The sequence below is a fragment of the Triturus cristatus genome, unplaced genomic scaffold (genome assembly GCF_964204655.1).
Source record: "Triturus cristatus unplaced genomic scaffold, aTriCri1.1 SCAFFOLD_440, whole genome shotgun sequence".
In the NCBI taxonomy this organism is placed as follows: Eukaryota; Metazoa; Chordata; class Amphibia; order Caudata; family Salamandridae; genus Triturus; species Triturus cristatus.
This window is the reverse complement of record NW_028188525.1, coordinates 31,835-176,013: the sequence shown is the minus strand read 5'-3', so window position 1 is coordinate 176,013 and position 144,179 is coordinate 31,835. Positions and strand designations below refer to the sequence as shown.

Genomic DNA, 144,179 nt, shown 5'->3' with positions numbered 1-144,179 from the left:
TTTGTGGGGACCTGGCATCCTTATTATCACATACTATCTCTGTGGAAACCTGGCCATCAACATAATCACACACTATCTCTATGAGGACCTGGGCATCCCTATAATCACACACTATCTCTGTGGGGACCTGGGCATCCCTATATTCACACACTATATTTGTTTGGACCTGGGCATCAATATAAACAATCACGTGCTATCTTTGCAGTAGGATACTGCACCTGCCTTCTCTATGGGGAACCTGGTAACACCATTCTCACACACCATCTCAGTGAGGACCTAGACATCCTCAAAATCTCACACTATCTCTGTGGGGAGGCTGGGCATTCCTACAATCACAAACTATGTGGGGATCTGGACATCAATATAATTCATCACACACTATCTTCTTGAGAAATCGATCATGGCTATCATCACACACTATCTCACTGGTGACCTTGCCATGTGTATAATCACACAGTGTCTTTGTTGGGACCTGGGCATCAATGTAATTACACTACTGCTTTGTGGGAATTTGAACATTATCACCATCACACACTATCTCTGCAGAGAAATGAGTGTGTGTCTCATATAATTTTTCCATAGAGAGACTTGTACTTGACAGTTGTCATACACTTTCGCTGCAGGTCTACAGTCACTATGTGGACAACCCTATTATCACACATTATCTCTATGGGGGCCTAGGCTTCACTATAATCATACAACACAAAAATCCCTGCAGGACTTGAGCAAGACTATAATCTGTGCACGCAACTGGGAATGACTATTATAACCTACTATCATTACAGGGACCTGAGCATTATTATTATAAAATTCTATATGTGGGGACTTGAACATAACTATGATCACTCACTATCTCTGTGGGGTTTTGAACATAACTATAATCACACAATATATTTGAGGGACCTTCAACATAAATATAACCACACACTATCTCAATATGGTCTTCAAGGTGAGTATAATTAAACGCTTATTTTTGGGGACCTGAGCATTAATGTAATGAGACACTATTTCTACATGAACATCAGTATGACTTATCGTATCCTAGCTCTACAAGGACTTGACTATTATAAAATGTTCTAAAACATGCAAATAATCACACACTATCTTTGTGGGGACTTGAATATGCCAATATTCACACACTATCTCTATGGGGACCTGGGCACTTCTTGAATAACACTCTATATTTGCATGAACTGCAGCATGACTGTCATTGTACACTATCTGTAGAGGGACCTGAACCTGACTATAATCAAACATGATTATAATTGGACACTGTTTTGGAGGATTTCAACATGTCTATAATCACACACTATCTGAGCGAGAACCTGGCATCCCTATAATGACGAACTATCTCATGTGAATAAAACATAACTAGCATCAAACACAATCTCATTGAGGACTTAAGTATTAGTATAACCACACATAATCTAGACAGGACTTGAACATAAATATAAACACACACTATGCCTATAGGAACTTGGGAGTGACTACATTGAAACACAATTTTAAAATAATCATGCCCTATCTCTGTAGTGGCTTAAAAATGATTTTCATCAATTAATCCCTCTGTCAGCTGTAGAACATTACTATAATAACATACAAAATCTTTAGGGCTTATCATCGCATAACATGCAAAGAAAGTGATGCCTAGTGGTGAGGTTGATGAAAATGAACTAGGTAATCTCAACTTGACTTTCCTATCCGAACACATTGCAGGATGTTTGGCCTCTAAATAATCTTAACGTTGTGTTGTTTCCTTATTCTTGAAAGTTTGTGAGCACTCAGTAACAGGCTAAATATCTGTAAATCTCTTTCCAGGGACTTCATATGCTATAGGCTTCCGCTGAGAAATTCATTATCATCACAGTCCATGTTCTGTGTGCTCGTAAGACACAATGAGCTATTTATATATGACTAAACTATCATGTAATTTAAGTACAGCATTGAAAAATTACATTTAGCCATTTGTTTATGAAGGCATTCAATAACAAATGATAATTATTGAGTAAGTCCCCACAAGGATGGTAACACGTCTTCAAGACCCCTCAAGGATGGTTCTGTGCGCACAATTAAAAAACTATATATTTGCAAATTTGAAGCAGGATCCTGTTTTATGAATTTTTTCTTAACATATTTCTGTTATTGGCATATTTTTAAACCATTGGGAAAGGTTAGTCCCCACAAGGCGGGTGTTCACACATAGTCCCCACAAGGATGGGGGTGGGTGGGTGCCAGAGTCACAAAAAGTCTGTATGTTTCTTACAGACATATCGTTACCGAAGGTAAGTAAGGAGTAGTTTCTTACCTGTAACTCCAGTTCTGTAGTCGGGGTATCTCTGTTATAGTCATAATCTATGAATAGTCCCGCCCATGTGCGGGGACCCCGGAGCAATCAAAATATCTCTTAAGCTGTCCTGCATTTGCAAACCTGCAAAGACACTTAAGAGACAGACAAAATAATACAGCCTAATAACAATATGGCTGCACTGGCCAGCACTTCATCTGAAGTGAACACAAAAGCCAAAATAAAGTTTAAATGTCATTTTTTATTCACATCTGACATGTTCCTTTATTGTATCACACTCCCTTCACCAAAATCCCTTTAAACAATAGAGAGGAAGGGGTGGACAGACAAGCCCTATAGGCTGTCATTATGTGTCTGCTAAAAGGATACCGTGCCTTTAAGGAACTCTCCAGAGACCCCCGGTATCCCAGGATGCACAGCCAAAGCAAGTTACTTTCAGTTCTTTTTGAAGGTGTATAACAACAGGCCTGATACTGCCAGTTTACTCCACCGGGGAGGAGGGAGGGTCGCTTATGACTATAACAGAGATACCCCTACTACAGAACTGGAGTTACAGGTAAGAAACTACTCCTTCTGTAGTAGGGGATCTCGGTGTATAGTCATAATCTATGAATAGAATGGCAAGCCCATCCCAACCAACAAACAGCGGTGGAGTAAAAACCGAAGACCAACAAATTACTGTGCAAAAAAATTCCTCAGCGAAGCCTGTCCAACCTGCGCATCCGCCCTAGCATCAGAGTCCAGGCAGTAATGCTTTGTAAACGTATGGACCGACTTCCAGGTGGCAGCCTTACAAATGTCAGCGATTGGAACATTCCTAAGCAAAGCTGTAGTCGCTGCTTTGCCCCTAGTCGAATGCGCTGTAGGCTTACCCCCTAACGTCTTATTAGCTTTCTGATAACAGAGCTGAATACAGGACACAATCCATCTGGAGATGGACTGTTTCGAGGTAGCTAGACCAGTTCTTACCGAACCATAATTTACAAACAGTTGATCCGACCTGCGGATGTCTTTTGTCTTATCTAGATAGAATTTCGACACTCTACGCACATCTAGTAAATGCAGAGACCTCTCCGCCGGAGAGGAGGGATGCTGAAAAAATGTAGGCAAAGTTATCATTTGATTTACATGGAAATCAGATATCACTTTAGGTAAAAACTTAGGATGAGTACGCATTACCACTTTAGAAGCATGGAATACAGTATACGGCTCTTGACAACACAGAGCCTGAATCTCACTTACTCTCCTGGCCGATGTAATGGCCACAAGGAAGGCAGCCTTCCAGGACAAATGCTGCAGAGAAGCCTTATGAATAGGCTCAAAAGGCTCCCTCATTAATCTGGACAACACCACGTTTAATTCCCATGGTGGAGAAGGTCGTCTAACAGGGGGGGGAAACACCTTACGCAAACCCTCCAAAAAATCTTTAATCACAGGGATCTGAAAAAATGAGGTTTGGGAAGGGCCCTTTCTATACGCAGTCAGAGCTGCGTGATGAACTTTAATAGACTGAAAGTTAAGCCCAGATTGAGCTAACTGCAGCAAATAAGGCAGAATAACATCTTCTTTACAGGATGTAGGGTCAATGTCCTTTGCCGTGCACCATAAGCAGAATCTCTTCCAGTTATAGGCGTAAGAAGTCGTAGACGGTCTCTTCGCCTCTTTCAAGATCTCCATACAGTCCTGAGGCAGGTTCAAGTGTCCATACTGTACTAGCTCAGGAGCCATGCTGCCAAACTCAAGGACGAGAGAATGGGGTGAACCATCTGTCCTCCGAATTTCGTGAGAAGGTCCGGCCGACACGGCAGGCGCCGGTGTGGCAGAACAGACCGGTGAAGAAGGTCGGTGAACCACCATTGCCTCGGCCACTCCGGAGCAATCAGGATCATCCTGGCTCTGGATTGCGACAGCTTGATCAGCACCGCCGGAATCAGGGGAATGGGTGGAAAGGCGTAGAGAAAGCCGTTGGACCAGCTGATCCATAGGGCATTCCCCAGTGTCCCCGGTTGGTAGTACCTGGACGCGAAGTCGCGCCATTTGCTGTTTTCTGCCGTAGCGAACAGATCGATATCCGGAGTGCCCCACTCTGCGAAGACGTCTCTTAGCACGTCGTCGTTTAGCACCCACTCGTGATTTTCTTGAACGAGCCTGCTGAGCGCATCGGCTTGGGCATTCTGCACTCCCGGCAGATGGGTTGCCGTGATCGTTAGGTTCCTGGCCACCAGCCAATTCCAGATCGTCTGTGCCTCCCGAGACAGCGTGCGTGAACGGGAGCCCCCCCTGCTTGTTGAGGTAATACATGGTAGTAGTATTGTCCGTCTGAACTAGCAGGGAGTTCGTCTTGAAGGAGGGATGGAACGCCTTCAGGGCCAAGTGTACTGCTCTGAGTTCCAAAAAGTTGATGTGGTAAGTCATCTCCGTCTGTGACCATATCCCCTGAATCTGAAGAGGGCCCGAATGCGCTCCCCAGCCCTGGAGAGACGCATCGGTCACTATGGTCTAGACCGGAATATCCTTGTGAAAGGGAGTCCACTTGCAGACATTCTCTGAGGAGCACCACCATTTCAGAGACTGTAGAGCGTGTTGGGACAGATGAATCTTGTCCTCCCAACACCCCCGCCTCTGGTCCCATTGATCCTCCAGACATTCCTGCAGAGGCCTCATATGCAGACGTGCATTGGGGGTGAGAAAGATGAATGAAGCCACCTACCCCAGTAAAGAGGCCACCGTCCTCACTGCAGCAGAGTGGGCTGAGAGGAGGTGCAGGGCCTTCCAACGGATAGATAAGCGTCTCTCCTCCGAAGGACACACGCTTGCGTTCGAAGTATTGACTGAGGCCCCCAAGTACTGGAGACACTGCACAGGGATCGGCACTGACTTAGTCATGTTGATGTGCAGCCCCAGGCGATGAAGCAAGGCAGCTGTCCTGTTTAAATGACACTGGGCTTCCTGGTACGTGGAAGCTTTTATCAGCCAATCGTCCAGGTAAGGATACACAAACACTTTGTTCTTCCGCAAGTGTGCTGCCACCACTGCCATGCACTTGGAGAACGTCCTCGGTGCAGACTTCAGACCAAACTGGAGTACTGTATACTGGTAATGGTTGTTGCCTACCAAAAACCTCAGGAACTTGCGATGCTTTTGTGCGATCGGCACATGAAAGTAAGCGTCCTGCAGATCTATGGCGCACAGCCAGTCTCCTCGATGCAACTGAGGGTAAATCTGATGCAGGGACAACATACGGAACTTTTCTCTGCGGATCCACTTGTTTGCTTGCCGCAGATCTAGAATAGGCCTGAACTCGTTCTGGTCCTTTTTTCTGACGAGAAAGAACCTTGAGTAAAGACCTTTTCCTTTTTGCCTCAAAGGAACAGTCTCTATCGCCTTCTTCTTTAACAGAATGTCCGCCTCCCACTGGAGCTCTCGCACCATGTAGGGAGAGCGCACTGGTGGGACCTGTGGAGGCGGGCTTGTGAAACGAAGACTGTACCCATTGCAAACAATATTCAGCACCCACTTGTCCTGAGTTATTGTTCTCCACTCTGCCAGGTAGTATTGAATACTTCCCCCCCACCGGAGCGGGTAGCGGATGAGGGGGAAGTGACCTTTCAGGGTTTCGACCCGGCCGGGCCTTTGTTCCCCGACGAGGATTGATGCTGTCCTCTGCCCCTCTGGCGCTTTTGAAAGGACTGCCTCGGGAACTGTTGTTGCTGGTGGTGTTGTTGTTGACCAGACTGACGCACTTGGCCGCGTTGTTTAGAATAACGCCTGCCATAGAAACGGAATGATCTCTTCTGTTCCTTGGGTTTTTCCAACCCCACGGCCTTCAGGGTTTCTGCTTCAGCCTTTATGCGGGCCATTTCGTCATCCGCATGAGACCCGAACAACGTCGTGCCAGAGAAAGGTAAGTTAGCAATCTTTTGCTGCGCTTCAGGCTTTAGAGAGGTAAATCTCAGCCAGGAATGTCTCCTCATGTGTACTCCATGACAGTACCCATGGGCCGCCAGCAATGACACATCCCCCCCTGCACTGATGATCTGGTTGGAGACCATCATGCCCTCATTCAACACCTCCTGGAAGTCTTCCCGTTTATCCCTAGGCAGGGAGTCAGCAAACTGTTACAGGGAGTCCCATAACGATCGGTCATAGCGACCCAGCAGAGCGGAGGCGCTAGCAGCCTTCATAGTCGAGGCAGACGTAGAGCACATCCTCCTCCCCAAGGAGTCCATCTTGCGACTCTCCTTATCCGGCGGAGCTGTTGAAGAGGGCGACGTGGCATGTTGCTTCCTAGCCGCAACCACAATGACAGAGTCCGGGGGAGGGTCCACCCTGAGGAACGCCGGGTCCGAATCAGGGGCCCTGTATTTCTTTTGCAACCTTGAGGGAGCAGACTTCACCACGGCCGGTGTCAAGAAGACCTCCATGGCTGGTTCCTCCAGACCTGGAACCAAAGGGAGGAGGGGGCGTGATAGATGCGCCTTGTGTAGTCTCGAATATCACAGAGATAGGGGGAACTGGTACTGTCACTGAGATTCCCAATTTTGCCGCCCCTCTCATCAGAACATCCTGGAAAATGGCAATATCATCCACTGGCGAGATTCTAGTAGGCGGTGTTTCCGATAACGTGGGGGAAAGCCGTCCAGTGCCAGAAGAGTCCGAATACCTCGTGCCTCTGGATCGAGATCTATACCTCCGTCGTCCATGCCTTGTGTGAGTGGACGATCTGTGTCTGCTCCGTGACCTCCGGCGCGATCTAGAGCGTGATCTCAGTCTCTTAGGAGCCACTGGTCGCCGAGGAGAAGGCGGGAGCTGTGGCACCGGAGGCGGTAGCGGAGGTGGCGTAGGTCGCTTAGGAGGCGCCACTGGGAGCCGGGGGTCAGGTGGAGGTGGAGGTGGAGGAGGTGGAGGAGGAGGAGGAGGAGGAGGAGGAGGAGGAGGAGGAGGAGGAGGAGGAGGGAGGAGGAGGGAGGAGGCTTCTGAGGCTGAGGCTGCGGTCGCGGTAGAGGCAGTGGCAGGGGGTCCATTGGAGACTCTCCCCGTCCATCACTCCTTGCAGGAGAACCCGGACTAGCCCTGTCCGGACTTCCGTCCACCCTTCTCTTCTTTGCGGGTCTACCCCGTGAAGAGGCCGAAGTGAACGAGGGAGAGCGTCCTGCTCTCCTAGATCCACGACTGGAGATCGTAATCACTGAAGTGTTACCAGGTGATCTCGTCCTAGACGTCGAACCGTGCGTCGACCTCGTACGGCTTCTCCTCGCCGTTGAATGCAAACGGTCGAAAACGCGGGAGAGGCACCGCCCGCATCCCTCTTCGCATCAGCCGATCAACGGAGAGAAGTCAAAGAGCGAGGATAGTTCTTCGACTTACCTGACTTTGAGTGCGAAGACTTAGAAGAGTGATGATGGCTCCGCGACCGGTCCCTTGACCTCCCTTGCGACCGGGACCGCGAACGGCACAGAGCCGACTGCAAGTGCTCAAGAAGTTTTCGGGACCGTTCCCGCAAAGCCTTCGGAGCCATGGACCTGCAGTCGGAGCACGACTTGGGGTCGTGCTCCAGGCAAAAGAGACCGACGCGGTGTGGATCCATAACCAACATCTATCGGCTACAGGAACTGCAAGCCTTGAAGCCGTGCATCCCTACGTGCACCAGGAGTTGTAGACTCAAAAAAGACATCGACAAAAGTCGCTTAAAAAGTTCAGTCTAAAAATGACTGGAGGCACCACTCTCTCCGGATTTGCGCTGGCTGGCGCAGAGAAAAAAAAGAACTGATGACAGGGCACGAGGGCAGCGTCTAAGTAGCTACCATGACATCATCTAAGCGACCACGACGCCAACGAGGGACACAGAGCCAACTAGGTACCCCTGACGAAAAACTTTTCGGATCCAGTCTGATGCCTGGGGGTTATTCTAAGGTAAGGAATTCATAACTGTTTCTATCAGATATATCCACATACACGTATATATACACACACACATATATATATATATATATATATACACACACATACATATACATACATATATATATATATATATATATATATATATATAAATATACACACACACATACATTACCTACTGGCAGTCGCCAGTAGGTAGTTCTAGTTAGGACCTATTTTCCATAGGAAATCCGCAACATTCTATTTGGAATAACGTTGGCGTCGATTGATGAATCTTCGCGAAATTTTCCGAACTTTTGGCCAGCTCCGGTCTGCTCCTATCCTGAAAATTTCACGGTGATTCGTCAAGTGGGAGCCGAGAAAAAAGGGGGGTCCCAAAACGCGTTTTCCCCATGCATTTTCCCATAGGACCCGTTTATGCAGCTACAGCCCGAAGTGCTGAACGGAATTACACCAAATTTGGCAAAGAGGTAGTCCTCAGTTCAGACTCGTGCCTTTTGCTTAAATGGTGTAAATCCATTCACTAGTTCCTGAGAAAATCAAAAGATATTGCCCCGTGGCCTGTTGGATCACTCCCCGATATCCATTGAGATACGTATCGGTCGTGGTAGGCCACAGTTTCGTTGGAGATTGTCCACATGGACCCTGCAAAATGCAGAATATGGGGCCCACATGAGTGAGGCAATTGCTGGGTATTTATCGGCCAATGAGGGATCGGTTGCTAGCGCCGCGAGTCTGTGGGAGGCTATGAAGCCCACCCTACGGGGAGTTGATATATCGTGGTGTGCGGCGGCCCGAAGACAGCGTAGGGAGGCATTGGTTCAAGCGGAGGCGACGGTGTAGGAGCTCGAGCGTCGGTGCCATGGGGACGGGAGGGAGCGAACCGTGCGGCAACTGTTGTATGCGCAGCAGACATCGGCTGCCCTGTTGCTAGATGAGGCGCGGCAAGTCTGGCTGGCGACACGCAGCCGAGTGTATCAATGGGGGGGACAAGTCTAGTAAGATGCTGCACCGTCTCTGTCAGGGCGCCTTCCATGCCCAGGAGCTGCCGGGCATTCGAGACTCGGCAGGACGGCCGATCACGGATCCCCCGGCATTGGCCGAGAACTTTGCTGCCTACTTTGCAGGCCTGTACGCCCCGCGGGAATGCCTACCAAGTGCCACTATAGACAAGTTTCTTGCAGACCTACCTCCAATTGGGGTGTCCGACGAGGTGAGGGACCAGCTGGAGGCCCCTCTGACCGACGAGGAGCTGGGGATGGCATTGGGGGAGCTCAACCCAGGCAAGGCCCCGGGACCCAATGGGTTTCCCCTCGAATTCTTCCGCCGGTATCGCGCGCAAGTGGTCCCGTATTATCGGGCGGTGGTCGAGGAGGCCAGAGGGGGCACTCCCGGCGGACTGGCGACACGCCGAAATTGTGGTTTTCCACAAGCCGGGTCGACCTCCGGACCAGCATGCCTCCTATCGCCCCATATCACTTTTAAATGTGGAGGCTAAAATATTGGCGAAAGCATTGGTGAACCGTCTTTTGCCACATATCACCACCTTAGTACATCCGGACCAGGCGGGATTCATGCCCCAGCGGGCAACCAGACATAACATACGTAGGACGCAAGTGGCAGTAGCAGCCATACAAAAGACGGGACAGCCGGCGGCCTTGCTACTGGCGGACATGGATAGAGCGTTTGACTCCCTCAGCTGGGTTTATCTATTCGCATTGCTCTGTAGACTTAATCTGGGTCCCCGGTTTCTTTCGTACGCAACGCTCCTCTACACGGGGCTCACAGCAGCGGTGCGAGTAGCGGGGGCGACTTCTCCTGCTTTCTCCTTGGGACGTGGAACGAGGCAGAGGTGCCCCTTGTCCCCATATCTTTTCGTTCTTGCTATGGAGCCGCTGGCTAGGTGGATACGCATGGACGCGCAGGTACGGGGATTTGAATGGGCCATGGGCCTGTCCGATCGGATTGCGCTATATGCGGACGATGTTCTCCTTTTTCTTACGGACGTGAACAAGACTGGGCCGCGGCTTCTGCGCATCATGTAGGTTTTCGGGGAAACTTCAGGTTTATATATGAACCCTCGCAAGTCCACCTTGTGGGCGCTGGGTGAGCGGACAAAAATGGGGGCGTGGGCTTCCTCGGTCCAGTCGGCGGTGGGGGGACTGAAGTATTTGGGGGTGTTCTTGACGGCTGTACCGGCGGTTTCCTGGGAGCAGAATGTGGCCCCTGTATGGGAGCGCGTCCGCGCCGATATCAAAATCTGGTCTCGTATGCCTTTGACCTTGTATGGGCGGTCGGCAATACTTAAAATGGTGGCGCTCCCTCGGGTCCTATATCAGTTGCAGAACCACCCGTACAGGATTCAACCCGCTTGGTTCAGACCGGTGAACTCGGCGCTAGGGCACTTCCTGTGGGAGGGGGGTAAGGTGCGCGTGGCTATGCGGACGTGCTTCCTGTCCACCTACTGTGAAGGGCTGGCGACCTCGGATATTCTATCATACTATCAAGCATCACATCTTCTAGTCCTTAACGAGTGGTGGTATGGGGACCGGGGAGGCCCGGCGTATGCACTAGAACGGCAGCTTATGGGACGCCACACGCTGCACACGCTCCTCTACTCGGCGTCATTGAGGGGCGCGCTGCCCCCGGTCACGCTGGTAGTTTTTCACATCTGGAGGCAGGCCTTGCGCCGTATGGGATGGTGGCGGACCTTGACGCGGGAGACTCCCCTGTGGCACAATGGGCGCTTACCCCAATTGGCGGCACTACAGGGCTTTGAGGGATGGGTTGATGTTGGCATTTCCACGCTGGGGGATGTAATGAGAGGGACGACACATAAATCTTTTCATGAGCTACAGAGGGAGTTCCATATGCCTCGTGAGCAATTTTTTTTAGATACCTCCAGCTCAGGCACGCCCTGTCGACCGAACTGGTGGGACTGGAATCGCTTCCCGACTTCAGCCCATTGGAGGCGAAAGTCTTCATGGGGGATCTACCGGATAAAAAAAATCTCCAGGATTTATCAATCCCTTGTGACACATAGCTCCTCCACACTGAGCAAACTTCGGGGGGACTGGGAGGCGGATGTGGGCGCCCTGGAGGAGGAGGATTGGAGGGAGGCGCTGGCCACCCCGCGGGGTGCTGCTATAGCCATGAGGCTCCGGTTGGTTCAATTTAAATACCTGCACCGGGTGTACTTTACGAGGGCGCGGCTGTGGTGGGCGGAACTGATTGCTTCCCCGGAGTGCCTGAGGTGTGGCAGGGAAGAGGGCACATTCTTTCACACTATATGACAGTGCGCATCCCTTGATCGATTCTGGAGGGGAGTGTTGGCGTGTCTCTCGGAGGTGCTGGGGTGGGGGCTCCCCCGCTCGCCGCGGCTGGCTCTACTTCATGTCATGGACGATATAGGGGGCAACATATACAAACGTCATCTTCTGTTGCTGGGACTCACCCTGGCCAAGCGAGATATTGCTAGGGAGTGGAAGGCAGCACGAGCGCCTTCCATGATGAGATGGAAAAACGGCCTGGACTTCTGTATGGGGCTGGAGCGGCCCGTGTTCGAGGCCAGGGGGTGCCCACGCAAGCACTATAAGATATGGAAAAAATGGGCAGATTACCGAGGAATCGAACTGGCACCCCCGTAGAGAGGGAGATAGATCCATAGGGGCAGCTGTGCATGGACATTGGTGGTCATGGAGGGGTTGCGTAGGGGCGCGTGTGATGCGAGGGGAGTGCGGGATGGACCGAAGGGGGAGAGTAAGACTGGCTGTAGGAAGTGCGATCTTTGGGGGGTTGGGGGTAGGGGGGGCGTTGGGGTGGGATTTGGGGGGACTTAAAATACACAATTGTCTCTTGCCTGTATGTACCTGTATGAAGAATATGGCAGATGCCTCTGGGTTACAGGGCTCTGCATGGTGATGGCTATATTGACACAATAAAATCGGTTGTTAAAAAAAAAAAAACATTTAATTTAAAAAGGAACACAATGAGGGGGTTCATTTTGCCATAGAAATTATGATCAGTGCTGCAGAAAGAAAAATTAGGGCACATTTTGAGTGACTTCTCAAATCCTCTTCTATTTCATTAAAACATTCTGATATTCAGACTGAAACATGCACTTTTAATACCAGCAGCAGACTTCCATGGTGAGCAGTAGCTTTACTACAGTGATCTAATGAGCAACTAGAGTGCTAACATTCAGAATTTATGGCAAATGTGTGACATATCTGAATACCTTCTTGATGGAATCAAAGTAAAAAACTGAAGGCATTTCCTACTGAGGAGACGGCAGTAAATGAGACGAAACTTCATAACAAATAAATCTCCCAAGATGGCCACCAGAGACAAAAGAGCCCAAATGCAGCACAAATATTACCCAGATGTAGTCCAATGACAGAAGTGTGCAAAACACTTATTTTGTGTGTATTTGCAGTTTAATATAGTGCAGACTAGTCAGGTATTGGAGTGCTTTACATGAGCATTGGTTACATCACACAAGATCAAATTCATTTTGGTTTTAGACATGGGGAGATTAAGTGATTTGACCAGAATCACAGAATGTTGAGCTGAAGCAGAAACTCCAACCTGGTTCCCCAGTTGCAAAGTCTGCAGCACTGGAAGTAACACCACATCCTCTCCCCTAGGTGCAACATTTAATCAAGTGGTCAACTGGATAAAAAAACAAAGATTACAAATAATTTAAAAGTACTTTGTCGCTATTTGAAAACTCAGAAAATATGTCCTCATTTGAGTTTTTTAGAGCACTAACCATAATTGTGATGCAAATAAGACATACTCATATATGTAATTTCTAAAGGAAATGCTCTAGGTATTACACTTTTGATTACATCAAGATGACGTCCGGCGTTCCACACTTTTGTAATAAATATAGAATGTTAGCAATCTAGTTGTTCATTGGGATACTGTTGAGAGGCAGAGGCCAGGGGCACGGACTCTGAAAATTGCAGGCAGGTAGGAGAGTGCAGAGGCAACAATTTGACCACACTGGGCAGGCAGGAAGGAAGGGCAGTGGCAGCACAACAGACTATGGAGGGCAGTGGAAAAGGGGGCAGGGGCAACAAACCAACAATACAGGACTGGCAAGAGAGGCTGTGGCAATATAATAGACCATTGTGGGCAGAAGGAAGAGGCAGTGGTAGTACAACCATACGTGCCAACAGACCCTTTTCAGCCAGGAAACGTCCAATGTTTTTAAGCTCAAATGGACTTTATTTGATCTGTGTCCTGTCTACAATCTCCTCTTTTTCAATGTAACTCAAAGGGGAAAATCAATACCCCAGTTTTTTTTCAAAATCTCCCTCTTACCAAGTTCAAAATGTTCGCAAGTATGGTACATTGGCTCATGGTAAGCAGGAGGAATTGGGGTAGGGACATGGACTCGGAAAACAGAGGACAGGAGGGACATGGAAAGGTGCACCAAACTGACCCTACAGGGCAGGCATCAGGGTTTGCAGCAGCACAATACACCACACAGGGCATGCGGGACGGGAGTGCAGCACAACAATCCATGGAAAGCAATAGGGAGGGGACAGGACCATGCACATGCACAACAGAGAACAGAGGGGAAAGAGGTAATAGTAGCTAGCTGACCATAATGGACAGACAGGAGAGAAAGCTGTAGCATAACAGACCATAAAGGGCAGGAGGGACAGATCAGGGGCATTACAATGGAACAGACAAGCCAGGAGGGAGGGAATAGGGGTCTGCACATGGAAACAGAGGGCTGGGGGCAAGGGGGCAGGGCAGGAGCAGCAAGATGACCATGGAGGTCAGGCAGGATGGGCACTAGAAACAAGACACCATGGAGAGCAACAGTGAGACTATGATGGCATACACACAGACCATGGAGGGAAGGTGGGAGGGGGATCAGGGGCAGCTAGCTGACCACACAGGGAAGGTGGGAGGGGCCATGGCAGCACAAAAGACCATGCATGGCAAGCGGGAGGGTTAGTGGCAGCACAATGTCTATGATGGGCAAGAAGGAGGGTGCAGGGGCATGCACAAAGGACCATGGAGAATAGAAGGGAGGGTCAGGACCTGGGCACAGACAAGAGAGTTCAGGGGAAGGGGCCCAACAACAGACCGCGCGGAGCAGTTGCAGCACAACAGACCAGGGAGGGCAGAAGGGTGTGGCAGTAAAATGGACCATGGAGGACATGAGGAAGGGGATAGGGGCATGCCATGTGGATAGGCAGGGTGGAGGTGGCAGGGAAAGGTTACAGTCATCTGACAATGCTAGGCAGGTGGGAGGGGAGTGGCAGCTCAACAGAACACTCAGAGTAGATAGGAGTGGCAGGTCCATGGAGCATGGTGGGCAAAAAGGATAGAGCAGGGGCATGCACAAAGACATCGGAGGGCAGGGGAGAATAGGGGCACCAAGCTAAGCACAGAGGCTAAGCAGAAGGTCAATGATGGGCCATAGAATTGAGCAATGGAGGGCAGGAGGAGTGGACTGGAACATCATGCTAAATGGAGGGCAGTGGCAGCACATCAGACCATGCATGGCAGGAGTTAGGGGGAAGATAATCCATGGATTCAGACAACAGAGGATAGGGAGGAGGTGGATGGGGCATCAAGCTAACTGTTCAGAGAAGGTGGATATTAGGAACTTTATTGTTTTTAAAATGTGTGTCTGTGCGAACTACTTAAAATATGAACAAGTATGCAGCATAATCTCACTTTTATTCAGGAAGAAGAGGACGTTTGGGACTGTGACTCCGGGCTCACTTGGCAGAAACACCCCCTGACCCTCCACCCCCCATCGCAAAATGTAATGCCCGTGAAAAGGGTAGGTGGACCTAGTGTTATATAGAACATAGTCCTAAGAGCACGGTTGAAAATGAAAACTAGATATAGTATATGGTATAAACTATGCACCAAAAAGTGTGATATAAGATGAACCGGGGCGTGAAATATAATATGCAATACATTGTGCGCAATGACAGATTCATTGGAGAGCGCGAGATAGCACTGACACTAGCGCGTGCTATGCGATATGCGCCTTGGAGTGTAATATGCACAGTGCAGTGTTGTGTAACCTAACTAGTCTCTAAAATTGTAATATAAAATATGTGCTGGGGAGTGTAACGTTGCATATGCACTGTGACAAAGATATGGATCCCAGATTGTAATATGTATGGCATAGCGCTGTGCGTTATACCATAGGCATTGAGGAAGGCACGTTAGATGGGGCAATATAACCCGTGCGAAGGCAAGTGTGGCATGACATTCACGGGGTGGTGTTACAGTGCACATGGGCTAGAGAGTGTCATAGCATACACACTAGCTGGTGGAATACAACACAGAGGTGTGTGTCACTCGGAGGGCACTGGTGGGTGTAACACAGCATTGGGCTCAGCCAGGAGCACGCTGTGACTCAAGTGAGGTTTGTCTCCTTTCCAGAGAGTAAAATAAAAAGAATTACACATCCGGCGGTGGTTGTGTGTTTTATTAACCGTGAGGGGGGTTTCTTGCATAGTTTGGTCGAATTTTTGTCGAATCCCTTTTGAATGGCTTGGTGTGCGTGTGTATTAAATGTGCCCGTCAATAGCTACCCATGTTTGTATAAATAAACGACAAGGGTGTCTACTTGGAGAGTACCCACCGGCGGGGGTGCCGGGATTAGGCACGGTAGGGCGTCAGACACGTCAGAGCTTCACTAGCGGTGTAAATACATTCCACGTGGATTCATTGTATGCATAGTCGCCTTTTAATGAATATCACGCAAATCGTCATGGTGATAGGTACAATCGGTTTGTCCAGCATGTCCTACGTGTTTCTATAAATATATATATTTTTTAAATAATAAAAAACAAAGGCCGGCCCTGGGGGATGAGGTCCCCGGGGCCATAAGTGGCCTGAGGAGGGGGGCAACGCAGCCCCCCCTCCTAAAAAATAAAAAATAAATGCCATGACCCGGGGGTTGGGGTCCACGGGGCCGATTAAGGCCTTGGGAGGGCCACATTTATTTTTTTCAACCCAAAAAATTAGGGTGCAGGCCCTGTGGGATGGGGTCCCCAGGGCCAATCAATTAGAAAAAGAAGGGGGCCACACAGCCCTCCTTCTTAAAAATATAAAATAAATAAAAGACCGGCATCGCTCCGGAGGCCACGCTCCCTCCTTGCAGCACTCTGCAAACGCGCCCCCTGGCCAGTTGTAAGTTGGGGAATTAATTCTCCTTCAATACTGAGGGTCCCTGAGGGCCAACTAACCCAACAGGTATCTCCAGTATGCGCCAGGGAGCTGTGTTGCAGACAGGTGTTCTGAGGCCATGCCCCTTTTTACACCTCTATGCAACGCAGCTCTGTGGCGCTTACTGGAGGTACCTAGTGGGCTAGTTTGACCCTAGGGACCCTTAGGATTCAAGGGGACTTAATCTCTCAACTTAGAACGGCCACAGGGCGCGTTTACACAGTGGTGAAGGGAGGGGACGGGGCTTGAGGTGACGTGTGCAAACACGCCCTGTGGCGTGTTTTAAATTGGGTATATAATTCCCTTTCAATCCTGAGGGACCCTGGGGGCCAACTAGCCAACCAGGTGCTTCCAGTAAGCGCCACTGCTCTGCGTTGCAGAGAGGTGGTGCAGGCCGTGCCCCTTTTTACACCTCTCTGCAATGGCGCTTACTGGACGTACTTAGTGGGTTATTTTGCCCCTAGGGACCCTCAGGATTCAAAGGGACTTAACGGCCACAGGGCGTGTTTACACAGTGGGGAAGGGAGGGGACGGGGTCAGAGGTGACGTGTGCAAACACGCCCTATGGCGCGTTTTAAGTTGGGGAAATAATTCCCCTTCAATCCTGAGGGCCCCTGGGGGCTAACTAGCCCACCAGGTGCTTCCAGTAAGCGCCACTGAGCTGCGTTGCAGAGAGGTGGTCTAGGCCGTGCCACTTTTTACACCTCTCTGCAACGCAGCTCTGTGGCGCTTACTGGAGGTACCTAGTGGTCTAGTTGGACCCTAGGGACCCTCAGGATTCAAGGGGACTTAATCTCCCAGCTTAAAACGGCCACAGGGCGTGTTTACACAGTGGCGAAGGGAGGGGACCGGGCCTGAGGTGACGTGTGCAAACACGCCCTGTGGCGCGTTTTAAGAGGTAGTCGTAATTCCCTGCCCTATTATATACTAGGGGCTTACAGAGGAGGTCATGCTAATCACAGGGGGACCCCAACGCATAGTGTTCCCTAGTGTATGTATGTGTTTTCACTGTATTCTGAGTGTCTTTTAACATAGCACTGGCTCTAGGACTGGTTAGTCAGACTCAGTTACCACCAGTATCCGTCTGAAAAAGTTGAGGGTACAGGATGATTTTGCAACAAGGCTTCTTTCTGCTCTTCTGTTTGTTCTGTCTGCACGTTATCTTTCTTCCTGCACTCTTCTTCGTCTTTGAGGACTTCTGTTGCTTCTTTCTGCATTTCTTTTTTTTCTTTCTGTGCGTTTTTTCTGCTTTCTTCACATGTCCTATCTCTGTAGGCATATTTAGAAATTAGCATTTAAAAAACCTTTGAAATTCACTGAAAAAACCATAGGTTTCAGGCATGTTATAGTTAGGAATTAGCATTTAAAAAACCTTAGAAATTCACTGAAAAAACCATAGGCTTCAGGGGCGTTCTAGTTAGCTGGACTTTTCACTCGTACAAAACCATTGAAATTCCCCCGTTATAGTTAGTTCAGCTAATTATAACTCGTGCGCCCGCAATGCACTGCTGATTACGTCACATATTACATCACTCATGACATGGTCAGTGACATCACTCATGACATCACTGATGACATCTCAAATGACATCACTGATGACATCATCCTTGTGATAGAGTGGCAGACCTCCTCTCCCCCTAATATAACCTTTGATACACACATTCAAAAATAGAAACCAAAATTTTCTAAACAATGGACTTACCAATACCATTTACAACAACCTATTCAGTAATTCTAAGATCCACATACGCATCCACTCATTCACCAACAGTCCTATACAGTAACTCATACATGTACTCACTCATCATATGTACTCATACACCTATACATCCTGTTACACAACGCCACTCATCCATAGAGTTACTCACACACATAGTAACTCATGCTAATAAAGAATCAAACATCCATTTACTTGCATATACAGTTATACACACACCACCACACTTACTTCGACAGAAACTTACACATACTTAGTCTTTTAAACAATCACTTATAGAAACACATACTTATTCATACAGGAACTCTTTCAATCTCTCACTCTCAGATATACTCACTTATATACACCAATAATCACATATACTAGTGTAAAACATATGTAGTTAATCATAAAGACACTATTGAGACAGTCATTCACTCACTAACACACCCATGCACACACTCATCCACCCATACAGTCCTGCACACATGCTGTCTTCAGCACATACAAACAGTGAGTCACTCATTCATGCACCTATGCACTACGTAATACCCCCCACCGAACCATACAGACACTCAAAAAACCAACTAATAACCTATATAGACACTCATGTAGCTCCTCACCAACCCATGCAGCCACTTATACACAAAGTGAGAGACTGATACAGATATTTACATATTTAAACATTCACTAAGCCATGTATTCATTATGATACACTTAATCAGTCAGTTATACAATCAATTTTTCAAAAACAAATCATCCATTTAGACACATATACCAATTTATTCTTCCATCGGCCTTGAGATATACATATATAAAACATATGTAATTTTCAGAAAAACACACATTCACTGGATGATGTCATCAGTGATGTCATGAGTGATGTCACTGACCAGGTCATGAGTGATGTAACATGTGACGTCATCAGCAGTGCATTGCGGGCACGCGAGTTATAGTTAGCTGAACTAACTATAACGGGGGAATTTCAATGGTTTGTACGAGTGAAAAGTCCAGCTAACTATAACGCCCCTGAAACCTATGTTTTTTTCAGTGAATTTCTTAGGTTTTTTAAATGCTAATTCCTAACTATAACGTGCCTGAAACCTATGGTTTTCAGTGAATATATATATATATATATATATATACACACACACACACACACACACACACACACACACACACACACACACACACACACACACACACCTTGAACTCCGTTGTCTGCCTGGATTACTCCCACATACGGACACAGACCACAAGATGAGTGCTCAATATTCTTTCGTTATTGCGATGCCGATAAAGTGACAGGTGCTACGTGCAAAACTCAGTGCAGTCGCAAGACACAGAAGATCTAAAATTTACAGCTCAAACAATACATGTGGAGTTCTATTTGGCATATGTAAACATTATGAATGGATATTGCACATAAACATTTATGGACAAATATTTTTGAATAAATATTATTGCATAAATATTTTAAAAATGGAATTGTTAAAACCTTAAAATGATTTTGCTATACATACACATACACGCACACATATGTAATGTTAAACGTGCACAATACATTAGCGGATAGCGGGGTAAACTTACTATGACAGCTCACCTTTACTTGTAAAGATGGAATAACACTGCCTGGCCAACTGCCACATCTAGGGTCTGGGGATCCAAGCAGTAGTGCTGCATAAAAGTATGTATTTTTCCAGGTCGCTATTCAGATATCTTGCATAGACACACCAGCAGACAAAGCTGTTGAAGTTGATAAGCTTCTAGTAGAATGAGCTCGCACTCTATAAAGGTGCGACAGCTTCTTTATGACAGATATGTTATGGCAGTCGCTATCCATCTTGCTATACTTTGTTTAGAGAGCAGATAACCTTTCCTAGGAGCACTGTATGCTACTAGCAATTCATCTGATTTACGGAAATTGTATTGTACGGTGAAGGTAAAACTTTAAACATCTTTAAACATCAAAAGAATGTAATCTTTCTGCTACATCTTTTGGATCTGGAAAGAATGTCTTTAAGACTATTGGTTAATTTAAATGGAAGTCTGATGGCACCTAAAGAATGAATTTTGGAAATGTTTTTAGGATCAATCTCTCTCCGGGACTGCAGAAGAAGGTTCCCAAAAGGGTGAATGCTTGAAGTGCACCTACTCTTCTTGCTGATGTTATTGCCAGTCGGAGTGCTATTTTCCCAGAAAGATAATTTATTTCTTCTGTTTGTATAGGCTCAAATGGGATCTTCAATAACTGTGAAAGTTCTGTAGTCAATTGCCAGAGAGGAGAAGGATATTTAACTGGTGGATAAACCCTAAAAAGCCCTTCCAAAAATTATTTGATGAGCCTGCTAGACCATAAGGATGGTGACGTGGAGGACCTTCTGAAGCGAGATATGCTAAGTGCACTTTAATTGAGGCATGAGAGAGATCGGACTGCCAGATGTAATAAGTAAGGAAGAATTTTCTCAGATGTAGATGACACGGAGTACGTTTGACTGTAGGCAGCAGATATAAAACTGCATCCAATTAAGACTATAAATCTGGTTGGTACTATCTGCTCAAGCTCTGGTTTGAATATTTTTGCATTCTCTTGGGATGTTTCAAGTGAGAAAACTCATTGAAACTCGTCTTTTCAGAAAGAGAACGGCAGGCAATTCTACACTTCATGCGTCAAGTGCGCATCCTAAACATCTAATTAATAGCATCCCCTATGGGGAAATGCTAAGGATTAGACGCATTTGTAGCAACAATGATGATTTAGTGGTAGCACAAGAGGCGAGCAAACTTCGCTTCCAGCAACGAGGCTATCAAAATCAAGTCATTGACAATGCCATCAAAAAATCCATGGCATTTTGTAGAGATGAAGCCATAAAGGACAAAAATCCAGTTAACGTCCTGCCCAATGCTAATTCCTCAAATTCTATGAGCACCAAGACTGAGGATAACAGTGTGTTCCGCTTAATAGTGCAATACAACCAACAGCACAAAGCATTAAACAAAATTATTCAGCAGAACTGGCCCTTGGTACGAAGTGACCCCGTGATAGGACCCCTGCTACCGCAGAGGGTGTCCATCACATATAGCAGAGCTCCCTCAATGAGGGATGTGCTTGTCAAAACTAGCCCTGAGGTTATTGACAATAGCAGTTGGATACAAACCATGAAAGGATTCTTTCGATGCAAAACATGTAAAGCATGCATCCAGGGAGTAAACACGAATACATATCAAACACCATTCAGCGAACATAAGCATGTTATCTCAAAACTACTCACATGCAAAACTGAATTCGCAATATATGTATTGACATGCCCCTGTAACCTGCGCTATATTGGCAGCACTAAGTTACCCGTCTATAAACGTATCCTTCAGCACCTCAGGGCAATCACAAACCAAGATAACACCTACCCGGTTGCACGACATTTTAAAGAATGTCATCTATCTGACAATCGCATGGTAAAATACTTTGTAATTGACACTGTACCACCGAGCAGAAGGGGTGGCAATCGAGAGAACAAACTCAGAAAACTTGAAACTAGGTATATTCTACAATTAGATACCAAACACCCTTCTGGTCTTAACGCTACTGAAGACCTGTACACATGCTTGACTTAACCTAAGAAAGATAAGATTGGTCACCATTTGATTAGAACTGATATTATCAGAAAGATATTCCCCTCACAAACTTAGAATGTTCAGTCTTAAAACCAATTGATGACACTGGTGGCTAGTAAACAACAATCTTTTAACACACTGGTTTTAACTTTACGGTCCTATTAACTCACAAATGCAACACATCAATTATTTTTAGTGTCATTCCCAAAAAAATAAGCGGTCATATATTTTGTACAATTATTTTAAGGTATTTATGAGATTTTTTTAATCTTTTAACATATTTATTGTGGAATTTGCTCTCTAGTTCGCACCTATCTACATGTCTCATTACAGAGAGTAGGTCGACAGAGAAAAGGTATATAATTTTTGATAAAGTATATTGTGTAATAAAGTATGTTTTATAAAGTATTTTTAATTAAGTAATTTTAAAAGGTACTTCAAGGTATTTTAACACCTTTTATCCATTTTTTATATATTTATCAGCAAATTTGCACAAGTCTACGACTTTGACTGGCACACTCCTTATTAATGTCTGTCAGTATAATATATTCAGTCGTAGACTAACCTTACTTTGTACAGATTATACAACTGCATTGATGCACACATCATATTCCCGTTGAGATAGGACTTAACCGGTGTCTCTGTAAGATAAACACATCCACCTTACTCTATTCTCGGTGCACCAGGGCATGAATATTGTTCCAACAAAACATAGTCAAATTAATTTGACCAAAGCATATAAGAATGAGGGGACATTACCATCTATCTTTTGACCCATCTACTGATCGTGCTGCTTTCATTTTCAACATATGTAACCAAGATAACCAAAGAATCTAAATGTAACGCTTTTTGCACAGTATACACTTCTAGGCTGTCCTTGCACATTTTTTGCACCCCACACTCAAGCACTTTTTTCATTTAACAATGTTGGTTTTTTATTGTTATTGATTTTAAATGTGATCGTGACGTACTAATTAGATGATAAGATAACGTTGACGTTTTATAACAGCATACAAAGTTTATAAACATATGACAATATTTATCAATATTTTATGAGAGTATTTTTAGTCATTTAGGTGGATATGACATTTTATCTAACCTTACCTGTTTGGTCATTTACGAATGCTATGTCTGTTGTTCATGTCTATGACGGGATTAGCGGAGTATGCTGATCACGTGGTCACGATCTCAATTGCACTGTCACTTTAAAAAGGTGTTCATTCTCTTAGTCCACTGTCATGTGATCAAGGCTCAGGCGAGCCGAAACGCGTTATGGCGACAGAGAAATAAAAACGATTATTGCACTACAAGTTGGGTCCGTGCCTCTCTCTCTCAGAGAATCGTAAGCGGGGAAAAGCTACGGAGGACGAAGCGTGATTTCATTGGTCGTTTGCCTGTCTCGCACGACCATTCACGGACCCCTTTCTCATCAACGGTCGACGGCACAGCGAGACTTCTCTTCCCGGGTGACCCGGAAGTTCAAACTCATCCCGCACAGGATACTCGCCGCTGGACCCCCCGCAACCCTGAAAATCAGCCCGGAACACCTGACGATCTTGGTAGGAGGCGAGTCGGAGGACTCGACGAATACGGAAGGTAGCAGGTAGGCGCTTAACTGGGTATTGCGGGGTGAGGAGGCATGCAAATACTCCATTAAACACAGCCACAAATAAAACTGGTTTAACCGGAGTATCTACGTATTATTGGTCTCATGTCGGCCGACGTGGCAAGAGCACGGGAGGCTGCAGCTACAGAGATGTTCTCGGACGCACTCCCATCAACGAGCAATACGACAGAACCTAGAGTAAATAAAATCATCGTTAACAACTCAATAAGGGACATATTCAAAAAATTGGAGAAAAAAATGAAAGCAGAGATGACCAAATGGTGGGAGTCTAAGTCATTACAAGGATATATTGACGTCAATAGGATCCCACGTGGCCTGAGGATATTAACAGCACCCAGTTACGAAGAACCTAACCCCGATTTAATGAAGGAATGGGCTGAGTGCAATCTAGAATCTTCAAGGAAACTAACCCTTATCCTAATTAAATACGCGGATATTGACAGAGCCAAGCTACTGGGGGAAATTGATGCCATAAATGAAGAGCTGGAAAAGTATGAAGATAAGGATGAACAAAACAAATTAAGAAATGAAATGATGGTCCGCTTATCAAAAGAGGAGGAAAAAATCAAATCAAGAAAGGCTTACAAATTTCAAAGAGACAGAACTGACTATGAGATGGGCCAAATTTTTACCTTTGCCAAACGATATGATGCACTGAGGAAATCAAAATTCCGCAATTTGCAAGCGCCAACAGTCCCAAACGCAACCGAAAACCGTGAGCCTAACACCATCCAATCAGAAGGCAGCTCTGGGACTGGCAGCGAGTCAGAATCGGAAATGCGCTCATCCGCAATGATGGGAGCCAAGTCGAAGCCATCCCCTGGTGAGGAACTGAATTTTTTATGTCAAGAGCGCAGACAAACTCTGCGCCCAAGACCCCAGGCAAATCCAGCTACAACAACTTCAAACGGAGACAGAGGCGCAAGGCAAACCGGAAACGAGCAAAGACAAGGCAAAAGGAGGGGACGGGGATACTGGCGCAACAAACAATAATGGATGAGCAGGTTGAAAATACCATAGTGAACTTATCCAATATTGAACTCACGTCACAAGAAAAAAATATTCTAAGATTGGGTCTTTCATTTGCTCCGCGCAACAACTTTGATTATGCTAGAACAAGAATTGATGTATACAAAGGAGTACGCAAATTAAAGCTAAAAAAGCATTTCCTTATGAACACACCCAACCAAACAACTTTGGGGGAGATTCCCACTCCAGAGGGACAACGGGTAACAAATTCTTTAACCCAATCAGATGCACCTCTTTTACAAGTTATACAGGATCTCAGCAATGAAAGCAACTCAACGAACCCAACACTTAAAGCCAGCCCATTCAAACCCAAATCCTCCTATAACCCAATCATGATCAGAGACTCTGTTGATATCTTCCATGAAGCAGTGACCACCCAATTGAAGGAATTGAATACGAAAATACAATCCAAAACAAAGCATTATAATAAAGCTGATTGGCAATACAAGCAATTAACATACAAACTACAAAAAAACAACAAGGAGATCGTCATTCGCAACAGTGACAAAGGTGGAAATATTGTCATCTGGCCAATGAGTGCATACAACAAGGAAGCATACAAACAACTGAATGATCGCACTTGTTACATAAGAACTACTATCAGTGACATGAAGATCACTTACAAAAATTTCCACCTCAAGCTCAACAAATGGAAAAATGCCAGTCTGATTAACAATGATGAATTCAAATTCCTAAAAAATGACAGTCCTACTACACCAACTATATACTTCATACCGAAGATTCACAAAGACTACAACAACCCGCCTGGTAGGCCTATCATCAGTGCCAGAAATAGTCTGACGGAACACACTACCAAATACATCGACTACTATCTGCAGGAGTTCGTACAGAAATTACCGTCTTATGTAAAAGACACCAGTGACTTCCTTAGAAAAATCATGAACTTTGGGTGGCAGGAGAATTATTTACTAATTGCATTAGACGTAACTTCTTTATATACTAGCATAGAGCACACAGATGGCTTAGCAGCGATCCAACATTATCTCGCACAAAGATCGAAGCAACATCTAGAACATAATTGCATGCTGGTTGAAATGACAGAATTTTGTTTACGAAATAACATTTTCATGTTTAACAGTCAACTTTACCAGCAAACTAGAGGCGTTGCTATGGGGGCCAGCTTCTCACCGAGCTACGCATGCCTGCATATGGGCAGATGGGAGGAGCTGGTCCTCAAGCAAGAACACCATGAAGTTGTCAATAGTAATGTCAAAGTATGGCTAAGATATATTGATGATCTTTTTGTTATATGGGAAGGTACTAGCCAGCTAGCTTATGACTTCATTGAAAGTATCAATGCCAACAGCATGAATTTACACTTTACTGCCACAGTCAGTGCCACAGAGATTGAATTTTTAGACACCCAGGTATATATAAAGAATGGCAAAATTGAAACTCGTCTTTTCAGAAAGAGAACGGCAGGCAATTCTACACTTCATGCGTCAAGTGCGCATCCTAAACATCTAATTAATAGCATCCCCTATGGGGAAATGCTAAGGATTAGACGCATTTGTAGCAACAATGATGATTTAGTGGTAGCACAAGAGGCGAGCAAACTTCGCTTCCAGCAACGAGGCTATCAAAATCAAGTCATTGACAATGCCATCAAAAAATCCATGGCATTTTGTAGAGATGAAGCCATAAAGGACAAAAATCCAGTTAACGTCCTGCCCAATGCTAATTCCTCAAATTCTATGAGCACCAAGACTGAGGATAACAGTGTGTTCCGCTTAATAGTGCAATACAACCAACAGCACAAAGCATTAAACAAAATTATTCAGCAGAACTGGCCCTTGGTACGAAGTGACCCCGTGATAGGACCCCTGCTACCGCAGAGGGTGTCCATCACATATAGCAGAGCTCCCTCAATGAGGGATGTGCTTGTCAAAACTAGCCCTGAGGTTATTGACAATAGCAGTTGGATACAAACCATGAAAGGATTCTTTCGATGCAAAACATGTAAAGCATGCATCCAGGGAGTAAACACGAATACATATCAAACACCATTCAGCGAACATAAGCATGTTATCTCAAAACTACTCACATGCAAAACTGAATTCGCAATATATGTATTGACATGCCCCTGTAACCTGCGCTATATTGGCAGCACTAAGTTACCCGTCTATAAACGTATCCTTCAGCACCTCAGGGCAATCACAAACCAAGATAACACCTACCCGGTTGCACGACATTTTAAAGAATGTCATCTATCTGACAATCGCATGGTAAAATACTTTGTAATTGACACTGTACCACCGAGCAGAAGGGGTGGCAATCGAGAGAACAAACTCAGAAAACTTGAAACTAGGTATATTCTACAATTAGATACCAAACACCCTTCTGGTCTTAACGCTACTGAAGACCTGTACACATGCTTGACTTAACCTAAGAAAGATAAGATTGGTCACCATTTGATTAGAACTGATATTATCAGAAAGATATTCCCCTCACAAACTTAGAATGTTCAGTCTTAAAACCAATTGATGACACTGGTGGCTAGTAAACAACAATCTTTTAACACACTGGTTTTAACTTTACGGTCCTATTAACTCACAAATGCAACACATCAATTATTTTTAGTGTCATTCCCAAAAAAATAAGCGGTCATATATTTTGTACAATTATTTTAAGGTATTTATGAGATTTTTTTAATCTTTTAACATATTTATTGTGGAATTTGCTCTCTAGTTCGCACCTATCTACATGTCTCATTACAGAGAGTAGGTCGACAGAGAAAAGGTATATAATTTTTGATAAAGTATATTGTGTAATAAAGTATGTTTTATAAAGTATTTTTAATTAAGTAATTTTAAAAGGTACTTCAAGGTATTTTAACACCTTTTATCCATTTTTTATATATTTATCAGCAAATTTGCACAAGTCTACGACTTTGACTGGCACACTCCTTATTAATGTCTGTCAGTATAATATATTCAGTCGTAGACTAACCTTACTTTGTACAGATTATACAACTGCATTGATGCACACATCATATTCCCGTTGAGATAGGACTTAACCGGTGTCTCTGTAAGATAAACACATCCACCTTACTCTATTCTCGGTGCACCAGGGCATGAATATTGTTCCAACAAAACATAGTCAAATTAATTTGACCAAAGCATATAAGAATGAGGGGACATTACCATCTATCTTTTGACCCATCTACTGATCGTGCTGCTTTCATTTTCAACATATGTAACCAAGATAACCAAAGAATCTAAATGTAACGCTTTTTGCACAGTATACACTTCTAGGCTGTCCTTGCACATTTTTTGCACCCCACACTCAAGCACTTTTTTCATTTAACAATGTTGGTTTTTTATTGTTATTGATTTTAAATGTGATCGTGACGTACTAATTAGATGATAAGATAACGTTGACGTTTTATAACAGCATACAAAGTTTATAAACATATGACAATATTTATCAATATTTTATGAGAGTATTTTTAGTCATTTAGGTGGATATGACATTTTATCTAACCTTACCTGTTTGGTCATTTACGAATGCTATGTCTGTTGTTCATGTCTATGACGGGATTAGCGGAGTATGCTGATCACGTGGTCACGATCTCAATTGCACTGTCACTTTAAAAAGGTGTTCATTCTCTTAGTCCACTGTCATGTGATCAAGGCTCAGGCGAGCCGAAACGCGTTATGGCGACAGAGAAATAAAAACGATTATTGCACTACAAGTTGGGTCCGTGCCTCTCTCTCTCAGAGAATCGTAAGCGGGGAAAAGCTACGGAGGACGAAGCGTGATATATATATATATACACACACACACACACACACACACACACACACACACACACACACACACACACACACACCTTGAACTCCGTTGTCTGCCTGGATTACTCCCACATACGGACACAGACCACAAGATGAGTGCTCAATATTCTTTCGTTATTGCGATGCCGATAAAGTGACAGGTGCTACGTGCAAAACTCAGTGCAGTCGCAAGACACAGAAGATCTAAAATTTACAGCTCAAACAATACATGTGGAGTTCTATTTGGCATATGTAAACATTATGAATGGATATTGCACATAAACATTTATGGACAAATATTTTTGAATAAATATTATTGCATAAATATTTTAAAAATGGAATTGTTAAAACCTTAAAATGATTTGCTATACATACACATACACGCACACATATGTAATGTTAAACGTGCACAATACATTAGCGGATAGCGGGGTAAACTTACTATGACAGCTCACCTTTACTTGTAAAGATGGAATAACACTGCCTGGCCAACTGCCACATCTAGGGTCTGGGGATCCAAGCAGTAGTGCTGCATAAAAGTATGTATTTTTCCAGGTCGCTATTCAGATATCTTGCATAGACACACCAGCAGACAAAGCTGTTGAAGTTGATAAGCTTCTAGTAGAATGAGCTCGCACTCTATAAAGGTGCGACAGCTTCTTTATGACAGATATGTTATGGCAGTCGCTATCCATCTTGCTATACTTTGTTTAGAGAGCAGATAACCTTTCCTAGGAGCACTGTATGCTACTAGCAATTCATCTGATTTACGGAAATTGTATTGTACGGTGAAGGTAAAACTTTAAACATCTTTTAACATCCAAAGAATGTAATCTTTCTGCTACATCTTTTGGATCTGGAAAGAATGTCTTTAAGACTATTGGTTAATTTAAATGGAAGTCTGATGGCACCTAAAGAATGAATTTTGGAAATGTTTTTAGGATCAATCTCTCTCCGGGACTGCAGAAGAAGGTTCCCAAAAGGGTGAATGCTTGAAGTGCACCTACTCTTCTTGCTGATGTTATTGCCAGTCGGAGTGCTATTTTCCCAGAAAGATAATTTATTTCTTCTGTTTGTATAGGCTCAAATGGGATCTTCAATAACTGTGAAAGTTCTGTAGTCAATTGCCAGAGAGGAGAAGGATATTTAACTGGTGGATAAACCCTAAAAAGCCCTTCCAAAAATTATTTGATGAGCCTGCTAGACCATAAGGATGGTGACGTGGAGGACCTTCTGAAGCGAGATATGCTAAGTGCACTTTAATTGAGGCATGAGAGAGATCGGACTGCCAGATGTAATAAGTAAGGAAGAATTTTCTCAGATGTAGATGACACGGAGTACGTTTGACTGTAGGCAGCAGATATAAAACTGCATCCAATTAAGACTATAAATCTGGTTGGTACTATCTGCTCAAGCTCTGGTTTGAATATTTTTGCATTCTCTTGGGATGTTTCAAGTGAGAAAACTCATTGAATTCAGGAGCAAAGCTGAACAGTGTAAGGATCTTGTGTCTGACTGAATCCGTAGGGAATGTGTTCTGAATGTTGGGTGGAACACATGGATTGCCCTCATCTCGAAAAGATTGAAGTGGTACAACATCTCTTTCTTGGGCCAAATTCCTTTAACCTGGAGGTTACCATATGAGCGCCTCTTCCTAAAAAAGACATCTGTCACAATTGTCTGTTATGTTGGAATATCCTGGTGAAATAGAACCCCTTTAATAGATTCTGTCATTGGTGCCACAACGGGAAGCACTGGATCACAACTCGAGATACAATGACGCAATCATACTAGCAGTTGGGCCGCTTGTGAACTTGCACCACTGACACTCCAAACATTCCTGAAGAGATCTTGTATGTATCATATGTATCTAAGAACATGTAGGAAGCCACTGCCGCCAGTAACGAAGCAGAGGATTCAATATACATATAAAAAATATTGACAGACTGACAATAACCTCTACCCAGAAAGGATACACTTTAGCGGTATGAGTATCCAACACTACACCAAAGTAATGAATGGACTGAATTGCAGTTGATTTCGAGTTGATGACTTGAACACCCAGACAGCAAAGAATGCAAAGAGTCAAACAGTTGTGGCATTAACTTCTTGTGGAGTCAAGGTTTTGATCAACCAGTCATCTAGATATGGGCAAACAAAAATCTTCTGACGTCTTAGGGGCACAGCTACCACCACCGCACACCTAGAGAATGTTATGGGCGATGACCATAGACCAATTGGAAGGAATCTGAACTGGTAGGGTTTGCAGTCTGTTGGGAAGCTTAATAATTTGATGTTTTACTGCTAATGGGATGTGAAAACAGGAATTCCAACAGTCTATGTCACACACCCAGTCCAGTCCTGTGATTAACTTGAGGATAAATTTGATGAGGAACCAGCATTCTGGCTTTTTCTTTCAAGAGCTGCTAGTTGTCTTTCTGGAGATAAATGGGTCTGAAGTACTGTGTAGGTCCTTTTTTCCTTACCAGAAAGTGAGGTTCAGATCGATAATGAGTCTGACGTCCTGTGTAGGTCCCTTTTTTCAAACCAGAAAAGGGAATATATTCTTCCTTTTTGATGAGGGACCTCCTCCATACCTTGTTTCTCCAACAGGGTGTTCCTTAAAGAACAGGATCTTTATGGTGGAATTTCCAGAGGAGAAGAACCAAATTTAGCATACAAAATGCTTCCCCTGACCACAGTGACTAAAGGAGAAGGGGGAAGAAAGAAGTTACTGCTTCGATCTTCCACTGCCCCCTTCTGAAAGACCTTTGCTGGGGTATGACTGCCTTTCTTGCGGATGATATTGCTAGGGCCAATTAGGGCTTTGAATCCTCAACATAAAAACTCTTATCAAAGGATTTATAATTATACTTTGTATACTCCTTGCTCTTTTCAAGGCCCTCCACCTTCAGTATCCATCTTGCTCTTCATACAGTGCCTTTTATCAACCGACAGAGCAGAATAAGCTATTACAAAAGAGGGAACAGTGATGCATCCAGGATATGGGACAACATCCATCCGGACCACCACAATGCAGCTCTAATTTAGGGAATAGTTGAGGACTCACCTCCTTAAAGAATATTACATCACAAAGCAAGCAAAGCTTCTCTTACTCACTGAATTCATGCTAGTCTCACCATTTACAGGGATCTGTTTGCCTTTTTCTAAGGTTCATGCTATAGAAAGGCCATTAATACATATAAAGCCGTACATACATGCGTAATGAGTTGTTGTGCTTTGGGTTTCAAACTTATCAAAAGAAGCCATGAACTGATTTGAAATGCTTCGCCATGTGCAGCAAGGTACGAGTGAGTCAGCCGTAACACTGATAACCTGGTTGGAAAACAGCATGCCTTCATTGAGGACCACCTGGAAATCTTGCCTATCCTCTCAGACGTTTCTCAGAGAAGCGCTGGAGGAAATCCAATAGGATCTGTTGTACCAGCCTAATGAGGCAGTTGCACTACCAGTTTTGATGCCCATAGTTTAAATCCCACACATTAACCTGCATACTGAGTCTATTCACTTCATTTTTCTTGTGGAACCGTGGGAGATGATGCAGTTTATACTATTTTTGAGCAGCTGAAGTCATCACTAAATCAGGCAGAGGATCTGCTCTAAGAAAGAGTGGATCATGACCTGGAGGTTTGTATATTTTTTTTTCCTCAAACGTCTAGGCAGTTTTTTCTGCTGCTACTGTTAGTAATCACGGAATGGCCAGTTCAAGGAGACCAGGAGCCAGAGGGAGGAAAAGCCAAGAAGACCACCGTGTGGAAATCGAAAATGATGGCTGTTGGCATGAGCTGAAGCCATCTTGGTTGTGGCGTCCATTTTGTTAGCCACGTGATTCTTCCGTCTTCAATGTTGCTTGCCTTTCTATTCTGCTTGAGTCATCAGCTTTAGTTAACTCCTTCTATTCTAAGCTCAAGCGATGTATGAGCTCAGAGAGGCCTGTAGCTGCTAGAATGCACCTGTTTGGAAATGTAATTGTCCATTATGTCTTACCGATGTAAGCAGTTCTGTTTCCCCTCCCACTTCACCGACTAAGTGATATCCATCTGCCCATGTTTGTTGATAACTATTTCTGTGAAGAACTGTACCTTCTATTTGAGTCTCCATGCTTACTCCGCAACAAACACAGTATACAAGGCCCATGGTCTGTGTATTCAAGCCACTACCTCCTGGAACACTTGAGGGTGTTGTATGGACGTGGTCTCACTCATGAGTGAATAAACTTGTTATTTTTGAATTTCAGCTTCAGTGCCAATCTCTTCTTTGTTGGTTTAAGGACCCGTGGACAGAGAAGGGTGAACCCCTGCACCGGTGGGCCCCTAAAAAGGCTCATTTCCACAACCGAAGATGCAGGATCTTGACAATAACAGATTTTGATGTCAGAGGTACAGGAACTAGAATATCTAGTTTTGCCACACCTCGTATAAGAGCCTCATTGAAGGCTGTTATACAATTAACTAGTGACACGTGGAAGAGAGTGAGTGTAAGGGAGTAGCATCTGCTAGAGGAAACAAGCAGTGGCATAGCCAATAGCTTTTGGGACCTTCTAAGTATTTAGTTATGCAGCACAATATCCTCGGTGCAACCACATCAACTGTTGCGTGGCTAAACACTTATAAGGTCCCAAAGGCGAGACCTATTGGCTATGCCAATGCTTGGTGTGGTTGTGTGTGTGGTTGTGTGTGTGTGGTTGTGTGTGGTTGTGTGTGTGTGGTTGTGTGTGGTTGTGTGTGTGTGTGGTTGTGTGTGTGTGTGTGGTTGTGTGTGTGTGTGGTTGCGTGGTTGTGTGTGTGTGTGGGTGTGGTTGCGTGTGTGGTTGCGTATGTGGTTGCGTGTGTATGGTTGCGTGTGTATGGTTGCGTGTGTATGGTTGCGGGTGCGGTTGTGGATGTGTGGTTGTGTGTGGTGTGTGGTGTGTGGTTGTGTATGGTTGTGTGTAGTTGCGTGTGGGTGTGTGTGGGTGCGGGTGTGTGGGTGCGGGTGTGTGGTTTGCGGGTGTGTGAGTGTGGTGTGTGTGTGGCTGTGTGTGTGTGGTTGTGTGTGGGGGGTTGTGTGTGGGGGGTTGTGTGTGGGGGGTTGTGTGTGGGGGGTTGTGTGTGGGGGGGTTGTGTGTTTGGGGGGGTTGTGTGTGTGGGGGGGTTGTGTGTGTGGGGGGGGGTTGTGTGGGGGGGTTGTGTGTGTGTGTGTGTGTGGGGGGGGTTGTGTGTGGGGGGGGTTGTGTGTGGGGGGTTGTGTGTGGGGGGTTGTGTGTGGGGGTTGTGTGTGGGGGGTTGTGTGTGGGGGGGGGGTTGTGTGTGTGGGGGGGTTGTGTGTGTGTGGGGGGGTTGTGTGTGTGTGTGGGGGGGGGGTTGTGTGTGTGTGTGGGGGGGGTTGTGTGTGGGGGGGTTGTGTGGGGGGTTGTGTGTGGGGGGTTGTGTGTGGGGGGTTGTGTGTGGGGGGTTGTGGGTGGGGGGTTGTGGGTGGGGGGTTGTGTGTGGGGGGTTGTGGGTGGGGGGTTGTGGGTGGGGGGTTGTGTGGGGGGGTTGTGTGGGGGGTTGTGTGGGGGGTTGTGTGTGTGGGGGGGGGTTGTGGGTGGATGGGGTTGTGTGTGGGTGGATGGGGTTGTGTGTGGGGTTGTGTGTGTGGTTGCGTGTGTGGTTGCGTGTGTTGTTGCGTGTGTGTGGTTTGTGTGTGTGTGTGTGTGGGGTTGTGTGTGTGTAGGGTTGTGTGTGTGGGGTTGTGTGTGTGTGGGTTGGTGTGTGTGTGGGTGTGTGTGTGTGTGGGTGTGTGTGTGTGTGGGGTTGTGTGTGTGGGGTTGTGTGTGTGGGGTTGTGTGGGGGGGTTGTGTGGGGGGGTTGTGTGTGGGGGGTTGTGTGTGGGGGGTTGTGTGTGGGGGGTTGTGTGTGGGGGGGTTGTGTGCGGGGGGGGTTGTGTGTGGGGGGTTGTGTGTGGGGGGTTGTGTGTGGGGGGTTGTGTGTGGGTGGATGGGGTTGTGTGTGTGTGGGTGTGTGTGGTTGTGTCTGTGTGGTTGTGTCTGTGTGGTTGTGTCTGTGTGGTTGTGTGTGTGGTTGTGTGTGTGTGGTTGTGTGTGTGTGGTTGTGTGTGGTTGTGTGTGGTTGTGTGTGGTTGTGGGTGGGGTTGTGGGTGGGGTTGTGGGTGGGGTTGTGGGTGTGGGTGTGGTTGTGTGGGTGTGGTTGTGTGGGTGTGGTTGTGGGGTTGTGTGTGGGGTTGTGTGTGGGGTTGTGTGTGGGGTTGTGTGTGGGGTTGTGTGTGGGGTTGTGTGTGTGGTTGTGTGTGTGGTTGTGTGTGTGGTTGTGTGTACGTGGTCATGTGTGTGGTTGTGTGGGTGTGGTGTGCGTGTGGTTGTGTGGTTGTGTGTGGTTGTGTGTGGGTGTGGTTGTGGGTGGGGTTGTGTGCGTGTGTGGTTGTGTGTGTGTGTGTGGTTGTGAGTGTGACAGTAATACTAAAAGCATCTCAAAATAAAGGAACACAAACATCGAGTTTGTGGTAAGAGAAAGCACGTTGTAAGTCAAACGGGTGCAGCAAAGCATTAACTCAACAACAAAACAAACAAGATCACTTAGCGAAGACTGAGTGCTGATAATGGATACACACAGCCCATCATCTTAAGAGTTCGATTGCAGCCAATGTGCACTCAAACCTGCCCGCTCCTTGTGAGTTGCACCTCATATTTCATGAGTTGTAACTGCTGCACCCACCATAGCGCTTTGAGATCTAAAGCGTTACATAGGTCTAATCGATTAATTAGTCGCCAACATTCTGTGATTTTAAAGAGAATGTGCCAAAGGTTTCCAGCTTCCTCATCATGTCCTCATGAAAGCGCCAACGAAAGGACTCCCTGAGTGGTGCAACAGACATGAAGCAGCCGCTGCGATCAGAAATAAACTCTGTGAACGTTGTCCAGTTTCACACATTTCCTTAATGTTCTTTAAGTCACAAAACAGTAATACTAAAAGCATCTCAAAATAAAGGAACACAAACATCGAGTTTGTGGAAAGAGAAAGCACATTCTAAGTCAAACGGGCGCAGCAAAGCATTAACACAACAACATGTTCTTTGATGTTTGATGTTCTTTGAACGAGAACATCAAAGGGGCGCCGCGAAAATGATCGTAGGCGAAAGTGAAAGTGATCGCGGGCGCTTAATGAGCATGACGAGGTTTGCCAGCCTCTGCTCCTAAGCGCGCACCCGTGCACATGCACTGTAGCTCTAGGCTGGCCATGCTAGCATTTTTTGAGCCCTCACAAAGTCTCGCCAGACCAGACCTAAAAAGGAAAGAACCTATTCAAATATGACCGGCTTTCGGATGTAACCCTCTGCATGGATGGGTATATCTGCTCTAAATCTGCAATGATTAACATCACGTGCAGGAGTGACTATAGAAGAAGGCTATGTGCATGCCTAGGAGGTTCTGGTGTAGTCCGCAGAGCTAGTAATGAATGGTTAGGAGAGAGGGCACTCAGGAGATAAGAACCATCTTGGTGAAAGTCACCAACAGGCTAACCCCATTGGTGTTAATGGGCAGATGGTGAATAGGCTCTTGAGTGCTCCAAATACGATGTCTCTGTGAGTCTTCTCTTCAACTGTCTGGCCCATTCAACTGAAAGGTGCAATCTGAACAATATCAATGTCCTTGACGGCAAAGGGTTCTTCCTTCGATGAAGTTCTTGAAGGCGATGGAATCAAGTACGTTAATGGCGATTTAGCTCTCGCTGTCAAAGGGGATTGAAGGTTTTTTTTGGTCACTGAATGGTGCTTGCTCTTCAATGTTAAATCCATGCCAAATGACGGGAAAGAAATAATGCCTCGATGGCATACCAGCAAGCATGTACCAATCATACCCTGTATGCGGTCAGATCTTTTCTGGACATGATTTAATAACAGACGGTTTCTTTTCAGATCTCCCTCTGTTGAGGTTTTCACAGAGGATGATGGAACAGTGTTAGAAGCTGCTCCTCTATATCCATCAGACCTCCCTGAAGTATACTACTGTCAACTGCGCGGTCCTCCTGTAGATCATGAAGTTTTTTTCTTCCATCTTCAAGAATACGGAGCAATTTTTGACAGTAATGGCAAGCTTCATGGCGGTGATCCTCTGTCTAATCCTCACTACCTATGCATAGCCTGTCTGCCAGAGCTTTTTTTTCCTTTCTCCAAATGGGCATTTTGCAAAAAGCATAAGTATTTTGTGAAAAAAGCAAAACAGCTCATGTCGGGTGTTTCTCCCAAAACACTATAAAGGGTAAAAAAAACATGGATATTATTTTCAAAAGTTCTTAAAAGGTATTAGGGTAAAAAAAAAAAGTTTAAAAAGGCAGAGTTCTGTTCTCCAGAATCTTGTCACCATGAGCCAGAGAAAAGAACTGGCCTAACTGCCACTGGCAGAGGACGAAGAGACCCTGGAATATTGTGACTGGGAGGAGCACGGTCTGTTCTACCCCCTCACCCCCCCAAAAATATATCCATTCTGCAGCCTGTCTGCCTACACAATCCTGCTTTTAAATTCAAATTTCCTTTTAAAACAGGACTGTGAAAGACACTCTTGGTCAGTCTTCATTTTAGTGACCTTTTACAGCACATTTGATCGCTTTTTCAAAAGAAAATAAACAAATTGTGCCAATAGAGAACTCTTTCAGGCTGCAAAACTGCTTTGGTTTATTTTTAAATCGTACTTTTCTACTGAAAAGCTTTTTGTGTCTACATTTCTTTTAACAGTGTGCGAGTATCCTACAGGTAGAAGGGAAAATTCCACTCTTAAGTATATTTACGATCCCCTGGAAAAGAACCTCCATTCACGATTAGTCTACACTAAAATAGATCTGCGTTTTAGTTATCCATGGATGAGGGACTAAAAAGAAATGGCATAAAGCAACACAAAACTAACATGATGTAAGTAACAAGGACAGAGTCAGATGTGATTTATACACCCAGAAAAGTGCAATAGAAACAAAGAAAATAATTTAATTCACCATGCAGCTAGAACACCATTACTATACGAATGGTTCAGATACAGACTTACTTACAGACTACATACATACATCTCAAGGACAATTCAACTCCCCGCAACACGAAATCCAGGAGAAAATAACCTAAATCTCAATGTCTAAACACTCTGCACCAAGAAAGGGGCCCATGAAATGTACAAGTGCTGCTCAAGTAAACACATTAGGAGCCCAGACATTTCTCAACTACCAATGCAGCCAATCAGCTCTGTAATAGTAGAACTCTCCATTCTAGGACTCTGAAGGATACGAGTGCCGTTTGCTCCTGGGATTTTAAAGTCATCCAGAAGTTGAACCACCATCTCTCTCTTTGGGTCACTTGGGTCGGTATTTCGTACCTGAAGATAGAAGAGCAGAAGGTAATTCTCAGAACCTGCATACACCAGAATATGCACGATACGCATGTCTTATTAAAAGAACGTGCAATTTCCATAACATGTTCAAACTACTGTAAATACTGCAAATCTCTTACAAACAATTCAAAGAATAAAAGAATAGTAACCGTCACTTGCAAATATGTGAGGCTCATCATAAGAGAATAAATACTCATGCCAAGACTGCAAAAAGATCTCATCTGATTTACAAATACTTGTATGGCCCGGGAAGTCTTCAGCCAACCTCCATTACACTCTTCAAGTCATACAAAGCTTTAAGATAGAGAATAGGTTTAATCTATCATGGCCTAAATGTACAACATCACTCATTATCATGGCATAGTGCAAGAGTTCACTACTCATGCTCATTGACAGCAAATAAGTCTGTCTCAGGCCAGAATTATACAAATGCTTCATTACCACTTCAATAACTAATTACTAATTACTAATTACACAATAGTGATTTAAGCAAAGAAGGATAAACTGATCTGGCAATCGTAAAAAGGCTAAAAAAGCGTACAGATATCATTTAACTGTGCCTAAAGCAAGTCTTTACTGGGTTAGGAACTACACAAAGCAATACTTTGGATAACCTGGCTTGAAGTGGGCCAATCTGTCAAGTAGCGCACCAAACCACAAACTTGTCCCAATGGCAGGCTTAAACTGATTTTCCCTTGCTGCCAAGATAACATATACATCTTCGGAAGGGAGATTGAAGGCAGTCATCTCTTGATGCTCAATCTCAAAGCAAGGATTTGAAGAAGACTTGAAGTCCCTACCATAGCCATGGAGGGCACCCTGGTTCAACTATCCTAAAACCTCTCAAGGGCAGATTTCAGCTTTTCACTAAAAAGGCAAGAGCCATCGAAAGGCATGTCCATTGTGTGGGCTGGACATCGCAAGGGAAGCCCGAGGACCCATCCAGGCGTGTTTCCTAAGAGCCACACTAGTGCCAATTGATCTGCCTAGAGAGTAGGTACAATCCAAGCCACAGCAGACAGTAGTACATTTTGTTGAATTATGGCCATTATGAATAGCCTGCGTAAGGACAGCACGCAAATCGTCTGGGGCACCTGGGTAACACCTGTGAGACAAAATGCCAGAGGTCGGGAGTATAATGCCCTAAGAGGCAACTGACAATAACAAAACATACGGCCAAATTGGCAAACGAAAACATGCTCTACTCAAAGGTTTCAATGTGTTTTCAGTCGCTGTCCGGAGGTGTCGTAGGCCATGCATTAGGGTCGACTTTACTCACTGAGGCCTGCACGACTTGGGCCTCATAGGTGGGATGCTGAGTCAAGAAGTCTGGGCTACCCGGGGCTGGATGATGATGCAGTGCTATCTGTCTGTTCACCGGAGGTCCAGAACAGGCCCAGAGAAGAGAGTCTGTGAGGGCTTCATTTAATGGAAACAGGAGCTCAGTATTTGTTTGCCAAGGCTGAAGCACATCAGGGAGATTATCAGTTTTCAACTCCATATTAAGTTAACTGAAGTTGAGAACCTTGGCGGCCCTTTGCATATCTACAGTTAAGGGGACATTATCTTTTTTTAAACAGTGCATGGGGGTGAAACCAGACCAGTTTCTGGTGAGGATCCAGGCCATTGGCATCCAAAAGGTACTCCTACCAATTTGTATCCGTTTATGGTTGAGCAAATTCATCCCAAGCATCATATGCATCATTATCAGAGTCCAAACATAGTATAAAGGATCTGGTCTGTTCCTAGAAGCAAGGGCAAAGTACTGGAATCTGATAGGTTGGCATCAGGGGAACAGGGTGCTGCCTCGGCCGAAGTGGCACAGACTCCAAGTCAGAGTACACAACAGGCTGCGCTTCATCATCTGGTGTCAATGGCTTTGATCATCTAGGGTCCGGCATGGACAGTGGTAATAGGATCGGAGCCAGCACCAAAGCCAGTGTGCAACTCATAGTAGGTCCAGAGACCTGGTACTGAGGGCAGACCTGCCAGCAGAATTCCTAGTGGCCACCATCGCAGTTCCTTGAAGCCTAAAGGCGCATCAGAAGAACTGGCAATGAGCCAAAGAGCAGTAGCATGGCTTCTCTGAACTCTCCGATTTGCTGTGGCATTGCTGATGGCCCCACAAATTTAGGTTGCCTCAGGCAAGGGTCAGAATCTGCTCTGAAGGAGAACAGATTTGGGAGTGAGACCAAGAGGTAAGTTAACACCCTTGCGCCTTCTCCTAAGTTCAAGAATGGTGGGAAGAAGCAGAATCCTGCTTGGACTTATTAGGCTTTTTCTTCAACTTACCTGAAGACTTCAACAGAGACAATGACCGGACACGGGAATAGGGCCTTCCCTTCAAATTTGACAGGTCAGGGCATGGAGTTTTTCCAGTGTTTCTAGACTTAAAGCTTAGTCTCATGGTCCCCATTACCTTGGGATTCATCAAGGAACAGTCACTGCAGGCCTTGAAGTCGTGTTCTGACCCCAGACACCACAAGTCAACCTGATTGGAGTCTGATAAACGTATTTCCTTGTGACAGTCCCTACAAGGATTAAACCCTTTAGTTTTGACGGGTGATATTTGCCCTTGTACACTGTTTTTTTTAAACAATTTTGAGAGAAACGTCTGTGAAGAGACTAGGGATAGCTCCAGATCCCTGGTCTGGTGGCACAGAAAGAAAGGAACTGACATCAGAGTGCCAAAATGGCAACTATATGCGGTTCTAGAGCCATTTCAGGAGCGGACCAACATCGACGTTGAGCAGCGTGCGGTCATCTACCGGCACACAGGGGCCCAGCTTTAAAAGTTTCTGGATCCAGTCTGATACTTCGAGAACTCAAAAGGTAAGGTATCTGCAGTAAGAAATACTTATTACAAAGAGTAAGGTACACAAAGACAGTTGCCTCATTATGTAAGGTCTATTAAGTTCATGAAAGTTGAAACACTTCCAGTGTGGCACAGTTACTTTCAAAATTATTAAAACAGATGCTACACAGATACTCACACATTTAAGCAATTTGATTTCATCAAGGGCAGTTTCGGTGTAGTGTTCTGCACTCTTCACAACTTTCATAGCCACAAATCTCTTCACCCTGAAAGCAGATATTAGCAATCAGCTGAGAGGAGCAATAACTAGATTAAAAACAGACAACTTATTTATTTGAATTTCATTTCCGAGGTGTGTGCCGGAAGAGTTCCAATGCAGATAATTCTTTCAGATCAGGTCCACAGCTTGATTTAAAACTTCCAAATTAAATTCAACTGCCATTGCTTCCGGAGTGCCACAATGCCCTTCTGTAGATCATGCTAACCCAATAAAGCAGTAGTCTTAAACTCTCAACACAAGTCGTCGGGGGGAGGGGTTTGGGTGAGGTGTGTGACGTGAAAAAGTGTTGAAACTTATTGTGCCACTTAATAAGCATTTTCGACCACCATGGCAGTTACAGGATGTACCTGGATAAATATACTATAAGAGATGTGAAAAAAGATACGTTTTCCTACTTGTTAATATTCTTATCCTACTTGAAGACTGGTGTATTAGGCTATTCTGGTGTGCGGTGTACCCACAACAATGCCATATTACACCCATGGGGAATATTATTCTGAATCCAAGTAAATGAATTACCTGAACTCTAATTAGAGGAAGCTAGATTTGGAGACAATTAAAAATGAATAAATGACAGGCTAGTGGTTTCATGAAACAATGGGAGTACTGATTCTCGCAGGACAATTTCCAATTACAAAATATTATAGACATTCTGTCCAGGACTTGGCACTAACTTTGTGGTCATTTCTATGCATACATGCACCCCTTTTGATGCTATTTAAGCATGCCCCAGTGAACTTTACCATTTGATGCAATCTTGAATATCAGTATTCACTAACTGAGGCACTACATCTCTCTCGCTCTCTCCCCATGTATTTTCTCGGGGAGTCTACGACAACAAACCGACTTCGCAAGTCTTTGAGATGCATTCTAGTTCTAAAGGCAATTCACAAGGGACAACAACTTATCTTCTATACTGCCTTTTTATTTGTCAAAGAATAACATTTTGACTACAAACTCTATGCACTTTATTATGCCTAAGATTAAAGCACAGTTAGTGGAGTTTAACCAAAGCGGTGATGGAACTGGCCAATACAATCACAGTGAGTTTCAAATTTCATATATAAAATATAAGTTTAGGTTAGTAACAAGTCCAAGAGAGGAGGAGAGGTGCTGGTTGCAGCAAAGCTGAAGTGGAGGTTGGGAGGAGGCGTATCAGGAGGGAACCCGAGAGGTTTGAGGAACATTAAGAGAGTGGGGATTCTAGTACTTCAACGTAACTGAACTTGCATGGGTTCAAGATGCGTTAGCATAAAAGACTGCCTGCCAGAAATTACAGATTTCTTGATTTTGTTGGGAGGTAGTGAACTTTTAGAGAGATGGTGGCCATAATACCACAGAGAAGGATGGCAAGTTGAAAGTGTACTTTGTCTTTAGCCGATGTTCGATCAGGAAACGGAAGAGTTAAGTGCATCTGCATGTCAGGAGTGTTTGAACAAGTTGAATAATGATGTCCAGTACAAAAATAGTGTATTGAGTAAGGAGCAGCAAGGGTCCACTAGAAGACTGGTAAAGTCTCGATTGTTCAGGACTAGGAAAAATGGTTATCAGCCTATGTGACATAAGATGTTGGTAACATTTCTGAATGTTTGAAACATGTTTCATTGATGAAGACCCTTCAAAGTATTAGGACAGGGGATGAAGGGAAAAGGATTATTCCGTCTTGAAAATGTTAAACAGGTCGGAACACAGAGCTATGCAGTTTGATGTGTGTGACAAATCAAATTCTGGGATTGATTTTTTGATGGGTGGGGTGAGATTATATCGGTGTTGTAAGCAGACAACTGTTACAAGAAGCTCAAAATGGAGAAGTCGCAGAGGAAGGTCATAATAAGGGAAATACAGGGAGGCTCCCGTCTTCCTGCGGCTCCCCCCCTCTCTCCTGGGACGGCTTCACCTGCAACCCGCCATGGCGCCCCACAGGTTGCTCCAAAAAAAACCCCATGCCTTCCTCGGACAGGTGCACCCCATCCTGTGCATAGAGCTCTGGGCGGCCCGTGTGGATGAGCCCGTGTCTGACTGACTCCAAACCATTGATTCTGCAGAATTTGCTTACAGTGAGGTTCAGCTTCTTCCGGGAGTTCTCGACCGCTTTCTGGGATTCCGCCCCGCGCCATACCTTCCTGCTGATCAGCTCCGACCAAATAATGAAGGTGCTCCTGAAGGCTTTGGCTGTCTCCGTGAGGTCCCTCTGTATGTTGTGGAGGAGTGCTCTCCTCCCCAGTTTGGCCAAATCGTTCCCCCCCAGATGGATAATCAGGACGTCCGGGTGCCATACCGCCTCCGCCTGTAGGTCTGCCAGGGTGGCCGGTAGCTGGTCCCACCTCATCCCTGGTCGACCGTACCACCGCACGCAGGTGTCCCCTGGCCGTCCTTCCCGCTTGTGGCCCCCGCGTCGCCACCAGGTTTGCATCCGATTTATAAACGAGTGGCCCACCACCCATACCAAACGTGGTTTCCGTCCTGCCGGTGAAAGGACAGCAACAAAATTGTCATGTGGGTGCCTGACTGTTGGGGGGTGCCTTCGCTTCTCCCCCAGTCGCCCTGTATCTCATAGCAGCTGGGGCCTTACATAGGTGCGGTATGCCCGTGACCGCCATCTCCCAACTGCTTGAATCCCCGCCTCGCTCATCCCATGCAGCGCGGCGGTAGTGGCAGCCCCTATCCGGAATGAATGGGACCCGAAGGCAGCTGGTGGCAGCCCTGCTTTGCTGAGTGCGAGTCGCAACATTGCTTTGAACTAAAATTTGCTCAGGTGCGTGCCATCACTGTGCCTGAATAAGGGGCCTTCACCGGCCGGGCGTATGGCCATAAAAGCCAGCAGACCGCATACTGCGCAGCAACCTTGTTCCCTGATGCATCGTAGTTTTATTAATGCTCCCTTGCCAGCCTGATCTGTTTTTGATCGTTTCAGCAGGATCTCCACTTCCCCTGCCCCGGGCGCCACGTCGCCCGCTTGCAAGCAGTGCTCAGCTGCCCCTGTCTTTGCTGGCGCCACCAGCTCGCTAAGGCGGAATGCCCCGAAGAAGGCGGTTGTAAAAGCCGCCCTAAACAGCAGGAGCTCGAAGTCGTCTTTGGCCGCGCCCTGCAATGCCCCCATTAGGATGCCCAGCCTAGTGTAGTCTATTGGGCGCCTGCTATCCCTCCTCGTGCCCTCCGAGCGTCTCCAACCCTTCATTGCCGTTTTGATGTAGTGGGATGCAACTGGGTCGTGGCCGGTCATCAGCTTACTGTAATGTGACACTGCAGCCAGGTGGGCTTGTGCCCATGACCTAGACTTGTTGGCGTTAAACGCCCACTGTATGAATACTCCGGTTGCTCTGCCTGTTGCCCCCACATCGCCCAGGGTCTGGATGCCGCCTACTTGCATAACGGTAGCAACGTACTTCCTATACCTCCTGTTTGCCTCTGGGGCGAGTGCCTGGCCAATTAGTTCTGACAGGTCAACCCCGCCAGGCCCCACAGTGGTTCCGGAAAGGGGGTCATGTTCTGCTCCGCGCTGGGTGCTAGCTCCCTGAACCTTGCCATTCGTGCTCTGGACAGGGCATCCGCCGCCTCGTTTTCTACTCCCGGTACGTGGCGAGCTCTCAGGTCTATGTTGCCCTCCAACTGTAATTTAATCAGTCGGCGCATTAGTCTCAAAGTATTAGGGCACCTGGCTGTCCCTCTGTTAATCGCTTGCACCACCCCCTTGTTGTCGGACCAAAGTGTCAGCTTCATGTTCTTTAGGGCCTGCTTCCATACTGTGAGTGCGACTATGATAGGGAATAGCTCTAAGAAGGTGATATTGCTGGTCATGCCCTCCCTATGCCAACTGCTAGGCCACTGCCCTGCGCACCACTTGTCGCCCAGAATCGCCCCGAAGCCCGTGCTACCTGAAGCGTCAGTGTACAGCGCGATCTGCTTGCTGGTCACCCAGCCTTCCCTCCATATCAGCACGCCGTTGAAGTCTGCCAGAAAAGTGTCCCACATTAGCAGATCCTGTTTGACTGCCGCACCCAGCCTCACATGATGGTGCTTCTGGTGGAGCCCGCATGTCAACTGTGTCAAGCGCCTGGCAAACGCCCTGCCCGCTGGGATCACTCTGGCCGCGAAGTTTAGCTTGCCTATGAGCCTTTGGATTTCCTTTAAGGAGGCTTTTTCCCGCCCGCAAAGGCCCCTAATTTCTGCCCTGAAATCCTCTACTTTGTCTGGGGGGAGCCTGGACGTCCCTGCAATCGAGTCTATCTCTATCCCTAGGAAGGTGATGCTAGTAGAGGGGCTCATTGTTTTGTCCTGGGACAAGGGGATCCCTAGCTCGTCTGCCAAGTCCACAAATGCTGCCAATGTGTTCCCGCAAACCGCTGACCCAGCCGGGCCTGTGAAGAGGAAGTCATCCAGGTAATGGAGCTTCCCGCCCACCGGGTGCCTGTCATGCAGCGCCCACTCGACAAAGGTGCTGAATATCTCGAAGTAAGCACATGAGACCGAGCAACCCATTGGCATAGCTTTGTCGAAATACACCCTCCCCTCCCACTGGAAACCTAATAAGTGGAAACTTGCCGGGTGTACCGGGAGTAAGCGGAAAGCGGACTCTATGTCCGCTTTCGCCATGAGCGCTCCCCGGCCTGTGAAGGTCGATGGCGTCGTCTATCGAGGAGTAGCTCACTGAACATACCTCCGCGCATATCCCATCATTCACCGAGGCGCCGTCAGGGAAAGATAGGTGGTGTATTAACCTGTACTGTCCCTGCTCCTTTTTGGGCACCACCCCTAGAGGGGAGATCACCATTCCCTTGCTCATGTCGGGGGGGAGGGGGCCCTCAATTCTGCCCAGGGACCTCTCTTTCTCCAACTTCTTAGTCACCACTCCTGGGTGTAGTAATGCCGATTTCAAGTTTTTGGTGCCGCCTGGCGGGAGGGGGCCTGAGAATGGGATGGGGAAGCCCTCCTCAAAGCCGTGAACTAAAGTTTCTGCGTCCTTCCTGTTGTGATATCTGTTTGCTAGCTTGCGTAACCGGTGTGTGTTGATTGGTGACCATGCTAGCCCAAATGCCTCCCACCCCCTGGGTCCCCCTGTGGCTCCCGTGTGCCCTTCATTATTTCTTCGCATCTTTCCTGTCCCCCTTATGTTCCTTTCTTCTCTTGCATGCTGCCGCTGGGTGCCCACCCCCGCAGGATGAGCAGCTGTGTTGGAATTTACATGATGCCCCGTATGTGCACTCGTTAGCCTCAAACTTCCAACATATTGCCGGGGACCCATTGGCGTGTGATGGTCTCCCTGCACTGCCCTGCCTGGTCTTTTGAAAAGGCCTCCCTCTACTTTTGTGGAAGGGGGGCCGAAAGGACTGCTCGCTCCTCCCCGCCCAAGACCTGGCCTCCTTCGCTACCATCATCTTATGGATGAAGCCGGACACATCTTCCTCGTTCCACTCCATTTCGGGGTGCGTCTGCATTTTTAGCCTAAAGCCCTTGTCATATTCCAGCCATGCATCGCCTGGGAATTGCCTTTGTGCTTTATGGATGTTGGCTTCATAAAGCCATAAGTCAGCTGCGCAGCGTGGGAATTTCTCTACTATGATGCAGGCCATGATCCTGAATGCATCTAGCCAATTGTCGAAATTTCTTTCTTTGCGCTCCCTTCGCCTCTCCCTTCTTTCGTCGTCCTTCCTATCGCATGCCGTCAAGTCCAACCCCTCTAACTGTATTTCCAACAGGGAGAAGATATCGATAAACTCTTTTCGCCAAATTCGCTCTTTTACTGCTGGCGGTATGAGGCATGCCAAGCCTGTCGCCCTGGTGGTCATAGATGCCGGGCCTGGTGACGGCCTAGCATATGGTTCGGCCGTCGGAGGTGCCACTTGTGAGCTGCCCTGCGCGCTTGTGCCCCCCCAGGCTGCTACTGGCGCCCCGTTGTCTCCCCCGGACCCTGCCGCGCCCTGCCCTAGTGCTTGCACTCGTGCCTGCCCTGGGTCTATGAGGTGCCACGGCAGACCAGCCCGCTCCTCCCCTGCTGCTGCCGGTGCCCCAGTCCCCCGACCTCCCTGTGCCTGCGCTCCTGCCGCCCCTGTGCTTAAGCTCTGTAACAGCAACGGTGTCATAGATTTAATACATTCCTGCACTATTGCGCTGATATGCTCACCTGGTGTTGCCGTGTCACTGCCCCCAGGGCCTGGTCCCGCCGCCGCCGTGCTGGCTACAGGTGGTTGGGCCTTCCTCTGGGGAGTTTTCTTTGGAGCGGCTGCCTCCGCGAGCTTGGCTGGTGCCCTTCTTATCCTCTTGGCCGCCGGGGTTCTGGCGTGCATCTGCCGCTGGCCGCTTGTCCCCTCGCTGTTGTTGTCCTGCGAATAGCGGTCCATCCAGTCGTGCCCATGCTCTTGCGACGCAGCGCGGATCCTTTTCAACAGCTCTCCCAAATCCTCCTGCTGGCGCTTCCTGCCCCTCTTTGCCATCTCGTGTGCCCTTAGGGATCTCCCCGCTGCAGGGTGCTGCTGCTTGCTATATGCACCAAGCTACCGGGTTAATTTGGCCAAAGGCGGGGTGCTGCCGCTGGCTGTATGCACCAATTCCCGCCGTTACGCTCGAGATGCAGGTTTGCTACGGTAATGCTGTGCGTCACCTCCCTCACGTTGCCCGGCAACCCGGCTTTGTTTGTGCTGCCTCAGCGGGGGCGGTAGCCGCTTCGTGCTCTCCCTCTTGTAAGGCAATCCAACGCTGCCTCAGCCTGCCCCGTGAAGTCGTGCCTGCCCCTTTAAGGCGTCCTCCGCCGGGCGTGCGTCCGCTCGTACCTTGCTTCTCGCTTGGGCGGGGCTGGCTGCAGCAGTTCGCCTCCCGCTTCCCAGTACTTGCGCCGGACTTCTGGGCACGAGGGACGCCGGTTCCTGCTCCCGTGGGCGCTTCCTCCTTCCGCTGCACTTCCCAGGCCGTGTGGCCGGCCCCACGCTGCTGCCTACCGCCGGCGGGCTGTCCTCGGCGGCCTCCTTGGGACGCGATGCACTTGGTTGGGGAGGCGGCGAGAACGGGTGGCGGACTCCACTCCGGAAGGACCGCGCAGCTGTCCCTGATCGAGGCACTGGTCGTCCCGTCGGCACGGCAGTCTTCAGCGTCCTGGCAGCACGGCAGTCTTCAGCGTCCTGGCAGCACGGCAGTCTTCGGAGTCCGGGCAGTGATTCTCCTCACGACGGGTAAGATCGCTGCTTTCAAAGAAAAAGGGGGGTCCTTCGCCGGTGCTGCTCCCCCGCTCCCAAGTATAGTAGCCAGCTTGGGGGAGCCATGCTTATATCCCCCCCCGCGTAGCTCGCCCCTGCCGGTGTTTGCCCCTCATTGGGCCGTTCGTATGGCGCTAGGGCCCCCATTGGCCGGGGGGGTTGGCGCCATGCCGGCGGCTGCGGCTGGGGGGGGGCGGGTAGCCTCCTGTACTGTGGGCGCCTCTTGGCGCCAAAAACCGGTTTTGCGGGGGTGGGGGGGGGGGGGGGGGCCCGGCGTTGGTTATGGCGCCAGCCTCTTATGCCCCCGTTGGGGGCTGCCTCTGCGAAACAGGGCCCAAGACTGAGTATTGCTAATAGACACGTAGGGGCTTTGGTGTAGATTGTGAGAAGTATGAGAACAAACAGAGTGATTACAGAGACAGGAGAAATTTGAGTTGGGCACATTAACCCAATGGGACAGTACCAAGGTAGAAAGAGAACACTGGCACACAAAATGTAAGTTATAAAGATGGCCACCACCAACTCTTTATGAGTAGAATGAAGTAGTGCTACAATACTTCTGCTAAGCTGACAAAAGACCATGCAACGGAGAAAAAAAAACAATTGTAAACAAAAGCTGGAAGAAACTGAAACTTGTAAAGCACAAAACAGTCAACATGGCCAGATTCAGAAAAGGCATTGTTCTGGCCTCTGTAATTAGGTAAACAACCAAATGTGTACAATCATTTGACAACTATAATGTGAATTCTGGCTATAGTCAAACACCACCAGTGTAAAAGACATAGCTCAGTTCAAATACCAAGAACAAATTCCTAAGTAGCAATACAATGAATATAAAATGGGGGCAAGCGATTAGCAAAACCAAATAATACACTAAGTATTCCTATAATTTACAAGATCACTTCAATCATTGCAAGGGTACAATAAGATAAGTAAACCGAGATCCACTATGAAAAAGGACTATCAAAGATCTTTTGGTTGTAACATATAGGCAGGTGACACTGGGCAGCGTCAAAAAGAGACAGTAGATTATTTTAGGATTTGTTTTGATGGCTAGTCAAGTCCTACAACAAAATCCAAAACAAACCGTAACTGAAACCCAATAAAACAAGCATTGCCTATGGGTGAGCTATTGGCTTTGGCAATCGGTGGAGGAGGTTAACAGGAGGGCGGATTAATTAACGACATGTGTGCATGCGCTTAATGTAACATCCCCAAAACAATATAGTTGCATTCCAGTTATGAACCACGTTTAACAAGTCTACCTAGCACTCATTCAGTCATTATGTTAACATGTTTGTCGTGACAGAAGAAACAAAAAGCATTTGCAATGCAATCGTTCTCGCCTTTGGGACCTTATATGTATTTGGCTATGCAGCACATTAGCTTGGGTGCTGAAACATTTACTATTCTTTAACATGGAGGGAAAGTAAACACCAAACTGCGTGACACACCAGGTATAGGACAAACAAGGAGAAAATGGACAGAGTGCTGAAACTTTTCAGACACTCACCCCCAGTCACAGATCTGGGTTGAATCCATCATCATTCTTTAGCTCACTTCGCCACCCCAGTTCAGACACAGCTATATGCAAATCAGTCTTGGCCCTGTGCCTCATGGGAACAGTCCAGCCCAAACTGCCAAGCCATGTCTTCCCTGGACCGGAAACAAGCATCATGGGAATGGTTTTGGGCTAACATACCTCATCAGCCAGGCTAGCTTGAATCCAGTGGCAAAGTGAGCAAGGGGCCCACGTCTGGGCATACCCGGCCAACTTAGGGCAAACTAAGCAAACACAAGGAGATGATAGACAGCACATTAGGCAGTCACCCCCCTTATCTTTGTTGGTCTCACATTTATGTTTCTGACTTTCTTGTAGTCTTACATAAATGACTAATATGGTGTAAACACATGTGAGACCCTATTGTAGAGGGCTTTTTACTTCAGCTTAACATCAGTTATAATATTGATCTGCCTTTTCTTCTATGTTTCTCCTCTTTCCTTCTCTCTAATATTCTTTACAATGGTTAAGTGTAGATTTATGTAGATCTGGAAACTGTAAATAATAAATACTGCAAAAAAAAAAAAACTACATACGACGTACCTGGCAATTCACTGAGCTGCAGTAGTACCTGGTTTGTATTTTTTCAGGGACTATTTCCATCGAGGACTACATAAATGCCCATCAATCACAGAGGCCCTGCGGCGGCTCGAGCGGGGAGGCGGGTCTGCGACTTGGACTGCGGTGGGGGCGGGGGGACGTGGCCGTGAGGTCCATTGTTGACCGTCCCCGTCGAGAGGCGCACACTCAGTGGACTATTGCTTCAGCGGGAGGGGCCCGCCGCCGGCCTCGAGACTCTGGGACCAGCCGGATCGCGCATAGCGCCTCACCATGGGGAAACCGAAAGGAGGACGGGGCGACGGAGGCCCCTCATCAGGGGCGCCTGCGGGGGCCCAGCAGAACCCAACGGACCTGCAACAGATGCAGGATCGTATCCTGGAGGCCATCGCGACCACGAAAGACGCGCTACACCAAGATATAGCGCAGGTGGCTACGGGGTTGGGTCTCCTGCGGGCTGATCACGGCAAGTTGGCGGACAGGGTCAAGATTGCGGAGTCCACCCTGACGGACCTTCTACCGGCGCAAAAATCGGTTGAGGGTCGGCTGACGGAGGCGCTGGATCGGATACATGCATTGGAAAGGAGGGCTGAGGATGCTGAGAATCGCAGCAGGCGCAATAACGTGCGCCTGGTAGGCCTTCCGGAAAAAACAGAGGGCTCGGACATGGTGGGCTACCTGGACGGTTGGCTGCGGACGGCCGTGGCCCCGGAGGGCTTGTCACCCTTCTTCACGCTGGAACGTGCGCACCGTGTGCCTGCCAGACCCCCTAGACCGGGCCAGCCGCCTCGTCCCGTGATCGTCAAACTACTGCACTACAAGGACAGAGACTGGTTGCTGCAACGGGCCAGAGATGCGGGTCCTTTCCAGGTTGAAAATAGCAAGGTTACGCTATTCCCGGACTACACGTTCGAGACCCAAAAGCTGCGCGCCTCTTTCCTCCCCATCAAAAAGGAACTTCGCTCTGTGGGCCTCCAATACTCGCTACTCTTCCAGGCCAAGCTCAGGGTGGTAGCGGATGGCAACACGTTGTTCTTCCTCTCGGCGGCGGAGGCATGGTCCTGGTGGGACACTTACAGAGCGGACGCGGCCCGGACCGGGGCCGGAGGAACTGAGGGCCATCGTCAGCAGCGGCCGGCGGGGGCATCGCGGGGGACCCGTGGGCGCAGGCGGGGGCCCAGAAGACCGACTGACTCCCAGACGGAGGACGGCCGGAGGGCTGCGTTGCGAGCGGTGATGGTCCTGTCAGGTGCAGCATCCGTCCCGTCGGAACGGGCCTCTGGCTCGGAGGACCGGGGCACAGACTCGGAGTCGGGGCACTCGGACTCAAGCAGCACGAAGGGCCCGGTGGTCACGCCGCAGACATCGGAAGAGATCATTGAGGGCTGAGCGTCGGACAGGTGCCTCCTGATGTGCTACGGTGGCCGGGACTCGCCCTACCAGTTACCTGAGCAGCATACAGTAAGATTGGACACTAGTGTGCTTCGTGCGTATTGCGGGGCGGGGGGGTAGGAGTCAATGGCTGGGTTCTTGTGACTAGTCGTCGCCCCACAGGGCCCATAAGGCCTCCGTAGTGTAGACTGCGGATTAGCGGGTTTGTGAGCGCGGTTGCTCGTACACAGTTTGGATGGGAACAGCTTTTGTGAAGTTAGGTCCTGTTCTGGGGGGGGTGGGGCCTGGAGTAGTTGTGGGGGCTCAAGGCGCAATTCAGAGAGGGGGGGTAGGGGTAGTGCTGAGGGAGGGAGGGAATAGTGCCACCACATGCGCCTGGAGCTGGTTTATCTGTGTTACATGCCGTGCGATATGGGACTATGGCTAATGCGGGGTCGATAAAATGTGTGACTTGGAATGTGAGGGGGCTGCACTCCATGGCAAGGCGACATAAGGTGCATGCCTACTTGGTCCGTAGGGGGGTTCAGATAGCGTTTCTGCAGGAAACCCACCTCACGAAGAAGGAGGGCGTTGCCCTGCAGCGTAGATGGAGGGGCCAACTGTTCTACACCACGTACTCCGCCTTCGCTAGAGGGATATTAATATGGATACGGGCGGGCACTCCCTTTCAGGTAACTCGACACACAGCGTACCCGGAGGGGCGGTATGTAGCGGTGGAGGGCAAACTTAGGGGCAAGCACATAGTTCTAGGAAGCATTTATGCGCCTAATGTGGACCAGGCGACTTACTTTGCGCGTCTCTCAGGGGTGCTGGCTGGCTACCTCGCGGGCCCGGTGCTGTTAGGGGGCGACTTCAATTCCATAGCAGATACCACACTAGATAGGTCACACCCGCCGCTGCCCACGTCCCCGATGCACCAACTGGCGAAAACTGGATCGGACTGGCAGGACAGGTGGGGCCTGACCGACGCTTGGCGCGCTCAGCACCTGATGGAGCGGGACTACTCGTTCTACTCCGGCCTCCATGACCTTCATGTCCGACTGGACGCTTTCCTGTGCTCTTCTTCGGTTCTCCCGGCGGTGGCTGGGACGGAATATCTGGCGCGCACCGTCTCCGACCATAATCCCCTGCTACTGTCGCTAGGGTGGATGAATGAGGTCCCGCGCATCCCGACATGGTGACTGCGGCCGGACACGTTAGATGATCCGCCGTTCCGTGAATCGCTCGGTGAAAGAGTTGGGCACTACTTTGCGGAGAATGATGGCACCGCGACCTCTAGGGCAGCGGAGTGGGATGCCTTTAAAATAGTGGTGAGGGGCCATTGCATTGGGAAATACGCGGGAATACGGAAGACCCTGCTGGACGACTTAGAGAAAGCAGAACGCGCGCTGAGAGTGGCCAAGGTGGCGCGCCCCGGCCGTCCCGAGCTGCAGGACGGGCTTTGCGAGGCGCGTGAGGCAGTCGCGGTGGAGGTCGAGCGTCTTCGCAGCTTCGATTATAGAACATACCTGACTAAAACACACGCCGAGGGGGATAAGGCTGGGACGCTGCTAGCCTGGTTAGCAAACCCTGCTTGCAGCAGTCAGCCCATATTAGCCTTACGGGACAGGGAGGGCCGTGTGGGTACCACACAACCAGCCATACTGGAAGGTTTTCGGTCCTACTATGTGTGTTTGTATAAAAGCGCACTCCTGGCACGGGATGAAGAAATAGAGGCGTACCTGGACGAGCTGCGCCTGCCACGGTTGGACCGGGAGCACGCAGATGCCCTGGGTGGCCCAATAGACTTAGCAGAAATCAAAGGAGCTGTAAAGCGGAAGGCCCGCAATAAAACCCCGGGCCTGGACGGCCTCCCCATAGAGTTTTACAGCCAGTACTTGGAGCGGCTGGCTCCCCGGCTTCAAATTGTCTACAATGAGGCCAGGGACAGAGGACGGCTCCCGCGCTCCATGCGCGAGGCCATAATGATCCCTCTACTGAAGCCACGCAGAGAAAGCACTGATCCCGCGTCCTACCGGCCCTTATCAATGCTCACTACCGACTACAAGATTCTCAGTACCATCCTAGCGACCAGACTGTTGCGTCACATGCAGGTGTTGGTCCACAAGGATCAATCTGGGTTCATACCCACCCGCAACACCACCCACAACATCCAGCGGCTGATCAGGCTGGTGAATGATCCACCGCCCGAGGCGCAGTTGCCTCTGGTACTATCGATCGACATTGAAAAGGCGTTCAATAGTCTGGAATGGGAATACCTGTTCAAAGTGATGCGGAGATTCGGCCTGGGCGATGACTACATACACTGGACAAAGGTGCTATATTCCTCGGCGAAGGCGCGCGTGAAAGTGGGCACGCTGGTGTCGCAGCAGTTTGAGGTGGAGCGCGGCACCCGGCAGGGCTGTGCGTTGTCCCCCCTGCTGTTTGCACTAGCAATAGAGCCCCTGGCGGCCATGGCTAGGCTGGGCAACCACTACGGCGGGCTGGATTTTAGGGGGCACCGCCACTTTATATCGCTATACGCGGACGATCTTCTCCTCTTCCTAGAGAACTCCGACGGTGCGGTGCGGGGTGCGCGGGAGCTCCTGGCACGGTTTGGCCTCCGGGTTAACAGGAACAAGACTTGCCTATTCCCCCTGCGGCAAGTGGAGGAGCAGCCCCCCGCCTGCCAATCGATTAGATGGGAGCCTCACTGTCTTGACTACCTGGGGGTTCACATATATCATGACGCCCCGGCCTTGCTGGGGGGCAATATAGGGCGTTGCATCCGTGCCCTACAAGGGTGCATGTCTTTCTGGGCCACCCTGCCATTGTCGGTAGTGGGCCGCATATCCCTCCTGAAGATGATTGCCTTGCCCCGCTTACTATATTTCTTCAGGACCCTCCCGGTGTGGGTGCCTGGAGCGACCTTTAAGCACCTCAAGTCTCTAATAACATCCTTCTTGTGGGGCTCGGGTAGACGCAGAATAGCGCTCAAGACGTTGACCCGCCCAAAAGACGAGGGGGGTCTGGCGGTCCCAAACTTCGATCTCTACTACTTCGCTGCACAACTGCAGTCCTTTACGCAGGAAGTGGCGAGGGTATACCGGGGTCCAGAGAGTGGGAGGGACGATGGCACTCCTCGCCATGTGCTGGCTTACATCACCCTACAGCAGAGGCTGGCGCTTGGGGATTTGACCCAAGAGGAGCGTACGTTCCGTTTATGCTGGAACAGCTCGCAGAGGCGGGCGGGAGTCAGACACCCATATGCGCCCGAAATCCCCCTGGGCATGGTGACAGCGCTCCCCATGGGGGAGATTGGTCGAGGCTGCAGTTGTGGGAGGAGGCGGGTCTGCAGGTGTTGGGGGACCTGTACGACGATGGCGTGCTGTCCCCGTTTCAGTCTCTGCGGGATCGCTACGACCTCCCGAGAGGGGATTACCTCTTGCATGCGGCGTTGGTGAGAGCCATACAGGCGCACTGGGGTGAGGGCCTAGTTGAGCCCGCAACGACGCAGGCGTGTCAATACACGATGATGTCGGCTGGCACCATTAAGGCAGTGACGTGTCTCTACTCACGGATGGTAAAGGAGACCCTCCAGCCCCTAACCGCGTTAAAGAACAAGTGGGAGCTGGACCTACAGGTGGACATCCCTGACACTACTTGGGCGCAGCTGGTGCGCAGAGCCAGAAACAGCACGAGGAATGCGCGATTCCAATTGATACATTTTTATGTGCTCCACAGGGCGTACCTTACCCCAGACAAGATTAGGAAATACTTTGGAGCTGCGGAGGCTGCGTGCCCTCGATGTAACAGAGTGGGAGCGGACCTGGTCCACATGCTGAGGACCTGCCCACACCTGCGGGAGTACTGGGAGGGGGTCGGAGACACGCTGAACGACGTGGCAGATAGAGTCCTAGAATATGACGCGGCCGTTTGTATACTCCACTGGTTCCCGCACACGCCCAAGAATACAATGTCGAGCAAGTTCATAGACATGGGCCTTCTACTAGCAAAGAGAGAGGTGACGAAAGGGTGGAAGTCGAAGGCGGGGCCTACACACCAAAGATGGCGGAATTAATTTATCAAATGGGCGGCTAGCGAGAGCACACTCAGGTACCAATTAGCCCACCGAAAACCGGACGACAGGGCTCAGGCGGTGGCAATGGAATGGGAGGTGATGGTGCAGGCCCTGCGGGATAGCCAAGCCAGTGGGGAGGAAGATGAGACTTCTGGGGGCGCAGCGGACGAAGTCGTGCATTAGGCCCCCCTGCCAAACACACACGATGAGGGATTACTGTATTTTTCCTGCTACCCACCATACACGCTATCTGTTCCTGGCCAGGCGCAATGGGGAGGGCACTAGGGAGGGGCGGGTGGACAGGGGAGTTCATAAGTTTCAGGTTTTCTGGAGGTAGTTTGTAAGTTATGTGCGTATCCGAGGGAGCAGCGGGAGAGAGATCAAAAGCGGACAGCGGGGCTCCCCCCCGGAAATTTGCTCCTAACAGTATCATATTAATGTGCCATATGTCTATGTGACGCCGCCCGGCCTCCGGGATGTGGGCAGTAGGGCTGTGTACGCTGCACGAATTGACGGATAAGGGGGGGGGCGGGAAACCTGCATTACTGACACGCCTCCTGCTTCCTATACGCTGTACTTGGTCCTGCAATAAAAATGGTTTAAAAAAAAAAATCTATCACAGAGGCCCTGAGAACTGGTCTGACAAGGACAATGTTTTGAACAGTAATGTTGCTGAAAGTCAGTATGGGTGTGCGCTAGCGGAATTATTTGCATGTGTGTGCCTGGTACAGTAAACCAGGACGTGTGGCGAATCTGGATTCAAGAACTGGCATACCAGTGTGCGTGGGACTCTTTGCTGAAATGAGGGATACTGCAGGTCAGATCTGAGGGGACGTGGTTTATCGGGTATAGGTGCCCAGAAAACTTTAAACAGGATCATAGTCCTGGGCTCAGGTGCATTTATAGAGCCGTGAAGTACAAGGACATCGGACGTCTGCTGGTCAGGCCTGTTTTTTTTTTTTCCAAAATACTTTATTCATTGTTTTTTTTTTTTTTAAAGGGAAAATGAAAAGCACAAAGCCTGTAACAGGGTTAACATAAGCTAACTGAGGCAAAGTTATACATATACAATCATATAGTGTGGTTACTATGCCTATATGGTTAGCATGCGATTAACCCGGGTGATCAATAGTGAATGATGAAGACTGCAGGCCGAAAGTGGAAATAAATATTACCGCTCGACTAATGGTCAGGCCTGTTTTAAACAAAGAGCTGTGAGTCTGTCACGCGACCAGATACTTGCCTTTCAGTTATTTACTACTAAAGCGAATAGCCGTGTCCCCTTCCTCCCACCTCAAACCCCTGTTCATCGTGATTGAATAAGACCAATTCTGAAAATGTCTCTCAACAACTACAAGGACAAGCTCCTTCCGCACACAGCACATGGGCCGAGAGGTTTCTGTGAGCCTTCCTTAGCAGGGCACCGAATGCCAAACCTCGGACTAGACAACTCCCCCTACGGAAGGAAACTCCACCGCACCAGCAGGAGCACGGATTTCGAGGGAAATTGCACATTTCTCTTCAAAGCTCTCAAGCTCCCTTTCTAGCTCTGTTGCTGTAAACATGTTTGAATAATCTCTAAGGGAGGAGGGAAGGAATATAAAATCCTGCAGTTCAGCTCTCACGAGGCCTGAGCAAATTGTTTTACTCATTAACCCCGGGCAGCAAAAACACCATTCAAAACATGAAAAACGAAAGGAAAAAACCTAGCGAACTATGAATAGAAAGCGGGTAAAGGCGTCAGAAGAGCCACACCATTAATCTGCCCAGTGTTAAAGGAGGAGGGGGGCAGCTCTGGTTCCGATTGTTAGATCACGTCTTTATCGGAGGTTTCTTCTTGCCCGCAAACCCCCGCCCCCCTCCCCCCCCTCCAATTAAAAAAAAAATGTTAACTGCCATTTGTTTCGGGGAAGGCCCCTCCATCATTCTAACTCATGCTGCCCATCTTGGATGACGTTATACCGAGGTATGGAGAATTAACATACACATGTTTTTATTTGGGGGGGGAGGGGGGTAGCTAGGACTGTGCCTTGATACTATTAAAAGACAAAACCTTTTTCAGGGCGATATTGAATCTTATGGCAAGTATACGGGAACAGACCAACGCTTAAATTCCCAATTTGAGACATTACTCCAGAGGTCTTCAAATTTTTGGAGGTTGAGCTTTCCCCCCCCAGCTGAATTGTTTTAGATGCCGGGCCCCCCTACCACCTAACAAATTTCTGGAATCTGGTACACTAAATAATCGGCCGCCACCCGCATATCCCAGGCCATATCAGGCAGATAATGTTCAACACAATAAGAGTGTTTAGTAAACTGCAGGTTTGTGAGTGGGTGTGGTTAAATGGCACAGGCTTATTACACAGCTCAAAACACAGTTTTCCAAGATAGCATGTGCACAAATTGTTTTTACTAGGGTGCTTTGTTTTACACATGACATAGATTGAAAATAACACCACCAACATTAATGTGACAAGTGTGCCTGTTTTTTGCCACAAAGACGGTCAGTCAGTCTGTGGATGGATTTTTGCTACTGCCGTCCTCAGGTTGTGCTCCACATCCAGAAATTCTAAAAGTGTTTACATCCAATATTCAGAGATAGTGTTGATGTGTGTTTTCACTGTTGTAACACAGCAGCAGCCCACTAATTTTACAGCGAATAATATCTGTGAAATCTTTCAATTTCTCAAATGTGAGGACCCATTTTGATGTAAGATAAACTTTTTTATGGTTGTTGCATCAAACAAACATTTCTCTGCACATAGTAATAGACTCTCTCACATCAATCACATTAAAAAGGAATGAAAATGATAGTATTTACAAGTATCTGTTTAGGAATTATTCCAGGCCATCAGGGCAAAAACAGAGCTGTCTCTATCAAGGGGCACCCTGAAAGGCTGGATTGCAGTGCATGTAAATGTGTACTTTTGTAATTTAGGACAAATAGCTTGATGGGGCACGACATGCCAAGATATGTGTACAGGGGCGCAGCTAGACCTGAACTTCGGGCGGAGCGAACACTCTCAGCCAGGTCTGGCCCTAGCATGGGTCGCAGACAGTGCACAGTCTTTTTTTTGGCACCCCCTCCCCCATTTCCTCTTTCTCCATGAATTCCCTCACTACTACTAACCAACAATGCACCTCATCTCTCAATAGCCCCTTTCTGACAAACATTTCATTTTTTTTATAATGCTACTCATAGTTTACTCACACTCCGTTCTTTGATCTGCATGGTACACATTCTTTGTAGCAGGCACATTAACCCTTTGCACTGTGTGGGGGCGCAGGAGTGCCCATGTGAGTGTACGGTGAGAGATGTGAGAGTAGGGTAAGAGGAGTGACTGCAGGGTGAGTGAGGTAACCATATAAATTTGGGTGCAGATGTAAGTGCAGAGTGGGACGAATGAATGTATGGTTAGTGATGGGCTTGAGTGAGATTGCAGATTGAGCAGTGAGGGGGACAGGTGAGTGAAGTATCACATAAGTGCAGGGTGAGCAGTGCGCTCGTGTCACTGCAGGGTGAAGTACAGGAACAGCGCAAGTGCATTGTGAGTGCATGTGGTGGAAATAAATATGCTGATCTTGCAACAAACTTCCAGTCTTGTGATTAGGGTTGCCAGATCGATGTCCCTGGCTGTACAAAAATAAAAAGTCACCTAAAGAAGTATTTTCAGCACTTATCTGTGCATACTTCCAACAGCAAATACAAATAGAAAGCATTTTTAATTGTGTTCTAGGGCTGCCTGAATGATCCATGACTGATAATTAAAAGTCACATTACAAATGAATACATACTATTTTGTTTATACCCCTATCATTGTCAAGATGAGGCCTTTGCAGGCTCTTTAAACAACAAATGGCTGGTATTTTTCAATTGGCAACCCTACTTTATACTCCTGTTCATGAAAAGCATTCTCACACTACAGCAGTAAATGTAAAATACAAATGTAAGGAATAGGCAGAGTTGGGGCCCAGGGGATACTGGAATCAGAAAAAAAAAACTTTGCCTCGGTAACCAGTTTCTAAAGGTATGTAAATATGCAAATGGTCTTTAAAGAACTGTGAAAAACTGGGGCGTGCGGGAGAGAAGGTTCCAGACACTGCCCAGCCGAGCTCACAGCAGCTCGAGCTGTAGCAACCCAGAGACACATGACGGGGGGAGGGCTGAAGACCTTTTAGCCCTATGGGCTTTGCGCGCCTGATGGTGTCCTACTGCTCCAAGATACAGCACAGCTCGAAGAGCGGGGGGCACAAATACAGAAGCGCAGACAACATCACACATGTAGGACATTACCTTCGAATGTGCAATGCATTGTGGGAATGGCATGTAAACCATGTTTAGGGCACATTTTACAACAAGAGTCTAAGGGTGTTGCTGCCCCTCTGTCCTATACTGAAGGAAGATGTGCAGTAACTGAAATCAAGACAAAACAACTGTGTCACTATTACTCTCCTCCCCTTTTCTCAGGTGCAGGCCTTGGATGCTGGTAATTACACCTGCATTGCCTCCAGCCAGGCAGGCGTAGCCTAGAGGACATTCATCCTTCTGGTCCAGAGTAGGTGCCGGTCGCACTTTATTGGATGACATACTTAAGTATGAAAGTCGTACGAGTAGAATAAACAGAAAGGTTATAGAAACCTCAGCCAGAAGCAGTGGAAAGGATGGGGTTCTCTGTGATTGTCCAATTATTCCTGTAGAGCATGCAACGGATTTAACGTTCTGATAAATTTTGAAATCCCTGGGTTTCGGGTGGCGCAGGTGTAGCACAGTGGACGCCTCGACTGATGTTATCTACCTATTCAAGTATTGTATTTCAGTGATGGCACCTTGTTACCTTTTGGCACTTTGAAGCACTTCAAGACAATGCGAGAAACTAAAATGTGCAAACGGAGATAGAACTAGGTAAATGTAGACATTCATAGCAGGCAAACTGTGCATGGCGTGTTGAAGGTGGAAACAGAGGACATGCGTTGCAGTATAATCAGTGGAACTCCAGGGTGTGGTTTATGTAAAGTGCCCTGCTGGAATTTAAGTTGTTGGGTCCAAGCTCTCTTAGCGCAGAATTTGTAATTCTAAATTTGGCACAAACACTGCTTTCTGCAGATGTTGAAGTTACCACAGCGCTGGAATGAGGCTATAATCAGGGACATTGATACCACAGGAGATGCCTGTATTAAGACTGACTACTTCCTGGGAAGAGCTAACCGTCCCAGGACAGCGTTAATTCCTAGAGTTGAAATGTTCGTTGCTTTAGGTTTCATGGCAGACGATACTCCTTGAATCCCACTGCAGCTGAAGCATTTCAGCTCTAGAAATTAACCCCGTGCTGGGACCATTAGCTCTTGATAATACAAAAACCACGTCGTGCCCCATCTATTTCACCTCCCTCCCCCCCTACAACTCTTCAATACTGCCGAACCCCGCTGATTGGTTGCTGCTCCATAGTTCTCCAATCTACTTAAGACCTGGGACAGTGGAAAACAAAGGAAAGAGTTTAGGGCGGAGTGCGCCCCCATGCCCCCCCAGGGGGACACGCCCCACAGATTGAAGAACTCTGCATTACTCTAATGCCACGGTGGACATAGGTCACAAATCGGAGGTGCGGGCAGTCCTCTGTTTAAATAAAATAAAAATATATATATCAGCAATGGATCCAAATCTCCCTGAATACGAACAAATATGATTAAGTCTCAATGGTTAATGAGTGCCCAGAAGGAGCTGTGCGTTGAGGATTAAGCATTTTTTAAACCAAACGCAACAAGTAGCTCCCTGAAAAAGTAGGATGTTTCTTGATTAGACATCAACCTCACGGGTTCTTTCATAAGTAATAAAACTGCACAAAAGCGACAGTGTACCAGCGATCTCCTTTCCCTTCCCTTAAATAGGTATCTACGAAATACAAACCGACTAAATGAAGGGGAGAGATGCTCGTGCTTGAAAGGATGAACGAATTATGTAAATTAGTCAACGAGCCCTCTCCCCTGCCTCCCTGAAATCAATAGAAGATGCTGAGCTGTGAGCTGCTGGGAAATGAATAAAAGTTATCAGACTTACGGCTCGGCTCAACTGTCGTCCTTGCCAGAATGAGCTCCACTAACGTGCCCGGCGCCGAGTCGGTCATCACGCTTGATCGAGGGATGCCTCCTCCTTCCCGGGGCTTTAATCCCCCTTTGTCCACGTGTCTGGGTTCAAGGTACTGGGAGCTTCGGGGCCCTCCTGCTCCTGGAGCAGAAACAAAGCGCAAAGCAGAGCGCCCCACCGTCTCCTCCCCCTGCTAGCTGAGCAAGATGTTGTTGAGATTGAGAGCAGATGAGGCTGGTCCCAGGCAGCCTGAGCCCCCTGGGTGAGCTTCCTGCTCTGGATTTGGAGGGGCTGGGGGAATCACGTGTCATAGGCATAAGAGAGTGAGAAGGAACACTGAGTGTTGTATAAACAAGCGGTCGAGATTGTCCCGGCGCCATCGAAAATGAAAGCGTGCACAGCACGCTGAATGTAAATAAAGCACAACCTCCTGCCCGAAGCAGGACAAACTCAAGAAAGAAAAAAGTACTTAGAACTCTAAAAATCACACTACCATATAAGCACCAAAGTAAAGGGGCCAGTAGCCAATGGACGTTACAAATGACGACACGGCGTACTAAGGAGGGGCTAACAAGCCTCTATACCAATCAGAAGCCAGCATTTATGAAGGACAAACACACAAGCCAATGAAAAAGAAGGGCGGGGAAGTGGGCAAAGCATCTCGCCCGTACTCTACTACCGCAGTCTCACAGAGCGAGCAGCGCACGCGCGCTGCCGCTAAGGCTCGACCTAAAAAGGCATCATGCTCATTAGCAAGGGTACTCTAAACAGGAAATGCCAAGCTTGGTTTTGTAGGCAAGCACGGACTGCCCCTCCAAGGCCTGCTCTGCATTCCAGGCATTACTTTGCCTCTTACAGAAGCAGGCGAGTAGGCCACCCGTGCTGCAGCAAACCTGCCACTAACAGGCACAGGAAAAAAAGAAAATAAATAAATTAAATGCTTTATCCATAGAAAGTTTATTGGTCATTTTGAAGAGAGAAAAAAAGCTAGTGACAATTAAAAAAAAAAAAAAAAACCCAAGAGCAGAAATAAAATAACTATATAATGGTTTGCGTTTTCACCATCCATCCTAACACAAATGTAAGAGCCGGTTTATTAATAAGTGTTCTATAGTTGTACATGTTGCATATGGCACTTCAGATCGTTAGCCAAAAGATAACACTGAGATTAGAACATATAGCATCTTCATTGCACTACGCGCCCTGCTATAGAGATGAAGCAGCTCCAAAAAATCTGTTGACTTTGCAGCTGGGGAAACAGGTTTGAGTCTCAGCGCCGGCTCAACATCCTGGGACTCTGGGGAAAAATCACGTAACCTTCCCGAGCCTACACAAAATAAATGTCTCTTTGTGTAAAGCGCTCCAATACTTTTGGGGAGAGTTTGCGCCATCTAAAAACTGCAACAAAAACAAAAGTCAAAGCCTTTCATGTAGCAGGATGGGACAAAGGCATCCGGCCTCGCGAATTATTTCTTGTACTGGGTGGGAGGAGGCAACACTGCAATAGGAGGGAGGGGCAACACAGAGGGAAGAGGCAAACGCAGATGGTCGGAGAGAGCAGACGGCACAGTCAGCTACAAAACATGCTCTCTGTAGAGTGGCTCAACGAAAAGTAAAAAAAAATTGCTCTGAAAATTGCCAGTAGTATAAGAACACAAGTACTTGGGCCATGCGCTAGGGGAGGGTCACATGCAAAAAGAGGGAAGTAGAGACGACAGAGCTGACCAGCAGAAAGCAAACAACTGAGAGTGGCTTTGAAGCCCACCAATGGCAGGTATGGGGCAGCACTCAAGCCCACTAACAGTAAATAACATGTCTTGAAGAGACAGCGCAAGCGCTGTCTAGGCAAGACCTAAAAAGGAGAAACCCAATTGCCAAAGAAAGCAGCTCTCCATATCCGCTTGTAACGGTAAACAGTTTAAGATGACCAGTGCTACTGTTAGTCTTGATGGGCCTGACAAACAATATGATTCATTCACAACATGTTTAGGCATTTTCAAACATTTGCCATTTTGAGGTATATTGATAATGCTTTGAAAAAGAAGGTAGCAGGCACTACACCTTCAATGGACAACAGCATTTTCATTAACTAATTTAGTAAAATACAGACTAGAGTGGGTTACGGTGAAAGTGTGACCAGATCACAGGAAAATGTTTAAAACAATTTCTGAACGAAAGACAGAAGGAAAATGCTACTTACCAGTATGCATCTGTTCTTGGCATGTAGAGCTGCAGATTCACACACTTTGCATAGATCGCCATCTGGTGTTGGGCCCGGATGTTTGCACTTTGTTGTTATCTTGGAAAAGTCTTTGGAAGTCACAAGATAGGTGGCTCCTCCTTTGGACAATAGTGCGCATGGGCATGGACTCCATCGTCCAATAATTTTTTCGCCAAGAAGGGAAATGATGGAGTTTTGTGAGAAACAGATATAGATGTCCATGTATGTTGTATCTAAATAAGATAATACTGGAACAGATAAAGGTAGCCGGGGAGGTGGGAGTTAGTGTGTGAATCTGCAGCTCTACATGGCAAGAACAGATGCATACTGGTAAGTAGCATTTTCCGTTCGAGGCATATGAGCTGCAGATCACACACTGTGCATAGATTGCATAGCAGTGCTCCTCCTTAGCGGCGACCACCAGTATCTGTTGCAGTAGTTTGAAATAGCGTTTTAAGTACAGCTTGGCCCACACTAGCTTGTTGTTTTGCCTGCACATCTACACAATAGTGTTTTGTGAATGTGTGCAGTGTAGACCATGTAGCTGCTTTGCAGATGACATCTAAGGGAATGTTACCTAAAAATGCTATTGAAGCCACTATCTTTCGGGTAGAATGGGCCTTAGAGGGAATAGACAGTGTACGTTTTGCTTTGTGATAGCAAATTTGTATACCTTTGACAATCCACCTTGCAATCCCAGACTTTGATATGGGATTACCTTTATGTGGTGGTGAGAAGGATAGAAAAAGTTATTTTGTTTTGCGAAAAGGTTTTGTTCTGTCAATATAGTAAAGGAGTGCTCTTTTTACGTCTAGTGTATGAAGAGCTCTTTCCGCTACTGTTTGTGGTTGCGAGAAAAACACTGGCAACTCAACAGATTGGTTGCGATGGAAGAGAGAGAGAACTTTAGGAAGGAATTTGGGATTTGTCCTGACAACCACTTTGTTATGATGGAGTTGTAAAAATGGTTCTTGAATAGTAAGTGCCTGTAGCTCACTGACTCTTTTAAGAGATGTAATAGCTACGAGGAAAGTGACTTTCCATGTAAGAAATTGTAGCTCGCATTTATGTAGAGGTTCGAATGGAGGACCCATTAATCTTGTGAGGACGATGTTTAAGTTCCACACTGGGGATGGAGGTACCCTGGGAGGAATTATTCTTTTGAGGCCATCCATAAATGCTTTAATGGCAGGCACCCTGAACAATGACAGATGTTGTCTATTTTGTAGGAAGCTGCAATGGCAGCAAGATGTAATCTAATTGATGTGTATGCTAGATTACATCTTTGAAGATGCAGCAGGTAACATATGATGTGCTGAGTGGAGGCATCTAGAGGATTGATGTGGTTATCGTTACAGTATATAACAAATCTCTTCCACTTGGCTGCACAGCAGGCTCTAGTGGTGGGGCGCCTAGCTTCTTTGATAACGTTCATACAATCAGGTGGAAGATTGAGATAACCAAACTCTAGGACTTCAGGAGCCAGATCGCCAGTTTGAGCTGTGCTGGATCTAGGTGTCTGATCTCTCCATGGTTCTGTGTTCAGAGCTGTGGGGAGAGGTGTAGTTTTTGGTGCGGGACTACTGATATTTCCAGCAATGTTGTGTACCAGGGTTGTCTGGCCCATGTTGGAGCAACTAGGATCAGTGTTAGCGACTGTTGTTGCAGCGTGCGCACCACTAATGGAATGAGCATTCCTGTAAGGGGCGCATCTGGAGTCTTGCATGAGGTACTATGAATATGCAAGAGGCCATCATCCCTACGAGTTGCATGAACACTCGAGCTGGAAGTAAGTGTTGCGGCTGGAATCTTGTTATAAGGGCTTGCATGCTTGCTATCCTGGCTGGACTGGGATAAGCAAGACTCTTTGAGGTGTTTATTGTGGCACCCAGATATTGTCGGATGTGGGATGGTTGGAGGTGAGACTTCGCGAGGTTTATGGTAAACCCTAAATCGTGAAGTAGTTGGATTGTGGCGTGTGGGAGATTTACACACTGGGTATGTGACTTGGCTTTTATGAGCCAGTCGTCCAAATATGGGAAGACATGAATTTGTTGTCTTCTTAGGTGGGCTGCCACCACTGCCAGACATTTTGTGAAGACCCTCGGTGTTGTGGTGACTCTGAATGAGAGAACCTTGAACTGGTAATGCTGTCCATCCACCACAAAACGAAGTTATTTCCTGTGAGCAGGGTGAATTGGAATGTGGAAGTAGGCGTCCTTGAGATCCAATGTGGCAAGGAAGTCGTCTTGTTTGATTAGCAGGAGGACCTGTTGAAGAGTGACCATGTGGAAATGGTCTGATTGTATGTAGAGGTTTAATGGTCGGAGGTCCAAGATGGGTCTCAGGGTTCCGTCCTTCTTTGGAAGTACAGGGAGTAAACCCCTGTGTTTTGGTGATGAAGGGGAACTGGTTCTATGGCATATTTTTCTAGGAGGGAAAGTACCTCTTGTTTTAGAAGCGTCAAGTGCTCTGCTGACATTGGATGCTGTTTGGGTGGTTGTTTGGGGGAGTTGAAGTGAGCTCTAGGCAATAACCTGATTGGATGATTTGTCTCACCCACCTGTCTGTGGTGTTGTTGTTCCAGATAGGTAGGAACTGTATCAATCTTCCCCCGACCGGAGTAGAGTGGTCCGGGGGAGTGGAGGGAAGTCATTGTTTAGGGGTGGAGTATTGGTAGTTTTGCCTCTACCCTTATTGCTATTGCCCCTATAGCCTCCTCTGTAATAGCCTCTGTTAGATGAGGTCTGGGTGGGACTCTTGTAGGAAGTGGAGGGGTTATCAGTGGTAAAACCTCTAGAGGCACCCCTAAAGAGGAGCGACAAAAGGAACTTCTGGGAGCTTGCGATTGCAAAGCTCTCACTGATTTGGCAGGGTCGGTGTCCTTCTTCATCTTCTCTAAAGATGAATATACAGTGGGCACAAATAGGTGTTCCTGGTCAAATGGTTGATTTAATATGGTGGTTTGAACCTCGGGTTTGAAGCCGGAAATGCGTAGCCAGGCATGTCTGCGTAAAAGGACACTGGTATTAATAGCCCGCGATGCTGTGTCTGCAGCATCCAGAGCACAACGAATGGAGGTATTTGATATGAGCTTGCCTTCCTGGATGAGATCATTAGCTCGTGTTTTGTATTGCTCTGGAAGGTGTTGTAGTAGGGTCTCTAGCTCATCGCACTGTGCCCTATCATATCTAGCGAGCAAAGCCTGTGTGTTGACAATCCTCCATATGTTGGCTGCTTGGGATGCCATTCTTTTACCAGATACGTCCATCAGTTTTATCAGGAGGTGGAGCATCTACCGTGGTTTGTGAATTAGCCCTTTTCCTGGCGTGGGAGACCACTAAGGAATCCAAGGGTACCTGCCCTTTAATATAAACAGGATCAGCTGGGGCAGACTTGTACTTCTTCTCTACTCTGGGGTTAATAACTCTGGCCCTTACAGGATCCTTAAACACTTCAGGAGCGTGTTTGATTACCCCTTTTAACATTGGGAGAATGGAAGAGGACTGTTGGGATAGTGCAAAAGTGTCAATGAGGAAATCTTCCTCTACAGGATCTGTGTGTAAGTTCACCCGGTGGTATTCTGCTGCCCTGTGTATGAGCTGAGTGGACCCCATAGTGTCCTCAGGAGGGAATGGTCTAGATGGGTAGATGCTGTGTGTCTGGGACATCTGGTGTGTCATAATCCTCCCATGGGTCTTTTGGGGTACCAGGAGGACTAGGTTCCCCTAAAGGTTGATCATCTGCTTGGTCGTCAGAGGTGTCCATCATCATCCTGAGGTGGAGGAGATGGTGAGGGCAGTGAATATGGGATAGGAGAGTGAGGGGGAGGTGGGGAAGGAATCATTAAAGGAGAGGTTGCAATATCTCTCTTTTTTAAAGGAAGTGGAGCTGGTACAGGCTTGTCCATTTTCGGTTTCTTGGAAGGGCTAAGTACAAGTTGACCAGTCTTGGGGTCTTTTTGGGTTGGATCTGGTTGAAAAAGCTCCTCCTCTGAAGTATGTTTCGGTGCCAATTTTTTCAGGTCCAACTGTGTGTCAGGGGTTTTGGAGTCGTTTTGTGCTCCTTAGGCCTGGAATCTGGAGTTTCTCTGTTCCGGTAGGGTCTTCGGTACCGGTTGTTTGTGCGGTTCCGATGGTCTTTTCGGATCCATAGGCTGAGCGCCAGTGGTCTTCGGAACCGGGTGTTTGGTCAGTTCTAAGGGTTTTTTGGGGCTCCAAAGGCTGAGCGCCCGAGGTCTTTGGAACTGGGTGTTTGCTTTGTTTCGACTATTTTTTCGGAGCCGGGACATCTGTACCGGTGGATTTCGGTGCCGAAGGCGTCGATGCGGAGCTAGGCGTTGGTGCAGAGGATGGTAGTGGTTTCTTTTTTGGTGCCGGGGATGGAGTTTCAGCACCAACGGCAGGCTGGCTCGATCCGGAGCGGCCTGAAGGCTATTGTATCGACTTCTTTGCCGAGCTCGAAGGCGGGGCGTGAGAAGCCTTTTTGGGAATGGGTGGGGGAGAGGGGTCGACCTCAGTACTTACGACCCGCTGCCCCGGAGTGATGGCTTCGACGTCGGAGTCGCCGGCTTCGGAGGAGCTGATGTTGCCCTGTTGGATCTGCTCCTGCTCCGGTACGTTGATGCCTTCCTGGAAGATGTCATCGGGAATCGATGTTGATGATCGAGCCATGGTTCATCGAGCTAGACCATCCCAAATTGTCTTCTTGGAGCGGAAAGAGGCACAAGCTAGTCTTTGGCCTCATGCTCGGGTGAAAGGCAGAGGTTACACATCTCATGAGGATCGGCGTGTGGAAACTTGGATCCACATTTAGGACACTTTTTGAAGGGAGTCCTTTCCAGGATCCAAAGACCTAATGTCGTAGGTAGGCCCGAAGGCCTGCGTCGACAACCGGAATTGAAGATTTGAAGTTTGAAGGGATGCGCATCTAATGGGAAAGCGATTGAAACAATACCGAAGTATGGGTGAAGGATTTCGCGTCGAAAAGATGATCAGTAACCACAACCGAACTGGAGTGCGATGAACACATCCGAGCCCGATAGCGGAAAAAAACAATTTGACGATTGAGTCAATGGCCATGCGCACTATTGTCCAAAGGAGGAGCCACCTAACTTGTGACTTCCAAAGACTTTTCCAAGACAACAAAAAAGTGCAAACATCCGGGCCCAACACCAGATAGCGATCTATGCACAGTTTGTGATCTGCAGATCATATGCCTCGAACAATGCTTTTTATTTAAAAACCAACCAATAAGTCTCATATTGTAAAATAATGAGATATGCTTTACATTCTTTTGTTCTCAGTAAACAGAAATTTGTAAATTAGTATCACTCACTGCAAATCCCAGGAAAGCCACACGGTTGAGAAATGACCCCAGCCCAACTTTCGGATGACATGGTACCGCCCATTGAAGAGATCTCCTATTTTAACATGGTGGTAGCCGCCTGGAGAAAAAAATATAAAGTCTTAACATAAACAAAAACAACTACCAATAAAACAGTGGGTGGAGGATAAGGTTTCTCTAAAACATCCAAACCACTCAACATGGTCAACCCACCTCAGAGGCACACCATGTTACTTGAAAATACACACAATGTGTGATTTCAATCAATATCATAAGGGGCATACCAGTTTTGCTGAATCTTCACACATTTCATGTGATCAATACTGAATGTTTGCCATTGAAAGTAAAAAGAATCAAAACGTTGATATGCGCCAGGTATCACTATTCTGACCCTAGCACGAAGAACATGGGACACGTTTTCATACTTTGTTGAAAGCTATTGCCATGTTTGGGCATATGGACTTCTCCAAACCCTGGCTATGCCCTGGCCCTCTGGGGGCCTCAGAATTTATCCAGACAACCACGGTCTTCAACGTAGCACGGCAAGGAGAAGAAGTCAACCCTTAACTGATTTTCACTTTAATATGTCTATTTCTCTCCCAACATTCTTTCAGAATCCTACCACCCCAGTGGAAAGGTCTATACATATGATTTTTGAAGATGAATCAAACAGAATCTTGCTAAGCAAGACATATGTAAGTTCAAATATTTTTTCGTGAACTGTGCAACTTTTCATAGAGGTTTATCAACTTTGAAACAATCCATTTCCAGTTTGATTGTTTTTTGTTTAGTGCCATGTTATCAGCAATTCAACAACTCTTTAGTGAGTAGACCCAAAGTCCTTTCTATTAGAGGTAAAACTCCAACCACTACCTGGATGAGGAACATTACCACAACAGAGCTTTGTAAGATGTTATTTAGTTATCTGTCTACACTTTCACAAGACACCTCTCTTGATGCAGGTTGGAGGAAGGACAAGCCTTTCTGAGAAATCACTTTGGTTAAAGTTGAATATGCTACTTACCAGTATGCATCTGTTCTTGGCATGTAGGGCTGCTGACATTCATATCTGTGCATAGATCGCCGCCTAGTGTTGGGTCCGGATGATTGCACATTGTTGTCCTGGAAGAGTCTTCGAAGTATCACGAGATAGGTGGCTCCTCCCCTGGACTACAGTGCGCATGGGCATCCTCTCTATCCTCAGATGCCATTGTGGCAGTGATGGAGTAGATACAGTAAGTGATGACCATGCTATACAGTAATTCTGAGTGCTGCAGCTGCTACAGGCGCCGGGGAGGAGGGTGGGCGATATGAATGTCAGCAGCCCTACATGCCAAGAACAGATGCATACTGGTAAGTAGCGTATTCAGTTCGAGGCATGTGGGCTGCTGAATTCATATCAGTGCATAGAATATATAGCAGTCCCTCGATTAGCGGCGGCTGCCCGTGCCAGCTGCAGCAGTCTGAAAAAGAGTCTTGAGAACAGCCTGTCCTACAGCTGCCTGCTGTTTTGAGTGTACATCTACACAGTAGTGTTTGGTAAATGTATGTATAGTGGACCATGTGGCTGCTCTACATATTGCTTCTAATGGAATGTTTCCCAGGAATGCCATGGACGCCCCTAACTTTCGTGTTGAGTGGGCTCTCGGAGGAATAGTTAATGTGCGTTTAGCTTTTTCATAACAAATTTGAATACATTTAACTATCCATCTGGCTATCCCTGCTTTGGAAATGGCGTTGCCCTTATGTTGTGGAGAAAAGGCAACGAAGAGTTGTTTTGTTTTCCTAAAATCCTTGGTCCTGTCTATATAGTACATGAGGGCTCTCTTTACGTCTAGTGTATGGAGCATTCTCTCTGCAACAGTTTCCGGATTTTGAAAGAAAACAGGCAGTTCAATAGTTTGATTCATGTGGAACTGTGATATTACTTTAGGCATGAAGGTGGGGTTGGTACGTAGTACAACTCTGTTCGCATGAACTTGTATGAATGGCTCCTGAATGGTTATTGCCTGGAGTTCACTAACTCGTCTCAGCGAAGTGATTGCCACCAGGAAGGCTACTTTCCATGTGAGGAATTGAATCTCACAGGAACGTAGAGGTTCAAAAGGTGGACCCATCAATCTGGTGAGGACCACATTTAGGTTCCACACCGGCGCCGGTGAGTGCCGTGGAGGAATTACTCGTTTAAGTCCCTCTAAGAATGCTTTGATGGCAGGCACTCTGAATAATGAGAGGTGTTGCCTGTTTTGAAGATAGGCTGCTATTGCGGTGAGATGTATGCGTATGGCAGTGTATGCTAGACTGCATTGGTATAAGTGCAGCAGGTAACAGATGATATTCTGAGTAGATGCATCTAGCGGGTTGATGTCATTGTGTTGACAGTAGATGACAAACCTCTTCCATTTCGCCGCATAGCAAGCTCTGGTGGTGGGTCTCCTGGCCTCTTTGATGATGATCATACATTCTGGAGGCAGGTTTAAGTATCCAAACTAAGACTTCAGGAGCCAGATCTCCAGGTGCAGCTGTTGCGGATCTGGGTGCTGAATTGCACCATGGTTCTGGGTTAAACGTTTGGGCGTTAGTCGCAGCGTTTGATGTGGCACCACGGAAAGTTCTAGAAACGTGGTGTACCATGGTTGGCGTGCCCACGTTGAAGCAACTAGGATGAGCGTCATTGAGTGTTGCCTTAGTTTGCGTGCCACTAGCGGTATTAATGGCGCTGGGGGAAAAACGTACGCAAATCTGCCTGACCAGTTCATCTATATCGCATTGCCCTGCGACTGTGGATGTGGGAACCTGGCGGCAAAGCTTTGGCATTTTGCGTTTTCTCTTGTGGCGAATAGGTCTATCTCGGGATGACCCCACTGCTGGAAGTACGGTTGGAGTACTGATGGATGTAGCTCCCACTCGTGCATTTGGTGGCTGTGTCTGCTGAGCAGATCTGCCATCTGGTTGTCTTTGCCCGGGAGGTGTTCCGCCATGAGGAAGATGTTCCTCTGAATGGCCCACTTCCACATGCTCTGAGCCAGATGAGACAACTGCGGAGAGTGTGTTCCTCCCTGCTTCTGAATGTAGTACATGGCAGTCATGTTGTCCGTCCGGATCAACACGACTTTGTTGCACAAGTGTACTTTGAACGCCTTCATGGCTAGGAAGATTGCCATCAGTTCCAGAATGTTGATGTGCATCTTTTTCTGCTGTGTCGTCCATAGTCCCAGCACCGTATAATTGAGTACATGAGCTCCCCATCCCTGGAGAGACTCGTCCGCCGTCAGTATTATTTGTGGAACAGGCTCTTGGAACGGTCGGCCCTTGCAAAGGTTTTGTGGATTCCACCAATGCAGAGAGTTGTATGCCCGACCGCTCACCAACACTAGGTCTTTCAACTGTCCTTGAGCCTGATTCCATTGACGTGCTAAGCACTCTTGAAGCAGGCGCATATGTAGTCTCGCGTGCGGGACTATGAAGATGCAGGAGGCCATCATGCCTATCAACTGCATGAACACTCGGGCTGGAAGGGAGTGTTGAGGTCTGAACTTTGCTATAAGCAGTTGTATGCTGTTGATTCTCACTAAGGTTGGCTGAGCTTTGGCTGCCAGAGTGTCTATGGTCGCGCCTAGGTACTGTTGTACGTGGGCTGGTTGAAGGTGTGATTTGGGATAATTTAGGGAGAATCCCAGGCTGTGAAGAAGGTGAATGGTGTGGGACATGTGGCTGGCGCATTGCTGGGCTGACTTTGCCTGAACAAGCCAGTCGTCCAGGTAAGGGAAGACGTGAATACGTTGTCTTCGCAAGTGAGCAGCCACCGTCGCTAGGCACTTGGTAAAGACCCTGGGAGCTGTTGTTACTCCGAAAGGGAGTACCTTGAACTGATAATGTTGATTTTGAATAGTGAACCTGAGATATTTTCTGTGGGATGGGTGTATGGGAACGTGGAAATACGCATCCTTTAAATCTAGTGTTGCTAGGAAGTCTCCCTGACTGAGTAACGGCAGAACCTGTTGGAGGGTGATCATATGAAAATGTTCCGACAGAAAGTACATGTTGAGAGGTCTTAGGTCCAGTATAGGCCTGAGAGAGCCGTCCTTTTTGGGGATTAAGAAGTACAGAGAGTACACCCCTAAACCGTGCTGTTGGATAGGCACGGGCTCTATGGCTCCTTTTTGCAGCATGCTCAGTACTTCCTGCTGCAAAAATTTGTCAAGTGCTCTACGGACATAGGACGTCGTCTTGGTGGTATGTTGGGTGGAATGGATGTTAATTCTAGACAATAACCGTACTGGACAATGTCTAAGACCCACCTGTCTGTGGTGATGGAACTCCAGACTGGCAGGAACTGTTGTAATCTCCCCCCGACCGGTGTTATGTGGACGGGGGGGCAGTGAAAAGACGTCACTGTTTGTTATTGGCAGAGGATCTGGTATTGTTGTTTCCTCTGCCCCTGCCCTTGGTGATGGAGCCACGGTATCCACCCCTATTGTTTTTATTATAAGGAGTTTGTGACCCTCCTTTATTGTACTGCTGCTGGGAGCCCTGACCTCTAGCTGCTCCTGAACTTCTGGGGCGACGAAAGGAGCCACCCCGAAACTGCTGCGATTGTAGAGCCCCCATAGATTTAGCAGTCTCAGTGTCTTTTTTAATCTTTTCGAATGTGGTGTCAACTTCAGGGCCAAATAAGAAGTCTGGGTTGACTGGCTGATGCAAGATATTTGTTTGAATGTCTGGTTTAAAGCCCGATATTCTTAACCATGCATGTCTCCGTAACATCACACTAGTGTTGATGGCCCTGGCTGCTGTGTCTGCTGCATCCAGTGCGCATTTGATGGACGCATTGGTAACGAGTTGCCCCTCTCCAATGAGGAGCTCCGCCCCCTCCTTGTACTCATCTGGTAGGTGTTGTATTAGGGGTTCCAGGGTATCGTAGTGGGACCTGCTGTATCTGGCTAGAAGTGCCTGGGTGTTGGCAACGCGCCAGATGTTTGATGCTTGAGCTGCCACCCGTTTCCCAGAGTTTTCGAACACCTTGGACTCTTTGTCCGGAGGGGGAGCATCACCAGTAGTTTGAGAGTTCGCTCGTTTGCGGGCGTTAGAAACAACCAGGGAGTCTAATGGCAATTGACCCTTAATGTACGTAGGGTCACCTGGGGCTGGTCTATACTTTTTTTCAATCCTGGGGTTTAACACTCGTGTTCTTGTTGGCTCCTTAAAGATGTCCTTAGCATGTTTAAGAACGCCTTTTAGCATTGGTAGTGTCTTAACCGTTGTTTCTGACGTGGAGAACGTGTCCACTAAGAAATCCTCTTCAACAGAGTCTGAATGAAGTTCAACCCCGTGATTGTCAGCCGCCCGTTCAATGAAGGCGTTAAAAGCAGCAGTGTCCTCAGCAGGGGATGGTTTTATATTGTAGATAGGGGTGTCAGGAGCATTGTGGATGTCACCTGGGTCATTTGTGTCTCCCCATGAGGGATCCTGGTCCTGTGGTTCATCCTGGTCATGATGTAGAGGATAAGAGGTATCCTCATAATAGGTGTCACCTGCATCCGTCTCCGAAGGTGTTGGAGAAAAATCAAGTGTGTGGTGGGTATAAGTGTGATAAGGTTCCACAGGCAGTGGAGTGGAGCCGGAATCCATTTTCTTCTTGAGCGGGATTTTATAGGACTCCAAAGTGTTCACCAGGACAATTTTTCTCTTCCGAAACACCAGTTTACCGGTTTCGAGGTCGATTACCCGCTCCTGTGAGTGGTCGACAGGCGGATCTGCAGGTGCAGGTTTTGCGGGTGCGAAGCCCTTCCGGAGTGCGAACATTTTAGGTGTCCCCGACGGCGGCAATCCAAAAGTGATCGCCGCCGGCGTCGATGTAGCCTTCGCGACCTTCTTCGGCTCGGGGCCTTGTTTCGGGTCGGGTGTGTCCCGTTCCCTGATGCGCGTCAGGGACTCAGACACCTGCCTCACCAGGGATGGCGAAGGGGCACTGAAACCGACGTGCTCTTCAGGGACCGGCTTGGAAGCCGTCCCAGGTCCCTTTGCCGACTTAGGCTTTTCGATTCGAACTTTCGGGTCGACGCCCTGTGGAGTGGGGATCCTCGCACCGTGGGCACCCTTTGCAGTCGATGCACGATCGGTCATCTGGGCTGTAGGCGTTCGCCCCCCAACTTTGGTTGTTAAAGGCATCTGCGGCTTCGGGGGACCGAGGGCCTTTTTGTGTTTCTCGGCACCGAAAACCCTGTGTGTTTCTTCAGCACCGACAGTGCCTTTAGGCTGTTCCGTTCCGACGTCCTCCTTTTGTGTTTGCGGATGTGAAGAGTTGGAAGCCTTCGATCCGACGAGGACGAGTTGCACTTTTAGTTTCGGTTTCACCTGTGCAGCTTTCGGTTTCGATTTTGAGGGTTCGACTCGAGAGGTTTTACGAAGTTCCGGCTCGTTGGAAATGTTCGAAGCCGAGCCCGAAGGCGGGGCTGTAGAACGCAGTGACTGGTCTTGGGTGAGGCCCGTAGGCGACCCCGCAACCCGAGCCATATTGACATTTTGTCCTTGGGCCTCCATATCGACGGATTGGCCTAGCTCCTCGCCTGAGCTATCTTCTTCGGCCCCAAGGGCCCCAGTGTCGTCTCCTACCTCGTCGACGGCTTCTACGTCCTGGAATATCCCCTCGTCTTCGGCTTTATAGTCGGAGTCAGGTTCCGAAGCAGAATCAGATTCCACTTCCTCGACGCTCTCGACATCTTCATCCTCGGTCCCGAATATGTTGACCGGGGTAGGCGCCGATTTGTTGGCCTCCAAGCGAGCTGCACGTCGATTCCGAAGTGTCTTCTTTGACCGGAATCGGGCGCAGGCCATACACTTGGATTCATCGTGATCCGGTGACAAACATTTGTTACACACCGGGTGGACGTCGATGTGGGGATATTTGGCGTGACATAGAGGGCATCTCTTGAAGGGAGTCCTCGATTCCATGTTCGATCGTCGACTGAAGTTCGGTCCGAACTCGATCCGATGAGGTTAAAGAATAAATTATCGATACCGAACGCAAACGATACCGACGAAGTCTAAATACAGTTTTCCTAACTTGAGCTAAGATAAGCACATCCGAACCCAATGGCGGAAAAAAACAATCTGAGGATGGAGAGGATGCCCATGCGCACTGTAGTCCAGGGGAGGAGCCACCTATCTCGTGATACTTCGAAGACTCTTCCAGGACAACAATGTGCAATTTTCCGGACCCAACACTAGACGGCGATCTATGCACAGATATGAATTCAGCAGCCCACATGCCTCGAACATATTTCCTTTTTCTTTTGCCATGTCGTTCATAAGATCTATTTATTTTATTCAGTGTGTAAGATTATGAATAGAGATCCCCTGACATAGAAGGAAAGGCTACTTACCTTCAATTCCAGCAGTCTCTCAGAGGAATCTACCCAGACGAGCCCCTGCCAACCAACTCCCTGATGCAAAGAGACAGACATTGATTGAATGCACAGTATGAGCCTTAGTCTACATAGAAAACAATTTAACAACTGCATGATAAAATACCAGTGGAGCGTGCACACTCCACAGCTTCAAGTCTTAAGAGGGATTGAAATAATGAAATACATTTTCATTGTATCCTGGGAAGGCCACCTTCAAAGAGCCAATCTTGAAAAATCCCCACCTGCAAACATGTTACCTGGCGTGACAACTATAGATAGCAAAAGGGAATAAACAGCAATCCCAGCCAGACTGAAAGGTACTGAACGCCACCAGCTAAAGACCCAAAGTTAAAAGCAAGTAGGGATACTCAGCTCACCGTCACAATGGAGATCAGAACCCAAAGCATTCACAATGCGCAACCTTGAATGCAATTGCTTGTGAAGGATTTATTCATCACCTAGAAATATATAAAGCAATACAGATAAAAGCAACAATCTTCTGGGTTGTCAAAAGGACTGGGTTTCTTTTGATTGGTTGTGTTAGTTTGTTTTGGCTTACAAACTGTGACCAATTGGAATAAAAACCACACAAACTGCAGTACAGACCTAGCAGAAATGGAAAATAGTGCAACACTTTCTTCGCCAATAATCATATAAATGGTTACAACAAAATAAATGCATCCGTTTTCACAGTCCAGAATAATGCACAGACAAGACCGGATTTAGCTGGGCTTTTTGAGCAAATCTTTCCCATTCAGTTATAGAAGCTTTTCAGAGTCTGATTATGTTCCACTTTTTTACAAGCTTCATTATAACAAAATGGTTTCTTACCTGTAGGAGTAGTTTTGCAGCTTGAAGGATTTTCTGGATATCACATTCTCTGCATTATTCTGCCATCTAGTGGTTGGGTCCGGAATTCATTTGTCTAGTAGTAGTCCTTCGCCACCGTTTTTTTTTGGGGGGGGGGGGGGGGGCTTCAATCGTCCTACCAGTTGGTGTCTAAGGATAAGTTACTTACCTGTAATCCTAGTTCTCTTCCAGGGGTATACTCATCAAAGTCATAAGCACTGAATAATCCCCGCCCACATGCGGGATCCCGGAGCATATATAAAAATACGTATATATGTGTATGTTTAGACAAAACAAGTACAGAGTACTTCCAAAAAACATACATATATACATGCATAAATATGCAGCCTAATGTACTCCCAATAGGCTAATATGCCAAAATTACATGGGTTTTTAAGAAAGAGAAAATAATCTCCAATATAAACACTGCAACAGAGAACACACACTAATAGTGTTCCAACACAGCCCTTTATTTTCAGAAGAAAGGGCAAGTAATAGCAGGCAATTAGCTCAAAGGCTGCATAGAGGAAAAAATGTCAAAGTATCAAAAAACATTGGCACCCTGCCTTTAAGGATTCCAAGAACCTGGACACCGTGCCTTTAATGCCTCCAGGAGCTCCCATCATGCACCACAGGTGACAGTTAGGTCAGTTCTTTTTTTTCGGTGTACAAACATAGAAGAATCATGGCAGGAAAAATGAAAAACAATACCAAACTGTCAATACTCGCCCAGGGAGGAGGGAGGGTTGCTTATGACTGATGAGTATACCTGTGAGAAGTTGGCCTGGTATATGATGTTCACTAATTAAAGTGACCACCTTGTACCATGCCAAGCAACCCTTATGGTGTGGTTGTAAGTCAACCTTTTCAGACCAGCTGCCCTAGTGGTAGCGTAGGCTAAGCAGTCTTTGAGGCTAAACTCGTTTAGGCATGTAAAGCAAGCTGTTTTACCATATGTAACCCCCTTTTATACCAACGAAAGGACACCACACAGATATATATTCAAAATATATATGTATTTATTACTCAAAGTATCCCCTAGGCTCTTTATGAGCACAGGAGCACAAATCGTTAAACAAGAAAGTATCACAATATACAGAAGTTGCACTTTATATGGATAGGCCCTGGTGGCCGCTCGACCCATATACTAAAATAGTGGTATAAGTACCACGAACAGGAAAGGGAAAAGGCCTAGGGCCTCTAGAATCGCTGGGCCTACAAGGAGCTAACTTTAGTTAGTGACCAGGAGGTCCACGGGTCGCGTGTGCAGTGAGGAAAGTTACACGCGGGCTCCCATAGGTTTTCAATGGGTGCGTAAAAGTTCAAAAGTTACTGCTAGAAGGGTCTTCTGGTTGGACTACGAAATCAAGACTTCAAACCTAGACATTAGAGATGTTACTCTACACTTGTGCACCGGAGTGCCAGCTTTACCTCACCCACAGGAAGCGGGTGCATACGGCTCGAAGTGCGTCGGGTTTCGTTTATCTGTTCAATGGAGCCTGACGACAAAGATGCTGCTGGCGGTCGGTCCAGAAGAGATGCGGTGAATCCAAGGGTGGATCGGAAGTGTAGAAGACCTGTAAGCCGAGGGGATAGTGTTCACAGTCACTAGCCAGTGACCGGCGTGGCACCAGGTAGGTACCAGGCGATGTCGGGTGCAAACAGGTGAAGAGGTGTAGCTTGTCTCTGCAGCCACGTGGGCCCTGAAGGTTGACGACGTCCAGGAGTCGGTTCACGAGCTGTCCCACGCAGGCTCTCGCTGTCGGCGGTGTTGGCGACTCAGAAGAAGCAAACAAGCCTTGGCAAAAGCAGGAGTCGCAGGAATCGAAGAAAGCTTGTAGCTCTGACCAGCAAGGTCAGAGGGGCTGCTCCTTTGGAGGGAAGCAGGGGCCAGTCTGGAGCAACCAGACCAGCATCGTAGTTTTCAAAAAGGTTCGCCAAGATGGCCACTAGCCAACGGGCCAGGGACCGGGTAGGCGCGTCGAGTCGCAAAGTGCAGAGGGGCCCCACGCAGATCGTGGAGATGCTGGAGGGCTCACCTTTGGTGCAGATGCTGCTCGGATGTTGGACCTCTCAGGACCCAAAGCACAACTCGGAGGGAGCCTCTGTTGTCGCGCTTGCAGCTTGTCGAGTGTCTTCCAAGATGGCTGGCTCCACGTGTCTCGGTGCCTCCATGGGTTCCTTCTTTGCAGGGACTGTGGATCGGGCGGTGAGAGGTCTGGAGGTCCAGTTCTCGTCGGTCTCTGGGCTCGGGCTCCGGCAGGAGGCGGCGGCAAAGCAGACGTCAATTTGCTGGATGGTGCCTGCGTTAGTAAGATGGTCACTCCCTGACCATAGGGGAGATTTCCTTCAGTCTTCTGTGCAGCAGAACGTCGAAGTTCCCGTCTTCTTCTTAGTTTCAAGTTGATTCCAGGATGTCTGAAGTCTTAGGACACAGCTCCTACCTTTAAGCGGATTCTAGGGGCCGGACTACCTGCTAGCTCCCTCCCTAAGGGTGGGACCAGGAAGGGGGGTGGTTACACCCCCAATCCTTTGTCCAGCTCGCTCCAGGTCTGGGGCTGGTGTGCCCCAGGACCGGTTTGAACTGGCATATGCACCGAGGCTCCTTGTGAGCCTCAGGCATGTCTGATTCTATTCAAGCCCTACCTGACCAATACACAATATCCTGTCTGGGGTGGTGCTCGCACCTCCCCTGGCAGGAAACCCTTTGTCCACGTCTCCCAAGCTGGAAGGACTCCCAGCAGCAGGAGGGCAGACTTGTGTCGGTGGTGGCAGCGTCCATTTTGTGGAGCTGAGGCTATGTCTGATTTTACCCGGGTTTCAGGATCTGTACATGTCGTGTCCCTCTAGAAGGGTGGAATGCTAACCCCGTCGCCAGAATATGCGAGGGGTTAGTATTCCAATTCGTATGACACCTTACTCGACATGTTTTGATAAAGCCAAACCAAAGATAGCATTTAACCGCGAGGTTCATAATGCACTTAAGAGTATATGGTATGGCGATATCTGGAAACGGTAGAAGGAAGTTGTTCCGACTACTGCAGACAGGATCAGCTCATGCCAGAGCACCATCTCACATGAAACCCAGCACTCTGCCTTCAGGATTGTTAAGGCCTGCCATAGGAGTGACTTATAGGTTAACATGTGTCCCATTTAAGATTAGGTATAGGTATACTACACCTAAGTAAGAGGTGGATACACCAACTTACCCCAGCTGAGTGATCAGCCAGTTGTGTCAAATTGTTAGGCCAGGCCAGGAGTGGCACAATACATGCTTCAGCCCCTGGTAGGCCTTAGATACACCAATGCCATGGGTACCTAGTGTACAGTGGTACAGGGGCTCACAGGGTGATCCAGTTCCAATTGGTTATGCACCTAAAGTGCATAGTGTCAATTTAGTAGAGAGAACAGCAGGCTGGGGGTCTGATTAGCAGGCCCACAGCCACAGTATGTCAAAAACCAGTGAAGCAAAAAGCAAAAATTTGGGGTGACCATAGGATAGCAGACCCTACTCTCCTACAATACCCCTGGAAGAGAACTAGGATTACAGGTTAAGTAACTTATGCTTCTCTTCCAGGGGCTACTCATCAAAAGTATAGACTAGCAAGCCCATACCCACTTCCCTGCAGACGAGTAGCAGTATAAGTACATGAAATACCACATTTTAAGGATGAGATCACCCAAACAAATTTCTCAAAGCGGCTTGCCCGAACTGAGCATCCTCCTGAGAGTCAGAATCTAAACAGTAATGGTGAGTGAAAGTGTGTACTGATCACCAAGTGGGTGCGTTACAAATTTCTGCAATAGGAACATTCCTGAGGAGAGCCGTAGTAGAGGCTTTACATCTGGTAGAATGGGCCTTAGGTGTGCCCGGGAGGGCTTTATTGGCCAGATGGTAACGGTAAGATATACAAAAAACAATCCACCTAGAGATAGCTCTTTTGGAAGCCACAGACCCAGTATTTATGGAACCATAGTTTAGAAACAGTCTGTCTGATTTCATCAAGCCCTTTGTCTTGTCCAGGTAGAACTTTAAAACCCTCTTAAGGTCCAGCGAATGGAGGGACCTTTCAGGAGGAGTTGAGGGATTGGGAAAGAAAGTGGGAAGAGTGAGGACATGATTGATATGGAAATCCGAAACCACCTTAGGTAGAAAACTCGGATGGGTTCTTAATACCACTCTGTTTGTATGAAAAACAGTAGAAGGCTCTTTGCAACACAAAGCCTGGATCTCACTAACCCTGTGTGCAGAGGTGATGGTGACTAGGAAATCAGCTTCCATGACAAGTGCTGGAGAGAAACCTTATGAATAGGTTCAAAAAGAGCCCCCATTAATTTAGCCAGAACTATGTTAAGCTCCCAAGGTGGAGCTGGAGACCTAATCGGTGGATAAACGTTTATCCCCTCCAGAAAATCTTTAACTACTGGAATCTGGAAATAGGACACCTGTGTAGGAGACTTTCTATAAGCAGTGATCGCTGCTAAGTGAACTTTTATGGAAGAGAATCGCAGGCCAGAATTGGCCAAATGCAGTAAATAGGGCAAGATCACCTGCTCTTGTCCCTGCACTGGATCATGTCCATTGTTCTTGCACCACAAGTAAAAACGCTTCCACTTGAAAGCGTAGGATTTCCTGGTGGAAGGTCTCTTGGCTTCCTTGAGAATGTTCATACATTCCAAGGTTAAGTCTACATGTCCATACTGAAGGACTTCAGGAGCCATGCCGTCAATCTCAGAGATGATAGGCTGGGATGAAACATCTTCCTGTTGTTCTTGGTCAACAAGTCTGGACGACATGGTAACCTACTGTGAGGAACTTCTGACAGCTGAAGAAGGTCCGTGTACCACCACTGACAGGGCCACTCCGGAGCTATCAGAATCATTCTAGTGCTGGTCTTGTAGAATTTGTTGATCACTGCAGGAATCAACGGAATAGGTGGAAAAGCTTATAGCAATGTCTGAGACCATTTTAGCAAAAGGGCATTGCCCCGTGAGGTTGGTGGAACCTGGATGGGAAGACAGGGCATTTGGCGTTTACAACGTCTTCAAACAGGTCTATGTCTGGCACGCCCCATTGCCGGAAAATGTCCTGCGTGACCTCGTCGTTTAGAACCCAGTCGTGAGCTTCGATTAAGTCCCGGCTTATAGCATCTGCTTGGACGTTTAGATTTCCTGGAAGGTGAATGGCCACAATACTTAGATTTCTTGCAAGAAGCCATTTCCAGATGGCCTGCACTTCCAGAGAGAGAGGTCTTGACCTGGTGCCCACCTGCTTGTTCAAATAATACATCGTCGTGGTGTTGTCTGTTTGAACCAACAGGAAGCTGGACTGAAGAGAGGGAAGCTGGGATTTGAGAGTTAGGTGTACCGCTATCAGCTCCAACAGGTTGTTGTGATATCCTTGCTCTACCTCTGACCAGAGTCCTTGCACCTGAAGAGGACCCATAGGAGCGCCCCAACCCTGAAGAGACAGGTCCGTGAGGAGTGTCTGGACAGGAGGGTCCTGATGAAAAGGAACTCCTTTGACTAGGTGAGAACGTTTCAATAACCATTTGATGGAATCTTTAGTGGTCTGAGAGTGAAACACACTGTCTTCCCAGAGATCCGATGTGCGCATCCACTGGTCCTCCAGCGCTTGCTGCAGAGGACGCATGTTCAATCTGGCGTTCGGAACGATGAAAATGCATGACGCCATTAAACCCAGAAGCGATGAAACTTGTCTGGCTGTGGGATGTTGAGAGATGAGAAGATTGCGACATTTCTCCCTGATTGAGGATAGTCTGTCCTCCGAAGGACACACAACGTTTACGGTATCCAACAAAGCACCCAGGTAGTGAATCTGCTGGGTGGGATTGAAAATTGACTTTTTGAAGTTGACCTGTAGTCCCACCTTGCCTAGTAGCTGGACAGAGTACGTTAGATGACTCTGAAGCAGAGAGGGTGGCAAGCTCTTAAGGAGCCAGTCGCCCAGGTAAGGGTAAATGCGTTTGCGAAGAAAAGCTGCCACCACTGCCATGCATTTCGAAAAAGTCTGGGGGGCTGATATGACCCCAAACAGGAGAACCCTGAATTGGAAATGTTGATGAGCCACTTGAAATCGAAGAAACTTTCTATGTTTTCTGGACATCGGAACATTGAAGTAGGTGTCCTGCAAGTCTATAGGACACATCCAGTCTCCCTGATGTAGATGGGGAAAATCTGGTGCAGAGCTAACATCCGGAATTTCTCCTTGCGGATGCATTTGTTCAAGAGTCTCAGGTCGAGTATTGTATTCTCTGGTGGGACCCTTTTTTGCACCAAAAATAATGGGAAAAAACACCTTGCCCCATTTGTTGAACCGGAACAGTTTCTATGGCATTTTTTCACAGAAGACTGTTGACCTCCACCTGCAACAACAGGAGATTTTGAAGGAATATATCTTGTGGAGGTACTGATGGTGGAGGGGATTTGAATTTGAGCAAATAGTCATTCTGCACAATATTCAGAACCCACTTGTCGTTTGTGATTGTTTTCCACTCTGCCAGGTGAAATGAGATGCTTCCTCCCACCGGAGTGGCTAACGGGCCTGGAGGAAGCCTTGCTCATTGTTTGGCTGGTAGTTTTGAAGAGGAAGCTGGCTGTCTTGTGGACCCCCTTCCTCTACCAGGTCTTCTCTGATGGTAGTTAGACCTTGACTGGTGTTTATTTTATTTCTTTATAAAGTTTTATATAGCGCAAACGTGACCCACAAGGGTATCAGAGCGCTTTACAATATACAGTTATTAACCATTAGAAGGTTGAGGTACAAACATTTGGTATTCGCCATTCCGTACAAAAGAGGTATATAGTAGTATATGGATATCATAGGTGACTAGTAGTCCGCATAGAAGGATACCAGAGGGAATCAGGATGCTTCACAATACACAGTTTTTAAACATTAGGTGGTTGAGGAAGTAAACATACATTCGGTATTCGCCTTCAATACAAAGGAGGTAGGCAGTAATATGTGGATCACATAGGTGAAAAGATGTCAACATAGTAGTATTAAAGTCTTAGGATGTGAATTTGTTCATTGGCAGCATTTTTACTTTTTTGAAGGAGGTAAAGGAGGAGATTCCACGTACCACTGGAGGTAGGGAGTTCCAAATCTTCAGTGCAATCCCAGAGAATGCTCTGCAACCAATTCTCTTTTTAAGGAAGGGCTGTGGTTTCAGTACTAGTGAACTCGCACTTCACAATTGTCTGCATCCTCCCGACTGCTCTAGCTTTAGAGCTAAGTAACTGGGGGCATTGTTATGCAGTGCTTTATGGGTCATGCAAGCGATCTTTAGGTGTATTCTTGCCTCGTAGGGCAGCCAGTTCAGGGCTTTCAAGGTTGGAGAAATGTGATTATTTCTTTTAGTTCCTGATACCAGTCTGGCCGCAGCGTTAAGCGAAGCCCTTAGCGGGGCCAGCTTGTATTTGGGGAGACCGCATATAGTGGTGCTTCCATAGTCTAATCTTGGTAACACTAGGGTTTGTACTGCCATTGTTAGGTCGGTCGGTGGGTGGAAGGGTTTGAGTTTCCTCAGTACACTCATCTGGTGATTAGCTCCCTTGGTGGCATTTGTGATTTGCGCCTGCATGTTCAGGTGTTTGTTTATGGTGACTCCGAAGGATTTCACGGAGTCAATGATGTGGGGAGCACAGTCAGAGGAGGTTAGGTGTTTAAACCATAAGTCTATCTTGGGGGGTGATTAGGTGGGGAGATGAGAAGGAATTCCGTTTTCTTGGTGTTAAACATGAGGTGGTTGTCAGTAAGCCAACTTTGAGTATTCTGTAGAATAGCGTTGAGGGAGATGAAGTCTTCTGGTGTGGAGATTGTCATGTACAGTTGGGTGTCGTCCGCATACAGATGATCTAGAATGTTCGCTGAGTTCAAGTCAAGTCAAGTCAAAACCACTTTATTCGATTACTTAAAATCATAAAAGTATACTACACAAATAAATACATAAAATCATGCGATTCACAAATCTACAGTTAAAAACAAGTCCTAATAAAAATTCATAAAAGACCATAAACAACGTGCAATCAATAATACAGAATCAAATTCCATATATCAGATAGGCTCCACATCCTGTATAGGTTTTAGTCTCACCCTCCTTTCTCTAACAGCTGCCACCAGAAAACTAGCGACACAGAACATAATTAATGGACAATCAAGCATGCTTAGGAACAATAAAGCTGGTTTATACTGAGTAAAATTCCTACTCTTTAGCAAGGGAATAATAAACCTCTTCCTGGCATGTTTGAAAAAGGGGCAGAATAACATAAAGTGCGTAGTGTCTTGTGGAGAAATATCATCGCACTTGCAAGGTGCAACATTTTCAGGCTTATGCCAGCCAGCCACATCCCAAAGTACAAGATGTAATTGGTTGAACCGGAATTTGGACAACAACCATTTGTGAAAGGGATGGGTTACCACTGTAAGATATAAAGACAACCCTGAGGATTGAGATACCAGGACGTGTCCCCTGACGGAAGGTTTACGTAGTTCAACTTCTTCCCGCTCGGCCTCCCTTAACTTCGTGAAATTGGATTTTACCCAGTCAAGATCTGCCTTACAGAGAGTGTCAGGGCTAGAAAAAATTTCCGGTCTCCCAATGTAGGCAGATAACCTCTCGATATTTGACAGCCATGGAATTTTATTCATGTTGTCAAGTCGAGTACAGTCCTTTAGTATTTTATGGTTTAGAGTAAGTTTCGGGTTTAGCCAAATTTTAATCCATAGCAATAATGGGGCTAATTTAATCATGTCTGCTATGTATCCTAACCCGAGTTCCAAATGGACTGAGAAAGAAGCAGTAGATTGTGGGAGGCCGAGGAGGGTACGAAGAAATTTATTTTCTTCCGTTTGGATCGCATCGTGTTTAATGTAACCCCAGATTGGCGCCCCGTACCTTACAATGGAAACTGTTTTGGCTTTGTAAATTGTTAGTATTGCCTCTGTCGGTTTACCCCCCAGCCTTTTTGCAAAGCCAAGTACAGCCGCAGTTGAGATTTTTATTGAGTTTATCTTTATAGAGAGCTGGGGGGACCATGAGCCCTTGTCGTCAAAGACTACTCCCAAGTAGGTGAAAGTCTTTACTCTTGAGATTACGGCTCCCCTACAATAAAAAGGCTTTACCTTATTTTTCGCAAGGCCTAACGACATAGCGTGAGATTTGCCGTTATTAACCACCAAGTCCAGGCTATGCATAAAGTCCCCGAACGAGTCCAGCAATCTTTGCAGCGCCAGGGGAGTCCTAGCCAGCAGGACAGCATCGTCCGCGTATAGGAGGACCGGTATCGGGGTACCTCCCATGCGCGGGATGTCCTGCGTTGCGGCCAGCAGATTTTGTTCCAGGGAGTTTATGTATAGGGTGAACAGCATGGGCGCAAGAATGCATCCCTGTCGTACCCCTCTACTAGACTTAAAGCTGGCCGTACACTTCCCATCCGTCGTCATCCTTATCGATGCATTCAAATCTTGGTGGAGCTCTGAAAGGAAATACACAAGTGGGGGGTCGAGTCCCAAATCCAAAAGCATTGTCCACAGCTTTGACCTATTAACAAGATCAAAGGCCGTGGACAAATCCATAAAGCCCAAGTAAAAAGAGCCCCCGGCCACCCTAGTATATTTATCTATTACTAATAGGAGGTTCAGACATTGATCCTCCGTGCTCCGGCCAGCTCTGAAGCCATATTGAGCATCGGACAAGATGTTATTGTCCGAGGCCCAATTGGTTATCCTAGCAAGTATGACTTTCCCCAGGATTTTTATAGAGGACTCTATCAAGGATATGGGCCTATAGCACTTAGGGTCTGCCCTTTGGCCTTTCTTGAACACCGGTATTATGGTAGAATGGGACCAGGATTTAGGAAAACCTGCGATAACCGAGGAGTTAAATACATTGGTTAATATATTGGCCCAAAAAACCGGATTTGCCTTATACAGGTCGGTAGGGACCCCATCCGGTCCGGGAGCCTTCTTACCCGCAGAGTCTTCAATTGCTTTTAAAACTTCAGTTAAATAAAAATTAACTGGAATTAAAGTAGAAGCCGAATCTTGCCTGTTTATGGGTTCTAAATCTAAGTCGCTACCATATATAATTTTAAAGTGGCTTAACCAGTCCTTCTCTGTTATATTAGTATCCAACACTCCATTTTTAACATCAGAGAATAAAGGAGTGTTGATAATAGACCAAAATTTCGCACTGTCTTTTAGAGTTGCCTTGTCCATAAGATCGGCCCAGGCGTTAAGTTTAATTTCTTTTTTCCGGACCAACAGTGCTTCTTTATAGTCGCTCCTTAACTGCGACACTAAAATTTTATTCCTCGGGCTGGCCTGAAGTGCAATTTTAAGATTGTTATGAGCTATAGTGCAGTTATGGTCAAACCAGCCGGAGACTACTTTAGTTTGTACTGGTCTACTTTTACTAGTTAGGTCCTTTGACACTAGGAAACATACGGCTTCAAACGAGGAGATTACTTCCTTCCCTGTAGAAAGTTGGTCCCCACAGATTTCCAAGTCTAGGGCCGCCTCTAGCTTTATTGAGTTAAAAAAATCCTCTGGAACTACCTTAGACCAATTTAACCTTCTACCCTGATCCTTTGCCCTAAGATTATTGTCCAACATGGGTGAGGCAAAGGAATTTAAGAGAGAGAGGCCATCTAACATTTCGATTACCACCGGATTGTGGTCACTAAAAATAGATGGAATCGCGTTATAAAAACATACAAATTGTAAAAGTCCAGATGAAAGAAATATGTAGTCAATAATGGTGTTACTGTCCCTTCCAATAAAGGTGGGCACCCGTACGGTTTGTTCGTGGAAGCCTGGTTGATACAGCTGGTTTTCAATAAGAAGATTTTCCAGAGCTTCGCCCTTACTTGAGTGCTCAAAATGTTGGGGTGATGTCAGATCAGGTCCATCAATATCAGTTAAACAACAGTTATGACTACATAAATGTACGTTAAAATCACCAAGCAAAATATAATAACAAAAAGTGGTTTGCTTCAAAGAATACATTTTTAAAAAATTCGCCAACCATAGCAAGTGTTCATTCGGCACGACCTCTTGTTGAGAATTATAACAATTTATCAGTAACAACTTCCTATCATTGGGGAGTTTAAATTCCAGAATAAGAAAGTTGTTACATGTACAAGTTATCCTGCTAACGGTTCCTTTTAATTTCACCGAGAGCAAAACCACTAAGCCTCCTGAGGCCCTTCCGGAAACTGATTTAGAAGCTGGAACAAAGTGAGAAGTAAAACCATCTAGCCAAAAATTACTTTCTGTTTCCCAGGTCTCTTGAAATGCCAAGATATCAAAGTCCTTCAAGAAGCTTAACCAAAATAAATTATCACTCTTAGCACGTAAACCGGCAATGTTCCATGTTAATAGTTTGATCAAGTTTTTGGGTGAACCCCCCTTGCGGTCATCGGCAGGCAGATGACTCTCTGTAGGTAATGCGGGGGGCTGATCCTCTATGTGAAGAGCCTTAACCGAGGATGACTCGTCCCCCCCCCGTATACCAACCTCCTGTCAGTCGCACGTATCTAACAGGGAGAGTGCCTCAAAGCGATTAGATGTGGGTATATTTAGCCCACCCATAACCTGGTGGGGAGCACCTGCCCCCTGGTGAAAAAGAGGCAGCGAATTTGATGCTGGGATGAAGTTTCTCTGTCTAATCAGATGGAAACTATCTCTCCGTGGAAATTGAGAGTAGAAGAATCCAAGGGGGCGTACTTGAATACTATTAATATCTAATGGCAGTGAAGCTGCTCTCAGTAAAACAGTAGCCACATGTTGTGTGTGTTTAAAATTGACTATAACACAATCTCCATTTGATGTTTTTTTGGAAGGCCCAATCCAGTTTACCCTGCGAGTACTTAAGATATCGTTCGCCATGTTAAAAGGGAACCCACACTTCCTATGTAACCACGACACTGTCTTTTGCTTAAGTGAGTCGTGCGATTCCTCTTGCAAGGGAACTGCCAACCTATCCTGGGGAGGGACATTGGCTAAGATCACAACGTAGGGAGAGCAAGCCGGGGGGAGGTTAATAGATCTAACTTTCGTTACCGCCTCACCTTTAGACACTGAAACCCGCTCCTTTTCTATTGGGCAAGCTGTGTTTGAGGCTATAGTAATCATAGGTGATGATGGCGTGACACTAGCATTAAAGCTAACGGGCTGAGAAGAAGTTTGTGGGTTTTCTACTCTACCCAGATTGACGTGCCCAGCTACACACTGCCCCTTCTTTTTGTTACAGTCAACCCAATCAAGATGTTTTGTTAATAATCCTCCCAACCTTTTTACCTCGTCAGCGACCATATCGAGTTTCCTTACCAGAGGTTGAAAAAGTAGATCTAGCTTTGTATCGAGTAAAACCTCAAAGGAGCTGAACAATTTTGAAAAATGGTCAGGGAGTAAAGTAGTTGTTGCACCAGGACTGCTGTTTAAAGGCTCGTCTGGCACGATATGAGATTTTTCTCCAATGTTCTCCCTTTTTTTCCCTTTGGTAGAAGCCCCCCCCTTATTCCTTTGTTTCCTTCTGCAGGTCCTAACTGGTCTGGGAACATATGTATCCTCAACTGTCTCATCACTTGCAGAGTTCACATCCAAATCCTGATCTACAGGGCCCTTGTGAACCTGGGCAGTGGCCGTAATCATAGCGCTTGCTTGAATAAGGGGAGGGGAAACACAAACAACTTTGTCCGAAAGCGAACTCTCATTAGTTAAAGGATTTTGGGGGCTCACCTGGAGGCAATCCTTCCCCAGGGAAGCCCGTCGGTCACTGTTAATTTTATTGACCTTTTTAACTAAATAGTTATCAAGAGGGCCGGTCCCCGTTAGCCCTGGATCCCTTAAGCTTTTAGGCATGGTCAAGGCAAACAAAAAGACAAAAGACAATAACCAGGGCAATTAACACCAGTTAATAGTTCGACTGTACAGTCAACCCTTTGACGAAATTACCAGCTTGGAAGTCTTCAGTGTTCTGTGGCTGCTTAGGTCGACATACAGGGTAGGGCCCAGCCCAGCCTCGGACAGTCCCGGACTGTCACAGACTGTCCGCCCTTTGTCCGGGCTTCGTCCGGCGGCGTCCGTGCGCGTCCGCTGCGCGTCAGCGGCGAGGCGCTTTAAAGGCGCCTGGCAGGATGGCAAATTGCAACCAGGTGAGGGCGATGGCAGCAGGCCCCCTGGGAACTGTAGTCCTCCAAACGATCCTCGCGGCAAATCAGGCGAAGCGGCTCCCGCGACAGCGGGAGCGGCGAGGCGCTTTAAAGGCGCCTGGCAGGATGGCAAATTGCAACCAGGTGAGGGCGATGGCAGCAGGCCCCCTGGGAACTGTAGTCCTCCAAACGATCCTCGCGGCAAATCAGGCGAAGCGGCTCCCGCGACAGCGGGAGCGGCGAGGCGCTTTAAAGGCGCCTGGCAGGATGGCAAATTGCAACCAGGTGAGGGCGATGGCAGCAGGCCCCCTGGGAACTGTAGTCCTCCAAACGATCCTCGCGGCAAATCAGGCGAAGCGGCTCCCGCGACAGCGGGAGCGGCGAGGCGCTTTAAAGGCGCCTGGCAGGATGGCAAATTGCAACCAGGTGAGGGCGATGGCAGCAGGCCCCCTGGGAACTGTAGTCCTCCAAACGATCCTCGCGGCAAATCAGGCGAAGCGGCTCCCGCGACAGCGGGAGCGGCGAGGCGCTTTAAAGGCGCCTGGCAGGATGGCAAATTGCAACCAGGTGAGGGCGATGGCAGCAGGCCCCCTGGGAACTGTAGTCCTCCAAACGATCCTCGCGGCAAATCAGGCGAAGCGGCTCCCGCGACAGCGGGAGCGGCGAGGCGCTTTAAAGGCGCCTGGCAGGATGGCAAATTGCAACCAGGTGAGGGCGATGGCAGCAGGCCCCCTGGGAACTGTAGTCCTCCAAACGATCCTCGCGGCAAATCAGGCGAAGCGGCTGAGTTCAATGCCAGGGGTTCCATTAGTGGATTAAAGAGAATGGGTAAAAGTGCTGAGCCCTGTAGAACGCCTAGGGTGACCATGGAGGGTTGAGAGAGAGAATGTTTCATCTTGATTCATTGTGTTCTGTTATTTAGGAAGGAGGTGAACCATTGTAGCACTGGGCCCATAAGGCCCATCCTTCGTTCTAGTGGGGACAATAGGTTGTCATACTTAACCGTATCGAAAGCGAAGGAGAAGTCAAGAAGTATCAGTAGGCATGATTCATTGTGGTCTAGCATTTTTAGTATGTCATCCATTACGTGGATGAGTGCAGATTCCGTGCTGTGACAATGACGGAAGCCAGAATGGTGATGGTCTAGGAAGTTGTAGTTCTCGATGTGGGTACATATTTATTTGTACACATTTTTCCACCAATTTTGCCAGAGTAGGGATGTTGGATATAGGGTGGTAGTTGTTGAGATCGGATGGTAGAGAGTCGGATTTCTTTAGTGTAGGTGTGACCTGTCCTACTTTAGGACAGTCCAGTATGGAGCCTTGTCTCAGAGAAGCATTAACAATTTTTGCCCATGGGGAAAGAATAGATGTTTTTATTTTTTTGAATAGAGAAGGGGGTAGGGGGTCCGAGAAGTGATTGGAAGGGCTGATTGCTAGAATTATGTGATAGATCTCTTGTTCAGGGATGGGGAGAAGGTGTGCCAGGAGGCATTGTTTTTGTGGTTTCCATCGGAGTACTGAAATGGACCTTGGTCTGAGAGTAACATTTTGTATCCTGAGCAATAGGTTGTGAGTGGGCCTTCTTAGATTGGATGTCGAGTTCAATGGACTTTGTCTTTTCTAGGAAGAAAATGGCAAGCTCATCGCAGTTAGGTGTATCCGAATCGTTTAGTTCCTTAGGCGTGTTGCGAGCTTGTTGCTTGACGATTTCGAATAGTTTTTTGGGGCGGTTGATGGCTTGGTTCAGCTGGGTTTTGAAAAAGTCTGCCTTGGCCTTTAGAATGTTCCTGTTGTAAGAATTCCTCAGCACTCTAAAGTGAAATAGGTGATCAGTGGAGGGTGCCGATTTCCATAATCGCTCAGCAGACCTTAGCTTGCGTCGATCAGAGTTCAGGGTCTCATTGAACCATGGTTTGGAGATTTTGGAGGAAACATTTTTCTTGGAGGGGCGCTGTAGAGTCAAGGATTTCAAACATAGTGGCATTGTAAAAGACTGAGGCCGTGGACGTCAACCATGTCTGTCGAGGGGGTCAGGGCTGAGTTGCATCGGTTTACCAGGGCGATGGGGTTAATATTTTGTATATTCCTTTTCCATTGAATTGTTTTTGAGGGTTGGCCCCTTTTTAGAATTACCTCGATATTAATAGACAAGATGATGCTGTGATGGTCAGTCCAGTCACATGGAGTGATGGATTCTAATGATACAGTGTTCGTATTCGCTATGATGAGGTCTAGTGTCTCTCCCTTGTTGTGGGTTGGACTGTCCCAGAATTGGGACAGATCCTGATCAGACAAAGGATTTAAGGCAGCTTACACCATGGTCGTTTGAGTTGTTCCAGTGGAGATTAAAATCACCCAGGAAAATCTGTGGCACTAGTGAGTTGTCGTTGGATGAGATGACTTCCATTAACTAGTCAATGAAAGCCAGATTACCACCCGGTGGGTGGTAAATAATGTGATGTTTGCTGGCAAGGCGATTGACAGAGATGTTGATAAAGAGATATTCACAGGAGGAAAGAGAGATGGAGTCTGCTTGATTGACTGAGATTGTGTTTAGATAGATGCACGCTAGCCTGCCACTGGGTTTCACATTTCTTTCAAGGCAGATTAAGTCGTGACTAGGAGGAACCAGTAGGTCAAGGATGGGAGAGGAGAAACTATTAAGCCATGTTTCGGTAAGGACGATAATGTCTAATTCATTCTCGAGGATAAGGTCAAAAATGTCAGGGGCAAGTTTGCTAGCGGATCTTCAATTAATGAGTGCACACTTCATCTTGCTAGTCGAGCGGGAGAGCGTAGTCTGCAATATGTTGATATTAGCGAGGTTCTCTATTTATGGATTTTTTGTTGTGAGTCGGTTCTCTGAAGGGGTTGGTTTGAATGGATTGGATAGTGTCACCTCGAGACTTACAGTTGTCAGTGGGCCTGGCATAAGATATGAGGAGGTCATCTATGTTGTTATCGGATAGTTCAGCAGTTGCCTTCCTAGGCTGAGATGGGTCGCTGGGGGAAGGTATCTTGCTCTGCCTAGTGTCCTTGCAGTGGGAATTCTTGGGGATGTATCTACTAGTTTGGTAACTGATTCGGTTCACAGTGACGTTAGTGTCTCGGTGTGTGTTTAGAAGTTCTTTGGTGATGGTTGAAAGGTTTTGCTGAGAGGACCACTGAGGGGTTTGAACCCTCTGCTGAAAAGACCGTCGGTCTTCAGGAAGGAACCTTCTTCGAAATTCCTTACGTTTCTCCAACCCCACGGCCTTAACTGTGTCAAGTTCTGTTTTCATTTCGGACATTTCGTCATCCGTGTGAGATCCAAACAACGAGGAACCATTAAATGGGAGATTCATAATCCTCCGTTGTGAGTCCGGTTTGAGACCTGTGAGGTGCAACCACACGGAGCGTCTTGTGCAGATGCCGTAGGCATAACCACGTGCAGCCAAATCAGATGAGTCTGCAGCTGCACTAATCACCTGGTTGGCTACCAAACCACCTTCCTGTAGAATTTCTTGGAAGTCTTTTTGATCTTCCTTTGGAAGCTTCTCGGTGAATCGAGACAGGGAATCCCAGAGAGACCAGTCATATCTCCCTAATAGAGCGGAAGCGCTAGCTACTTTCAAAACAGCAGCAGATGTGTTGCACATTCTCTTACCCAGAGAATCCATGTTCTTAGAGTCCTTCTCTGGGGGGGAACTGAAGAGGAGGTCGTATTAAAATGTGCCTTCCTGGCAGCAGCCACAATGACTGAATTCGGGGGAGGATCTGAACGCAGGAAGAGCGGATCCTGGTCAGGCGCTTTGTATTTCTTAGAAATAGGGGAGGGTACTGACCCTCCTGTTGCAGGAGTAAGAAAGGTCTGCATAGCTGGTTCCAAAAGACCTGCCACTAATGACAACACAGGTCTCGCTGTCGACCTATGATGTAGAGTTTTAAAAATGACAGCTGTAGAAACTAGTCGGAGTAGACATACTAATGTTCAACTTGGTGGCACCTCTACAAAGAACCTCATTAAAAGTTCCTATGTCATCAATAGGAGAGACTCTGGATGGAGGCGTTGCAGACAGGGTTGGAGAATAGTCTCCGATAGACGACCTTGTGGAAGTGGACCAGGATGTAGGAGAACGATGAGATAGTGAGCGTTCTAGGGATTGTGAGCATCGGGCTGAAGGTGACCTAGCCCTTTTTTGGAGTCCTACTTCGATTGGATGCAGTTGGAAGAGGACCACCAGACAGTCTGGAAGGAGAACATGTCCTAGAGAAATCAGAGCCTGGACTTCTACAACCAGATGTAGCCGCTGGCACCTTCCAGTGTCGAATACTTTCTAACCACTTTGGCGAAAGATTGGATTGGTATGAGGAGACTTCTCAGCTTGCACCGGAGATCCCTCCGGTGTAACCTGGATGATAGTGATACCAGGAGATGAGGAAAATTCTCTCGAAATCGACCGTATCCTCGACGCTGATCTGGACCTTTCAGGCACATCTTCTGTAGCCACCGCAGGCTCTTTTTCTCTCAACATCGAGCATTGTTTCGACGACGACACCGATTGTGCCACCTTCGACGTCGAACGCCTCTCCGGCGAGATGCTTGAGGACTCTTGCCTCCGCTAAGTCCTCGACGTCGAACCCTTCTACGGCGAACCCTTCTACGTCGATCGCCCTCGGGACCGGGAATGCGTCCTTGATATCGATCTTCCTCAGGACCGGGAATGTGTCTTCGACGTCTATCGCCCTTGGTCTTTCTTCGCCGACATCATGGAGACTTAGACGCTATCAGCCTATAAGCTCGTGGTAGAGTCTTAGCTGTTGAACCTCTCGACGCCAACCTTCGAGAAGGAGGTGGAGATTTAAACAATGACAGATGTCTCGATGTCGACGGGTGTTTCGCCGTCGATGGAGACTTGCGCGTCTCCTGACCAACATACTTCGAGCCCAAAGTAGCCTGCCTTGACGTCGACTCACTTCTCGGAGACTCTTGTCATCTCGACAACGATCTGTCCCTCAACGAATGTCTTGCTTGTTTTCTCGATGCCGATCGAGACGTCGACGGAGGACAGTAAGGAATCTGATTGTTTGACGCTGGAGATTTATATCTATGCCGTTTTCTGCATTCTTCATGAGAGGAGGGCTCTTTGGGAGCAGGAGTGCTACCAAGGCCAGTTTTAGAGTGACTCTTTCCTCTCTCCAGCATGGCATGAAGCTTTATTTTCTCTCTATCACGGAGAGACCTTTTAGAGAAATGCTGGCAGTAGTAGCATATCTCAGGCTTGTGTGAAGTTGGTAAACACACGATGCACACCAAGTGTGGGTCCGATTTTGCCATCTTCTTCCCACAGGAAGGTCATTTATTGAATAAAGCTGGCATTTCTGAGAGGAAAAAAAGATGTTAGTCAGAAATACGTATGTTTTTGGAAGTACTCTGCACTTGTTTTGTCTAAACATACACATATATAAGTATTTTTATATATGCTCTGGGATCCCGCACGTGGGCGGGGATTATTCAGTGCTTATGACTATTAGGAGTATCCCCTGGAAGAGAATCAAGCTTTTCCTGACATTGTACGCCCTCCCTGAAAGCTTCCACGCATGGTCACCAGCTTCAGATCCTTTTTTTCCACTATTGGGTCTGGAAGCATCACTGAAGGCTCTTCAAGCATTGAAAAGAACAAAGTTTTCATCAAAAGTTACTTGAAGTAAGACATCAGATTGTATCATCGAGTGTTTACACACCAGAGAAGACCAGAGAATGTCTGGGCAGGGGGTCCCTCTGTTCTGTGAGACATGGAGAATATACTGTTTTGCTTCTGCCTCAGGTGCCACCACAGGTTTGCGCAGAAGGATAGCCACCAAGTGTGCAACCACTGTCTCCAGAATGATCACCGAAGTGACGACTGCGATGCCTGTGCAATGTTCAAAGACTCTGAACGTGAGGGAGAAACAGACAGGCTCACTCCTTCATGCATGGCCAGAAAGAAACCCCTTAGCTGAAAGATCTGGAGCCGACGAGCAAGAAAGAAAATAATATCGCCTAGGTGGCTGAAGGAGAGGGCACAGATGTTGAGATGAGGGTCATCGACATCTAGAAAGAACATCGCAAGTTGAAGGAGAAATAGTCACAGGCAACGCGAAAAAACAGGCAGGGGCGAGTCTCATTCATCAGACTCAAAGACAACAAAAGCTGTCTCAGCGGTGGAAATTTCACCTACCAAGGGCAAGTAGAAGCCAAAAGAACCCCTCAGGTCCCATTCAGAAGACACCGCAGGCAGCATAACTTCGGAGAGGGCTACAGCATTGAGGTATGACTGAAGTTGAGAAAAGTCAAAGAAGCCATTGAGCGAGACCTCGACAACAAAAACGTTCAATGTCAAAAGGGAAGTCTACACCCCTCCACTAAAAGCAGAAGATCGTTCAGCTGAAATCAAACACAAGAAAAGGCATCTGAGCCGAGATGGCTGCAAATCTTCAGAAGAAAGAATTCAATGCCTCTCAAGATGTTCATAATGCCGCCCAAAGCCTCGCCAAAACAGACGGAAGGGTAAAAGGACATTGACAAACTCGAGCCCCCAACACCAGAATTAGAGGAGGAAGAACAGGACAAGATATCTTATTTGAGGTGGTTTAAGACCTGGAGTCACATGGCATGTTTCAGGACACAGATGGGTCTGAATACCACAAGACCCAGTAGCAAGACCTCGAAACAGACTCCCCATTGAGGACCGCACCTCCAAAAGTCATCGCCATGTATAATCAACTTAAGAGGGCTGCCGAGAAGTACAACATACAAATGGAGGAGTAAAAATAACAGTCATGCTTTTTATTGGAGACTTTACAACTCATCTAAAAGTCAATATCTTCCTATGCTGCTAAGTATAAATGATCAAGGTAGAGAGGCCAACAAAGAACCAGCAACATGCAGCAAGGTAGAGGCCTACAAAGAACCAGCAACATACAGGTCTGTAAACATTCGACTGAGGACCCGCCATATATTAGAGGGACAGTACCAGTAGACTATTATTGTAGCAAAAGCAATACAGAGCAAATATTCCCACAACATCCAGGCTGCCTTCGGACAAAGAAAGCAAGAAAATGAACATGGTGGGAAGGAAATTGGAGCTGCTACTTAGTGGCGCACTGCCAACTCTAATGCACTGTTAAACAGATATGCTTATCAACATTGGGAGGAAATGACTGGACTCATGATGCACCTCCCTGAGCAACACCAGAAGAGTGTAGCACCCCTCGCAGAGGATGGAAAAAATATTGCCAATATCGGTATGAAATCAGATACAGCAAGCAGGCAAATGATGATGGAAAGCACCCTAAAAAGACACGCTTGGCTATGGGTGTCAAGATTCAAGAGGGAGACGCAGACTAATATCAGCACCTTGTTTAATGAACAACTTTTTGGCAGTGCTGTTGTTGAAACACTACAACAGCTGAAAAAGGACAATGTAACAGCACAATCCCTGGGGGCATTGCACATCAGTGGAAATCTATTAGGAGGATGAACACCTAAAAGAAAACCTGTACGAAGAGGAAGTTTCCAAGGTACAACCACACATTAAGAGCTGCAGAGTTAAAGTCATGCACAAACACCAGTGCTACAATGGCTGTACCATTGTACACAGCAACAACTGCTGAGGGAGGGTGAGAGACTGCAGCCACAAAGGGAGAAGCTAAACCATCTAGTAAGTTACTCAACACAACAGGGCCCCCTCACACACACAAACCACCTAAGGGAGGATAAAGGACTTCTTCTAAAAATGGGAGAAGATAACAGACAAATGGATACAAAACATGATACGATTTGACTATTGTATAGAACTAATCAGGAAACCACCACTAAAAGCCCCAAAGAAAGTAGTACATGCGGACATCAGATTATTGCAAGTATTACAAGAACTGCTTCAGAAGGAGGCAACAGAAAGTGTCCAAAAAGAAGATCAACCAGTAAATACACTGCTTAATGGTAAAACAGGACAGATTTCTTTGCCCAATTCTAGATCTCCGATTCCTAAACAAATTCATAAAAACCCAGAAATTCAAAATGACAACTCTAAAGGAGGTCATACCACACCTGAACATGGAGATTTTATGGTACAAATAGATCTAAAAGATGCATATCTCCTTATTGCAATGAACAGGCACACAAAAAATACTTCTGTTTTGTGGTAAACCGAGAACACTATTAGTTCAAGGGGCTAGCATTCAGAATAAAGTCAGCACCCAGAGTGTTTACAAAGTGTCTGGCAGCAGTCGAGGCACATTTAAGGAGGCAGGGAAGAACAATAGTTACTTACCTGTAATCTGTGGATCTCCAGTATTGGTGTCTTTCATAGATTCACATGCCTGAATCGTTCCCCGTCGTCAGAGTGGGAGTCCCACGGTACATAAAAAATCAATCATCATGCATATAATAACCAAAAAACCTTGGTAACCTGAAACCAGGAAGTAAAATAGCCTAAGCTACAAGGAAAAAACTTCCACACCTATGACTATCACAGTCATTATGTCCAGTCCAAACTGCAGCCAATCAGGCAACAGCACCCACCAGAATGTTCTCCTCAGAGACTCAGGCTCTCAGATTTTCTCTCACAGGAGTGAACCAATACATAATAGCCTAAAAGCCTCTGAGGGAAGGTGGGCAGGTTGCATGTGAATCTATGAAAGACACCAATACTGGAGAACCACAGATTACAGGTAAGTAACTATTGTTCTTCTCCAGTATTTGGGGTGTCTTTCATAGATTCACAAGCCTGAATCAGAGTAGATAGCAGTACGTAACATCATGCTCATAAGACGCTGTTTTTGTATCATAGACAATATACATTATCAAACGGTATAACTATAGAGAAAGACATGCGTGTTTCAACATATGCAGAACAATTTCAAGATATATGGAAAAAGCGTCTTATAGAAAAGCATAGTGGAGGAGGGAGAACAGAGGCTCACCTTATCTGAAAAGACTGCGCAGAACAGCTTGTCCCACTGTTGCATCTGCATCGCTTGCAGCTTCCAACAGTAGCGTCTGGTAAAAGTGTGTCTGTTGGACCATGTTGCCGCTTTACAGATCTGATGAAGAGGCACCCCGGCAAAAAGAGCTGTGGATAAAGAAATTGCTCTTGTAGAGTGCGCTCTTGGGGTCGCTTGCAATGGTTTTCCCGCTTGATCATGGCATAAGCAAATTGCAGCAGAGATCCAACGAGCAATGGTTGGTTTTGAGACCGAATGTCCTTGGCATGGTTTGCCATATGCCACAAAGAGTTGGTCTGATTTGCGTATTGCTGCTGTCCGTTGTAAGTAGAACTTGAGACATCTTTTGATGTCAAGGGAATGCAAAGCCCTTTCTGCAGCTGTGAGCGGATTTGGGAAAAAAGTCTTTAAAATGATAGGTTCATTAAGGTGGAAATCAGCCGGGACCTTTGGCATGAATTTTGGGTTAGTGCGCAGCACTACAGATTTCGATGTAAATTGCAGAAAAGGTGGATGAATAGTGAACGCTTGGAGGTCACCAACTCTTCTGGTTGATGTTAAAGCTAGTAACAAGGAAACCTTCCAAGAAAGGAACTTTAAATCCACCTTGTGAATAGGTTCAAAAGGGTGCCGCATTAGTTGTGTAAGCACTATATTAAGGTGCCAAGAAGGAGGTGGACGTCGAATAGGGGGGGGAACATCCGGAACAACCCTTTGAAGAATTGTTGAATGACTATTTGAATAAAGAGAGTTAACACCATCCTGCCGAAACCTTGAAATTGCCGCCAAGAACACCTTGAGAGTAGAATGGGAGAGGCCGGACTTTGCCAATTGAGGAAAGAATGGTAGAATTTGTTCTGGTCTTGCCTGAATAGGGTGGATATTGGCAGATTGACACCACATGCAAAACCTCTTCCATTTTAGTTTGTAAGTTTTAATCGTAGCAGGTGCTCGAGCATTAGCTAAAACCTGCTGACAGTCCGGAGGAATATCTAGGTGTGCAAATTCAAGGTGTTTAGGAGCCATGCCGCTAATCTCAGCGATGCTGAGTCTGGATGACAGATTTGTCTGTCTGGAGGGTCAGAAGGTTCGGTATTGGCCGTAACTGGATGGGCTCGCACTCCGAGAGGAGGAGAAGTTCCGTAAACCTATACTGGCGAGGCCACCTGGGAGCAATGAGTATCATGCGGCAAGGTTGTTTCTTGATCTTGCGCAGAACTCGTGGAACCAACTGAATCGGAGGAAAAGCGTAGGCATATATTTGCGACCAATTCATCAAAAACGCATTTCCGAGTGAGTCCTTGTGGGGAACCCAACTTGCAAAGGATGGGCATTTGCGGTTCTGGCTGGTTGCAAAGAGGTCTAGATCGAGATGCCCCCATTCTCGAAACACCCTGTTTAGGGATGGTTGGTGCCGTTCCCACTCGTGGTTTGATGTTGTGGATCTGCTGAGGGAATCCACCAGAACAATGGTGACTCCTGGGACATCAATGTCCTGGAGGCTGATTTTGTGACGAATCGCCTAATCGCAAATCTCTTGTGCTTGCTGAGATAACAGGGCTGACTTTGTTCCACCTTGTTTGTTCAAGTAATGCATACTTGTGGTATTGTCCGTTCGTACTAGTATGGATGTTCCTTTGATGATGGTTCGAAAGGATTTTAGAGCCAAGAATATGGCTCGTAACTCTAGAAGGTTGATATGCCACCTATTTTGTTCTAAGGTCCATCTGCCGTTGACTGTCATCCCCTGAAGGTGCGCCCCCCATTCCTCGAGGGAAGCATCTGTGGTTATGGTAAAATCCGGCATTTCGAATAGAAATGCACATCCTTCTCTCAAGTTCTTCATCTTGCTCCACCAATGAAAGGCTTCCTGCATCCGAAGAGTGATGCAAACAATGTCCTCAAACGAACCCGAAATCTGGAGCCATTGAAGGTTGAGCTCCTCCTGCAATGGCCTCATTCTGTAACGGCAGTTGGGAATCAGAGGAATGCAGGAAGAAATCATTCCTAGGAAGGACTTGTACAAACTGACTGACACGCACTCTTTTGATAGCAATAAGCGCGCAAGGTTGCAGATCTTGAGATGAGCAGGGGGTGGGCCCTTGGGAGGAGAATTTGGGGGAATCTTTGTGAATTCCAGAGCATGGCCTCTGGCTACTATATCCAAAACCCACTTGCCTGTAGTAATTTTGGACCAGTTCGAATAGAAGTGGGATATTCTTCCTCCAATTCTTGTATTGTTTTTTATTGGACTCCCGTCCACGAAAGGATTGCTTCTTTCTTGACTGCGAATAAGAATTACTTCGCTGTCCATAAGATTGCTGCCTGTAGTTTTGAATCTGAGTAGATTGGGAGGATTGATAAGAACGTTGTTGATTATATCCTCCCCTGTTGGTCAAGGATCCACGTCCTTTGGCACCCCGGAAGGACGACTTTCGAAACTGCAGGCTACCAAGAGACCGTGCCGTTTCCGTATCTTTTTTAATAGCCTGAAGGGCCTCATCAACATGTTGTCCGAACAGAGACTCTCCATCGAACGGCATATTGATGATCTTTGTTTGGACCTCTTGACGGAAAGATGTTGACTTCAGCCAACCTGGTCTCCTCAATACTGCTGCACCCGCCAATTGTCTAAAACCAGTGGATGCCACATCCACGGCTGCGTCGATGATTTCAGCCGAGGTATATTCCCCCCTCCTGTAAGATCTTCAAAGCCTCAGACTTTGAAGGCTCCAACAGCATATTAATGTAGGGGGAGATGTCGGACCACATTTGACGATCGTATCTCCCTAATATGGCTAGGGAGTTTGCAGCCGAACCGTCGTCGCAGCCATTGTGGAGACCTTATTCCCAATTGCATCCAATCGTCTGCCATCCCTGTCAGGTGGAGCTGATATAGGAGACGTGGGGTTCCTGGCCCGTCTCTGTGCCGCTTGGGCGATGACAGAGTCAGCTTTAGGCTGGCCAATGAGACATGCCGGCGAGTCGCTTGGTGCTTTATATTTTTTGTCCAATCGAGGCAAGACTGCTGGGAGAGAATTTGGGGTCGCCATGATTTTTAAGCCTTCTTTCCAGATAAAATCTATTATTGGAATTGTCCTGATCCGTTTTCTCGGTTGGTCCTTAAAATTGTAAAGAAAGCAGTCATCTTTCTTAGCTTCCATTGGAATAAGAAATCTCTTTGTTGCCCTCTCCATAAGGAGATGAAAGCTTCCGATATCCACTGGAGGAGAGTCCACGGGGGACGGAGCAGTCGGTGACGGAGTTTGGATTTGATATTCGTCCCACTCCGACAGCACTGAATGGTCATCCACCTCTCCCTCTTCCCTGTCATCATCAGTTGTATTTGCATCATGGGAATGACGAGATGGCAGTGGAGAAGGTGGTGTGGGAGATTGTAAAGAGGGTATGGGAACCCTTGGCATAGGCGTAGATGGAATAGACTCCACCGATTCCGATGGAGGAAAGCGCCGATAATAGTCCTGCAACATATATTGTAAATTGTTCAGCAGTTCTAAAGGCATTTGTGCTGAAGGAACTGAGACAGGAGGTGGAGGTTGAGGCTCAGTACCTGGATCTTCCTCCTGGTCGTCATCCTGATATTTAATAAATAGTTCCGATGGACTCCTCGCAGTGCGGAATCGGTCATCCTCTCCAGATTCGTCCTCCTCATCCTCCTCCTCAGAATCTAACAGCTGTTCCGGCAGCTTCAATGGTGATAGGGCTTCCAAAGAGGAGCCACGACGTTGAAGAAGAGAAGCCGCTGTCGAAGGCTGGATGGATGAAGCAGACGCCGATGTTGCAGTCCAAACCTGCAAATCTGTGCAGGAAGATAAGAGGCGTTGACGAGTGTGCCGTCGACGAGACCGTCGACAATGGCGGTGGTGGAAATAAGATGTGGGCTGATGCAGAAGCAGTCTTCGATGACGAGGCAACTTTAGTCGACGAGATGTTAGCCGTCGACGAGGCAATCTTCGTCGACGAGGAAGTAGACGACGACGAGGCTATCTTCGTCGACGAGGGAAGCCGTTGATGACGGCATTTTTACCTGAGGTAATTCCTGGTCAGGGAATCGTTTAGGTGCCAGAGACTTTCCTGATTTCCTCGGGGGCATAGCAGGCTTGAATTTGGAAGGTGGAGAAGCCTTCTTTGAAGTAGAAGAAGACTGGCCAGATCCCTTAGCAGGCTGAACTTTCCTCAACACCTTCGCCCCAGGAGAAGATAATTCTTCTTCAGCCATCCTCTTTCTGGAGGATACAGAGGACCCAGAGGCTGCACTTTCTACCTCAGATAAAGGGTTATCCTTGTCCTTAATCTTCTGTAGCCACAGAAGCAGGCGCCCTTCTCTATCCCTGAGGGTTTTCTGAGGGAAGGTCCTGCAGATCTTACAATCCCTCACCTCATGTTCCGGATAGAGGCAGTAGATACATTTCTTGTGAGGATCTTCAGAGAATAGCCGGAGCTTTCCACAGGACTCAAGACCTAAAGAGAGACCTTTTAGAAGTTGACATCATGAAGTAAGCAAAAAACTGTGAAGTACTGAGCAGAGCTCAGGGAGACTCCCTTCACACAACGTGCGGTAGAAAATTTGAGAGCCTGAGCCTCTGAGGAGAACATTCTGGTGGGTGCTGTAGCCTGATTGGCTGCAGTTTGGACTGGACATAATGACTGTGATAGTCATAGGTGTGGAAGTTTTTTCCTTGTAGCTTAGGCTACTTTACTTCCTGGTTTCAGGTTACCAAGGTTTTTTGGTTATTATATGCATGATTATTGCTTTTTTTTATGTACCGTGGGACTCCCACTCCGACGACGGGGAATGATTCGGGCATGTGAATGTATGAAAGACACCCCAAATACTGGAGAACACATGTATACCCTTATTTAGAGAACTGGCTGGTAAAAGCAAATTCCCAACACAAATGCAAGGAACATAGACGTAGTGATGTCAACGCTACACAATCTGGGGTTTTCTCTAAAGAGAGAAAAATAATCACGCAAACCTGTACAAGAAAAGCAGTTCATGAGAGCAAAACAAGTCAATAGAGGCTAGAGCTTACCCTTCCGAGAAAAGTATAGCGTCTTTGCTTCAAGAAACTCAGGAGGGTCATAAACGAAGGGTCATTCTCGGACAGTGAGTTGATGTGTAGTGTGCAGGAAAGGCACCTAGATACTATGGGTGATGTGTTGCTTTGTGTTGCCCGACCAGTAATGTCTCTGACCAATGTAGAAAATGTGAGGAGAAATAAGTGCATAACCCCACTGTGTCAACCCACCTTTGTTTCGCCCCAGGCTCTTCTGTTAAGTTGGAATATTGCAGGAATCAGGTGCAAGATAGGAGACCTAGACTGGAGTACTTTAGTGGATAAGTGTGACATTTGCCTCATTCAGGAAACATGGGCGGTCGACCAGGTGAATAGGTGTGGCTTTAGAGGTTACTACGTTCTGGCGAGTAAATCAAGTGCTGGGCACCCCTCGGGCAAGCTCTTGGTGTAAGTACGGGACACTCTTTCCTAAGTAGTTACATTCCTGCACCTGGGTTTCCTTAATGTTCAAACTCGGTTATTGACAGGGACCAACTTCGATCCCCTTTTGCTCATAAACATCTATAACAGGGGTACTAGTTATATGCAGGAATCTCAAGTACTTCATCTTTTGGATACAGTCCTTGGAAAGTATGTAAATACCCTCCAGGTGATCACTGCAGGGGACAAGAAGCATGGTTAGTGATCTAACTAGAGACGAGAAACTTGCGTGAGGCATTCCAGATATAGACCCCTCTAAAGGGAGACCCCTTTTCAGAGCAGCGCTCCAGGCTATTGCACATAACATTAGGACATGCAATGGGCGCTATTTATCAGACAAACTCCTGGCATGGACTTTTAGAAGAGGGACTTACCAGAGTATAATTGATTACATCCTTCTCGTTGGAATAATGTGGAGAAAGTTGGAAGATATGATTGTTGTGGAAAGAGGAGAGTGAACACAATCCATTGACGTTAAGGCTAAACATTTCAATGATCATTTCTAAAACCGCAGATGCAGACAAGGGTCATGGGCGCCTGGTAGCTACAAATAACAGAAGGAATGTGAGATGGTAAGTATTTAGGGCCTCTCCAGAGCGAGTTAGGTCCCTGTACTCCATTTTGGTTACACACATGGAGAGAATGTATGTGTTCTGGGAAAATGACTAGGTCCTTGCCAAGCACCTTGAGGACTTTGACAAATTGAGTGTTCCAACTAGCAGGTTTCTAAAGTACAAAGAGGATAGTTTAATGTTGCGTGCAAAAAGGCCAAGGTACACCTCTTGTATGCTATAAAAAGAGGGGACACCCAAGCCTTCAGGGAATGTAGGGAGAATTACCGGGCAACTGTGAGAACAGCCAAACTAGAATGGGACGAGGATATGTGGGCAGAACTATTCAATGCCGAAGTTAACGACTAAAAAAAGTTCTGGTCCTTAGTCCGCATGAGTGAAGGGAATTTGGGCAAACCCTACGAAACTCCTACTCTCCCGAGTGAGAGGGTTGCACACTTTAGGAGATTGTATACCCCTGTTGTAGTTGATGAGACCCAACTGGGGCGTGGGGATATGCCCAGACGATTGAACCAAATATAGTACCCGGTAATCATCTCCTTGGAGGAGACGGAGCGTGCAGTGGTCTCATTTTGATCTGGGAGAGCCCCAAGTTTTGATAATATATAGGCTGATGTTTTCAAGTCCAATCCAAGTGTATGGGTTCCCTAAATCAGTGTTGTTTCCAAAGCCATTGCTGCAGGAGGGGGTGGTCTCCTCTTTCTGGAAGGCGAGCAGAGATTGTGCCAATTTTTAAAAAGAGGAACCCCAGTGTGCCTGCCAACTACTGTTCTAGTAGCCTCTTGGACAATCTCAAAAAAATTGTCTGTAAACATGTGCCGGAGAGGTTGTTAGACTAGTGTCACAAGAAAAACATTCTCATTAACCTTCAGGCAGGATTTAGGCAGAAGGTTAGTGCTGGGGACCAGGTCTTTCGGTTCCTCCTGGTCAAATGGAAGGTGGTGGCCCTGGCCATGGGTGACCTCTTTGTGGAGTTCATAAACTTGCATGCCGCTTTTTTGCCAAGTCTCTAGGGGAAAGTTTTGGGAAGTCCTCCAGGGACTAGGTATGCCGCCTGACCTTGGTCATCTGATTAGATTGCTCCATAAGGGGAACTTTGCAAAAGTAATGTTTGGGGTAAAAGGAGAGCTAACTGATGCTTTTCCTGTTGACCAAGGTGTACAGCAGGGGTGTGTGCTCGCAGCAACCCTATTACTCCTTTATAACAACTGTATCACCTATCTATTGGGCTTGGTTAATGATTCAACATCCTTAGCGGGGTTAAAAATACCAGCACTCCTCTTTGCAGATGACACATTGTATTCTAAAACTAGGAGGGGACTGCAAAACTTGGTAGCTAGATAAAAAAAAAAAAAAAGAAATTTAACAAATTGTATTTGGTTATTTTGCAATATATCGGGCGAAAGCCCCACAGTGGCATATGTGATCATTTGAACAGCATATGCAGAAATAACCATTTCCACCAAAATAAACAGCGCCTGCCAAACATGCAGGTAAACCAAAAATAAAAGCAATATAAACAATATGCAGACAGTGGTCAGATCCCAAAATATAGTACATGATGCAACAGATTCCCGATATTCATGCCAATAAGACTGTGATACAGTCAAACAACATAGTTCGGGGTAATGCAGGGCGGGGAGCAAAGGGTAACTTTTATGGGTCTTCCTCAGACAGAGGGGGCAATTTAATTCCCCGATAAGTCGCCCATCGTGTCCAAATCTTACGGTGTTTCCGGGGGCAGCCCCGAGCTCCAAAGACAGCGATCTCAGCTCCCATACACTTATGTGGTGTGGCCTTCCATTTGCCTATGGTCAGAGGAGAGGATGATTTCCAACACTGCGCTATGTCTCTCTTGGCAATAGTAAGGGCAAGGAACAGTAGATGTTGTTTGTAGCGATTCCCCCCAATGTCGTCTGTGGAATGTAATAGGAACAGCCGTGGGTCCAATGGAAGCACCCACCCCAACACCTCATTGAGACATGATCGAACCTGTTCCAAAAGGGCTGCAGGGCCATGCAAGTCCACACGGTATGGAAAAAGGACCCCTCCTCACAGACACACCACAAGCATACTGGGGACTGAATGACCCCCATCCGCCACAGACGTACCCTGGTATAATAAACTTGATGCAAATATTTGAACTGGACGAGTCTGTAGCGTGTGGAGACAGCTGCGCCCCTAGGGCTGGCTATCGCTTCGGCCCAGTCGTCATCTGTTAATTCAGGGATATCTGCCTGACAGGCCAGTCGGGTCTTGTCCAAAGTAGTGAGGGTGAGTGTTGTCAGTGTTTGATAAATTTGCCTAATTTTATGTAATCCGAGATCCCCCCATTAACAAACGGCCCCCTCCAGAGGCTGAAACTCAGGGAGGGTTTCCAAATAGCGGATCTGAGGGGAGAACGCATGTCAGAGCTGTAGATATTTGTAAAAATGTGACTCGTATAGGCTGAAATCCGTTTGTAATTGTTGAAGATGATTTTATTGTGGCACCCCTCATGACATCTCCTAGCGTCGAGATCCCCACCAGGTCCCATCTTCGAAATCCCCGCAGTGCAGTAGCAGTCCTGAGGTTTGTAACCTGCCACAGGGGTGTCTGTCGAGTTAGTCTCCCCTTCCATCCCATCTGCCTGGTCTTAGCCCACCACAGCTGTATGGCTTGTCTGCCAGTCGGCAGTAGATGATCAAGCCTTGTATAACTGTATAATAGATGGAGTAGGCGGACCTGCTCCATAGAGGCATGTTCAATAACATACGCCGGGTCTGTGGGAGAATTGTACCATAGTTCATTGATTACAAGGATGTGAGATGCAACATAACAGGAATAGATGTCAGCTGCCGCGATCCCTCCACAATACGATGACTGAACAGGTGCGAAGTGCCACCCGAACAGCCCCACCTCCCCATAGGAAGTTATTTTGAATTGCGTTCACCTGTGCGAACCAGGAATGAGGGATAGGGTATGGGAAATTTTGAAGGCGCTAGAATATCCGAAGCAGGGACACCATCTTAAAAATGGCTGATCGCCCATAGAGGGACAACGGGAGAGCAGACCATACCGCCGTCTCGTTTTTGAGGCTAACCATTAACGGGGAAATATTATGTGCCCAAGAGATTTTGGGGCAATCGGGAGATGTAAATCCCCAGATATTTGAACCCATCTGTGGCCCGGGACAGCTGCGCAGGCCACGATTCACGGCCTTGATGTCCACATACCGGGAAGAGAATTGATTTAGCAGGGTTAGTGTGGAGACCGGTGGTGCTACCAAACACCCTAAGGATTTCCAGGATTCGGGGTCCAGAGTACCACGGATCAGTCATAAAAAATAGGGCATCATCAGCGTATAGCGCTATACGATCTGACTGCGAGCGGGACCAATCGAACCCCCTGAGCACCGGGTCACTTCTTACCCAGGCCGCTAGGGGCTCTACTGCCAGGGCGAACAACAATGGAGAAAGCGGGCAGCCCTGGCGGGTACCTCTCCGAATCAGAAAAGGGCGGGAGCGGTGTCCGGCAATACAAAGTGACGCCGTCAAATTAGTATACAACAGGCGTATATAGGTCAGAAAACGGGGCCCAAAGTTGACTGCTTCAAGTAGTTGAAAAAGATAGACCCAGCTTAAGGGGTCGAATGCCTTATCAATATCGGCCAATAATAGGGCAGCAGACCGGCCTAAGGTAGGGGCCGCAGCAATGGCATTGTGAACGCGCCTGATGTTGTGTCTCGTAGCCCTCTGCGGCACAAAGCCCGACTGGTCGGGGTAGATCAGATCGGTGACGCACCCGCAAAGGCGGTCGGCCAAGACCTTCCCCAACAATTTGGGTTCAAAATTAATGAGAGATGGGGCGGTAGGAAGACGGGTCCTCGAGGGGCCTGCCAGGCTTAGGAAATAGCACTATTTCCGCGTGCCGCCATTACCGAGGCAGACTTCTCCGATCGGTTGCAACCGCAATGGTTGCCAACAAGTGAGGCCCCAATAAGGTCATGTGGGACCGAAGGAATTCCATGGGGAACCCGTTGGGACCCGGGGTGCGACCCGGCTGAATCGCACAGAGGGCACCAGACAGCTCTTCTAATTTAATGGGTGCCTCCAGGTTCTCCCGCACTGAATCGGTGAGCCTGCAAGGCGGAATGTCCCTGAGGAACTCAGCAATAAGTTCGGCAGAGATCTGCTCCTTGCGGGCATACAGAGATGTGAAGTGTCTCGCAAAGTCGTCCGCTACCTCCGCCGGCGACGTGTACATGGACCCATCTGAACCCTGGATTGTAGGCGTGACGGCCGGGGCGCCGTCTGCTTGGCACAGTCTATGGAGCATTTTACTTGACTTGTCCCCCCACTGATATATCCGATGTTGAGATGCCTCCCAGATCTCTTTAGCTTCACCCAGGAGGTGTTGACGCAGTTCTTGTTGCACTAAGAACAAATTACGACGAAGGACGGGGCAGGGATTGGCACTGAGCTGGGCAGACAGGGTCGTCCGGCACTCTTCTATGGCATCAAGTTGTTTGCGGCGCTTCAGTTTCTCCTGTGTGCGATAGCTAATGTCGGAGCCCCTGACGGTCGGCTTGAGAGCCTCCCAGAGGGTAGTGTTCGAGGGGGCGGATGGGCCATTGTCAGCAAGATAAGTAGTGATCGCTGCGTTGAGCATGACCTGATAGCCTGGACTACGGAGGTGCCAAGGGGACATGCGCCAGCGGAATGGGGGCCTGCGTGAGCACGTGTGAAAGCGCAACGTGACCGGGGAGTGGTCGGACAGAACGCGTGGCCGGTGTTGCACCTGGGAAAATCTATGGAGAAATACCAGAGAAACAAAAAAGTAATCAAGTTGGGACTGTGACCCATGGACCGCAGACATATGTATAGTCATGTTCAGTAGGGTGGAATTCGCACCATATGTCTGCCCAGTCTAATGTTGACGCTAAGGTATGCAGTTTAGTCGGACCCTGGGGTATAGGGGTATCCATGGTGCGTTGTCTATCAGAAGGCCCCATCGTGTCATTCCAATCGCCCACCCATCAGGGTCAAACCACTCGGAAGGGATCCCCAGACCCCCAATAAATTTTCAATGAAAGTAGCGCCCAGAGGTGGAGGGGCATAAATACTCCCAATGGTGACCTGCTCGCCATGCACCTTGCCAGTGCCGAAAAGGAACTGACCCCCAGGGCCTGCCCTATGTGCTATATATCGAAACTGGACTCTGCGGTGTATAAGAACTGCCACCCCCCTGGAGCCCCTTGTGAACCCCGCATGGTAGATGTAATAGAAGCCAAACCGAGCAAGGCACGGGGCTGTCGTGCCCAGCAGGTGCGTTTCCTGCAGAGTAGGAGGTCTGCCCCATACCTCTTTGCCTGTCGCAAGACAGCCCCCCGTTTCATCTTATTTAGTAATCCCCGAATATTCCAGGAGACCACTGTTAAGTCTCCCAGGGGATGTGCCTGACCGGACGTCATTGGGTTCTAGGAAGAAGTTGTATAAAGCAAGGGGATCTGTATAGGAGACAATATGTAACATAACGCACTGTCTGCATGTATTAACCAAACAAAATAAACCAACCCTTCTGAAAAACGGACCACCCACCCCCCACTACCAGAAACAAGGAGCATCTGTTGCGGTGTAGAGAACAGAGGACTCCCAACTGGGGACCCTCCGATACCACATCAAAGGTTCCCATCCCACCCAATCAACCTAAGAAAACGGGGAGTGCAAAACAATCATGGCCTAGCAGCCCGCAAAGCGGGTCCCACGCCCACTCAGAAGACGACATCACTAAAGCAAAATTCAACAAACACATTGTTTTACGAAACACCATTTGGGAAGTGGAGCAGTCTGAAGCCATCAAAGCGGTCGATCAGGGCTCGGCGAAGCCGCTTCTGGGACTTATTGCATCATGGCCGCTGAGATCTGGATCTACGAGAGGAGTCCGAATCCAAGGCCGATGGGGAGCCCGCTCATCAGACCATGCAAGACCGCCCAGGGGTATCAAAGAAATAGGATTTAGAATTATAGATTACGCGCATGCGAGCTGGATACAGCAGCATATATTGTACATTCAGTTCTCTTAGTCTACGCTTTGCGGCCATAAAGAATTGGAGTTGTTGCTGGACTAAGCGCGTGTAGTCCGGGAAGACCAAGATGGCACTGGATTCATATACGAAGCGGTCTTTATGTGTCCTGGCGAATCGCAAAATAGCATCCCTGTCGGCGTAGTTCATAATCTTAGCGATAACAGGCCTCGGGGCCTCACCCGGAGAGGGCTTCTGCGTCAGGGCCCTGTGCGCCCGCTCTACAATGAAGGCAGAAGATAGGAGATCAGGAGGCAGAATATCTTTAAGCCACTTAGTGATAAAGTTCGTCATAGATACCCTTTCGCAGCCCTCAGCCAGGCCCACAAAGCGCAGGCCAGAGCAGAGGGCCGCACGCGCTCGCCCCACGCACAGTCAAAGCCCCCTCAGGGCCCTCATGTACCAGTCAAGGGACGTCTCCACCTGATGAGCCCCACAGCATGCAGGATTGGCCCTAATACACTGAGGCTGCCAGTCATAGGAGATAGATGGAGGTTGGCGGGCCACTCACCGTCAGGAAACTCCAATCGGCACCCTGTGTGCAGGCAGCTCCACCAGGGCAGCCGCGCGTCAGTCCTGGGCGCTCGAGCCAGATGTCCGCTGCAATCCGCCGGTTCAGCTCACCACAGGAAAAGCAGGGCCCCAGCTCAGCCCTCAGCAGAATTGTGGCTGCGCACAGAGCGCTGGGGAATCAGCTGCGGGCACCCCATAGTAGCACGACGCTACCGGCTACACCACGGCGCCAAGGATCGTCCAACTGAAGAGCCGGCACCAACGCACCCCGGACCCCGCCGGCAAGATGGCGGCTGCAGGGTCGAGGGGGACCAGCCAGCCAGGATCCGCGCATGCCCGTGCGGTTCTGCTCTCCAAGGGCGGCACACCAGGAGCGCCGGGCACCCCCGCTCCGGGGTCTGGGCCTCAGGGCGTCAGGATTGGGCCTCCACCGCCGTCTCGTCCAACAGGCCCCGGGCGGGCCGCAGCGGCAGGAGCAGCGATGGCAGGAGCAGCGATCAGCATACTAGAGGAGCGGGTGAAGGAGAGCTACGCAATCACCCACCCAGCCAAGCGCCCAGCCAATGGCACCGTCACGCTCCAGGTCCGTTCAGAGGAGCAGTGAAGCAAGGTGAGTCATCTGCAAGCAGGATTGTTGGACTTGGCCCTTGTTCCCCGAATTTGTTTGCTTTTTCCCCTAGCCTTTCTACTGACAGGGGGTGGCTGAATGGAAAATGTTAAATACTGCGCAATGGTGTGCAGAGGGTTATTTGCACGTTTTAAAAATGTCATGTTTAAAATGTCACCCTGTTTGGGGTGCTTTCTGCCGTACATAGGCTTATATTAGGAACCCCCCCCACCCCCCTTTAGGGCACATCTCCCCCATGGTAAGAAATGTATATGCCATGTGTGTTGTGAGAGGAAAATAATAAATGCTGTGCAATGACATATGCACCTTTATTTTCACCATTGCAGAAATGTCACTTTTAAAATGGACGCCATTGCTGTGTGCTTTGTGCCGCCTGCCTGAGGTGGGTTGGCGGTCTAGTGTTTGAAGTGACAAGGTGCTCCACACTTCCCCCACAGTGACAGTTGGGAACTGCCAGGGGCCTTCTGGAAGATTCTAGCCCTTGCTGGTAGGTGGGAGGAGGGGTGGATATGTAGAGGAGCTGTGCTTCCATGTGCTCAGACTGAGCGTGGACCTGAATGAGAGGCGACACTCTGCCAGGAGGTACCGCCGCATGGGCCTGTGTGCTGGCCCCTGTGCCCAACTGTACCCCTCTGCTGTCCACAGGGCTAGTGAGAGCCCCCTTGCTGGAGTGAAGGCTGCTATGTCAGGAGGAGTGCCACTTTATGGGAAATGACCGCTTCTAGCAGCTGCTGTCCCGTACTGATGAGTGCCCACTGTCTGCTGATCTTGCCCAGCCTGGCCTGCCTGCTCTGCTGCCCTAGCGCCTCGTGAGCGCTATACTTGGACTGCCTGTATTCCCAGGAGGTGAGGAGTGTGGGCGCTACTCCCTCTGGTGGGTTCTGCATCGCTGTGCTGCCAGAGCGCTATATTCGCAGTGACTGTGCTCTGCCGGCTGTCTAGCGCCTCGTTAAGTGCTACAACTGTTTTCCAGGCCCCAGGACTCTCAGTCCTGCATTCCTGGACTTAGCGCAGCAACGTGGGCATCTGGTCGCCAAAGGCTCATCTGCAATGTTGGTGGCATTCGCAATGCGCACAGCTTTCCCCTAATGTTGCTGCGGCTTGTTCTACATGTAAGGAACTGTTCTGCCAGCAGAGCCTAATCTTGCACAGTTGAGAACTGTTTTTGTGTGACCCAATACTGCCCACCTGAGAGACAGCTACTTCCAGGGAGTTGTGGCAATCTTTGCAACGTGTGTGCATGTATGAGGTTCACCCTTCTGACTTGAGGCCTAATGCATTTCTACGCGCAGGGTAATCCTGCCATTATGTTCATGTTTTCATGCTAATGAGAAATGCCCTAATGATGCCTAATGTACCTGCAAAGATTCATGCCTAAGGGGTTTATACCCCAGGATTGGTGCATAGGGTAGTTGAGGACGCCTAATACTAAGATGTATGCATAACGTGTTGTTACCCTAAGGTTGTTGCTTTCATGCCCAGGTGTAGTTACATAAGTTGCTGAGGTTACACCTAATATGTCTTACACGTCATGCTCCGATGCCTATTGTTGCACCTAATACATCTATGCTGATGATTTACTGCCTAATGTGTTGCTCAGGCTTTGAGGCTAAGGAGGGTGCCCTGGGCCCACATGTTTATGCCCCATGCTCAGGTGTTCATGCACACTGACGTATGCGGATAGAAGGCATACTGTGTTCTATATCCAAGAGTTAGGCCTAGTGCTTCCATGCTTTGATGTGGATATGATGATGCAGGGATGTTTTCCTTCTAGGCCTCATGTGTAGGTCCCATACTGAAGGTCTGCACGTGCTGTGATCCTGCCGAATATCTTTTTCCCAAAGGTTGGCGCTGCTGATCCCAGGCCTGAGTGGGGTTTGTGTCCGGTGCACCCATGCTAATGTTTTCCTGCTTACTGATGCCCTGCGTAAGGTTCTAGGCCCAAGGCCTACTTAGTATATGCCTAAAGTGATGTATGCAAATAGGTTATGCCTAATACTTTTATGCTGATTGCAATGTATGCGTAACGTATTCATGCCATGATGATTTCCTTCCAGGCTTGCGCATAATGTGCTTATATGCTGACCTGACGTTTTCATTCTAGGCTCATGGTTAATGCCTCATACCCCGATATTTTTTATGCCTACCGAGAGGCAGAGATGTTTTCGTTTCATGCCTAATGCCACTTTGACATAGGCCTAAAGCGATGTATGCTACGTGCAGGGGTTTGCCAGCAGCGACTGGCGGTTACATGTTCATTGATTGACTCCACATTTACTATTCTGTATCCTTTGTGTTGGTTCTGGCAGCGGCCCGATTGGCGCTGCCCTGTATATAGTCCCCCTGTGAATTATTACCCGGTGCTGGCTGGCACAGTTTATCTGCACCTGTGATTCCCTTCTGATGTGTTTATTTTACAATACACAAACTGTTTTTCACCTAAACTGGTGTGGTCTCTTTTTATAGTGTGCCTCGTGTGTCGCCTGTGTGTGCTGCGTGGATGCTTTACACATTTCCTCCGGAGTTTGGCCCACCCGCTCTACACCACGCTACCCCGTGTCTAACAAGGATAGTGTAGGATAATTGGCAGAAAATGGCATGGGGAACCGGAGCCCCTCTGAGCTGCGTCCGCCACGATGGGCGATCAAGCCACGCCCCCTTGGTAGATAGTTTTAACCATTTTGCTGAGCATTTGGCCTTGAAATTAACACTAAGACAAAATACTTGGTGTACTCCAAGAAATGGTAGGGCGAAAGGTGCTGGTGAGAAAGAATAAAAAGCAGGACAGGCCTAGTAAGAGTGAGGTAGACATCTACAGGTGCATTATTATGTCGGAACAATAATAAATCTCTCTCACCACTATACTATTTTACACATCCCAGAGACTTTTTTCTATCACTTCACTCAGAAGTGACTCTTAATTTTCTGCTCATTAAACACATCTGTCACACCATTACAAAAACATAAGCATGAGCGGTTCAACTTTCTAACTATTGCCAAGAAATGCGCGAAAAAACTAATGATGTTCGGCATGTATCATTATTTATTACATTTGGGGAGCTCCCTGGTAATTAATGCTCACGCTCTTATTGTTAAGTGAAATGTCACCTTTGCGGTAATCGCTGGGATCTTCTTGTTCGTCGTCATCAGAACCAAGGATCTCTTCCTCTTCTTCAGGCTCCTGTGACTCATTCTCACACTCTCGGGTGGAACCTCTGTGAGGAGCATCAGACCTGATGTAAACAAAATCTTTTTTTTAAAAAGGAGCATGTGAAAGTACTTAATGAAAGCGTTGCCAGGAGTTCAGAGAAATGGACTAGAGCTTCCCTCTATACAAACAATATGGAAACCGAATAAAGATCAATGGATTAATGATTTACTGGCCAAGAGTTTTACAATTGAATTCCCTCACTCCAGATGTGTTATGAGATGGAAAATGCTGACTATCATTCACATGATGAATAAACTGCTTTCTTAGCATCCAGCTATCTAGAAGACAAGAATCTCAGCTCAATTCTTTTCACTGCTCACACCCACAGAAAACAAGTTACTTGTTCTTCAGTATTGGAAGCTTTCATAGATTCACATGCTTGAATCATTCCCCGTCGTCGAGATGGGAGTCCCCGGTACATCATAAAAGCAATGCTTAAATCAATACAAAGCAGAAAAAAGGCCTAGGCCCATTTCAGTTTTGTAACCCATAACTCATTTTGTAAAATAGACCAAAAATAATCCCTGAACCAACCAAGACCCTTCGCCCTCTAGAGCTCACTCGGACAGCATTTTGACCTAGCAGATTTTGCTTGCATTCTGCACTTTTAATTTGGACCAATACCTTACGCCAACCGCATAAGACTTACCTGCCTTGAGTAAGCCCTGGCCTGTTGGCCCCTGGGCGAAACACATGTCGGCTGTTTCTCTGTTTCTGCACATGTCTTCAAATGAAGAAGAAAAGAACACCACAGACTAGTACTCCAATTCTTAGTTTATACGACGTCTAGAACTGAATTTGGGGATTAAATTACCCCTGAAATACATACCTAAAAGAGCACAAAACCAATTACATAACTCAAAACCCTCTAGAACACTCCTGAGAGAACCTTAGCCCTTCAGATTTTCCGAGCACTTGTGCCCAAGATAACCCTGTACAAAATCCAAAAAGGTGAGCCTCTCGGGGGAGGAGGGCGGGTAGCATGTGAATCTATGAAAGCTTCCAATACTGGAGAACTACAGGTACAGGTAAGTAACTTGTTTTCTTACTCTAGTATTGGAACTTTCATAGATTCACATGCTTGAATCAGAGTAGCTTGCAGTACGTAGCACATTTTATTCTGCATCTACATGAACGCATGCAAGAGTGTGCTTTAAATTGTCAATCTGGAGAGAGGAATAGCTTTACCTGAAAAAACCATAGAACCCCAATTGTTAAATATTCCATGCTTAAGATCTATAATTGTAAACACCATAGAGAGTAAACAGTTCTTTTGGAAACCACTATATTATAAACATCTACACAAAGATAAATGCATCTATAATAAAACGTGCACATTCTTAAAGTATAAAGGAAGGAGGGATGAAAGAGCTCACCGTCACTGGAAAAGGTTCCTCAGCAAAGCCTGTCCCACTGCCACATCATTGTTAGCAGCTGCATACAGGGAGTAATGCCTGGTAAAGTTGTGTGTACTCTTCCAGGTAGCAGGCCTGCATATATCCTGGATAGGTACCCCAGCAAACTATGCAGAAGATGTAGATACTGCTCTCGTCTAATGAGCACGCACCCGTGCTCCCAGAGGTTTCCCTGCTGCATGATGGCAATACTGGATTATACTCGAGATCCATCGAGCAATCCCCTTTTTGGAAAGAGGATAGCCCTTTCTGGGCTCTCTTAAGGACACAGACAGCTGTGACTATTTGCAAAAAGCTTTTGTTCTTTGTAGATAACATTTCAGACAACGCTGGATATGCAGCGAATGACGAGACCTCTCCGCTGCAGTAGTCGGTTAAGGGAAGACCCTCTTAAGGATAAGAGGTTAATTCAAGTGAAATTCTGATGGTACTTTGGATATAAACTTAGGATTAGTACGAAGGACTATTCGATCCTCTTTAAACTGCAGAAAGGGTTTCTGTATGGTCAGGGCCTGAATCTCCCCAACTCTCCTGGCCGATGTGAGTGCCAGGAGAAGAGCCACCTTACAAGACAGGAACTTAAGGTCCGCCCTGTGAACGGGTTCAAAGGGATGTTTCATGAGTTGTGATAATACTATATTCAGCTGCCAGAGAGATAGCGGAGGCTTAACTGGAGGTAAGGTACGAAATAATCCTTTCATGAACTGTTTTATGATTCTCTCCGACCATAACGATGGTCCCGAGGACGTCCTCCTAAAACAGGATATAGCAGCAAGATGGACAGTTATTGACACATGAGCTAATCCAGATTTTGCTAATAGTAGAATCTTGCTAAAAGTAGAGCATAAGGAGGAATCTCATGAGATGCGGATCTTAGAGAATGAACATTAGACTCCTAGCACCATAAACAGAATCTTCTCCATTTCATCCTGGGCATCTTATTCGTACTCTGTGCTTGGGCATTTGAGAGAATATTCCTGCATTCAGATGGCAGTTCTAGATGTTGAAATTAACAGTGTTCAGGAGCCATACTGCTAAACGTAGTGACTTGGGATCTGGATATAGCACTTGTCCCGCGACATCCAGGAGGTATAGAATGGGCTGAAGGATAATAGGTGCAGTCTCCGACAGGAGGAGAAGCTCTGTGAACCAATGATCTCTGGGCCACCATAGGGCTATCAGGATCATCCTGCACAGCTCCCTCTTGATCTTCATTAGTAGACGTGGTAGGAGGGGAATTGGCGGAAAGGCGTAGGGAAAGACGCCTGACCATACCATCAAAAACGCATTCTCCCAGGATCCCTGTTGGTGACGCCAACTTGCAAAGTAGCAGCATTTTTTGTTCTGAGCTGTTGCAAAGAGGTCCACTGTTAGTGTGCCCCATTTTAGAAAGATACTGTCTAGGGTTCACTGATTGTTTTCCCACTCGTGGCAGGTTGACTTGAGTCTGCTGAATGAGTCTGCCTTGATATTTTGATCCCCCGGAAGGTGTTCTGCCTTCAGCAAGATTCCGTTTTGAACAGCCAATCTCCAGATTCTCTGGGCCTCCTGAGACATGGGGAGAGATCTTGTGCCGCCCTGCTTGTTGAGATAATGCATTGCTCTTGTGTTGTCTGTCCTGATGAGCACAGTCGAGTTCCTTCTCCTTGGCAGAAAAGCCAGCAATGATGATCTCACTGCCCTGAGCTCCAGTAAATTGATGTGAAGTTGTTGGTCTTTATTCTGCCAACGCCAACTGACCTGGACGTCTTGAAGGAAGGACCCTCAAATTTCCAGGGACGCATCGGTCGCGATGACCTGTGGAGCCAGCATGTTGAGAAAAGAAAGACCGATGGAAACACTTTGACATTGGGTCCACCAAGAAATGCCCTGGATCATATATGGTGTGATTGTTATGACATCCTCGAAGGAAACTACTGCTTGACGCCATTGCCGATCCAGCTCCTCCTACAAAGGACACATCCTTAACCTGCAGAAAGTGACGAGAGGGATGCATGATGACATTGTCCCCAGGAGTGACTTGTAGCAGAGTACTGAAAGTGACTTTCTTTTTGCGAATGCTTGGAACAGAGATATTAGTTTCTTTTGTCTCTCTAGAGAAGGAAACGACTTGTTTATTGTGGTGTCCAGAATTGCCCCTAAGAACATAATGCTCTTAGATGAATGGAGAAAAGATTGTTCCTCTTTCAGAGTCAGGCCTAATTCGGCAAACAGCCTTGTACATGCCACCGTGGACGACTGAGCAGCTGCGTGTGAAGGTGGTTTGATCAACCAATCGTCCAGGTACGGAAACCCCTTATGTCTTTGCTTCATTAGAACAGCTGCTACTGGAGGCAGACATTTTGTGAAAATTCTTGGGACCGACTTGAGGCCAAATGGCAGCACCTCGAACTGGTAGTGGCTTCCGGCTACAATAAATCGAAGGTAGTGCCTGTGGGAAGGGTGGATGGGGGATGTGAAAATATGCATCTTGTAACTCTAAGGTGGTCATATGATCCCCTGGGTTTAGGAGCAACAGAATGTCCTGAAGGGAAACCATTCGGAAGGACTGCTTTTTGAGATAAGTGTTTAGAGTTCTCAAATCCAGGATCGGACACCATTGACGTAAGTTCTTGCGAACCAGAAACAAACCGGAATAAAAACCCTACCTTCTCTGGGGAATTGGCACCAGTTTTATTGCTCCTTTTCGGAGCATTGTAAGTATCTCCAAACGCATGAGATGTAGATGTTTTACTCTTTGGCGTCCTGGTGAAGCACAAGTAGGGATCTGAGGGAACTCCAATGTATGGCCAAATTGTATTAGATTGAGGACCCACCAGTCCGTGGTTATTTTCTGCCACTGGTGAAGATGAAAAGAAATTTGCTCCCCCCAGGGAACCTCCGGAAAAGCGGGAGTAACGATAGCCGGAGCCTGAAGCTCGTCATTGACGTTGTGAGGTGTCTTTTACCTGATGTCCTGTTCTTCCTCTGGGGGCAGAAGATTTATAATACGCCCCTGACTGTTGCTGAACATACTGTTGACAGTACGGCTGGGAAGATGTAGAGTACGAGGGGTATCTATACTGTTGAAATCCTTCCCTGTAGGATGGAAGCCCCTTTCTCTAGCTCCTCTAAAGGGCACTTTCCGATACTGTAGTCCCTAGAGCCTTCGCTGTATAGGTATCCTTTCTTGATATCCTGCAGCGCATCGTCGATGTGCTTCCCAAATAAAGACTCCCCATCAAAAGAAAGGTCCAGGATCTTATTTTGGACCTCCGTTCCAAATAACGTAGCTCAAAGCCATCTTTGGCGGCTCAAAACCGCTGCACCCCCAAGCGATCTGAAAACTGTAGTTGCGATATCCATCGCACAATCTATTACTTCTGCAGCAGCTCTTTCTCCCTCCTGCAGAATCTTATTCACCTCTGTTCTACTCTCTTCTGGAAGTTCATCCATATACGGAGCCAGGTCACACCACATCAATCTGTCATATCTGCCAAATATGGCAAGGGCATTAGCAGCTCTGACCAACAGAGCTGACATTGAGGAAAAACGCTTAAAGGCGTTATCTAGGCGCCTGCCCTCTCTATCCGGAGGTGTGGTAATGGGTGCCGATGGGTTTTGGGATTTTCGTTGAGCTGCCTGGTAAATAACCGAATCCGGGCTGGGATGGCCCACCAAACAGGCTGGAGTGTCCTCTGGGGCCTTGCATTTCTTCTCCAACCTGGAGAGTACTGGTGTTACTGTCGCTGGTGTTTTCATGACCTTAAGTCCTTCCTCCCATACATGACTTCTAATTGGGATAGCCCTCACCGATTTGCTATATGGCTCCTTAAAATCATATAAGAAACATTCCGTTTGAGTAACCGGCATAGGCAGGTGAAATCTTTTTGCAGTTCTTTCTAGAAAGTTATGAAACCCACCAATATCCTCTGTTGGTGAGTCAACAGGTACCAGAGAAGGCAGTGTGGGAATGAGGTAGTCATCTTATTCTCTATCAGGATCTCCAAGTTCTCCTCCCTCCTGGTCATCATCCGTAGTAATCGGATCTTGTTGAAGGATTGATGGAGGTGATCCCTGTAAGGGTTCCGCCAACACAGCCTGACCCCTCTTTGGAGTAGATGGGATAGAGCGTGGACGAGGAACTAATGATGGCATTTCCAGAGGTACAGGAGTTGGTGGAAATCTCTTCCTGTAGTCAGCCAACATGAACTGTAGGTCCGTCAATAAAGAGGACGGCATGCAAACCACTTCCTCCTGATAACTCTGATGGTATTGTTCCTAAGGAGGATAGCGTCGATATTCGCCATATTCTTCGTCAAAATCATCCTCTTGACACTTAACACACAGCTGGGACGGGCTACTTGCATAGTCATAAGGCCCCTCATCATCTTCCTCCGAATCCTGCTCTTCCAACAGGTTAGATGGCAAAAGAGATGCAACTTTGCTAGGTGATGTAATTTCAAGTAGGATTCTCCATTTTCTGGTGTTTTCTGTTCTGTCCGGTGTTTTTTCCCTCGTCGACAAGATTGCCAACGACACCGTCGAAGCTGCAGCTGTCTGCGGTAACTTGGAGACCATCGGCGATGGTCTAACCGCCGTCAATGACGTTGTTACCGTCGTCGACGACCGCGCCGTCAGTGAAGTCGTCGACGCGGTCGTCATAGTCAGCGACGCCAGCGTCTAAACCTTCGTCGACGGTGACAAACCCTTCATTGACGGAGTGCCCAATTCCACCGTGGACGCTGAGGCGGTCTTTGGCAACAGGCGAATCTCAATATTCGTCGATGACGACAGAGGTGATTTCTTCGTCAACGGTACCGTCGACGTCTTTACTTCAGGAGGCACTGATGAGGGCTTTTTGAAGGAGTGCCTGATGGGGTCTTAGGCGGTCCAGAACTTGCCTTTTTTGCTGTTTTATCCCCTAAAGCATGTCCCTTCCTCTACTTTTCATGTCTGAGATTTTGAGGGACTGCACCCATGAGACCCCAGAGTGGTTTTTTTAAGGGCTTTTTCTGGACGCTCCTCAGATGAATGTGCGTGAGGTGGTGATCTCCTCTTCTGTGACCTCCTGGATATGGAAGAGGATGCCTCATCACTGTCACTAGAAATCACCTCTTTTCTTGCTTTGAGTTTCTGAAGCCATATCAGAAGGCATCCCTCATGATCCCTTAATGTTTTGCTTGAAAAGGTACGACATACCTTGCAGTCCTTTGCTTGATGGTGTGGATAAAGGCAATAAATACAGTCCTCATGAGGGTCATCAGAATAAAGCCTTTTCTTGGAGCAGGTAGCACAGGCTCTAAACAGTCCCTTTTTCTCCTTTGCTGATATAATAATGTCTGAGTGAAGACAAACCAGCCCTAAAGATGAATCCTGCAGATGAAAAGTTGAGATGAAGCCAAAAATACGGTCCAAAATCACTAATAAGATTAAAACCGAGCACAGCTCAGAGGAGACTCTCTAGTACAACGTGCGGTAGAAAATCTGAAGGGCTAAGGTTCTCTCAGGAGTGTTCTAGAGGGTGAAGGGTCCTGATTCATTCAGGGATTATTTTTGGTCTGTTTTAGAGAGTTATGGGTTACAAAACTGAAATGGGCCTAGGCCTTTTTTCTGCTTTGTATTGATTTAAGCATTGCTTTTTTGATGTACCAGAGACTCCCATCTCGAACGACGGGGAATGATTCAATCATGTGAATCAATGAAAGTTCCAATACTGGAGTAAACAGGTTTTCATAATCACATTTGATGCACTGCCATTTCCTCCCCTTATTTAAATAACGAAAACCATATCTAATGTCCATCCCTAAATTTAAGCAATTCAAAAATATCTTGTGATGGCAACAATATATTTAAGGGAAAAACATCTTCAAAATGAAAAGTGCCTCGGTTATAACTGTTGAGTAGACCCGAACATGAGATTTCATACTGCCATTCAAGAAGAGTCTCTATATAAGAAACAAGTGTTCCCAATAAGAAATTATATAAATTCAAAATCAATCAATAGCACATAAAAGTCACAAAAATAGATGTCATAAAAATAAAGTGCAAACACAATAATTCAAGAAAGCATAGTAAATTATTGCAAAAAATAAAACAAACAAAATAAATTTAAAAAAAGATTATATCAGTACTCAACTAAATACACTACAAAATGACATTGAATTATACACTGGTGTTGAAAGCAAAGAAAGGCTGCCATCGGAATAATAAAACTTCAATATAATGCATAAATCTAAATCCAATTAAAAATTTGGGGGTTTCAATCCCTTCTCAAATGCCAGAAGCGTCTAACAAATTACTTACCTTCGGTAACGATGTATCTGTAAGAGACATACATTAGTTATAGATTCCTTACCTTAGAATTACCCACAGACGTCAGACTGGATCCGGTAAAAAAAAAAAAAAGAAAAAAAATCGGAGCAGTACCCCTGCGTGTTGGTAGGAGGAGTCTGTTGACTCAACGTTCGTCGTCCTGGTCGCCGATATGACGTCGCGGTGTCTACTTAGACGCCGACCCTGCGCACGGACGTCAGTTTTGACACTACTTTCCACACCAGAAGCGCAAGCCATGCAAGACACTGACCACTTGTGCACAAAACTAGGGCCCTGGAAGGGAGTCCCTATCCCTAGAAGTCAGTTTGCAGAACTGGGAGGATGGGTGGGGTGGTAATGAATATATAACAAATGCATGTCTCTTACAGATACATCATTACTGAAGGTAAGTAACTTAGCCATCTGAAATAGACCATTAGTTATAGATTTCTTACCTTAGAATAGATACCCCAGCAATACCAACCCCGGAGGTGGGTCTGCAAACTAAGTTCACACCAGGAAGTCCTGGAGAACAGAACGGCCGAAAAAGCTATCTCTCCGGACTTGGCTGTCCAGGCAGTAATGCTTAGTAAACGTGTGCAAAGATGCCCATGTGGCTGCCTGGCAGATGTCAACCGACGAAACTCCACGTCCCAAAGCAGTAGTAGCTGCCGTCGCCCTGGTAGAGTGGGCGCGCAGTCCTACAGGAGGTTCCTTTTCAGCAGAAGAATAATAGATCTCAATGCATAGGATGACCCATCGCAAGATGGTACGTTTGTGCACTCCACGACCTTTCTTAGCGCCCACATAACCCACGAAGAGTTGATCGCCCACCCGGAAGTCTTTAGTGCGGTCAAGGTAGAAAGACAGCGCACGTTTTGAGTCCAGACGGTGGAGTCTATCCTCCTCTTTGGAAGGGTGGTGAGGCGGGAACAAGGTGGGCAATGTGATGGTGTGACCTATGTGGAAAGAGATAACCACTTTTGGTAGAAAAGAGGGCCTAGTACGGAGGACTACTTTATCCGGATGGACAGCAAGAAAGGGAGGTCTAGAAGATGAGGCCTGAAGCTCACTCACCCTTCGAGCAGAGGTGATGGCAAGCAAATCAGTCTTTAAAGTAAGAAGACAAAGAGGAAAATTATGTAGTGGCTCAAAGGGAGCACACACAAGATAAGTAAGGACAAGATTCAAGTCTCACTGGGGCATTAAGAAAGGAGAAGGAGGAAAGAGATAGAGAAGGCTGATCAGGAAGGCGATGAAAGGCCGAAATGGGCGAAAGATAGCCTTTAAGAGTGCCCAGTGCAGACCCTGCTGGGCAAAGAAAGAATGAAGAGTAGAACCTCTGAAAGAGGGGCAGAAAGGAGATCCACAACCTTTGCTGTGCACCATGCCACAAATATGTTCCATCTACAGGCGTATACCGTTTTCGTGGAGGGACGCCTGGCAACAGAAGATCTTCCTCTAGAGGCAGTCTGATCGGAGGATCAATGGCCATTCTCGAGAGCTCGGGGTACCAGACTCTTTGTGCCCAGTCTGGAGCCACAAGAATTACTTGGGTCCAGTCGCGCTTGATCTTCTTAAGCACTCTGGATAGAAGTGGTACAGGCGGAAAGGCGTACAGGAGGCCGCAATTCCACTCGCGACGAAAGGCGTCGCCGAGCGATCACCGCCTTGGAACATCCAAACCGCAGAACTGCTGACATTGCGTGTTCTCTTCGATGGTGAATAGATCTAACCAAGGCTCTCCCCACTGTTGAAAGAGACCTTACACCACCTCAGAGTGAAGATGCCATTCGTGATCCATTATGCACCCGTAGCGGAGTTCGTCCGCCCCGGCGTTCAGGGAACCTGCCAGGTGTTGAGCCACTTAAGTATGCCCTGATGTTCCAGCAAATTCCAAAGGCGAAGAGCCTCTGGACATAGGGTCCACGACCCCACCCCACCCTGTTTGTTGCAGTACCACATGGCGGTGGTGTTGTGCGTAAACACCTGATACTCTTCCTTTGCCAGAGGGAAGGAATGCCTTCAGTGCTTTACTAGCAGGAAGGCTTTCTTTGGGGACACCGTCCCAACACCGATGGACATATTCTTGTATGTTCGGCTGAGGCACAATGTCAAAACAGCTACTCCTGATTTCCCAAGTGAACCTTCTACACTCACCTCCTTGCATACGCTACTCCAAACACCAGACCTCACACACAGTTTCGATGCGATACTCTAGTGTCCGAGCAGAATATTGCGGTCAACAGACGGGTAAGATAATCGGCAGAAACAGATTACGCATCATACACTATAAATTTTAGCACCATATTTACTATACTCCAGCTAGGCTACTTTGGTACAGCTTGCACACCAACGATGTGCACGACAGATGCAGGGCAGAGGGAGCGGACTTCCTCAACTTGGCATGATCATGTCGCTCAGTTAATAGCTACTGGACACAGGTGTCAGATGCCCGGTCCCAAATGACTATTTCACAGCAGCAACTCACCCCACTTCTAGCTCTGCTGGGGCACACAGAAAACAGAGGCATTGGTCAGGCGTTACACATCACTCGTATTATTGCTGGCCAAGCATAGGGTGGCATGCAGATGGGGGGAGGGGGGGAAATCGGGCTCCCAAATTTAAGGACTGGATTAAAGACTTACTGCTCTGCCAAGAACAAATGTCTATATACTCTGAACTGCTGCCACCATCCTTGTGACTGAAGGACATTTTGGAATCATCGGGAGATGCTGATACTCCAGGTTACTCCTGAGACAGGGGTAATGGGGCAACGCTGGGTGGAATGGGATCGGCGGCGGGGAGATGAGTCACTCACGAGGAACTATCGGGCTGTTAAGTCCAACCCCCTGAACAGCTAAAATGTCACCCTCCCTCTCACAAACGCGCTATGGCCTTGAATCGAATGTGGGCAAGGGCTAAATGGGCCTATACGTGAGGGATGTACAGAATGTGGCAATGTGTGCACATGCATGCATCTTTTTTGTAATGTTGATGGGATGTATCAGTGTGATTGTATCTAGTTGAAAAGACCAATAAAGAAATGTAATTAAATAAACAGATACTGGTTGCCATAAAAAAAAGTCACGGCTTACATTAGAACACAAAATAGACCGTCACAATACAGGTTAACCTCCCTCGCACAGATCTCCTCAAAGTAAGCAAACTAACACTGGCAACGGAACAATCAGTGCAGACGCCACAAACAACTGTTAAGGAGCTGCAGACCAAAGTGAGCTCCCTCTCGGACCTTTACCTCCAACTGAGACTAGGATGGAGGAAGTAGAGGGCAGATCCTTTCCCAACAACCTCAGATTCATGAGGGTCCCCGAGATGGCGGAAGGCAAATCGGTAAAGCAATTTCTGGATATCTGTATTGAAACCGAACTGAAACTGGTAGGTTTAGCCCCCGTCTTTGTCCTAGAGGAACAAGTTACTTACCTTCAGTAATGATGTATCTGTAAGAAACATTAGTTAGTTAGATTCCTCACCTTAGAATATCCCCAGGCGTCAGACTGGATCCAGAAGATTTTTCGTCAGCAATACCCCTTGCGCGTCGCTAGGCGTCGTCTGCGGCTCCGCGTCCGTCGTCGTGCGCCGGAATGACGTCGGAGTACTTAGACGCCGCCCTCGCGCGCTGACGTCAGTTCTTGTACATAGCTTTCCGCGCCAGGAACGCAGAGCCATGCAAGAGACCGACACTGGTGCCAAAAAATCTAGGGCCCTGAAAAGGATAGCCTTAACCCTAGATGTCAGTTCACAGAACGGGGAGGATGGGTGGGTCGGTGAGGAATCTAACTAACTAATGTTTCTTACAGATACATCATTACCGAAGGTAAGTAACTTGTTCATCTGAAAGAAACACGTTAGTTAGATTCCTCACCTTAGAATAGATACCCAAGCAATACCAACCCCGGTGGTGGGTCTGCGAACCAAGATCACACCAGAAAGTCCTGGAGGACAGAACGGCCAAAGAAGCCATCCGTCCGGACTGGGCTGTCTAGGCAATAATGCCTGGCAAACGTGTGCAGCGAAGCCCACGTTGCCGCCTGACAGATGTCCTGCAAAGGGACTCCCCGTCCCAAAGCAGTAGTAGCCGCCGTGGCCCGAGTAGAATGGGCTCGCAGCCCAACAGGAGGGTCGTTTTTTGCCAAGGAATAACAGATTTTTATACACAAAACGACCCACCGGGAGATGGTCCGTTTGTGCACAGCTTTTCCCTTCTTTGCACCCACGTAGCCAACTAAAAGCTGGTCGTCCACTCGGAACTGTTTTGTGCGGTCCAAATAAAAGGAGAACGCACGTTTTGGGTCCAGACTGTGGAGCCGCTCTTCCTCTTTGGAAGGATGCGGAGGCGGAAAGAAGGTGGGCAAGGTGACAGATTGCCCAAGATGAAAGAGGGTCACCACTTTCGGTAGAAAGGAAGGACGAGGCCGAAGGACAACCTTGTCCGGATGAACAGATAGAAAAGGAGGCTTGGACGATAGAGCCTGGAGCTCACTCACCCGTCTAGCCGAGGTGATGGCTACCAGGAAAGCAGTCTTAAGAGTGAGAAGACGAAGAGGACAATTGTGAAGAGGCTCAAAGGGAGCGCACATCAGGAATGTTAAGACAAGATTCAAGTCCCACTGAGGCATTACGAAAGGGACAGGAGGGAACTTGTGAGTAATGCCTTTAAGAAAGCGTGACACTACAGGGGACTTGAAAAGAGAGGGCTGATCAGGAAGCTGTAAGAAGGCAGAGAGGGCAGCAAGATAACCTTTCAAGGTGCCCAGGGCAGAGCCCTGCCGGGCCAAAGAAAGAAGAAAGAGGAGAACCTCAGAAAGAGGGGCGTAAAGGGGATTCACAGCCTTTGCTATGCACCATGCCACAAATTTGTTCCACCTGCAGGCGTATACCGTCTTTGTGGAGGGACGCCTGGCTGCCAGAATGATATCACAGACTTCAGGAGGCAAGTCAAGTGGCATCAACTGCCGCCGCTCAATCTCCACGCATGGAGGTGGAGGCTGGACAGGTTCGGGTGGAAGACCGTCCCCTGCTGCTGCGACAGAAGATCCTCCCGAAGGGGCAGACGTATCGGAGGATCGGTCAACATACTGAGTAGCTCGGGATACCAGTACCTTCGTGCCCAATCCGGAGCCACCAAGAGGACTTGGGCCCGGTCGCGCCTGATCTTCTTCAGCACTCTCGGCAGAAGTGGTATAGGCGGAAAGGCGTACAACAGACCGCAACTCCACTCGCGACGAAAAGCGTCGCCGAGCGAGTGCCGCCTTGGAAATTCCAACGCGCAGAACTGCTGACATTGCGCGTTCTCGTCGGTGGCGAATAGATCTAACCAAGGCTCTCCCCACTGCTGAAAGAGACCTTGCGCCACCTCGGAGTTCAGACACCATTCGTGATTCATCATGCACCGGCGGCTGAGTTCGTCTGCTCTGGCGTTCAGAGAGCCCGCCAGATGTTGAACCACCAGGGTGATGCCCTGGTGTTCCAGCCATGTCCAGAGGCGCAGAGCCTCCTGACAAAGAGTCCACGACCCCACCCCGCCCTGTTTTTTGCAATACCACATGGCGGTGGTGTTGTCCGTGAACACCTGCACGACACTTCCCCGGACAGAGGGAAGGAAGGCTTTCAGTGCAAGTCGGATCGCTCTCAGCTCCAACAAGTTGATGTGGAGGCGAGACTCCGCCGGAGACCAGAGGCCTCTGATCTCCGCCTCTCCCATATGGCCACCCCATCTCAGGAGGGACGCATCCGTCACTACGACATGCTCCGGTAGGGGTATGGAGAGGCTCTTGCCCATGACCCAATAGCGGTCCGTGAGCCACCACTGCAACTGCTGTACAATGCCCTCCGAGATCAAGACCTGGTCGGACAGGTTGCCGTTATGCTGGGCCCACTGAAACTTCAGGTCCCACTGCAGAGCCCGCATGCGCCGCCTGGCGTGATGCACTAGTAGGATGCAGGAGGCCATCAGCCCCAGAAGCCGCAACACTAGCCTGACCGAAACCCAGGATAGAGGCCGAAAGATGGGAATCAGGGCCTGTATATCCCGGACCCGCTGTTCCGGGGGATGAACCCGGAACTGCGCCGAATCGAGAACCGCTCCGATGAAAAGGAGCTTCTGAGAGGGGCTCAGGTGTGACTTCTGCACGTTGATGGAAAACCCCAGCAAATGCAGGAGATCCGCCGTAGTCTGGAGGTGGGAGACGACTGCCTGGGGCGAGCCCGCCTTCAACAACCAGTCGTCGAGATAGGGGAAGACTGGAACCCCTGATCTGCGCAGATGAGCTGCGGCCACCGCCATCACTTTCGTGAACACCCGAGGGGCACTGGTAAGGCCGAAGGGGAGCACGGTGAACTGAAAGTGCTCCTGACCCACCGTGAACCGCAGGTAACGCCGGTGGGCCGGCAGGACGGGGATGTGGAAATATGCGTCCTGCAAGTCCAACGCTACCATCCAGTCTCCAGGGTCGAGGGCAGCTAGAACCTGAGCCAAAGTCAACATTTTGAACCGTTCCTTCCGGAGGAAGGCATTGACGTTCCGGAGGTCCAAGATAGGGCGTAGTCCCCCTTTGCCCTTCTTGGGAACCAGAAAGTAGTGGGAATAACAACCACGACCTACTTCTGGGCTCGGAACGCGCTCGACGGCCTCCTTGGCCAAGAGAGCCGAAACTTCCTCGTGCAGAAGATTCGAATGATCCCCCGAGATACGGTGGTGCTGCGGTGGCATGGCTGGAGGGGTCGTCTCGAAGGGGAGGGAGTAGCCCCTTCGGACGATTTGCAGCACCCACCTGTCCGAAGTAATGGCACGCCAGTGGAGCAGGTGATGGCGAACCCGGCCTCCCACTGGCGTGGAATGGGCCTGAAAGCTCGGACTAGGAAGGCTTTGAGGGGGATGCTGCCGGGGTGGCTGTGGACTGACCGCGTCGTCCATCAGTACCGCCTCGGCGGAAACCACGTCCGCGACCGCGTGCAGGCTGGTTCTGCGGCCGGTGGCTAGGCGGACGTGAGGAGGTGCCCCTTCCTTGGCCACGAAAGGAGCGAAAAGCGGAAGTTTGTGGCCGCGGGGCCGAGAGGCCCAAGGACGTGGCCGTAGCCCGGGAGTCCTTGAAGCGAGCCAGCGCACTGTCCGCTTTCTCACCAAAAAGGCGAGCGCCATCAAAAGGCATGTCCATGAGTGTGCTCTGGACATCCCCTGAAAAGGACGTGGACCGCAGCCAGGCGTGACGTCGAAGCACCACCGTGGTAGAAATCGCCCTACCCAGCGAGTCCGTAGTGTCGAGTCCACATCGGATTGCATGGCGCGCTGCATCTCTCCCATCGGCCAGAGCCGAGGAAAGACGCGCCCGGGCCTCCTCTGGGCACAGTGGCAGCACGTCCTCCACCGTATCCCACAGAGAGTGGGAATAACGGTCCAAGAGACAGGCGGTGTTCAAAGACCGCAGGCCCAAACTGAGCGAGGAGAACAGCTTCTTACCGAACTGTTCCAGTCTCTTGGAATCCCGGTCCGGAGGAGCGGACGGGAAGGAGGATTGGGAGGTAGCGGCCTGGATAACCAGACTCTCGGGGGTGGGGTGTTGGGACAGAAAACTGGGGTCGCCCGGAGCAGGGCGGTTGCGCCTGGCAACGTTCCTATCCACAGGAGGGACTGTGAAGGGCTTGGACCAGGTGCCCTGCAGAACGTCAGTGAGGGCCTCATTGAATTGCAGCAGCGGCTCAGTGGAGCTTGCGGCAGACTGAAGCACCTCAGTGAGGATGTTAGTCCTCACAGCCACGGCAGGCAGCTCAAGCCCAAGGGCTGCGGCCGCCTTGCGCAGCACCACAGAAAAAGCTGCACCCTCCTCCGAAGCCACAGTCGGAGGAGAGCTGAATCCAGTGTCCGGTGAGGTATCCAATCCACTGGCCTCCCCCAGTTCATCTGCCCAGTCCTGAGACAGTTGCCCCTGAAGGGCCATAGGGTCCTCAGACTCCTCCCAGTCGCCCCCGTCATCCGATTCCTGGTAAACAGGAGGAATGATCGGAGCCGGTCGATAGACAATATGTGTCTCTAGCGGCGTCGGATGCGGCGTTGGGCGGCGCCGCATCGGCGTCGGGACCGGACAGGGGCTGAACCGGGGATCGACGTCGACCGGAGCCGGCGTCAGGGGTGGTATCGGTGTCGGCGGAGGAGGCGTAACGAGGTCGACCGGCGTTGACGGGGGCCCAGGCTCGGGCCCCTCGGGGACCTGCGGCGTCGGGGCCGGAGCCGCCGGCATGCGAGGTCGCCCAGTCGAGTCCGCGGGGCCCGAAGGCGCGCCAGCGGGCGTCGACGGCGGGGCCAGGCTCCTCATGGCCGAGGGGAAGGCACTGACCTCCGCCGGTGTCGCGTCAGTCCCAGGGACCGTCGGGTATGGGGACTTGCGCGGCGCCTGCGGAGCTGCGGGGGTGGAACCACCCGGACCCTCGGCCGAGTCGCGCGACCGGCGAGGGGAGTCCGAAGAGCGGTGTCGCCTCTTGGACTTCTTGGAGTGCCTCGACTTACCCGAAGAGTTCGAGCCAGACGAGTGACGATGTCGATCCTTGGACCTCCTCCTGGACCGGGATCGAGACCGGCGCGGTGCCGAGTGGCGAAGCTCGAGAAGCTTGCGGGACCGCTCCCGCCTAGATTTCGAGGTCAGGGTCATACAAATCGGCAGTACAGGCACCGGCGGTGATGATCGGTCACCGACATCAGTCGGTGACAGTCGTCGCAGACCTTGAAACCAGGCATCCTACCGGCACCAGAGTCGAGAAGTGACCAAAAAGAGTCAAAAAAGTTAGTCAAAAATTGACTAAAGGGGTAGCTCTCCCGGATCGGTGCTTACTAGCGCGGAAAAAAGAAGAACTGACGTCAGCGCGCGAGGGCGGCGTCTAAGTACTCCGACGACGTCATTCCGGCGCACGACGCCGGACGCGGAGCCGCAGACGACGCCTAGCGACGCGCAAGGGGTATTGCTGACGAAAAATCTTCCGGATCCAGTCTGACGCCTGGGGATATTCTAAGGTGAGGAATCTAACGTGTTTCTTTCAGATCGCGCATATCGTGCGCTGGCACCACAGACGCTTACCCGCAAACGATTAATGCATCATATCCTTAATTACAAGAACAAAGATTCGATCCTCCAGGATGCGCTTAAGGGGGGTGATCTAAAAGATGGAGATCAGTTCATAAGTGTTTTACCGGATTATATGCAGCACTTGCAGAATCTCCGAAGGTCATCTGATTCTGCTAAACAAAAGCTGTGTGCCATGAGACTCAAATATATGCTGCTGTATCCTACTAAACTACATTGAATCCATGAAAGGAAGAGATACTTTTTATGGATCAATTCTGCTTATTTTGCAACCACAGCATAACATCACTTTCAAACTGCTGTCCTGCAGCTCTTCCTATTACGGCTATCTATCGGGGTCGGTGCTGAGCAGCGAGTGGAGGGCTCACTGTAAATCCAAACAATGCTGTGTCAAGACCAACACAAAAGGCTCGCCCTCCAACATGTCACATTTGCAGAAAGTTTATTCCGCTGGCTGATGCGTTTCGACCTGGCAGTCTTTGTCAAAGCCACAAATGGACATCTAGACACACAGCTACTTGCTTACAACCCAGGGGCCGGCAGCATCATAAGGCTCAATTGGTATCAGACACTTACACAGCCATCTGCCTACGGGCTGGCTGCGATTCTTAAGGCATTTTAAAAAATATACCAATACAAACAAGCTCCTGGAACACCATCCCTACCCGCCTCCTCTTGACAAAGTTATGGTGACCTATGACTACTGTGGAATGGTGCGAAGCCGCCAAAGAGTGAGCGCGTTGGCAAAGCAAAGTTATAGTGCGGGTGGGTCTGCAGGAGGCGCAGCTTGGGGGAGCAAATGAGGCACTTTGAGATAGGTTGGGCATGTCAACTCATTAAATTCAGAGGCTAGAACAGTACAAAATGACACTCACAGGTCGGGGTATGAATCACTGTCGGGGACAACTGCTGCACGCCCGGATTCGAGCTAGCGTGAGGTACCAGTAGGAGATTATTTAATATGTGGTCTTGTGCGACAAGTGTGAAGAGCATAGTAGATGTCCTTCCGATTGTTAATAGAGAGCACTTTGCCAGGGCCAGTTTCGGTTCCCAGTCCGTCCCTGCATACAGTATCCTTCCAAGCCTGTGGACATCCAAGACAACTGAAGTAATCTCCCTTGAAGGGAAGGAGTCACTGCATCTGCGGGCACTGCAACCAAGCTGACCGGTCTGCTGCTCCTGGGCTCCCACAGACTCCGAAAGGCTTAGCAACACAGGCAGTGGTTCTACAACTCCCTCGAAGCCTGCACGGTCTTCTCACCGAGTTTGAGGCCAGTTTCTCTCGTCTGAATCGCAGAAACCAAACCCCTGTGCATCACGTTGACTTGCCGCTGCCAAGGCTTGTTAGCTCTCTTCACAACTTATCTTCCGGCTCCAAGAAGTTCCAGCCTCAACCATCTTCTACAGCCAACATCTTCGTCCTCACTGCATCCCTTGCACCGTGGGCCTGTATCTTTGGTGAGCTGCTCGAGATCCTCTTGCGACTCCTGTGGGTCCTCTCGAGGGTCTTCTTCAAATCCAAGGGCTCACCTGATTGATCGAGGCATACTTCAACTCCCCTGCTTGAGGGTAAGTCCCTTGGACCTTGCTGGTCCTAACTTTGCACCTTTTTCACTTGCTACATTGTTTGCAGTTGACACGGCTTGTTGGTCTCCCACCACCTATGCTCCGCTGTCTTCGCTGGTGGTGCAGTACCACCAAGTAGAGCGTAGATCTACGCGATGAGATGCCCATCTGTCTTTTTAAGAGACACACATTTTTTAAAAGGTGTGAAGGGTCACTCCGCATGCCGTCTAATGTTAGGCTGAAGCTCCCAATGGCTCAGTCTCACTTGCAAGTAATGGATCTGGTCTGTCTCCTTTAAGGCATAATCTGCTTTGAGTTGGTCGAACTGGATTATACCCCTTCCCCCACCCAGTGTCAAAAAGCACCTTATACGCTTGCAGTTACCTTACTACCAGCATCTGAAGTGTTTGAGATGCAATTCCCACGTAAATTCAGGGTTAGCCAGAATTGGGTCCATGGGAGAAGAGAACGAGGTCAATCCGAACCTTGTGGCGACAAAGGGCCACCGCCTCCCAAACCTTGAACATGGAACTGGTCACTGGTGAAGAGTAGAGTCCTCACGCCTGGTATTTACATGAGTGCAAGGGCTCCTTCCATACATGGGACCCTGCCACAGCCTGGTCCATACAGCACCAGTTTCTCGGAGGCGCAACCGCTCCATTTAACCATATAGCATAAATAGGAGGCTTGGCCATAGCAAGACCACCATGGATACTGTGAGCCCTCCTTCACATGTTGTGCGGTAGAGTAGGTGTCTGTGGAGACGTTGTTTATTCCCATCCCAGATGAACATGTTGATCCCAAGCTGCAGGGAGCGGAGGATGTGTTGTCATGTTAATAGCAACAAACCTGCCTAGCCAGGACAGTTGTAAGCAGCACCAAGTGGCAGAATCCAGTACAAAAAAACAAGGAAGCAAGTAGTGGTATGTACAGTGGGAGAGATAGACACAGAAACCATGTACGGTTTTACATATGTCATTGTAAATAGCACCAGACAAAACAGGCTCCTCAGAAGGGCACCAGGCCTTACCCCATTAGACTTGAACCCCTCCTCCCTTTCAAAACGTCCAGTCATAGACCCCTCATCCATACATTCCTCCCCACTATCTTTAGCTGATCACTTCACAAAGATGATCCACATGGTGTTGGATTCAAGAGGACATTCCATAGGTATGTCCATTAGTTTTGATCCCCGGCTATTTGGCATCACGTCTGAGATGCTATACAAATTTCTTCTGCTAGTGACCACTCCATTACGTCCATCTGCCAGTGTGGTATCTCAAATGCTTGGTGACCCATCTATGTAATGGCAACCCTGCATCTAGCCAATACCTTACACCAGTTGTAAAAATCTATGTCGTAGTTTCCTTCCCCTTACCCGCTTGACATTACCCAACAGACAGCACTGAGGTGAAGGGACTATATGTAAACGGTTGGTCCTGACAATATTGGCTACAACCTGATGCCAAAATGTCTGCACAAGAGGGCAAGTGAAAAAAGTCACCGCTGTCTGAACCACATTGGGGACAGCTATCGGGATGTGTCGGGGATAAATGGTGTAGAGCCTTAGGTGTAAGATAAGTCTTAGGAAGGAAGTCGTAGAGTACCAACTGAAAAAGGGCATTGATGGAGACTGTATGTGTTAGTTTGTTATCCCGTGTCCAATCCCAGTCAGACAGTGGTATGTCAAGATCCATATCCCACGCCAAACGCTCCCGGGGAATAGTCAAATAGACATCAGCCCGCATGGCTCTATATAGTAGATGATGCCCTGTGCCACAGCCCAGTAAGACCCCAAGGATTTGTGTAAGATCAGAAGCCACAGAGTATGAAGGCCATGTGGACCTAGCCGTGTCAGTCAAACTAACATAGTAAATAATTAACAGGGCGAAGTTTAAATTCCTGGAGAGCATCCTCAAAAGTGATGTGTTTCTCCGGGGTAAAAATCTCCGAAAAGCTCACACCCACCCTCTTGCCAAAAACTCTGCCAATTTAAGAGCAGTGTGCCGTAGAGGTGGGGTTGACGTGCAAAATCTTCACACATCGAGCCCTAAAACTCTTCCGCCGACATTTGCGGGCTACAGCTGTACACTATGTGGAAAGCACTCTAATGGTAGAGCAGGAGCCATGCTGAGAGGGAGACAGACTGTGGACCAACGGGCTACGGGACAGGAGCAGCACCTGCTTAATTTCAAGGAAACACAGGTTAAGAAGGCCCAGCTGAAGAGTGCAGCAGCGGGAGAGCATGGGAGATGTGAGGGACCACGGCTGCGCGGACAGGCAGAGAGACCACGCGGACTGGAGGCCAGATCAAAACTACACAGAAGCTGCCTCGAACACCTGGTCCGCCTGCAGCACACCATCGAGGTCAGGGCTCATGAAACTTGAAGTAGTGTAGCGGCCGGCTTGCTTAGGAGTTTGCGCCTGGACTGTAGCAGTGGCTGTGATGCCCTAAGTGTAGGATCAAACTGGTAGGCCTGACAGCTATATCGGCGTTGTGGGCCGCACCGTCACAGCATAAAAGGCAGCACACATTGCCAGGCCCCTCGTGGGCCAATGTAATTATGGGCACAGCACCCACACTGTTCCAGCTGAATTCCACGGGATTAGGCATTGCTGATCCTGCGCAGCCCTTCGCCAGCATTACCACTACAATGATCCTTGCAGTACTACTGTGCACTTTGGCCTGTCCTCCTCTGTGGTGATATTTCACTTTCATGGACTGTGGGCAAGAGGGATCGAGAAGCGCTGCCTTGCCTGCAGTCTTTAACTCATCGCTTCCCTACCACTGTGCTGGGACTACAAATGCTGGGGCTTAGAGACTTTGTATTGGGGCCTAGCTAGCTGGAGGCCCTGTCTGTGACATACAACACTGTTCTTCCAGCCTGCATACAGGCATGCCAGTTAAAGGCTTATAATGGCCTTTCTGCATCTTTTGTATTGACACATCAAATGCATGGTTCTGTTTAGAAGTCCTCTAGCTCAGTGTATAACCACTACACGGGTATTTCAGGCATCTACATTAGGGACACACATCTTGTACTATGTAGGAAAGTAGGATCTGCTTTCATGGTTACCCCCACTTTTTTGCCTTGTATTATGCTGTTTAACAAGTCTTACTGGGCTCCTACTAACCAGGACCCCAGTCTCTGTGCTTTCTCCCCAAAGTTGTCTGTGGTAAGTACTTGGGTACAACCCAGATTGGCTATTAATGTATCCTTATAAGTCCCTAGTATATAGTAACAAGTTACCCAGGGCCTAGGTACGCCAAGGGCCTCCCAGGGGCTGAAGCATGTATTATGCCACCCAAGGGATACCACTCAAACTGGGACTATAGGTTTGCCACTGCAGCCTGTGTAAGCATGTGCTAGCACCACTTACGACAGATATAAGTATGCTTTTGTTGCTGGGGGCGGATATTGCAAAACTGGTCCACGGTAACAAACGGCCCAAATGAGTCTAAAACCAGACCCCACCCTGGCGTCCCACCGGGGAAACACCCAGTGCCTGCTTCGGCCAGTCTAGAGCTGCCAGTACCAGTCTTCCAGAACCGGACAGCAAGCTAGAGCATTTGCTGACCAGAGGCCTGTTTCTGCCCTCCTGCTGCTGAGCAAAGTTCGAGGAGGGGAAGGCAGAACAATAGATATCCTTCTCAATGGGAGGTGTGAACACATGCCAGACAGGATTTAGTGCATTGGGGCAGGGTGGGGGCACTTGCCAGCACCACAGAGACTGCTTGAAGGGCACATTTGGTGCCCTCCTTCCATACTCCAGCTCAAACCAGTTCAGGAAGCCGCTGGCTCCCGCTCCGGCACAAAACTGGACAAAGGACATGGCAGTATCCTCCCCACTGTCCAGTTCCTCCTCTGGGAGGGACTCTGTATCGTCCCAACCCTTTCCTTAGGGAACTTAAGGGCTTACCTGTTGGTGAGTTCCTAGATTCGTTGTGGGACAAGATTCAGATCAAGAAACCACTTCATCTTCGACCGTCTGGGCACACTAGACTTCGTTGGACCTTACTCTTGGCACTGAGACTGCAACTAGGAAGACTCATGCTGCTCCTGGTCTCGTTCTCCAGCTCGTTCGCTGCAACGTCTGTGCCTGTTCTCCATACGGGCAGCTTCGGACTGGCCGTAGCCGGCACCAGGCATTTCCCCGGTGGGCCGCCAGGGTGGGGGCCGGTTTTTAACCCATGGGGGCCATTTTTGTTACCGGGGCCTGGTTTTGCAATATCGCCCCCCAGAAACAAAAGCGTCACAAAGATTCCCTTCTGCAAGCATCCCCTCACCCCCGAGCACTTTGCCAGGGCCAGTTTCGGTTCCCAGTCCGTCCCTGCATACAGTATCCTTCCAAGCCTGTGGATATCCAAGACAACTGAAGTAATCTCCCTTGAAGGGAAGGAGTCACTGCATCTGCGGGCACTGCAACCAAGCTGACCGGTCTGCTGCTCCTGGGCTCCCACGGACTCCGAAAGTCTTAGCAACACAGGCAGTGGTTCTACAACTCCCTCGAAGGCTGCACTGTCTTCTCACCGAGTTTGAGGCCAGTTTCTCTCGTCTGAATCGCAGAAACCAAACCCCTGTGCATCACGTTGACTTGCCGCTGCCAAGGCTTGTTAGCTCTCTTCACAACTTATCTTCCGGCTCCAAGAAGTTCCAGCCTCAACCATCTTCTACAGCAAACATCTTCGTCCTCACTGCATCCCTTGCACCGTGGGCCTGTATCTTTGGTGAGCTGCTCGAGGTCCTCTAGCGACTCCTGTGGGTCCTCTCGAGGGTCTTCTTCAAATCCAAGGGCTCACCTGATTGATCGAGGCATACTTCAACTCCCCTGCTTGAGGGTAAGTCCCTTGGACCTTGCTGGTCCTAACTTTGCACCTTTTTCACTTGCTATATTGTTTGCAGTTGACACGGCTTGTTGGTGCTCCCGATAGACACCGACCCCTCAACTCTCAACATGACGTAGGACAGCTCATGAACGAACAACTACTGATCTTACACAGCGTCACCTGGTCCACACAGCTGCAGCTACAAGGTCATCGTCCACTATCCTGCATCACCCGACATCTGTGGGCATTCGTCTTTCGTGCCTCCTGGTCACTCCTGAGTGGCATAGACTATGTCTCCTTTGCTTGCAGGTACTTCACATCTTCAATCCAACTTGGGGTTCCACTGGACACTTTCACCTTCTTAGTCAGCGGCATCTTCCCAAAGTCCTCCATGGAGTTTGACAGCGGTTTACGACACCAATTCGCACCTATGCACCCGGCTTCCCTGGTGTAGGTATCCTGGTTCCTAGGATATACAAGGTGGGTTGGCTCTCTAAACTTCTGTCTTCCACAAGGTTTCATCAGGGTCCACTGGGAAGGATCCTTCTTGAGAATTGCAACAGTGACTTAACCACTGACTTAAATTGAGCATGCGGTCGCGTACCCTCTCTTCACACGGCCTCCGTGAGGTTTCTGGGTACTTACCTTGGGTGGTTCCTTGGGTCACCAGCACTTATACGTCTTCTGGGTATAGTCTTGACCCCTATCGTGGTTCGCATCCCACTATTTTAGTATGTGGCAACCACTGTGTATTCATGCTACTTACCTGTTATTATTGCAAAGTATTGTGCGCATTGTGTCCTATCTCCAGGTAGGAGATATTGTTGTGTGTTAGTGAGTGTCTTATGGTAAATACCTACTTTTATAAATACACTGTGTGGTTCTTTTTGACTTAACATATACCTATAAGATTCAGATCTGGTAAAACAACCTGCTTTACAATACTTCTGGAATAAGTCTGAAGGCTGCTCTCCACAGCTACCACTTTGAGAACTATCTATCTATGGTCTAAGGCCACTAAAATCACCATAAGAGTTGTCTGGATTAGTGCAGGGTGCTACACTTACATAAGTGCGCACCATATACTAAGCTAGCCTCCTACAATTTAATTCCCAGTTTGCAGTCACAGGCGTACAGTTGAACATTTTTTCTCAACCCTTCAAAGGAAGGGAATTCTTAGAGTTGTTTTTTTCCATAGCTACCGGTTTTGAAACTGATCTATATTAAAGCCTTGAAAAAGTTGTATAAAGACGAAACACGCGTTGGTTGTCAAAGCATCATAATAACTATACATTCAAGATTCGTGGAACTGTCTAAATGAAACCCAAAAATTTAACCAAAGACGTGCTGGACTTTATATGTTTTGTTCCCGATTAAAACTCGCCCATTTTGGAAACTTAGAAAGTCTGGTTACCGTAAATATTTATACAGTTGCTTGGCGTGTGCTTTGGTATCAATATTTTATCATTTGATTTTCTGAATTTTTTAGTACACTAACAACTTACACTGGATTGGTAGCAAAATTTAATAGATACCATGTGAGCATCGCAATGGTGTGTAATAACAATATTAATGCATTTTGCTTTGCTGCTTTGCTTCAACACAACGAACATGGATGTATGAGGTTGTAAACCACTGCTACTAAGTAGTTTTTATTTAGATACCCTAGTGTAGGTTTAGAAACTGCATCTCTCCACGACAATTTAATTTGTTGTACAAGTTTGGGGCTTTGGCAGGGCAATGATTAAACATGGAAAAAACTGTGGTATTCCCACTGCCAGTTAGATTTTCAGATTTAATCTTCATTGTTTAAGTTAATTAAAAACATAACAATATACCAATAAAACTAAGTGAGTTATACCAACTTAATATACATATTAAAAACTGTTTTAAGGTGCTGAAAGTATGTACATTTAAAAATAGTGCAGGGTCAATTTAGTGCAGCGTTGTCTTAAAGTGCTCTTGTGCTCTCCCCTTCAGTCTATTTCCTACTATTTGTTCACGTTGAAGTCGAAATATTGCTAGATCACAATTAAGCTGTGGGTCATTCAGGTCAAGATATCTTAATATTGCAGATCTGCAGGTACGGATACCCCCAATGTTAGGTTAATGGTGTTCCCACAGGGTTCATTAGTCGGAACCGAGATGGATAGGTTACCTCATATTAATATTAGCTAGACAACGGACCAATTTCATTATCTGAGTATACTGATAGCACACTCACTAGTACAACAATAGGACCTGAAAATGGGCAGGGTGGTGCAGGGAGAGCGCAAACCAGTAGAGTCTTGAAGAAAACATCTTCTCTCCATTGCAGGCCGCACACTGCTTGCCAAAATAGTATTCGTTACCCAGGGTCCTGTATCACCTACAGAACACCCAGAGTAAACGTTCCCGCTCGCTGTTCAAAGAGTTAAACTCCTTATTAATCTCTCTGGTCTGGGTAGGTAAAAGCTTGAGTGAAATTGGAAGTTATTAAATGAGATCACAGCGAGGTGGGCCAGGGGCTCCCTGACCTAGATTTGTATTTTTTAGTTGCACATCTCCAGCATGCATGACCTCGTGGACAATTGGAAAAAAAGATCAACGATGGGCACTTGGGAGGGCGAACAGTTGCCCATCACATTAGAGGATTTACCACACCCCGCTCACTGTCCGATAGTAATTGAACATGTAGTGATGGCATGAGACTTCACAGTTAAAAGGATACTAAAACGTCCTTCCTTTTGCAGAACCTTCGAAATATGGTGGCAACAGTCACTTTAGAAGCTATGTAAGGTTATTCAATAGCCCCGTGAAGGGACATGTAATGTGTTACTATGGAGGATCTGTACCTAGGGGAGACCTTCGAAGTAGCTCAAACTAATTTAGGGGTAGGACCTGGTCACTTCCTCACTATGCCAGAAGAACACGTACAACCAGGGAATTCTGGAGAGGTTTCCCCAAAATGCCCCAGCTGACAGCTATGTTGGACACCTTGCTTCAGCAGGCCCAAACTGTCCATGGAGCTTGGAAACAGGACAGGTGCACACAGCCCTAAACGGCACAGAGAAGGTGAGAGTGTGAACTGATGCTTCCACTTACAAGGAATGAAAATGGGCTTACAGGTAGGTCCAAACTATCCCCAGCAATGCTAGGTTCAAACTGGTGCCTTTCAATATTATACACCACACACATCTGACACCTGCCCAGCTATATAGTATATTTCCAGATAGGCCCTCAATGTGTCCGAGATGTGGTGGGAAGGAGGCAGACTTCTTCCACATGATCTGGAGCTGTGCCCTGCTTGTGGATTATTGGCATAGGGTTGTGAATAAAATACATGATGTGGTGAGGCTGCACATCGAGAGAACTGTACGCTATTGTCTCTTTAATTTAATCCCAAAACCACAGAACTCCAAACTACGATGTAAATTCTTATCACTCGCTCTGGTGTTGGCGAAGCATCGCATCGCCATCCACTGGACCCGACCTAGGCCCCCAGCATTAGACTCTTGGGACAGGGATGTTCTGGAATGGAAATTGTTCAGTAATAGCACTTCCCTGACAAAGTCACAAATGACAATATCTGCCTCAAGTTTAACAGCAAAAGTACTTGTATTCATAAAAGAATGTCCATTAGTGCTGTGTGTTCATCTTCTTTTTATTCTTGTATACGAAAATTCCCAGCAGCAAATAAGTGAAAAAACAGGCCAACACGTGTTTCGTCTGTACCACAGTAGGTATGCAGACTTTATCAAGGCAATAGCGTAGATAACAATCGAGCGCAGTAGTCCTAGTGTAGTCAAAGTCCCAGAGTGCGTAAAGATCCAAGCAAAACTTAATTAAGGTGAAGCATCGTAGCAAAATATTAGACACCCTTCAAAAGCTAAGGTAATCGCTGAGAGTGTCGGCAATCACAGTACAACAGGACCCTTGTGAATCAGATGTCGAGTATATGTTGGGTGGTGAAAACATGGCAATGTATCTGTGGATCCTGTTTGCAGAGTCCGTACGAATAATAGTAAGTAGGGCAGCCCCGCCTTGATAAGCCGGCTCCCTGTAAGCGTTTGTAACACAACGCGAACCGGTTGTCAGCACTGACGACCGGTTTGCGTGGGTTTCTTTCCACTAGAAGTGCGGCTTATCCTTGCTCAGGGATTGCGATTACCCTTTATTTCTAATGTTCTGGAGTGGGCGCGGTTGAAGAAATCAAAATTAAAAATGGTTGGGACTGAAAAACAAGCAGCCAAGGACTTGTAGGACTGGTCTACATGGCTAACGGGCTGGGCGGGGGGAGGTGGGAACAAGCAGGAAAGTGACTAGTGATGACAATGTTGAAGCTACATGATACAATATTAATGTCTCTTATATTTGTTTGCATCTTGGTATGATTCTTGTTCTACAATAAAAATATAAATAAAGAAGGGGGGGGGGACTTCTATAGGTATCAGTCAAACCCATGGTGGGTTTAGAACGCAAATATTCACAGGCATTGATCCCACCCAACATACCCAGAGAGTTCAAAGAGCCTTTCCCATCCTCCTCAAAGTTTCCATGACCATTCCCTTGATCCCCTTTAAGGGAATGCACATTAAGAGTGCCTTGTTTGAACCCCCTAATGGATGACCATTTGTATTCCCCAACAGACTGGAATCACGGATCCTCAATGTTGGGAAATGAGTCAGGGCTACTCAAAAACTAGCCTCAGTCTTATATAGGCTTAAAAGAATGTCCTGGCAGAAGCCAGAGCTTACAGAATACATTAACTAATTAACTAAAGATACATTTGTGTGAACTTTGTTAAAATATCCACTGGCAACTTGGGCTTTTCAGAAGAATTTAGGAGCTGAGGAGCCTACATTGGTGCTGGATGTGCTGTGATTTTGGAAGGGGAAGTTCAGCTAGCTTTTGGATGAGAAAACTGGATGAAGGGACGATAAGGGAACGGGGCTCGCTCACCTCTAGTTCATCCTACTGGATACCAGGTAACTAGAATCCTCTAATTTAGGAAAAAGCTGTGAGAATCTGATCTCTGA

The 144,179-nt window shown here is 47.8% G+C and overlaps 1 protein-coding gene across 1 annotated transcript; it reads right to left on the bottom strand.

Annotated features, from left to right (window-relative positions):
* Nucleotides 1-34,305: 34,305 nt before the first annotated feature.
* Nucleotides 34,306-116,658, bottom strand: LOC146768966 (SRSF protein kinase 1-like). Its single transcript, XM_085640585.1, has 5 exons — nt 116,613-116,658; nt 115,861-116,001; nt 69,042-69,150; nt 40,542-40,629; nt 34,306-37,533 (listed from the first exon to the last, which is right to left on the bottom strand). The coding sequence occupies exons 1-5, from the start codon at nt 116,656-116,658 to the stop codon at nt 37,378-37,380; spliced, it is 540 nt and encodes a 179-aa protein (XP_085496711.1). The 3' UTR covers nt 34,306-37,377.
* Nucleotides 116,659-144,179: the final 27,521 nt, after the last annotated feature.

What these genes read in the sequence shown, in the direction of transcription:
- LOC146768966 (XM_085640585.1), bottom strand. Translation starts at nt 116,658, where the DNA reads ATGTGTTTCGCCCAGGGGCCAACAGGCCAGGGCTTACTCAAGGCAG. An exon ending in TCCCAGCGATTACCGCAAAG is followed by an intron (nt 69,151 to 115,860) that starts GTGACATTTCAC and finishes TTTTTTCTCCAG; the next exon opens with GCGGCTACCACCATGTTAAA. An exon ending in AAATCAAATTGCTTAAATGT is followed by an intron (nt 37,534 to 40,541) that starts GTGAGTATCTGT and finishes TTCTATCTTCAG; the next exon opens with GTACGAAATACCGACCCAAG.